The 143,161-nt window shown below is 50.4% G+C and overlaps 1 protein-coding gene and 1 pseudogene across 1 annotated transcript; one reads left to right on the plus strand and one right to left on the minus strand.

Moving 5' to 3' along the window:
- Positions 1-10,490: 10,490 nt before the first annotated feature.
- PRMT8 (protein arginine methyltransferase 8) lies at positions 10,491-96,287 on the minus strand. Its single transcript, XM_036252413.1, has 10 exons — positions 95,782-96,287; positions 63,090-63,275; positions 49,932-50,087; positions 46,435-46,498; positions 34,435-34,577; positions 33,729-33,816; positions 26,223-26,338; positions 20,082-20,232; positions 12,078-12,199; positions 10,491-11,314 (listed from the first exon to the last, which is right to left on the minus strand). The coding sequence occupies exons 1-10, from the start codon at positions 95,854-95,856 to the stop codon at positions 11,231-11,233; spliced, it is 1,185 nt and encodes a 394-aa protein (XP_036108306.1). The 5' UTR covers positions 95,857-96,287; the 3' UTR covers positions 10,491-11,230.
- Positions 96,288-139,305: 43,018 nt separating this feature from the next.
- Positions 139,306-139,951, plus strand: LOC118623806 (annotated as a pseudogene).
- Positions 139,952-143,161: the final 3,210 nt, after the last annotated feature.

Genomic DNA, 143,161 nt, shown 5'->3' on the forward strand with positions numbered 1-143,161 from the left:
ATTTTTCTCTAACGAGTTTATTTCTTTTTATTTATTCCATTTTAATTGTTTTATTTATCTTTACTATTCTCTGAAAAACAATCTTGCTTTCCCCTCCTGCCAGAAATTCTGATTTCATTACAACCTAAAAGTGTTTTTAAAAATTGTTTAATATCACCATTATCACCAACAATAATAATGGAGTGGAATAATAGAAAGTGGAGAGTCTTCTGCTTGTGTGTGAACATTTTCTTGATCTTGGATCTGCTTTTGTGCGCCTCGTGTCTGCCCCTACTCTTCCCTCTCTGTTTCTTGAGGAGCATTTCGGTGGCCCGTCTGTGGCCAGGCAACAGGCCACGAGTGAAGCCACTGACCACGGGGCTCCAAGGCCGCCCGGCCCTGCTCCCTCTCAGCGGCCAGGCTGTGGACAGCGCTCACCTTCTGATTGCCTGCACTCGGAAGGGAGGGTGGGGGCTCAGGTGCTATGTCTGTGGGTACACAACACACACACACACACACACGCACACACACTGATGAAACCACACTCGACACGTTTTAATTTTTTCCCTGACTCCCTCCCCAGTTGTCCTACCATGTAGGGCCTGAGACACTTTCTACAAAACTTGGAATATGTGCCATTACACTACGTCCTTGGAACATAGAAAAAAACAAGAAAGGAGGCGAAGGAGCTCAAAGCAGTGAAGGAGCTGTACTAGCCAATGGCAGCAAAGAAGAGACTGTGCAGGACACCTGGGAAGTGAGACCTTAGCAGGATTGAGTTGCCCCTGGGCTTGGAGGGAGAAGGCTGCGGAGGCAGCCGTTTTCACAAAGGATTCAATGCGGTGAAATCAAGGGGAAGCCTTCAAGCAAAGGAGGAAAGGAAGGGGGTAGCTCAACAGAGAGGAAGACCAAGGGGAGGGAAGGGCCACAGGAGAGGGAGCTGCTTCAGGGACCCACTGGTGCTGAGCGTGAGGCTGGTGTCATTGGAGCTGTGTGGGGTGAGGTGTCTGGGGTTGGCAGAAGCAGAGTAAACTGGGGATGGAAGCAGGAGAGGCCAAAACTTGAGAGCGACTCGCCTGGATCAGAAGAGTTTAAATGTCACCCTGTAGGTGACAAGGAGCCTTTGGAGGGATTTAGACAGGGGAGCAACAAGGTCTGGTTTACAGTTGGGCTCAGAGAGGGTGGAGTGGAAGGATGGGGCAAGACTGGAGCACAGCAGTGAGCGTGGCCCAGAGTGTGGGGAGGAGAAGGAAGAAGAAAGAACCTTGTAATCAACCAGGCTCAACGCTCAATGTGTCCCGAGTTTGATACGAGCCAGGCTGTATTTTAAACCTCGGCCTCCCCTCTTTGCCTCCCCACAGTCCAGCGAGTTTCCAGGCTACCCAATGCTTTCCCACTCCCTACTTTAAGTCATTAAATCTCAAACATTGAGTTTTTTCCAATTAAATCCAGAGAGCCTTAGGGAAGTGGAATTTCTCAGAATAAGGTGGGACTTAAGGATTATACATGGCAAACCTCAAACCAAATACAATCAAATTTTTATCATTCACTACTCTGAATTCTCCAGGCCATAGTTTCCTCCATGCCCATAAATAATCAAAGCTTGCTGTGCTTGTGCTGGGGGGAATAACAGAAAACCCACAAGCGCAGGCACTTTAAGTTTTTGAGTCTCTTTCTTGACAGACTCTGTGAACAATTTTCTCTCTGTGGAAACTGAGGCTTGGTGAGCATGAGGACCTCTCTAGAGCAGGGCTAGTGAGACAGAATTTCTCTGGCCCAGGACCCTGAAGTCCACGGCTAGAGCCACTGTGTTTAGACGCAATCACATAGCTTGCCCACAGCTTCCACCTGCTGGTCATCTCTCCCAGGCCACCTGAGCTTGGACACCTGCCTACCCAGCCGTACTCCGACCCCCTTCACCTTCCTCAGAAGCCCATATCGCCAAGGCCCACTCATGAGAAACACTTGGGAGTGACACATGAAAGGGAATCATATCAGAGATAATCAATAGGCAATATTAGCAGAGCCAAATTAACTCCCTGCTTGGACGAGAATCACCCAGCTCTGGCCAGCCGGTAGCCAGCATCCTTAATTCCATTTCCTGACAGTTATTAAAATGATTTTCCAAGAGATAGTCCCATTTCAGTGGAGTCACAGACTCATAAAGTGAAGTCGACGCCTGGAGCAGCCCAGCATCCTGGCCTGCCCTCCCCTTTCCTCCGGCCCCTCACTGGCAACGCCTCCAGAATTCTTTCTGCCGTCCGGGCAGGCACTTCATTTCCCCCTCCAGCCTTTATTTTTCACCCTGATCCCTGCCCCTCCAAAAGTCCAGCAGCCATTCTACTCTGCTCCACTAAAAAGTCAGGATCTCCTTGGAAAGTTCTGAGTTCAGGTTCATGAAATAGGAGCTGTGGCGCTGCAGGAAAATTACAGATTCTTCACGCTGGGCGAGGGCCTGGAGAACTCTGCAAGCGAACATGTTCCCTGGGAACACGAGGCCTGGACGGGGACGGCGCCCCCTCAAGGCCACACAGTCGGTTCCCAGAGTAGGAGCAGCAGGCGGACAACGGGCAGGAGCGTCATGGCAGCAGGTCATCTGAACATCTGTCATGGCCAGGACTGTACTGGGCACTGAAATACAACCCAAGTGACATACAGCACCTTCCCTCCAGGGCGTCACAGTCTGGGGCGGGGGTAGGGGACTTGGAGTGGGGAGGACGTCACAGTCTGGGGAAAGGTAGATACAAAAACAGATGCTGACACTAAGCTTGGTAAGTACAGGCACAGATATTCGCCCAGGGGCACAGGGAACCAAGTGTGAGGCTCGGAGGGGCCAATGTGTTTAAGTCCTGGAAAGGCTCACAGCCTGGCACAGGTCAGAGCCGTGGCCGGTAGTCATGGTCACAGACGGTGACTTCGTCCCAGGCACAGCTCCCATTTGACCCTTACCACCCTCCTCTGAGGAAGATCATAGGCTTCCCACCAGTTTACAGGTAAAGGAAACTGAGGCAGAGAGAGGCTAACTGACTTGCTCAAGTTTACACAACCAAGTGAGGGAGGATTGGGGTTTTCTGGCTCCAGAGCCCACACCCCCCATGCCCCATGCTCCCTGCTCTCGGGTGACTGGGGGGCATCCGTTACGACAGCCTCCTGCGGCCAGGACCAGGCATGGGCACTGCGTCTTGCAGCGGTGGCCTCACGCCCTGAGTGATGTGTAATGACCTTGGGTGGCCCCAAGCCCCGGCCCTGCTCTGACCTGCAGCCTCTAATCCAGGTGTCTCCAGGTCCACCTTTAGAACTGTTTCCAAGCAACGGAGGATCGCACCCTTTCCCTTTGGTCCCAGGCGGGAAGCTCTCGCGCTGAGGGCAGGCACTCTCGACTGGAGTGGCTTCTGCCTCCCTCCCCGGCAGAGCCCAGGGGCACCTGCCTCCTTGTCAGGGGCCCTCAGTTTCAGAGCAGCAAGCTACCATTTATAAGCAGCTGCGCGGCACACCACAAGGGTGCGTTACCGACCATGTTCTGCTTTCTCACCTAACACAGTCACCCTGGGAGAAAGGTGGTATCGTCACCCCCCTGAACAGGGGAAGAAGTCACCCAGCGACAGGAAGCTGCAGAGACTCTGCAGGGCTGAGAGCCGCTGGCCGGGGAGCGGGCTTCAGCCCCAGGTTGTCCGCAAGGCTGGCCGGAGCTTCAGGCACCACCTGTGACCCTGAAACTGAGCAGTGAGCCTGGAAGCCTGTGTCTTTGGCTTCAAGCTTGATGTTCTATCCAACTGAGCCAACCAACCGTGGCCAGAAAGCAACTGTCATAATATCAGAAACCCATTAGGATCCACGGATCCTCTGAAAGACACCTGAAGCAGACGTCTGTGAGCGGAGAGGGGTGCAGAGCACACGCTCCCCTGGAGACGGCTGCCCGGGGCTGGAAAACGGGACCCTCCCAACCACCTCCCGTCTCCCAGGCAATGACGTCCTCTGAGCCGAGAGGAAGCCAGCCGGTGGGAAGAACAGGGTGACATGACACCAGACAGGATAATTCAGGTGACCTCGGAATGGCACACCCTGCCCCTCTGCAGACTCCCAACGGGTCAGTGAGGCAATCCTACAATGGAGCCACATGTATTCAAGCTTTTATCCACAGCAGCCACCCCAGGGAGCCTCCCTCTCCGTCCCCCACGGTGGCTCCTCAGGTCCTGCCGGCTTTACGTGGCTCTTTCCTGTGTCTGATTTTCTGCAGCAGGCAGTGGTTTGAGTCTACTGCCATTTTCCCAGAGAAACGACGGCCAAACTGAGCTCGTTAGACTGTGAGCGTGCGTGGCATGCTAACCTTGCCCTGTCTCTTTCCCCACTGGAAGCTGGCAGTGTGTTCTTACTGACCAAGGAAAAGTCTCCTTGGCACCATTCACAAGGCTCTTGACCATGGGCCCCGGCTGCCCTTCCAGCTCCCTCCTCGCTGCTTCCCGGGCCCTCACTTCCTCCTGGTCTTTGTGCATTTTCAGGTCGGCTGCGCCCTCCAGACTCCTTCGCTGGCCTCAGCACCTGCCACCTCTCCCTCCCCGGACCCTCCCCTCCTCTTCTGCTTTTTCAAGTTTCTGTTGAAAGCCGTATCTTCACAGAGGTTCTCTGGATCTCCGAACAGTCTCTGACTCCCTCAGCCTCTGCACTTTCTCTTTCGTAATACTTACCACTCTTGTTCGGGGCCTGCTCCTGCAGCAGCCTGTAGGTTCCAGGGGGGCCGACTGGCCTCTGTTTTGGTCCCCGTTGTCTGGCACACAGGAGAGCCCTGAGATTATGGATGGAATGGGGTGGGGGGCAGCTCACTTAGCTCTCTTACTTCCAGCTGGGACCAGAACTGGGGCCACTGGGCTGAAAGTGAACTAGCACCCCACGCGCGCCCAGCCCCCAGATAGCGGGTGGTGAGCCTATCCTCACCCGGGCTGTTCCGTGTTTCGTGGTCACCTGCTCTTCCCAGGCCAGGCAGCTGCGTGCAGGCAGTATTCCCACGTCTCTAGGGTCTGCCCCTTCTTTCCTGCGCAGATGTTCTCTTGGGGGGTTCCGTCCTTGCCCTGGCACAGAGAAGGATCCCCACTGTTCTGTCCTTCTGATACCTTCTGACTCACAATGTCAGAGTGACACGTGCCTCTGTCACATTGATGACAAGTTATAACAATGGGGGTTTGGCTGCTTATTTCTTAGTAAGTGTAGCCAGACATCTCTCAAGCATCCATGTGGCTGCCATTGCAGTCAAAATGAGGTTCTCAGCCTAGTCCCCGACTCGTCCCTCTTGCTGGTCCCCAGAATGTGCTTCCAAGAGGCTCACCCTGGCCATCAAAGAGATCAGGTGCCGTAAGGACACACACTCAACGTATTACCGATCAAAACCAAATGAGACGAGGGGGGAAATTCTCCTGGGGAAGGTAGCAGGTGTTGGATTCCAAAATAAAGTGAACTTTGGATGACTACTGCTCATCTCCACAGGATTCGAGGGGCACTAGACAGAGACACTGGGCTCCGTCTTAAGGACACCAGGAAGTCCTTGTGGTTAGAATTGCAGGTCAACAGAGCCAGAAGGGGAGGGCCTGCCCAGAGAGCCCCAGGTGGGGCTGTGGCATCTCAATAACTGGTTCTAGTTAAACTTCGCGTGGACGGGTGCCAGCCAGCCGTTGCCTGAGGGCCGGGACACGGGCTTTAAGAGCTCCCCAAGCCGCCTGTGAAGCCTTTAAAGAGCTAGTACACCGGAGCCATGAACCAGGTCACTTTGGCCCAGGGTTTTTTGCAAAAACTCTACATGTGTGTCACCAACAGTGCTGTCCCCAAACTTCGAGCCAAAGTCTGTGGCCCTGGGGGCTGGCCAGCTGCTGACCGAGGCTGTGATGACAACTCCTGCTGCGCCCGGGGACCTCCGACGCGCACTGGCCTCGGGCACTGGCATCCGGTGGGCTTCTCAACAGGAGTCGGAATGCAGGGCAGACGTGATTAAAATAGCATTAGAACTGGGGTTTTCACCGTACTTGGCAGTTTCCAAACATGTTTTATGTTTTTTTCATTTTATCCACGTTGCCTCCCTTTGAGCTTCATGGATGTATGGTGACCTGCGCAAGGTCACAGAGTGAGCCGCTGTGATGGTGTTTGACCTGGTCCTTTGGCTCCAAACCTCATGTCTTGAGTAGTGCAGTGACTGTCACTTGCCTTCCGAGGTGGGGTCAACAAAGGGCCTGCGTCTAGTGAGCCAGCGTCCGGGGCTTTTCTCTGCCCAGCTTGCTCTGTCTGCCCTTGAGACTGAGGTATTAGCCACAGTCTGGTGGCTGGAAAAAGCACTTTTCACCTCTGCTGTTGGAAATGACTGATTGCTGGGACTAAAAAGGGATCTGCGGCCTCCGTCTCTGAAAACGGCCGGCTGGGCCCGCCTGTGGAATTTGCAGAGAGTGGGGACATACTCTCCTTCTGTTTCATAGGCTTAATGACGGAGAGACACAAGGAAGCCACACGCCTCACCTCCGACCCTGACACCGCCTATGTTGCCACGCTGGGCTGAGAGTACGGATGGCTCGCCGGGTGGGACAGGGTAGAGCGGGGCTGGCTGTGGGTGATGGCTGAGGGACCGCACTTCTCAGTACTTAGGCATGAGCAGGCCCAGCCTGCCGGGAGACTGGCCCCCAGGAGGCACGTGCTGAGGGCAGGAGCGGCGCCTGCTGACGTTGCTGTATTGCTGTGCCCGGCTCAGAGCCTGGAGCCCACTAAGTATCCACCAAATGTTTGTTTGGCCGAAGTTCTGATCACTGAACATGCTGTGTCTGAGCCTTAGCTAAACGTGGACCAATTGCTTCCAATGGGCCAAGACAGGGCAGCCTGGGAGGCTCTGGACATAGAGCGGGGCACATCGATGGAGGTCAGACAGGTGTGGGATGACCCATCCTCAGGAAGTCAGGCTGAGCCTGCAGTCACCAGACCTCAGGCCCAGGGCTCAGACATGACGTGGGACAACCGGAGGGTCTAAGGCAGCTGGGGTGCCGCACAGGTGGGTGGCAATCAGGAACCCGGTGTGCACAGAGGTGCCATTCACGACTCCAGGCAGGTAGCAGGGATCCGGGAAAATCTGTCTTTAGGAAGAGGCTGCAGAAATCAGGCTGGGGACCCTCTGTGTAGTAAGAGGGGGGTTGCAAGGACAAGACAAAGCTCACATACCACACAGGGCCTGGCACTTAAAGACAGGAGATCAAGGCAAGACAGGTACCCAAAGATCGGAACTGGCCGTTTACAGAAGAAAAGAAAACATGGGCGTCTCCCCGGGGCACAGACAGAGGGACAGGAGCCTGGTGGTACTAGAGTCGCTCCTGGACATGTTCCACAGGAATCAGGCTGGTCAGCTCTCCCCCTGTGATCCCCCACCCGCACCCCACTTCATTCAGAAAAAACACACAGGCAGATTCCTGCCCTTTAAACTGTGGTCTCCCGGGGAAGAGGGACCTGCGGTGAACCTCAGAGCCAGCAGAGCGACCCAGGCACAGACAAGTGCACAGAAGACCACGAAAGAGGCCCCTGGCCGCAGGTCTGGGGGAAAGGGTAACCAAAGGGAGATGTTCCCCAGAAAGGGAGAAGAGTTGACAGGGTTTAGTATAGTCTCGGAAACAAAACGTCATATTCGGGGAACAAACAGGTTTCATAAATAAAGTCATTTTTACAACATCTCTACCATCATGCCGAACCTCTCCTGACACGCGAACTTCTGTTCAGAGTGTGCTCAAAGCAGATGTGGCTTTTTTCCACGGAATCAGAGAGAATGACAGTTCCCACCAGAGCACTCCCAGGGCAGGAGGGAGGGGCTGCTGTGGATTGCTCCTTCGTTGCCGCCAGGCTCTGCTGGGACCCCAGGAGCAGAGACCGGATGATGTAGCAGGGGCCGAGGACCCAAGGCCAGGGCAGGCCTCGGGGGGGCCCTCTTTTCCTCTGAAGGCTGGTGCCGGGCCTCGTCTCGGCCGCCCCTGTGCCCCAGGAGTGTCAGGGATGCCTGTGGGTCCCAAACACCCGAGCTCCCAGAAGGTCGTCACTCTAGTTGGCTCTGGGCAGTGTAGGGTTTTGCCCCACTGACCACGGGTAGGATTCTCTGCGAAGGTGGAGGGTCTTGCTGTTTGAAGCTAGGAGAATCCAGGGCTTCCTACTCCCACCCGGTGAAGACCCACCAATGACTTCCCCTAGAATGCCCTCTGGGGATCCCACCCCCAAGTCCTTCCTCAAGCTGCTCCCTCTTTTTTTTTTTTTTTTTTTTTTATTATTTTGGCTTCTCTTTTTATTCATATCACTGATTATTCTAAATCATCTGTCAGTTCACTTTTTGTCAGTTAGACCATGACTTTTTTGTACAGCTTTTTGTGTGTGTTTGTTTTTTATGCATTTCTCATTGCCTTTTCTTTTTCTCTTGAAGACAGACATATGCCTTCATCACCTCTTCAAGATTGCCCACATTCTTCAATATACAATATGCTAAGTTGAAGTTAGTGTCACATGTATTCATCACAGGACTTTCTGTTGTAATTTCCTTCAATTCTATTTCAGGCTTGCTGCACATGGGTCAATGTGTAATTTTTTTCTTTTTAATTGCTCAACTGCTTCAGTCCCACTGTTTCTTAGATGTCACTTCACTTTTCTTAGATTTTTCATTTGTCAGGAGTACAATCTCAAGCAATATTTTAGAAACTTTGTAGGAGTTAAATTTTTTAAACAATTGCATTCTGAAAAAAAAATCTACTCTGCTCTTATAGTGAATGGATAATTTAGATATGTCTAGAATTTTATAAAAATTATTTTTCTTTAAACCCTAAATATTTTTCTTAATTTATGATAGCCAATAAAATCTGGTTTCCATTGCTCCCTCTTCTAACACACTGCTGTCCCTCTGGAGTTTCTGGATTTGTCTGGTTACCACGCTTGGACTAAGGCTAGACGCTTCCCGGCGAGGCCGCAAACGGAAAACATGGGCTCCCAGGGGCCAGCGCCGCTCCCCTCGGGACGCTGGGAGCTGCTGTGCAGTTTGGGCAGGGCACAAAGCACCAGGCCGAGGGGCACGGGGCACCCACTTGTCTGCCAAGCAGAGCACCCACAGAGCTCTGTGCTTCCTGAGCGCCCCTCTGCCCACAGAGCCGTCCCCCTTTGCGGGATGAGGCTCCAGAGAGAATACTTTAGAGCCGATGGGGCCAGGAGAGTGGAAATGTGGTCCTGGGCCAGGTGGTAGGTGCCCAGCTAAGACCCAAGGGCTCTTTTGGGCGGCACGGACCTCGAAGTATTAGGGCTGGGAGACTTTCAAGTTACCTACATAAGTCATTTTCAAAGGTGTTTGGTTTTGGTCTTGGTTCCTTTTCATTTATTGTTATTTCTAGTAGTAGAATTCTCTTTCCAAGGAAAATAAAAGCAGAGGAAGGAAAAATTATTCTTTTTGAATCTGGGGAGGGGAGACCCAGAACTGTGCCCACCCTGCCCCTGACACCTCTCACTAGCTCTAGGGCCCCCCTAGGACACAGTGTGGAAAACACTCACTTGATCCAGCTCCCTTGTTTCAGGGGTGATGAGGCTGAGGCCCAAGACTGTGGTGTGACCGACCCAAGGTCCACACTGCGTTGAAGGCGCAGCCGGGCCGGACCCCACGGCGCAGGCGCTTGGCCCATTCCTTCCCCACCCTTAAGAAGCAGGCCCTCACCTTACCTGGCAACTGCGTATCCAAGGCAGCTAGGCCTGGGCCCCTGCCCACAGGCCCGGCTCCCGGCTCCCCCTCAGGCCGCCGCCCCCAGACACAGCAGCCTCTCGTCTGGATCTGCCCTCTGCATGGCGGGCTGGGGTCCAAACCCTCAGAGGCAGCAGTGGACGACGTTGGGAGGAGCGGAGATTTGCCAACCACACTGGGAGAGGGAGCTGTGGTGGGACCCGGGTGCCACGCCGAGGGCCAGTGTCTTTCACCTGAGCTCAGTGGAAGGCCCCAGTCAAGGCGGGGAGCTCCTGCTGGTGCAGAGGGTGCCGGGCCAGGCCACACCCTGGCCCAGGGGTGAGGTGGCAGGGCGAGGTCATCCACCTCCACCACCATCCATCAGCTCCCTCGACAAGGAGTGACCCTCCACTGGCCTGCTGGCCTTCCCCTCGGGCCTGCCCCCGTCTCTCCCCAGTGACTCAAGCTCAGCCACCGTCTCCTGCTTTCTCCCGGCCACCCCGCGGCAGACATCCCAGGTTCCTGCTCCCGACCTGGGCTTCGTCAGGACACGTGTGGCCTCCCGCTCTAGAGCACTCTCGGTCAGCTCCTGCCCCCCGCCCCAGGTCCGGGACCCCCTCCCCACCCCTGAGGGTCTGCTCGGGAGGGGCTTTTCAGCCCGTCCTGACTTCACAGCTGCCTCTTCCCAGGCGCTTACCTGCCTGGAGCGGGGAGCAGCCGAGGTGTTGCTCCTCTGATTTCTGCTCCGTTATGGCCTGTGACTTGCTCCCCCGCCCTCCTGCCCCAGAGCAGGAACACAGCTGTCCCACTGCTTCACTCTTATGTGCATTTATTGAGCGCCCACAGAGCTGTGGTACTATGCTCGGGGTTCGGAGCCACGGTCTACTCAGAAGGAGACCAGAGCAAGTACAGAGAACGTTTCATAGCTGCTTACATCTGGCAAGGGGTGGGGAGGGGAGAGCTAATCACAAAACAAAGTCCTATTTGAAAGCAACAAAACCTCCTCTGAGAGTAATATATAGTCTACGCGCGCGCCCACACGCCCTGCATGAACACTTGGGTGTACCCCGTGGTTGTATATGCATGCATATACAGTGTTGTGGGTAAATAGATGCACGCACACACGCACGCACGCACCACCGCACAGACAGAATCTGGCTTTTTCTATCAAAGACACTAGCCTCCAGGTTCTAGTGAAGCAACTCTGCCTAGACGCCTGCAGCATGCAAAACTTGGAAGATCCAGAGATTCACAGTAAAGGACGACGGGTATACACGGGTACTTTCTGTCCTCGGGCCCAGCCGCAGCACTGGAGGTCGCTCTTGGTCAGCGACAGCAAAGCCTTTGTGAAGGGCTCGCAGAGCAGAGCTGAGGAGCCGGAGGTCATCTGTGCAGTGGCCGGGCCCCCGGAGCCCTGGTGAGTTCCCCGATCTTCAAGGCAGAATTTAAAACTCTGGTTTTCGAGTGCGTAGTCCTGCAAACAGTACTCCTTGTCGCAGTACCGCAGATCGAGGTGAGAGTTTTCTCTCGCTCGCTCTCTGCAGCCTCCCACGTGTGCTAACGCATCTTGTAGTCATTAGATACAGATGTTTCACACAGCTGTCCCTTGAAATCCAAGTCTACTGTGAAATCGAGGTCTCGCTGCAGAGAAGGAGCACAGGGTCACAGCGTTAGTGTGGTGGGAAGCGCCGGCCCCGCTCCCGTCCCTGCAGGCAGACGGATGGGTCGCCACTGTGTTCCTCGGGTTTGCTGGCTAAGGAGTCCCCACAAACAGCCCTCAGGAACCTGTCCTGATGCCTCACTGTGCTCACAGGAAGTCCCTTGATTCTGAACCTAAATATTTCGGTCATAATAGAAACTGTTCCCTCTGATTTCATCCTGGGGCTGAAGGCCTTGTGGGTTATGCCACAGAGCAGGGTGGGTGAGTCTTCTGTGGCATAACCCACAGGCCTTCTGCAGGCTCTCAGGACACTTGCCAGGGTAGCTCCAAAAGAAACAAGTGCACTGTCTGCAACCCACCAGGCCAGCTGAAGGAATGCAAACCAAACTTCTTCTGGGCCTCCAGAAACTCTTGCTTCCTGGCTCAGCGCGTCCTAAATGAAGTGAAACCCATGGCAACAGCCTCCGTTCTCAAAGCCCCTCTATGGAGAGCTAGAAGCTATGCTCAAGGCCGGGGGAGTCGGCGGGGCGGGGGCGAGAAAAAGTCTCTAACTCCGGAGCTCTGAGGGGCCAACACTGGGGTCTTTCAGGAACGCCTGGTTCCATCCCAGCCCAGCGTCTTCCTGTGTCCTCTGGGGGCTCCCCCGACTGTGCACAGGCACGCAGACACCGGGCGAGTGGCCCCTGGGACCAGCACTGCGCCCTCCCCCTGACGCCCGCCCACACGGGCTGCCTGCGCACTCACCACATTTTTGGCATTTGGCTTCATGGAGATGGTCCCATAGAGCTCTTCCCCCCTCCGGACAGTGAGGTAATCTTCCAGGTAGAACACGGTCTGCTTCCAGTGGGTGTAGGGGGCGTCAGGGGCTGAGGGCGAAGGCCGGGGAGGTGGGAAGGCAGAGTCAGAGAAGCCGTCTCCAGGGGGCTGAGGCTGGGACCCTGCCTACAAGTCCCTGGTTTTCCTCAGGGACACTCTGACCCCCAAAATGCACTCTTGTTGGGTCAGGTGCCAGACGACAAGCCCCCAACAACACCCCCCCTCAGCCCCACGACCCCTCCTTCCATCAGATCCCCACCCCTAGGGGCTGCGGGTCTTAGCTATGCATCAGAAGAGAACAAGCTGATATTACAAATTCATACCAAGGGGTGAAGGATGAATACTACCCTCTCACCAACAAAGCTCGGTAACACGGATGAATCTCAGAAGGCCACTGATGTTTTCATTAGTTCGACAGAGTGAAGACTTTCGGACGGGGCGGGGTGGGGGAGAGATGTGTAGAGCAGGCATCCTGTCTCCCCTATGGGACATCATTTATGCAAATGCCACAGCTAACCCAGTTTCCCCAGTTCCATGACAGCCCAGTCCTACAAATAGCTTTCCCTGCCTGCTTCTCTGCCCTAGAACCAAAATTAGTACCCTGGGCGCAGGCCTGCCAGGGGTTGCAGCTGTGTCCGCCTAACTGGACCAACTCGAAATGACGGATGATTCTCATTCCTCAGCCAGCAGTGGTCCAGAGCTCACCCCTCCGCGTGAACCAAAGCCGGGCTGACGCCTGCAGCTCCCCTGTACTCGCCGTCAAAGCCGCCCGCCCCTCTCGGCACACTGCAGCTTCTGCGCTAAACGAGAGGTCCGGCCAGTGGGCCATCGTGCTCACAGCCGCTGGCGTTGGAACACTGTCCCCCCACGCACTGCTCACCAGCCTCCCTCCTCCTCACCCTACAAGGTCACTTCCTCTGTGAAGTCTCACCTGGCCGCCACCTGGATTAAGGGCACCCTGAGCTTGTGTTACCAGAGCGTCTATCATAAGTGCCCCCCCCCTTTTGTGTCCTCCACAAGACTGCGGTCTCCCTGAGGGCAGGGACCATGCCAGGATGATCATTGCTATATCCTCAGTGCTTACCACCACGCCTGGTAGATCTCAATGTGTTATACCAAATACGTTGAATAAACGAACGACGTGTTTGGTGTGAAACCAGAGCAGACAGACATTTCATGATGCTTCAATGCGCCCACAGATGTTCAGTTACACGGGGGCTTTAGAGCCTGTGGACACTAGAAGAACCCATCTTCTGGGCAGTTCCTGCTGGCCCCTCAGGCTCTCATCTTCCTCCACGAGGATACGGGACTCATTAATACTGATTTCCTCTTTGCTTAGGACCAGAGCTACAGACGAGAAGACTTGGGGAGAACATAAGAAATGCCCTTCAAACACTACGAAAAGCTATCACATGGAAAGACTTATGTGTGGCTAGTTGGTGAGAATTACTAGAAGGCAGGTTTTTAAGTCACCAGAAAGAATTTGAGCTGTATCACAATCTTACCAGCTACCCGGGGTCCACTGATTTGGGATTTATCACACACAGAGCCAGACCAGGTCGCCTCTAAGATCTTTCAAGCCTTATTGTAATGGTGATAAAGAGTTTGTCTTTCTTTGCCCTTTGCAGTGAACCGGCTCGATCAAATGTCAGTAGTCTGGATACAGATTTGGGTAGCCGTCAGTGTGTGCATGTGGGAAATCAATAAACGCAAGGTCACGGAGCGGGAAGAGCGGCCTGAACATTTGGAAGGGCTTGAAGGACAATGAACATGCAATCTGTGCCTCTCAGACCCTGGATCCCCAACCATGACCCGCCTTCCCGGCCTCTGAGGCCTACTGCTGTCCACAGACAGAGTCCACCTGCTCCAGCACCTTCCCAGCCAACGACATCTATATAAATCGTCAGAAGACAGCCTCCGGTGCGTGTGGAGAAGAGCCGTGTGTGACTGACAGCACTCGCCCCCACTTCCACCCACAGCAGCTCAGACAGGTGTCTCTCCTGTTCTTAAAGACCTTCAGGCAAGGAGTTGGAGCAGCTTCCTTCTGTCACCTAATCAGATGCCTTACGAGAAGCTCGGCGGCTTCGCTGGCTCAGATTTGCCAGCATCCAAGCCTAGGAGTCTGCCGCTAATGGTAACCCCCCAAAACATGCCAGCCATGGGTTGGAAAAAAGAGAGCTCTCCCCTCGACGTCAACATCAAAAGGTTAAGAACTTCCCCAAAGTCTCATTTCCACGAAGGGTCCGTGAGCTGTGGACTAATTATCTAAACCGTCTTTTCCGCCCTGACCCTCCAACAAGATGTCCATAAGAAAGTTATCAAACTTCACCTGTTTCCATTCCGCTAGGGATTGGAACCCAGGATTTCTGGGGGGTGAAAAGAGGGCAGGTTTGCCAGGACTCAAGAATTCCCCCAGTGATGCAGATGAACACCGCGGCGGAAATCGTGAGCAAAGCTAATCATTCGCATCTGATAGCACCTCTTAGATGGCCGTCGGTGGAAAGGACACTTACGTCGGCAACGGCAACAACAGGCCCAGTGTCCACTTTGCCACATATTTGCACCCTGACCCTCGGGCTCGTTTTCTGCACCTGCAGAACATGGGGCACTATGAGCACCGGACGGCATGAGAACAGGGAAAGATATGCTAAGGGTGACCAAGCCGTATGTCGTGCACAGGGCTGTCCCGTACGTCTTTTTCCTGGCGTAATTATTAACAGTGCTCCCTTTCACTCTCAACGGTGTCTTTGATTCAAAGATAATGATATGGCCGCCCTGTCTGTGGCATATTAGGCCTATGTTAGGGTGTTGCTAAGCGTTAGGTGGTTATTTCATCATTATGGAAAGTGACACATTTTATTTATCCATAAACGATGGCTCCAGCCTGCAAAGGTGTGCTGCCTGACTCTAGTGGTCTAGAATGTCCCGGGGAAGCATCCGGAAGGTTGCTGTACACACTGGCGAGCGCTCACCCAGGGCTGTGGACGACATCGAGAATCCTGGCCAGTGAACAGGACTTTTCTCATCCCCCTGCCCTCAGCTTTCCTCATTAGGAAGAGACCTTCATAGTCTCCACATCTGGACCCCTGTTCTCCCTCCCTCAGGCCCCTCCCCTCATAGTCTCTGTAGGTTCTAGATTACGGGAAGTTCGTGTTTTGCATTTTGAAGTGAGTGTGACCAGCACTGCCTGCAGCATTCCAACTGCATATGCCTTCATTCATGAATGCATGCATGCATCCATCCATCCAACAGACATCTATTCAAGATGCCCATCATGTGCCAGATAGAGCCCTAAATTGGGGGAACAGCAACCAATATAGCTTACAGCCTTGTCCCCCTCAGATCCCAGCACCTACATGAGAAGACAAGCAATCAAGACTGGTGTGAGCTGTAACCGCAGAGGACCCTGGGAGCAAACAGCAGAGGCTTCTCCAATGTTCCTGGTGCTTTTGGAGAGGGAGCGGGATCCTGCTTTCGGTTTCACTTCCCAATGGCAAAAGCTGTAAATGTGTCATTATATTTCCTAGGGGCTTCACAAACTCTGAAGAATTAAAGACTATGCACCGAGAATCTTCTTTGACTTGAGAAAATGATTCGTTGTCACAGGATGAAGAAGCTAGAAAGGGCTGCCAGGCCATCTAGGTCCAGTGGTGTGTTTCACACATAACAAGCCCAAGGCCCAGAGAGAGAGTTGCTCAAGGTCATCGAAAACATCTGATCAGCCTACGCTGCTGCATCCTGGGAAAACCAGGACTCAAATCCAGGCCTCTCACACAGCCCACTGCCCTTCTCCTGCCACACAGGAGCTTTAGGACCCAGTTCCAGCGTCCTCTCCCTACCTGCCCACGATATGCCAATGAGTGGGGTGGGGGCCGCTGTCCTGCTGGTTGGCACAGCCTGGATCCCTGGGCGACTGTGCCCATCATGGCTCAGTCTGGAGCTGCAGAGAGGGGATGCCAGGCCATCAACAGGGATGGTTTTCAAGCTGCACAATACTCGACGTGTTTTGGAGGGGGCCCCCGGAGCCAGCTGCTGCTGGGCTGAGATGGGAGCACGGTTGGGGGTTGATGAAGAGGGGCCACATCTGCAGGCTACACTTTGTAAGAAGTTCAATAATAGCTGGGACCAAACAATACGCTGTTTAGGCCTACACGCACACGCGAGCAAACTTTTCTAAAACAGCAAAGGGATAAGGTACACAAACTTCAGGACAGTGTTCACCTAGAGGCCGTAAGGAGCAGGGTGGGGATAGGAGTCGAGCACCCAGGAGGATGGAAAGGCATCGATAGCATTTAAGTCACTGAGTTAGGTGATAAGCTCACAGGGCTTTATTATGTGCCTATGAATTCATTTACTTACATTTATTCATTATAATCGTATTTATTAATAATGGGTTTCTGGTTAATATTTATATTCTATTAATTTATTTCTTAACTAATGTATTTACATTCCACTAATAAAATATTCTTATTTCTAGTTACTATGCACTTCATTCTGGTTACTGAGTTAGGTGGTGAGTTCACAGATATTCATTATATTAATAAATAAGCAAAAAAGTGGCCCATGCGTGGCCCAGCGATGACGGTGTGTCACAAACCAAGAATTAAGATTCATCTAATGCTGTGCATCGGGGGTCCTCGGAAACAAGGAAGCCCTCTTTCCTTGGTGGTCAGAGTGCAAAGGGTCTGCGCAAAGCCCACCGTGAAGCCCACGCTAACCGGCAAGGGCGTCTGCTGCGTGCTGGGAGCAACCCCCCGCGGACAGCTCAGGGTGGCTGAAAACGCAGCCAAACGCTAATGCCCCCCGATCTCTGGGTGGCAGCGCTGCAGCTGGAGGGAGCTATGTCAGCCAGCAGGCGCACGGCTTGGGGAGGCACAGTCAGGAGATGGAGCTGCGTCTCTGAGGATGTCAACATGGTCCAATTCTCAGCCGTCTTGCTGAGGGAGGCTTGCTCAACAGTGGTTCTCACCCCTGAGCGCACATCGCAGTCACCAGGAGGACTTACTACGACACAGATTGCTGGGCCCCCCTCCAGAATTCTGACTCAGCAGGTCTGAGGAGGGGCCCGAGAAGCTGCGTGTCTGCCAAGGTCCCAGGTGCGGCTGCTGCTGCTGGTCCACGGACCTCACCGTGAGAGCGTCTGCACCGAGGCACAGGAGAACGAGGACTACCGGAGCTCCCCACGGCCTTTCAGAACCGAAGTTCCTGGGATTCTGTGCACAGGGGCGGGGACAGGACGCCGGAACCGCAGAAAGACGAAGGAGCATGCTCAGACCTTGATCTAGACCCGAGGTCTTTGAGCTTATAAAACGTACTGGTCATCATGTTTCTGCCGGGGGCTTGTACGGGCCCCTGGTGCGGTGTGACCAGGGAGCAGGAAGGAAAGGAACATGGTTGGAGACTTAACACTTCAAATTGTCACCAGCTCCCAGGCAGACCAGGGTTGTCTTCTTTGATTCTGAACTTTAATTGAACCAAGTGTGTGTGGGGGGGCGATCAGGAATGTTGTCTCTGCCACCACAGAGCCAGAGCGCCATCTCCGGAAGGGTCCACCAGGCTGTCTACTTGACCTCAAGGACCCCAGCTGAGAACTCCGGGGCTGCCACCCAGGCTTTCAAAAGCCGGACTTTCCCCAGAGCACCCCTGTCGCTGACCTCACCACCTGCAGCAGGGCGGGATGGTGGAGGTGGTGGAGGCAGAGCCGGCCTCCAGGCACAGCCCTGGTCCCCGAGCAGGCTCCTTGGCCCCGTTGCTGCCCCCACCCCTCACCACTGTGAGGCTGAGTCTTCTCCACTCCTCCGGGTCCAGGCAAAATCTCCCTCCCCGCCTGGCTGTCCCTGCCCACCAGGTAGAAGAGCTTGCAGGCTGCCCCTCGGAGGAGGGGAACAGCTGTAACGATCCCGACCGGGCACCTCTGGTTTCCCTTGGCTGATGGGGACCAGAAAACCCTGGTTGGGAGACACTTTCTGGAAACAACCCTTCTGTGACAAGTCCCCTGCCCCTCTGTCCACAGCTAAGGGAGGGGCATTCCACCATGTCTTCTGGAAGGGAATGGTCTGATCCTCGAATTCTGGTGGAACCCCCTGTTTCGGCCACGCACATGCACCCCGACTACCTGCTCCCGGTTCCCGGGGAGACTCCACGTGAAGGGTGACTCTGAACACACCCCCAAGGGCAGAAGTCATGTCTTCACACACTTGTTTAACAGAGACTGGTTTAGGGTCTGCCCGGAGCCGAGCACTGCCCTGGAAGCCAGGGCGCAGAGGTTCACGAGGTGTGGCCCTGACTCAGGGGAGACCGAAGATCGAAAGATGGGTGGGAACGTTGGATCGAAGACGGCACGAGCTACACTGAAGCCCTGCGTGGTTGTTTAGAAAAAGAAGGCGGGTATCTCTGTGAGGCTCTGGAAGCATCCGCAGGACATATTGTGAAGGGCAGGGAAGGTGGCAGGAGGCGGGCTGTAGGGCATGAGCCAGCCTGGGCTTCTGACTGCGGTAGTTTTGATAGTGTACTCTAGTTACGTGAGAGGCCGCCTCCGGGGGAGCTGGGCGTAGGGCTCCCGGAACTCTACGTACTATGTTTGCAACTTCCTGTGAGTCTGTGATTGTTTCCAATACAAGGAGTCAGAAGGTGTGCATGGATACGCGTGCTGTGTGCACCCCGGGACCTTTGGGAGGATACGAGAGAAATCCTTCACAGCACGTGCACTAAGGTGTGAAACTGAGGTGAATGGGGACAGGATGTTTTCCTTGACTTTTCCTGCCCTTTGTTCCCTTCGCGCTACTGTGCATATGTGTCTCTTTGACCATCGCCACGACAGGCCGAAGCACAGGGTACCAGGGAACCCCGAGAAGGACCCCGGAGCCTGACCAGGAGGGAAGCCCAGGACGGAGTAACACCGGGCGGAGAGATGAGGCCTGGGCTGGGGTTGGCCAGGCGAGAAGGTGGGGACAGGGGAAGCGTTATGGGCTAAGTTGTGTCCCCCTCCCCCAAATTTACATTCTAAAGCCCTAACCCCCAAAACCTCAGAATATGACTGTATTTGAAACTGGGTCTTTAAAGAGGCCGTTAAACTAAAGTGAGGCCCTGAGGGTGAGCCCTAATCCAATCTGGCGGTGTCCCTTCAGAAGGAGTCTAGGACACACAGAGACACCAGGGATGTGTGCACACAGAGGAAGGGCCACGTGAGGACGCCGGGAGAGGGCGGCCGTGTGCGAGCCGAGGAGAGAGGCCTCAGGAGAGACCACCTGTGGACACCTGCCTCTTGGACTTCCAGCCTCCGGGACTGTGAGAAACGTGTCTGTGGATCGAGCCCCAGCCTGTGGTACTGTTGTGGCGGCCCTCACAAGCTAACACCGGCAGAAAGCAGACGACAAGAGCGTTGACATGAAGCCCCTCGTGCTCCCGGGGCACACGGGGTGGACACGGGCTGGGGAGGGTCGGGAGGGCGAGCGTGGGGGACTCTGAGGGACCCTGTCCGGGAGTTAATGAGGGTGGATTGGGTTGGACACAGTGAAGAAAGCAGGACAGAGACGCCACTGCAGTCTACTGAATCTGCAGTAAGGCCTGGCAAGGGGAGAGAGGAATCCACTTCGCAGTTTCCTTACCCCTTCACACAAAATACGCTCTAGAAGGGCTAGGTGAACAAAGGTGCATTTGAAAAGGGGCCCAGCGCCCCCTGCCTCTTCCCACTGAACATACTCTCTCAGCTCTGGCCATGCCGGCCCAGCTGTGTCTACCTTCTCCTCAGGCAGCCGAGAGTGTGGGGACACGATTACTCCATAGCTCCACCGCCGCAGAAGCCTGAGAGGTGCCGAGGAAGGGCCCCCGGCTAACGCCCAGTCTGTCCCCTGATGGGGCCAAGCCTGCGTCACGGCCGCCAGAGCTCAGCGTGGGGGAAGGGAGGGTCTGGAATGCCAACCAAAGGCTCACCTGTGGAAAACCCCATTTTCTTGTGGCACTTGGTAAATTCAATGTTGAAATAGGTGACCAGGGCGTGGATGTAGTCGTTGCGCTGGATCTGCAGGCAGAAGGTAGACGTGAACGACAGCTCTTCCGTCTTGACTGTGTAAATGTCCACCTCCTGCAGCCCAGAGAGGAGAGAAGGCAGACAGTCAGCGCCTCCGTCAGGGCTGGGTCCTGGGGGCAGCTGCATTTCCGTGGGGGCTGGCTACCTACCGTAGACTCTCTAGGTTGTCATGACTCTAAGGGTGACTTCCCAGGCCCACCCCTCCATCCTTTCCAGGGTGCAGCAATGGTGCAAATAGATATGAATCAGAACTCAGGGGGAATAGCATTAAAAGGGTAAATCTGCCGAGGGTAGGAGCTGAGGCAGGGGGAGGCGGGGAGAGAAAGGAAGCTTAAGTAGACAGAGCATCCCTAGACCCAACCTGAATGTCCTCAGAGCGGTCCGCCTCAGCACCGCTGTGCTCACCTAGTGGCTCGCACAGTGAGCTCCCAGGAGGGATGACAAGCTTCAGCATCACCTGGGAGCAAGTTCCGAGGGATGGGGTGGAGAGGGGAGGGCATCCCAGCCCTACTGAATGAAAACAGCAATCTGGGCTTGATCAAGTCCTCCCAGTGATTTGGGTGAACCAGGCTACTCATTTCCCAGCTCTTTGATATTTAAGTGCCTGGCCATAGGAGGCATCAAGTATCCTCACAAGAGTGAGCCCCGGAGCCTACCCACAGTCATAGATGCAACTAAAAGAGGTTCTACTGGCTCCTTATAACAAGCTGGACAGTTTAAAAAGAAAGAAAGAGAGAAAGAAGATACGGAGAAGGGAGAATAAGAGGTGAGAGTTTTTCCGTTCTGGCTGGAGAATAAAGAACTAGCGATTCTAACCTAGCGTGCGGAGCAAGTGTAATAGAAGTTGGCAGCGTGCTGCTCTGCTCTGTGTGAAGAGTGCTCCCTGCCGTCTGCCGGCTCCGTTGAGACAGGGCGAACCTTCCAAGAGCCCAAGAGGCATCCAGGCAGCTTTCAGTGAGGTCTAAGGAAGGACTTCCCACCGTCAGAGTGTGTAGCAAGGGTCTCTGTCCTGAGACTACAAGACCAGACAGCTGTGTGCCCGGAGTGGCTCTCAGGGGCTCTCCTGAGACCCGGATGACGGAACACGGTGGGAATAATTAGGAAAGGGGTCTGAGGGTGGGAAGTGAGCAGGGAAGAGACACAGTGACAGAAATGATCCTTCTCTCTACATGTTTCTCAGGTAATAAGTGAAAAGCTGACGTGAAGCACCCAGGGGCCTTCAGAGAGAAGTCCTGCCTCCACAGGACGAAGGAGGAGGAGGTGTGGTCAAGGGCCAGCCGCTCAGAGCCCTGGGGTGGCCTGGGGTGAGCAGCCTTGACATCCTGGGGAGCTGAAGCTCTGACCTGCTAGTGGGGAAGCGGGCGGACGGCAGGCCCAGGGGATTTGGGAGCCCGCAGTAAGGTCGGGGATGGGGAACAAGAACCAAGGGAATGGTGAGCCCTGCTCGGCGTGCAGGATTAGAACGCCAGTTCGCTGTATCCGCTGCAGGGGCCCCTCGGTAGCATTCCCAGGCAGTAGCCGGCGGGTGCTCGAATCGCTTAGGGATGAGGCACTCACTACCTCCCAGGCGGCTGATCCATTTCCTGACGCCTCCCATTGGAAGCTCCCTCCCCACAGCGAAGAGCCCTCACCAGCCTCTAACCTCCGTCCACAGAGCAGGTGCGAGGCCTGGTCCGGCTCACACCGGTCCCCAGAACCTTTCCTCCTGCAATGGAAACTACCTGTGTTCTCGCTTGTTTCTCATGCGTCATGCTCCCTGACTCCTTCGAGCCTCGGCCTCAAAGAGCACACTGCTGACTCCTGCTACGTTCCCTCAGCCAACCGCCCTCCTTCCACATCACCCCTCTCATGATCCGTTTCCTTTCTTCCTGGGACCCAAGTGGTAGGGGTCCTCCATGACATGGCATCCGGCTAGTTTGGGTCATTACTCCAGTCCGGGAAATTTTTTCAGACCCGGTGCCTGTCACCTGCATGATGTTCATCATCCCCCGGGCCACCTGGTGTCCACAGGTCCCCTCCAGCTCCACGACTCCTAAAGCAAGCTGTGGCTGACTGTGTTTTTCTTAACGGCATCAGCACAGTCCACCAGGCTGACAGTGTCTACACCCACTGACTCCTCCATGTCCTTAGTCAGGGCCAGCCAGGCTCCAGGCTCTTTCCGAGGCCGTGGTATGTTCTGTCTTGGGCCCCTCTGCCACCAGCCTAGCTTGGACCTTCTACTCTCCTTCTGGCTCATCTCAGCAGCCTTGCCACCTTCGCCTTGCCCCTGCCTTTGGACTGGAGCTCTGTAGGGGCAGACGCTGCACCTTGTTGGTCTGGGTACCCTTGCCGGGTGACACAGCACCTGACGCTCACCAGTCTTCTCCCAACTGGTCTCCTGCATGACAACGTTCCTCCCTTCCCCAGGTCTCTCCTTCATACCGACTGACTAGTCTTTCAGATCTATTCAGATTGTGCCGCTCCCTGCACCCAAGCCCTTCCTCATGGCTTAGCTAAAAATATCCACACCTATTGGCCCGAACACAGAAGGCGAGAACTAAAAAGTAGGCTCTGTGACACACACGCACACACACGCACGCACACACACACACACACACACACACACACACCCTCCCATCTGTCAGGAATTCTATCTCTACAGGGTCTTGTTCTCAGCCATCCACTAACCAAATGTCAGCTATCAGCTGTGTTAGCTGACCATGTTCACTAGGTCCTGCAGATACTTGTAGCTTAATGGGGGCTGACGCAGGAATAGAAGCCTTCGAGGCAGACGTGATGATCTCTCTGTACGTTGAAACGGTGACAGTGGAAGTGCTGGTCCTGGGGAGCGGGGGTTGGGCCATCTGTGAGGGTGGGATGGGCTGCGGCTGGGCTGCTGAGACCCGGACCCCCTCTGGGTTCAGCTCCACCTCCTCTCAGACGCAAGTCCACAGAGTCAAACCCAGTTATCTTAGCTCCCCCGAACCCTAACCCCTTTGCTGGAAGGCTTTTCTTTTCACAGCAGCAGCAGCACGGAGACCCCGTGACTTGGCCTCAGGTAACCCCCACGAAGTGGAGGGCTCTGCAGGCATCAATTACTCAGAAGAGCCCCTGGTCACTGCTATCCCCCCACTAAAGAGTGTTACAAATGGATGTCTCAGAGCAGAAGTCTGGTCAAAACAAAGTCTTAATTATAATAAAGTGTCACACTCTGCAGCATTAATAGCATGAAAATAGCAATTAAGTGTGTGAAGAAGGGCAAGTGTTTTCCCAACAGGTTCAGCAAGACATTGCTTAGCACATTAGTGAGAGAGCTGCTGGGGGGGGGAGGGGGCTCTCCTGGCAGAGAAAGCAGTCACAGCCAGTCCCCAACCTTAGAGGACAGAGACACAGAGGGTACGGGGCGGGGAGGGGCAGTTCTGCAGTTCAGAGCTCCAGTCCTGACATATCCTCACTGCCTCCCCGCCCCTCTCTCACAGGGAGTAAGAAGCTAGGAAAAGTCCAGAGCAGAAAGAATAGGGAAACTGAGACAAGAAAATTAAATAAGACCAAACAGTCTGGCCAGTTTACAGCCAGTTTGCAGCAAGATCTCATCTTTCCCAACCAAGGACACTTGAGAACAAATGGCTAATGTCTCTCCTCCCTAAACAGAGAGTATAGAGCTTAAATCACCCTGGAACTGCTAAGGCAGGAGGAGGAAAGAGGAAGGAAAGAAGGGAGAGTTTATCTCGCCCGCTAAATGAAGAAGCCAGCAGTCTTGGGGCTTGTCAAGAGAAAACTGCCAAATGTTTCTCAGAAATTATGGGAAAGCCATAAACAAAGTAAAAGGGAGACCTTGAGAGCTAGACTGTTCCAAGATTTCTGGCAGAGGAATTTTAAAGCCTGTAGACAGGAAAGTATAAAAAGCTAAATCTCTAGCAGGCAGGGCTCCTCAGATTAGCTGAGAGAACCCGTTTGTATTTCAGACATATTTTGATAGATTTATTTGCCTTGCTTCTTTAATAAATTTACTTGCTTTACTTCTCTAATAAATTTGCTTTACTACAACGCAACCATCCAGGGCCACTTGTTTGAATCGTTCCTATGAGACTGACAAGAACTAAGGAGGGGACAGCCCTCTCCCTTTAACTCAGGAGGCTGTCTGATGGCACCTTTTTTGGTGTTTCCGGTGCTTATCCCAGCTCCTTCACTGAGCCTGGCTGCTTGGCCCTGGCTGCAATCAGGTGCTACCAAGGGGAAGTCTCCTGCTGGCTCCTGGCTGGGATGGGGCAGAGGAAGGAGTCCGGTGTGGCCTGGGTAGATGGACGCAGGCCAGTCCACAGTGATCAGCAGATGTACAGAGGTGGTATCACACCTGCAGGTTAGGGGTAGAAAGCCACCTGGGGCCCAAAAACACTGAAGAAATTTTATCCCTAAACTGAAGCCATGACAAACATCTGGTCAAATAGAGCTGCCAGGTGTCATCTTGGCCAATGTAGTTGCACAGTCCATTTCTATCTATTCCACAATAGTTACAGAAATGTTTTGCCCTATGGTGAGCTTGTTTGAGGGTGTACTTGTCTGGTTCTTATTTGGGGCACCCAAAGGGAGAGGTTTCAGGGACAAAGGGACTAGGAAGAAGTTAAAGGATGTGTTTGCTCATAATCAATCCTGCCTGGACTTGGGATGGACCACATTAAGTAGCGAGAACCCTCTCAATGGAGAGTCCAAGGCTTAGACTCAAAGCCAGACCTTTTAGGACAACGGTTCTCAACCTGTGGGTCGCCGAAGACATAACAGTGGCAAAATTACAGTTATGAAGTAGCTACGAGAGTAATTTTATGATTGGAGGTCACCACAACATGAGGAACCATATTAAAGGGTCGCGGTGTTAGGAAGGTTGAGAACCACTGTCTTGGGATGTTATGAGAGGGAGGCAGCATCTGTCAAGACCTGTGTGAGACTCATCTCATTTTATTTGTTTTCAGAGGATCCTTCTAAATGCTGCAATGAAGCTACGAACCAAGGATCGTGGTCTTAGGAAGACCACATCCAGGGGCAAAGAGCAATCCTCATCTGGCAAATCAGCAGTTTGCATTGGTCCTTCAGAAACGTCCCCTTGTCCTCAATGGCCCTGGACCCCCTTCCCCTTCGTACACTAAATGCTCCAATCCTCCACACCGATACCTCGAGCAAACAGGACGTGAGCAGGCAGCTATGTTTCAGCAAGATGAGGGCTGGGTGGGCTGATAAATACTCACATAAATGAACCCAGATTTTAAAATTAAAAAATCAGCTTGAACCATAGGAAATTACTGTCTTTCTAGCTTTTTAAAAACAATTACATATCAGTAGTTTTATGGCTCAACATAATATAGTAACATATATAAATGCAAGGGCTTCGCAAGAGGACTGGAAGCTCAATTCAGTGCGTGAAGAGCGGTTCCCCCTCGAAGGAGCAGGGGTGGGAGGGGAGGGAGGTCAGGGGGAGCTTTGAGTTTTACTCTGTCAGGTTTGGCTTGTGTGAATATTTAATGATGATGAGAACACACTAGGGGTCGGTGTCAGGAGGATGCTGACCAGATGCTCGGCATCTTCACTGAAGAAAGCCTTGGGAGAAAAGATGTTAGCGCGTGTAGAGGCAGGAGCACTCAGGAAGGTGCGTGTACTGCTGCCTGGGTGCCCGCGTGTGCTGGGACGCAGGAGGGTGAGGACGATTACACAGCAGATTGCGGGATCCGGTTTCTTTCCTAGGAGGGCATCCACCTCTGAAGGAGTGGCTTCCCCCACCCGAGCAGACCCTCCTGCCTCCAGAGGTCCTCTCCTCTGTTACCCGCCCCCACCCCATCCCTGCCCCAACACTGCCAACACACACGAACTGACTCCCGCCCCTCAGCTGTGCCACCGTGGACTCCAGGTCTCTCTGTGTGACTTTTTGGCCACCTTGTGACACCAGAGGCTCTGGCCAAGGTGGTCTTGCCTCACCAGGCCGGCTGGCGATGCCTTCGCTCCAGGCCCGCCGCTCTCCAGGGTGGCACAGCTGGGTTCCCGGCATGCCCAGGCCCAAGCAGGATGAGTCTGCAGACCTTTATTAAACAGGCATTGGTCACCACTTGCTTTGGGTCCACGATGTCCACCAGGGGCTCCTTCATAGCAACGTCGCGGATGCAGGTCATGTCAAAGCCATAGACATTCTCCCACCCTGAGGGAACAGAGCAAGACATGAGGGCCAGCAGCAGGACCCCCAGAAGCGTCCCAGACCCTCCTGAGTCCTAGAGCACAGCATGCCCAAGAGGGTGAGGGGCATGTTCCCCGAATCAAAATAAGAGAAGCCTGGCTCATCCGGTGGAGAGCTGTGCAGGGTGCCAAGCACTCCTTCATGGTGTTTCATGTGTACAGGTTCCTCTGTATGGTCAGGAAAACTAAAGCTCAGAGAGGCTGAGAAACTTCTTCTCTAAGTTCACACAGCTAGAATGCCGCAGGCCCATGACGAGAACACACATTACCTGCATTTTCCGATGCCTACTTTCCTGTCCCCTTCTCTGAGCTAGCAGAGTCTCCTGTGAACTCTCGTGCCCGCCACCCACATGTCTATGCCAGTGCCTTTGCTCCAGCCACTCTGCGTGCCTCCCTTCTCCCATGCCCGCCCCCTAACCTTTAACTCAGCAGAGGGAAACATGGGCCCGTCTGCAACAGAGGCTACAGTTTGAATCTCGGCACCACCACTCACTGGCCAAGCCTCGTGCAAATTCCCTAACCTCTTTGAACCTCGGTTTTCTCAACTGCAAAACGAGAGGGGTGTCCATGAGGGCCTTCACCTCTCTCACATCCTACGATGAACTCACTAAGCGACTCTCCCGCAAGAATTAGCCCCCAGGTGGGGCACAAACCGTCCCAGGGGTGCTATTTGGCCCCTTGGGGCAGCACATAACATGCTTTGAGAGGGAGAAAGATGTAGGGCGCAGGGTTGGTGAGTAAATGAATGCGAGTCCGATGGCCCAAGGCCTCCCTTAGATGACGATAGTCACTGCTATCACTGTGAGCGACCACCAAGCCCAGGCCAGATGTCATTTCAGCCACCTGGAGAGCCCATAGGAACATGAGCAACTAGGCTGGGAGAACTGACACGTGGCTCACACACGGTATCGGGCCCAGCGTCACCCATCAGGGAAATGGTGGCGCTAGTCCTCAAACTCAGCTTGTCCCCTAACCCTCCGCTGCACTGACCCGATGCGACAGCACCAGGAATACGATGTCCTCTCTGCACAGCGCAGAGGGTGGCCTGGGCAGAGGCTCCAGGGACGAGGCAGCTGGATTGTCTGTTTACTCGGACAGGCTTGAAAATGCATTAGAGGAGAGATGCTTTTCTCTAAAATCTTCGGGGATTGAATTTTCTTTTACAATGCTCATCCAATACATGGTATCTTAGGGAACTACGTCCCCACATGTTGGGAGAGGGAGCGTGTAAGGAGGGAACAAAGAACAGTCCGTGAAAACCGTGCTCCTTTGACTTGTCGGAGGCACACCAAGACCTTCCCGGGGGAGAAGAGGCAGAGAGGATAACCATCTCCCAGAGGGTGAGCACTGTGACAGTCTGGCTGGAGGATGAGATGCCAGTCATGTCCCATTAAACTCCTCCAGGCTGGTGCCAAATTCCCAGTTGGAACCTGCATCTGGAGAAGGAAGCTGCCGGTTGGCCACAGGACGTGCATCAGAGATGGCCCCCTTCTGGGTTCTGGAAATAGCTACTCTTCATCTCCCCTGATGAAACACACTCACTAAGACACACCCTGGTCTACAATCCTCCCTTGGGAGCCCCGCAGCCGGGCTCCTGCTCTCTCTCTCGCTCTCTCTCTCTCTCTCTCTCTCTTGCTCTCTCGCTCTCTCAGCTGTGGCCTAAGTTGTGGTTTAGTGCAAGTCCTGGGCTAATACGTGGGACAGTCTGTGTGTGATAGCTCAAGGCCTGGGCTTGGAGTTCAGATCTGGGCTCTGCCACTTATTTGCTGTGTAACCTTCACAAGAATTCAACCTCTCAATGAGTTACTTTGTTCTTTAAAATAGAGATGATGATAATTAAGGCTGTGATGAGGATTAAACGTGGTAATAAACACAGAGAGCGGAAGACAGTGCCTGGCACACAGAAAGCGGTTGACAGACAGCGGTTGTTATCACTGTGTGGTCTGAGCCTTGGCTTTGCCACCCTTCGAGCTGGGTGACCATGGCAGATCCGTCTTTCCTCTGGGCTTGTTTATAAAGCGAGGGATTCGGTTCAGTAGCTCTGTGTTCCAGAATCATCTAGGACACTTTTAAAACTATACATAGCTGGGCTCAAACCAGACCTACTGAGTCAGAACCTCCAGACTTGGGACCCAAGAAGCTGGAATTTTAAATCTGTGTAGACAATTCCAACCAATGTGTGGAAACCTCGGTGTTAGATAACCTTCCAAGTTCCTTCCAGTCCCCTAGAGGTGAGCGCCACGCCTCACGGCCTTTGTGAAACTTGTCCAGCCGCCCCAGCGGTGGAACCTCTCCTGGGTCCTCAGCACCTAGTGCCCGGCTCCTGGCACAGCACAGGCCCACAGAAGATGCTTTTTCAATGGAAATTCATTGCCAAATATTTAGTGTCTACCTCACAATGTCCAATGATTTTGTTTCCTTTTCAGACGTTAGTTCATGTCTTACATCCCCAGCTAGACTACCTGACCTTCAGTTATTCAGCGGACAGTGACCCAGAACATTAGATTTTTTCTTCTCCTTTCGGTTGACCACTCATTTCCCATGACGTCCTCGAACGTAAGCGGAGCAGGGATGGTAGACAACCCAAATCAAGCAGATTAATTCTTGTTGCAATTCTGTCTTGTCTCTCGCATGAGTGAATGTGGTGTAAGGGCCACTGGCTACCAGGAAATGTTATTATTAATTTTCTGGTGATTTAAAACATAACATCAGAAGGATCTGTGAACTTTTGCTTAAGGGTTAAAACAAACTCTTTCAAAGAACGGCACTATGGTGCAATGAATGTAACTAAAGCAACAATGAAGCCCAGTCCTACCCAAACTACATCCTGCATGGACTCAAATCACCACTCTAATAACCTTTCCTCTCAAAGACATGTTCTTTTCAGTGAATACATATTATTCATCTATTTCTACTATTCTTTTACTGACAATTTCCAGCATTAATAAAAAAAATTACAAAACACATGAAAAAGACAAATTACGACCCATTACCAAAAGAAAAAAATAGTCAATAGAATCAGACTCAGAGGTAGCTCAGATGTTGGAAGTATTCAACAGAGACTTTAAAATTCCTGTACTAAATATGTTTTAAAACTGAATGGAAAAAGCATGCTCAAAAGATACCGAATTTCACGGATGAGATGGAAACTATACAAAAGAGCCCATGGAAATGCTGGAAATGAACATCACAGTATCAGAGACAAAGAATTCTTTCAGTGAGCTCATTAGCAGAATGGATACATCCATCAGGGGAAATAATGAATAAACTCCAGAATGAGTCAAAAAAATTATCCAAACTTAAACATACAGAGGAAAATGGACAACACTACCGACAACAACAACAAAAATAGATCATTCCAGATCCATGGAACAGTATTAAACAACTTCTATCATATGTGTAATTGGAGTACCCAAAGAAGAGAAAGAGAATCAGGCAGGGAAAAAAAAAAAAAAAAAAAGATTGTAGAGATAATAGCTGAAATTCTTCCTAAACTAATGACATCGTCAGCCCACACACCCCAGAATTCCATAGAACCCCAAGTGGGGTAGAAACAAAGAAAAGCACACCTAGACACATCGGAGTCACATTGATGAATATCAGAATAAAGAGACAATCTCAAGAGCAGCTGGAGGAAAATAAATACGAAGTACTGGAGAACATATTTTACATTTCATTGGCAAGAACTGCAGCTACATCCTCCCTCCCAGCCCTGGTCCCAGCAATTGGAGTTTCTCTGCGAGGGCTATGGGACTTCCTCGGGGAACAAAGCAAATGCCACCTGGCGCCACTTACAGTTTCTCCTCTAGACAGAAGGAACGTGTTTACGATAGTTTTACACATGTTAGGCTCTCAGGTACAAAGTCAACTCCGTGTATCAATTAAGCCAGAGCCAGAGACGAGAGCTCTGGATTCTGGGGGTGAACGTGGAGGAGACATCAGGTACAGCAAATGCGTCCTCCCTGCCTCCGACCCTCCAGCTGCAGGCCCCCGAGGCTCAACAGGTGCCTCCCTTTTCCTCTTCTTCTCATAAGCCAGGAAGCTGGCATCCATTCTGCTGACTTCCAGCAGTTTGTAGATTCATGTATTGGGTGAGAATCATGTGTTGGGTAAGATTCACGTGTTGGGTAAGAAATCAAACAGAATGCTCACCAAGTTTCCTTCCAATTTGGAGAGTCTATAACTCTCCTCCAGAATAGAAATTTTTTTTTAAAAAAATGATTGCTCCTCTCACAAGTTTAAACAGTACACCTTGCATATTCCTCTGCTGGTTGACTTTTATTCCTTCATTTGTTTACTCATTCATTCACTCGACAAAATATGCATTGTGAGCCTGGTACACGCCAGGAATTTGCCTCGCTCTCCGCGTGTTCTCCAGTAGTTGGGGAGCAAGCTGAGGGAGGGTAGGTGGTTTACTCATTCTTGTGTTCCCATGTTGCATGAGGTTGAGAAAGGAAAGGAGAAGAGAAGAGGGGAGGAGAAGGATGGAGGGTCAGGGGGAGGGAGGAAAGGCAGGAAGAGAAGAGGAGAAAAAAGGAAGCTGTTTTCCTAATAATTTATTTGCTGAAAGGGGCTGGGCATGTCTCACTCTCCCACCCCACTTCAAGATTTTTCTTTTTGAGCTGGTTTTTGAGCCAACTGAAATTCGCTTACAATTGTTCCCTTAGCAACTAGCAACCTTTATGCTTCACTTTCGATTTAGAACTCGGAGTAACCAAAATCTTCATTTATTTGAAACTGATTTCTAAATGGGTTTGCCTCCTTTGCTAAAAAACAAAAACATATCATTAAAAAAAAAAATTGACATAGAAAACTTAACAGTGTTTTCAATAAATTTTAAATGTGTGTTTAATTTTTGTTTCTGTTGGTTTTTTGACAGATACTCCAGAGCAAGCATTCCACAAGAAAAACGGGACTGGTTTTCAATTTGTTTCTTTCCCAGAAGCTTTGAAAATCGCAACAGGCTGTGCAAGGCTCAGTCACGTGATCTCCAGTGCTGGGCTGGCACCTGGTAGCCGTAGTGCCCCTCGTACCTCTCAGGGCCCGCCCGGTCCTCTTCTGGCCCCAGCTGGTTTATTACAGAGTGGACATGCCAGAGGTTCCCAAACACAACTCAGGGAAGGGAGGAGGAAATGAGATGTTTGCTTTTAAAGCATATGAAAGTCCCTTAAAGAGCTGTGCTCAGGGTCGGAGCTAAATAAATATTTAAGTGCATGTGAGAATGAAGAATGCACCTGAACGTTCTCCTCAAAACACTATTCGGTATAGTCCGGCCGGTGTGGCTCAGTGGTTGAGCAGCAACCCGTGCACCAAGAGGTCACCGGTTGGATTCCCGGTCAGGGCACATGCCCAGGGGTCATGCAGGAGGCAGCCAATTGATGTTCTCTCTCATCGATGTTTCCATCTCTCTCTCCCTCTCCTGTCCTCTCTGTCTGAAATCAAAAGAAAAAAAATTTTTTCAAACCACTACTTGGTACAGTTACACAGCAAGAGCTTCAAAAGCAGCGTTATAACGCAGCTCCAGGGCAAACCGTGTCCTCTTCAGACATATGTTTAATGTACGCTCACTGTTGAGCTGGCTCTGCAGTCTACCAGGAGAGCACATCTGTCCCACATTCTGAGCCACTGGAGGCCGGAGACCTGAGCAGCGGGCTCGCCTGCCAGAGCCAGGAGCAGAGAAGTGGGTGACAGCCCAGAGACTAGACCCGTCTGAACTGCACAGCACCAAGAACCGTTGTGTCCTTTACATCTATCACTTCAGTCCTCATGACGGGTCGGTGGGTGATATTATCTTTCACTGCGGCTCCAGGATGTTAGGGGATTTGCTCAAAGTGACCCAGGTAGGATTCGAACCCAAGACTGGCAGATTTCAAAGCATGATCCTCTAACCGAGGCCACCCTACCTCTCGATCCTCGTCAAATGTTAGAAATGACGACAGACCCACTGGAGACAGAAGGCACAGAGCCTCAAACAGCCATCCAATTCTGTCGCCTTCTGACCCTAAACTTTGTGCTCTGGTGTTATATTTGGAAGGGTGTGAACACACACACACACACACACACACACACACATTCTACAGCACAGTCACAGTCCAGCTGAGGTCTCAACTGTGGCACCAGCAGTTATTAGAGGACAATTCTGTGAATCAATTTGCCAAACTACTGAGTCTCAGCCTCTCAGGGAGGAGGCGTTTACTCATCTGCTCAGTCTGTGACTCCACAGTCATCTTGCCAAAGGGCCCGACCCCTGGAGGGGCAGGAACCCCAGATCTGCTGAGTTCCTTGGACTTCTGGAGCCTCTGCCTCGGGCTTTGGGCTGAACTGTGTGCATGTTACGTGTGTGAGGGGTTCTCTGCTCCTTTATCGTGTTTAGCTCAGGCTGGGGAGACGAGCCATTTCTAACCTTATGAAAGGTTTGGTATAACCTAGTTGAGGACCAGGCTTGTGTCACTGAGAAATGTTATCTTTTAATTTTTTTTTTTTATTATTGATTTTAGAGAGAGAGGAAGTAAGAGGGAGATAGAGAGATAGAAACATCGATGAGAGAGAACATCGATTGACCATCTCCTGCATGCCCCCCACTGGGGATTTGGCCCACAACCTGGGCATGTGCCCTGACCAGGAATCGAACCCGTGACCTCTTGGTGCATGAGTCGACACTCAACCACTGAGCCACACCGGCCGGACAGAAATGTTATCCTTTAAATTAAATAGAACAAAACAGTCTTTTTGGTCCAGATAAACAATGCAGATCGTTTTGGGCTTTCTTACTAAGAGAACAAGTTTCAGCTGATAGAGCGTTATGAAGACAGATTTGGATTCGAGTCTCCCCACCACACATGGCTGTGCACACATGCGGTCTCCATCTCCCACCCCCCTGCTCCTCCAAAGGAACCTCAGCGAAGAATACATATTTTACTTAATGTGAAGAAGAATCGATATCACTCTGATAAGTTTGAGTGGCACAAAGGCCGGAGTCGGAACGATTGGCCGGGCTAGAGGCCTGCCGTTTCTGACCCCCGTGGTGGACTTTGGGGGTAACAAAACCTGCTGCCTTCCAGCCACCTGGCCTGCTGTTCTCTGCAAAGGCTCAGCTTCTGCAGCTTAAATTATTTTTCATTCACATTGCATGCATTCTCTCTCCCCGGGACATTTATCTTATACCAGCTGTATTGCTTATTTTCTCTCTGTAGACTTCCCACCCTTGGGACTAGAGGAAAACATTTACAGAGAGAAGAATCCAGAAAGGCTGGCAGTGTGTTTACAGACTAGCTGCTCAGACTAGTCCCCACTGAAGTACCTCCACCCTGAGTGTAGGGGGGGAGGGGCCCAACAGAGAAGAAAAGGTGACTTACAGTGGATTTTGAAGTCCTTGTACTGTCTGTCTTCAATTGCTACCACGTACAAAGCTGCCCGGTCTGGGAACATAAGCCCTCCAGGTTTCTGTTGATGAATTGTGGGGAAATGGGTCTCGTAATCTATTCACCTGACAAAGACATCACATTTTGAACTGCACACAGAGTCACCAAACAGGCATCCCGTTGCCAACACTTCTCATTCAGCACATGTCTCCTTGGCCAGGGTTGGGGCTCAGATGGCCATGCTCACTTTCTATTTTGGAGCAAGGAGAATTTGAGGGACCCAGGTGGAATCAATAGAGCAGATCAAGTGGGGGAAGGTAAGTCCATCGAGGACCAGTGGGAGATGGTATGACCTCTTAGCCCGCAGAAGCCGAGGTCAGAGGCACTCTGGGCTCTCTGGCAGCCCTGCAACCCTACGTATTTCTTGGCCACAACAGATTTCTGTCTTGACAACACAGAATGGGTTTCAACTGTGGTGAAAGAAGCAGAGGTTAGACCTACAGAAGAACATTGTGACAGTTAGACATGTCAGACCCAGGGACAATCATTCTGTTCCCTGCAGCGGATCTGGTTTAAAAAGGGGGGACTAGAAGAGGTGACCTGCTGGCCCAAGTCTTCACATTCTTCCGAGGCTACAGGCCAGGGTAGGGCAGCAAAGACAGCCAGAGACCAACAAGGAGAGAGCATGCAGGACACTTACCAGCCACTTGTCCCTGGCAAAGATGACCGTGTTGAGCATTGACTCGTAGAAGAGACAGTAGCCCATCCACTCGCTGATGATGATGTCAACCTTCTCCACAGGCAGCTCCACCTCTTCCACTTTACCCTTAAATATGGTGATGACTAGAAAATAAGAACCCCGAGGTGACGCTTTGCAGGGCCGGGTGTACAGGGTCTAGCCTGGTTCTGATTCTACTTTCAGGATGGGACATACCTCCCCTTACCGTGCTATTCATACTAAACGAACTGAAAGCTACTTGCACATTTTCCCCTAAAATGTATTGAGCAGTTACCATGTGCTGGACTAAACCCACGACATGCACCATATTATGTAATCCTCCCAACAACTCTATGAAGTAAGCAGTTTATTCTTCTTCCTATTTACAACTAAGGAAACTGAGGTTTAGAGAGGTGACATGGTGGCCATGGAAACAGAGCCCAGGTCTGACATGCCATGACGCTAACATTCTTCTCATGGGCCCTACCCCACATGAGGCTCCCACGATGATTCTTTTTTTCCCCCTTTATTGATTTTTTTTTAGAGAGAGAGAGAAAGTGAGAGGGAGATTGGCCGCCTTCAGCATGCCCCCCACTGAGGATAGGGCCCACAATCTGGGCATGTGTCCTGATCGGGAATCGAACCAGAGACCTCTTGGTACAAGGGTCAACACTCAACTGCTGAGCTACACCGGCCAGACAGGCTCCTGTGATGATTCAAACAGCCAGGGCTCACCCCGCAGTGGGTTCATGAGGGAGGCAACTCAGTGTTCTGACAAGAGCTTGGGCTCTGCAGCCAGAGAAACCTGGGTTTCAGGGCTGGATAGTCTCATTGGAGCTTATTACTTTCCACAAGTTACTTGACCACACCAAACTCCAATTCCCTAGAGAACAACCCGGGAAAGTGACATCTTCATAGCAGGTGGTTGTACTGATGAAATGAAATGACACATGGGAAGAGCCAGGTTCAGGGCCAAGGCTCAGCAGAAGGTAGACATTATCTGACATGTCCCCCTTGTTGACCAGCCCATAGAGAGGGGACAGGGAGGGGCGGGGGCAGAGCCCTTGCTTTAAGTGGCTTCTGCTAACAAGTCACCTTTGAGACCTCCCGATCCTTCTATGGCAGGAGAAACTTCTTAGTTAGGCTTTTGATCACTTGACATACACCTACACCTAATTTGGAGTCTCTTTCTGTATCCGCTGTTGTAAAGATCAGAGCAAATCTCTCTTAGATGTCGCAGTGAAATTGACAGGTTGGTTCCATCTGAACATTTCCTCTGAAAGCTACACATATTCATGCTCTGAAACTCTTTCTGTCCCACCTTCTGAAAACTGACACAATGCCTGAGCTTTGCCGGGGAAGCTGAACAATGGCCTGTGCTCAGGAGTGTTGGAACAACTCAAAATTCACATCTGTTTTGAATCTGAGTTTCACACAACTTCATTTGAATCGGAGGCTTCTGGATGGCAAAGGACACACAGGTCACTGGCTCCATGTCCTGTCTTCACAGTGGACAATGCAGGTAGGTGACGTGCTCATTAGCAGCCTCTGATGATGGTCTGCTCTCCAATGTCTGGTATTTAATTAAGGTTTGATCAGATAACGCCTCCTCTATAAAGAATCAGACACTTGGCAGATGTACATTGGCCCAGATCACTCTAGACTGAGGGCCAGGCTCATGTGACCCTCCTGGTGACTGCTCATGAGCCCTACCCCTAAGAAGTAAGAGCAGGAAGGGCCAGTCTTCTCTAGAAGGTTAGAAGGGGTTGGGAGGAGTCGGTGTTGACGTTCTGCTTCGCTGGGGCTCTGAGACCCAGGGGCAGGAACTCAGCCCAGCGCAGGGCCCAGGAAGCACCCAGTTAATTCATAAGAGGACAAAGTAAAAGACTTTTGAAAATACAAATAGAATGCCTAGTTTATTTCTTTTTCTGAAAAAGTACTAACAAGGATGCTTGATCCACCTGCTTAGTCATGTGCATGCAAAGCCTGGCTTGTCTTATTTTTATAAACATTTTTAATGTGTTTTCATGGCCTCCCTTTCTGTTCTCTGTGCACATTTCCTGAAGGCTCTTCCCTAGTGTCTGCATATGTCTATGGGGCACAGACATTCAAAGAGGGTTACAGAATGAATGAGTGAATGAATGCGTTAGATCATGGTCTCCTAGCGGTCCAGGAAGACATCCTCTCCTGCTTGTGGTGTCCCGTGACCTCCACCCTGGGTGCCTAGTGCAAGGTGCACCCTGACAGTTCTGTGGACTAGACTCCAGCAGGACTGCAGGAAGCAGGAACGGACAAGAACTTACAGTCCAGTCCGACAAATAGGCATGTATGGAACGCCCCTCGGGGGCCCCAGAGTGAGGGAATGCTGCCCCTGTTCTCTGCCCTCTTCTCCATCCGCTGCTATGGATACTAAGATACGGTAGGTCCCAGAGCAGCAAAAACCACACTGTGTCTGGTTACAAAAAGGCAGAAGGAATCAACCCTGTAAAAGGCTCAACCATCTGGGCCTCTGTTCACTTAACAAGGCCCTTCTGCATCCAAACGTTTCTCAGAGCGGACATGGCCCCACTTGGCCAGGTGAGTAGACAGCCCTTTGTGAAAGGAAGAAGACACACCTCCCTTCCGTCGTGCGGACAGGGCTTCACCCCCTCCACCCCGTGCCCGGGGGCTTCTGTGCAGTGCCCAGCCTGCTCACCCTTCTGTCGGGGGCCTGGAGGCAGGCAGCGCACCTTCCACTGACAACTGACCTCGATTAAATAGTCTCTCTCCTTTGGGCCTCAGTTTCCTCACTGGAAAAACAAAAGGAGGACGTTGACTCTGAACATCCCTAAGCTCCCTTGCAGCTCCGTATTGAGCACGCGGAAGGTGTTCCGAGGGTTGACTGGGGAATAAGTACATCAATGAAGGAACGGTGCCTGCAACGTCCAGTGTGACTCCAATTTGCACTCATTTCTCAAGTCTGATATTTAAAAAAGAGGCCACATTTTTCTAGGGACCCAGATACCATTGCCCAGCTGCGTCATCAAGGGTAGTCTCTCTCAACAATTACTTGAACTACGAGATTCAGTTTCCCAGTCTGCAAAATGCTACCCCTTTATGGTAATTGATTAGGGGTTATTGGCCAGTGTATGGCATGGGGTTGACTCAAAGAACTGTGTGCGCCCTGACCAGTTTGTCTCAGCATTTAGAGCATCAGCCCGCGGACCAGAGAGTCCCGGGTTCGGTCCCCGCTAAGGGCACGTACCTCGGTTGCAGTTTGTCCCCGGCCCCATGGGGTCATGTGGGTGGCAGCCACTCGATGTGTGTCTCTCACATTGGTGTGTCTCTCTCTTCCTCCCTCTCTCCTTCCCGCTATATCTGAAGATAAGTGCAAAAATGTCCTTGGGTGAGGATAAAAAAAAAAGGCTCAAAGAACTGTGTGGGCATACACAACACCAGGTGTCCCTGCTCCGTGACAAGTCTTTTCAAGGGGATGTTAGCCACTGATATGAAGCTTCCGGATCTCACTTCACAAACACTGTCAACTCAAGGTTGGCCTGAGGTCACTCTCTAGAGCTGTGTTTTTATTCCATAAGGAAGATGGAAAGTTTGTTCAACTGACAGGACCCTGGCTTGTAAAGTTTAGCCTGATTAATCGTAATGAAATACACACCAGGAAGCAGTAAGCTCCAAATTGGGAGAGTTCCCCCTGTAACTCCAAGTTTCCCAATTAGACATCCCGATTGTTGAGAGTTGTTGTCAGTGGGATTATTTTTCCCTTTTGACTCGAGTGGTTATTACATAAATTTAGTCGTTGTAATTCATGGTCACTGGTTTAACCGTGTAGGTTATTTTTGGGTTGGGTTTTATTTTTTTTAAGTTAGTCCTGCCTGGTCTCATTCCAGCCTCCAGTACGTTCATCAGAGTCGGCGAACCCCATGGGGCGATGGGAGTGGTCTCCCCGTTGTAGACTCCTCGCCGTTTCCCAGAACAGAGCTTGTCTCACAGGGAAGTGGGCATGAGGGGCGTGAGTGCGAGGACGGGGAGCACGTGATGAGGCAGCAGAGGCTCCCCCGTGCCACCTCAGCACAGCCACTGGCTGCCCCCCACTCCCTTGCCACGCTGCTCACGCCCCAAGTTGGCGACAATCAGGCCACCTGCCACGCACCTTCTGAGCCCTGACTCACCTGTAGCCTACGGTCTCCTCCTTAGTTTGTTTCAGCTTCCTAATTCCAGAGCCTAGCAGAGCCCTTGACTCCTCACCAACATTCAAAGATTGTTATTGAATGAATGAATGAATGAATGAATGAATGAATGAGCAACTTTGAAAAAAAGAGGTATTGGATTCAGAGACAAAAGATCTTTAAACTAGTACTAATGATGACAGTAAAAACTGATCAGCATTGAAAAGCAGCTTCGGTGATTTTACGTATATTGTTTCAATAATCCTCACAGGAACCTGTGAGTTGGTTGCATCGTTCCATCGGCCTAACGAGAGAACTGGCACTCGCCCAAGTTAAAGGGTGGAGCCAAAACCCAGGCTTGTCGTGCACAAGTCACCAACCTCCCTGAGGCTCCTCCTTCATCTGCAAGTGATCAGACTGTCCGACTGACCTGCCTCGTGGGGTGGTTGTGCACACCACGAGAAATCAGAGAAGGCCGGGCAACCCCTCCCTCCCCCGAAGGCTGGTCGGGCTGGCTGGTAGGGTGAGGAGAGGTGGCATCACCCTGGAGACAGAACCCATCGGCCTCACCTCGGCTTCCCACCTGCGCCTTCTCCAGGGTCCAGATACATGGATAAGCCCCTCACAAGGTCAGACCCAGCCCCGCGCATAAGCCTGTGGTCATGGAAGAAGCAGGACACCAATATCGTGACCCTCATTATCGGAGGCACTTGGACTATATCCTGCAGGAAACAGACCCCGTAACCGGAATGGCATCCACGAGCCCTGGAGCTAGCACACTCAATCTAGTAGAAACTTAAATATGGCTCCGCTCTCTCTTCCCAAGTCCTCTATTCACCCAAGAACACAGGTCTTGGGCTTCTGCCTGGTCCCAGTGTGTGATCTGCCTGGCTTCACGTCCCAGCCTGCTCCGGCGGCTCCCTCGGGGCCCAGTCGGCTCAGCCGGGACTCTCCGCTTGGGCCAGAGCCCTTCCCTGGCCAGAGCCCCTGCGCGGCAGGTCTCCTCCCCCTGGACGAACACACGTGTACACCGAAACCACACCAGGACTCATCCCCACCAGGAGGTATCCCCGGCCACTTAGAACCCCCGGCACAGCGCAGCCGGGGCAGGTCCCACACATGGGCCACGTGCACATGTTCTGTGGGCTGGACGGGGGGAGGGAAGGCAGAAGGGAGTGGTACTAGAGTGGTTGACATCAGAGGGAAAGGAGAAGGCAACAAAGCTTCCCCGAGGCTCAGGGGTTCAGGAAAGCATGCCGGGGTTCCCTCACTCGTTTTACATGGGACAGAGCATGTCTCCCACCCCAGGGAAGGGGAACCTCCCGCGAACACCCTGCCCGCCGCCCTTAGCTTGCTGACCTCCCTCAGTCCCTGGGGCCTCAGCTCCAATGCCCTCTTCTCAGGAGAGGTCCTTCCGGTGCCAGGCTGGTCACTGTTCAACAACAGGCTCCGCGAGGGGGAAGAGCCCTGGTTTCACATGTGCTGATTTCAGTAGTGTTGATACTCCCACTGTGGCCAACTTCGAGACACCAAAGTGACTTCATCTAGTCCTCAAATCGGCTCTTAGGAGCCCGTGGAGCCCGCCCCAGTGTGCCATGGTTTTAGATACAGGACCTTTGTGACCCTCACAATGACCCTATCAGGTAGGTGCCGCTATAATTCCCATTTCACAGATGAGGAAACTGAGACACAGAAAGTGAGTTTGACAAGACTTTGCCTCTCTGGCGTCTTCGTGGGGAAGGTGACAAATTATTTTGTGGGTTCACAACTGGCCACCTGACTGGATTCCAAGCGCAGCTTGAGAGCTGAGCATGGACCAGCCTGAAGAAGCATCCGCACTCGCCCCGGGGCACCTATCACATATGCAGGTAACCAAGCAGAGGACAGTGACCTCGGGAGAGCGATGCTGTTTGTAAGGGAGGACCAATCCAACAGCGTGATGTTTCATACAGATAACGAGTAGGACTCAGTTTGGATCCCGAACACCCCCTGAGCAGGTGCAGGTTGGGAGCTATAGCTGGCCAGGACCGCGGCCCTGTGCCAGTGAGACTTGGCCTTTCCCACAACTGTTGATGGAACCGGACTCCACTGTGACATGTACAGCATCTGGGCCAGTCGCCTGGCTGTGCTGATCTCTCAGCCTGACTCTCCAAGGGTGACAGAGACGCTGAGGCCTGAGCAGAAGACAAGGTGACTCAAACCAGCACTAAAGGTAAAGGAACTGGGGGTGTAGCCCAGAGATGTGGGAGGAGGCCAACCATGTGAAGGGGTCTCCTCACTCCGTCTGGCTCCACAGGAGCCCTGGGGAGGTCCCCAGGGGGCAGAGTCCACCTCAGTGGAAGGCAGAGCTTTCTACAGTCCTGGCTCTCAGAAGACTGGCGGCGAGGACCCCAGCCGAGGAGCCATCCCGGCTGGATGGCTGCTGAGCAGCGAGGAAGGCTGAGGAGCAGGATCCAAGCACCATCTACAAAAGGCTTGGAGCTATGCGGCCAAGAAAGAGCAAAGCGAAGAACACTAAGCCTGAAAGGACCTACAGGTCACGCTTGTTAAGCACCACCTCAGGCACTTGATGTACACGATCTCTGACCCCCACCCCATGACCCTGCACGCCGTTCAGCGACGTGTCTCCTCTACGGGGAGCCAGCCGCGCTCGGAAGGTGAGCGCTGTGCCAAGGCCCTCGCCCGCGTCACCCCCGAGGCCCCTCCGTCCACTGCCTCTGCTGTCAGGCTACGCCCCGGCCCCTCCATCCAGGACGTGTATGTTTTAGGACGTGCACCAGGAGAAGAAAAGGAGGGATGCACTTTTTCCTTTAGTGTTCTGAGAGGTAAAAAGAGTATACTTTTTTTTTTTTGGTTTCTAGAACTATAAAAATGGTATTCATCCCTGAGCTCCCATGTCAACTTTCACTAATGAATCTACCTTTTTAAGCATCTCAGCAGCCCACTGGCTTCCTCAGCAGGGAAAGAGAGGAAATCACAGTTGTCAGAGCTGCAGTCACAGAGGGGCTGTGAGCACGTGTGGGGGCCACGCGGTGAGGCAGCCGTGTGAGCGCTGCGCGGCCGCGGCAGGTGGCTGCGTGGAGGTGCGTGGCTACGGCCGGTACCCCACCCCGCGGGGCTGTGCGGAGGTGGACAGGGAGGGAGACTGACTGATCCTGGGCGGCAGGTATTTGATGTCCTGTGTTGTTATTTATGTCTCTGCACCTACACTCCTGAGACCCACACACATGCTGGCTGACGCAGCGTTTCAAAAGCATCTCCATGGAAGCTGTCGTGCAGCTAAGCTGTCCTCGCTCTGGCACACATGGGACGGCTGGGCGGCTGGGCGGCTGGGCGGCCCACGGGACCCTGGCTGCCCCGCCGGCTCCACCACTGTTGCTGCCCCGTGTGAGGAAGAGATGAAGGCAACTCTGCCTTCTGAAGGCCCCTGGGCCTGGAGCTCCTGCCTGCTCAGCACGGTGTGTGCGAGGGGCAGGGACAGGGGCAGGGCACAGGGACGGCTACTCACTTGAGGACAATGGTTCGTCCTTCTTGGGCTCTTGCCTCAGTAACAGAATCAAGTGTGAGCCATCAACATACGAAGCATGGAATAATTCCATCCCAACCATCAGGTGGGGCTGAACGGACTAGACCTCGGTGCTGCCCAGGGAGGGGCGGGCCTGGATGCCACAATAGTCCAGCATGAGGTGCTGAACTTGAGCAGGTCAGGGCAGCCCAGCACAGTACATCAGAGCTGGAGCGGGGTCAGCAGGGCACGCCTGGGGCGGCAGGGTGAAGTTCAGGGACTCAGGGGGGCCTCGGCAGCCTGGCTCAGCCAACCGGAGCCTGAGCAGAGAAGGGAGGGTGCCCTTGCGGGGAGGCTGCCTGGCACAGGGTGTCGGAGCCCAGCACCGGGTGGCAGAAGCATCTGCAGGGGCAGGAGGTGCAGACAATGGGAGGTTGTTTACACACAAAGGGGTTGATCCAGCACGTAAACACATTCCGAATAACAGGAGCCAGAGCTTTCACCCTCAGGGAAATGAGGCACACACACGGGATTGGGAAGGGCGATAGCAGCTGGACACCATGGTGCCAGGTTACGGGTGGAGGTGTTACACGAACTCATATTTGACATTATGTGTAGGGAGATGTAGAAATGCATGTTATATGCAAGGGCAAATGTATACACGCACGCGCACAGACACTCACACACACTAGCTCTTTCCACGGAGACAGCCTGGGAGCATAGCACCCTAAAATCAGCAAGCGCACCTAGCCCCGGGGTCTCGTTTCTAAATGTCACCGTTCACGAAAAGGAACCGAGGTTCCTTGGAGAGACGGCGGATTCTAGAACAGAGGTGTGCAAAGCACGAAGTGAGCCTGAAGCATTTGTGTCAGGAGATGAGGACACTCACAAAGAGTGCAGGGTGTCAAACGGACTTAGAAATCACCTTGAAGATGCTTCCAGGGTCCAAGTCAGGGACAACCTGAGTATCCAAGTGCTGATAATAATAGATACAGTCTACTGGATAACATGGGACATTAGTGACGAGGAATGAAATAGTTACATGGTTTAGAAATACCCGTGCCAGGAAGTCTTAATAATCAGGGCAGGGAGAGCAGCCTGACCATGAAGGAGCCTGAACCAGGCGACCAAAGTCAGCGTTGTCAGGGACCAGGCAGATCGAACCCGCCCGCCACCTCCTAGCGCACAAGGAGGACACGACCTGGGTCTGGTGTTGCTGCCGGAGGCGCCACCTGCACCCACCTGTGAGGAGGAGTCACACCCCCAGACTCTGTCCCAGTCGGAAGGAAACGAGAGACGTGATGACAACTGAGCCCTTTAAAGCAGGCGAGCCGGCGACACGCGAGGACCTGAGCCCCAGGCCGCGACAGCCTGTTCCTAACCTCCCGAGTCCCATGCTCCCTGTGGTGATACAAGGAAGCGTCCTTGTTTGTAAGCGAATGTACACCAACGTCTTCCGAGGGGATGGCTTCCTGTCGCAGCTCACTCTCAGGGCTATCAAAGAGCCCACAGCTGTCCGCTGGAGGGTTCCGAAGGCCACAAGAAAGAAGAGAAAAAGGAAAGGAAGGGGAATTGAAAAGCCACAGGAGTCTGAGGCAGGGGAAGGGGGGTGGGGACCGTGACGTGTGAACCAGAAGTGGGGTCAGAGGCTGTGCGGTTCTTTTTCCCGGGAAGTTTTCAGGGCCAGACTGCGTCCTCCCAGAGGTCAGAGATTGCTCAGCTGCGTTTGTCCCATCCCCCCCCACACTCTGCTGCCAGCGGTGCAGGAGCTCTGCCAGTCGGAGAAGGGAGGTGAGCCCGGGGGGCTGCGGCTCCAGACCCCAGGAGCCGGAGCAGCAGAGACAGATGGAGAGTGGGGGTGAGGGGCTGGGAGCCCCTCCGAGGCAGGGCTCACTGTGCAGTGGGGCCCGGACAGAGGCAGGGGAATCGTCTGTACGTCCTCCGCAGGCCCTTCAAGCCCAGGCTGAGACTCAATAACCCCGAGAGGAAATCTGATTCTGCCTCTATTTCCGTTGCGGGACTGGCAGGCGCTCTGAGCTTCCACGTAACTTTCGGAAGGAGGACAGCAATGAGAGGAAGCCAAGGCCCTGCCACGTCTCCTGGCCCCGTCCCCGCACCTGTTCAATGGGAAGCCACCTGTCCCATCTCACAGAGTGGGGGCGACAGGTCGGTAAAGACGCGAATGCCAGGCTGTCACCTTCGCAGAGAAAGAACCGCTGTTTTCCTTCTCCATCTTTAGTAGGCGGGTGGAGAGGTGACGTTTCTACCCCTTCTACCTGCTCAAGTCCTCTCCTGAGGCGTGTACAGAAGAGATCTAGCCCCGTCAGTGAACCAAGACAGGTCAAACGCCAAGCCCAAGTCAGGGTACCCCTACTCGGGCTGGAAGGAGGCCCCTGGACCGGGGCTCTGCCCTGGGCTCCTGTAGAAGTTGCTCACCCATTACTCCCAGACTTTTCCCCCAGCTCTCATCCACCTCCACCCCTTCACCTCCTCACTTTCTTAGATTCCGGGTCCATTATTGTTGTACTCTGGCTCTTCCCTCTCTCTATTGTCCTCCCAGCGAAACCCCGACCCAGACAGCTCTCCCGGCGCGCCCCCAGGCTGCCGAGCACAGGCCGAGAATGGAGCTCGCTGCCTAGCTCCGTGCACACCTCTAAGTGCCCCCCACCCAGCCATCTCCACTAGCCCTCCCTCCCTCCGATAGTCCATTCTGCTCCTTCTCCTCTTCCCCGAAACACTGACCCCTCCCCTCCTGGTCTTCTCCGTCCATGACTGTCTCATTCTTCACAGAGAAAGTGGGGGCAACACAGCACAGGTTTCCCACCACCAGTCCCCCTCCACCTGAACCCCCCCTTTCCCTGTCACTGTGGTTAAACTGTCTCTAGTCCAGGGAAAATGCCAACCCTCCACCTGCATCCCCAGCCCTCTTACCTTCTCAAGGTCCTTGCTCTTAAATTTACTTTTTCATGTAACTACGGTTTAGTTCTCTCTCTACCGGACCACTGACTCATACACACATGTGTTCATATCTCCTGTCCTTAAAAAAAAACAACTCGCTTCCTTGAACCCACATCTCCCTGTAGCTACTGTTCCACTTTTCCGTTCCCCATTGAGCAAGGAGACTTATTCATAGTCCTCAGCGCAGTCTCTCCTTACCCTGACTGGGCTTCGGCCCACCCCACTCTCCTGCTCTTGCTAAGACTCCAGTAACCTCCATGTAGCCTGACTCAGTGGCATCTCCTCTGTTCTCATCTTGCTTGATGTCTTAGCTTCCCCTGGAGTTGACCACTTTCTCCTTCCCTTGTTTTCATGACGCTCCTCTCGCCTGAATGTCCACCAGCCTCACCGCATGCATCTTCCTGCCTCTCCGCTGACTCCTTCTCCCCTGCCTGACCTCCAGATGTTGACATGCCTGGGAGCCCTGTCTTTGGCCCATTTCTCTCCTCCAGCTACGCTTCACCCCTAAGTGACCTCACTGTGGAGCTTCAAATAACACCTGCCTGCTGAGGACTCCCAGTCAGTTCTCCATAGAGGATGCTTTCCCTTGATTCAAAAGTCTCAAAAGCCCTCCATCACCCTTAGAAACCTATTTTTCCTAGTTTTCAGATCCCACAGGAACTGATCCCACTCAACATCGGGCCTGTAGGATAAATCTCATTCTGCTGACTGATAATTGATAAAGGACACAAGGATGTCTTTTAATCAGGGGCACTTGAGGGCATGCGTGGGTGCAAGATGGGTTACAGAGGGAGGGGCCTGGAGAGTGTCGCAATGCACGGAATGGGGGAAGGGAAGGAGGGGAAGGGCACGCACTCCAGCTGCAGCTCGAAGGAGGTCCTGCTTCCATGGACAGCCCAGGTGCCAAGACAGCCCCATCAGCAGCAGGGCCTGTGGCAGTCGAGGACCACATTCCCCACGGCCAGAGCCTGGGCTGCCACAGGGTGGGTGATAGGGAGAGGTAGACTGGGGGTTGTGGAGAGGGAAGAGGAGAAGGAGGGATAGGTACCATTTTGCAAAACTCAATCGGTTGTCTATAGCTGGGGCCAAGCAGAAGCACAGCTACTGAGAATTTAGCCACAGGCTGAGCTCGTAAGAGGTTGAGCCTGGACAAACCTGCCTTGGCCGACATGGCCGGGAGGGGGAACCTCAGAACCCATGACCACAGTCCGGCCAACAGAGCCTCAGCTGGGCTCCACCTCCCCAAGGCCAAGCACTCTGGACTCTTCTCTCTTATGTTAGTCTATGCCACCCAGACAAAGAACCACCAGCCCTCTCGCCCCTCCACCTATGGGAAAACACGGAGGTATGTCTTACTGTTGTCCAAGTGGTTGGCCTTAACGATCTTCTCTGAGTAGTCAGAAATACTGGAGCATTCGATCTGGAAGGGGAACAGAACAAAGGAGCAACGCGTCAAAAATACGACCGACACCAAGTTCAGGGATGGAGACGCGGAGGCCCCCGGGGGTGCAGGACCTCGCCCTCGGCTGTCGCTGCTCGTTTGCGGCAGATTAAAAACAACAAGGCAGCCCTCCCAACCCGCAGGCCAGCAGCGCGTCCACGAAGTCCGGCTGCCTTGGCTGTGAGGCTGAGACCCACCCTGTGCTTTGCCATGGAAGCCCGGGTTCGAGTTGGGGGATTTCGAGAGGAGCTGGCCAACCTCACTCTTCTGACCTGGGAAGCATGGGAATGAGGTGCACAGCCGCTGTCCTCCCCGGAGAGGACGTCAGGCCAACCAGAGGTGCTGTGAGCCGCCCAGCCCCCAGCCCTCGCTGGTTAAACTGGGCACGTTCCAGGATAGGGACCGTCTGGGAAAACGCCAAGGCAGGGCCTCGGGCGAGTCTTTAGATCCCTCCACCTACACGCACACACAACTCTCCGCTCTTGTGTGGTCTCTACCTTTGAAAGAACTGATTCTTTTTTTTTTTATCTTAGTCTTTCCATGCTCCCCAAATCTCCTGAGCAGAGGACCGAGGTATCTGAGGGATTAGTTGACCATCAGCTGAGAGAAGAACCTTGTGGCAGTAGCTGGACACCAAACCCCAGCCTGGGGTTAGAGGCCCTGGGCATGAGGGAGGGTTAGAGGCCCTGGGCATGAGGGAGGGTTAGAGGCCCTGGGCATGAGGGAGGGTTAGAGGCCCTGGGCACGCAGGGAGGGCCAGGGGTGCCGGAAACAGGGCAGCTGCCCAGAGCTGTCCTCACCCCTTAGCAGGCGTTGAGTCCCTGGGGCTCCCCTCACCACTGCACTCAGGCCCCACCTCAGATTGCCCCAGGGCCTTGGGTATTTGCATGGGGGCACTGAGGGGGTGCTGGCAGCCTCCCAAAAAGCCTGAGGGAGGTGAGGGCACCTACAGGGTCAGGAAGGAGTCACTCTGGTAGAGCAGGCAGACCTGCCAGGGCTCAGACCCCAGAGGGTGGCCTTTCCTGAGCTACCGGGGTCTGTGGCAACAATGACCGGGTTCCTGTCATCTCCAGGACGGTTTCTCTCTTCTTTCCCCCGCCGCCACCACTTTCATCCCCTCTGCAAGAGAGTACTGTTTGGCCATGAAGAACATGGGAGCTGGGCCTGGCCCACTGAAAGGTTGTGGGTTCGATCCCTGGCCCCGGGATGCAACCAATCGATTCTCTCTCTCCCCGCTCCCCTTCCACTCTCCAAAAATCAATGGAAAACATGTTCTCCGGTTAGAATTAACAACAACAACAAAAACAGGACAGGGGATCTGGAGCCGGACAGCCTGGGTTCACATCTGGCCTCTGCCACTTTCTGACTGTGCCTCGGTCCCTCCGTGGTCAGGTCACGGCCCCTGTTGCACACGGTCAGTGTGAGGACGGAAGGAGCGCGGACGGGCCCTCCAGGAGCCCGGGACGCTGTTCCTTTTCCCACCTCTGCCTTCCTTTCCCCTCTTCTCTCTTTACTCTGCCTTCATGTCCCCGTTTGTCTGTCGCACTTTCTAGTTTCTTTGCTTTCTCCTTTTTGTTGCTCCCTGTCCCATTCCTCCAGCTTTTCTCGGAGTCTTTTCCTCCTCTGTCTCCATGTCGCTCATGTCTGTCTCTCAGCTTCTCTCTCTCCACTTGCTGTCTCTGTGAATCCCCCCGTTTCCTGCCCTCCTGTCTCCCCCCGGGGAAGAGCGGTGGGTGGAGGGCAGCCTGGCGCAGGAGAAACTGAACTGTGACGTGAGCCCTCCGGAAAGAGGCCTGTAGCTGTGGCGGGGCTGTTTATAAAGGAGCTGTTGCAGCAAAAGAGCGGCAGGCAGACAAATGGGGACCAGTCACCACAGCTGGAAGGCGTGGGTGGAGCCCCCCGACGGCGCCTTGGCTGGAGGCCCCACCGACTGGGAAGCCCCAGCTGAGTTGGAAGACAGTGACAGGTGGCCCTGCCTCTCCCTGCTCAGCCTGTGGCTCTCCAATTGCCTGGCAGGGACTGGAGCTGAGACAGGGCCTTGAAGGCAGCACTGGGAAGAAGGCACTCAGGATCACCAGGGATCACCAGGGATCACCAGGGATCACCAGGGATCATCAGGGATCATCAGGGATCACCAGGGATCCTCAGGGTCTCAGCTCGGAGGTGGTGCAAGCTCATTGGAAGTGGAGCCTGTCACTGGACAAGAGGCCCCCATCCTGATGAGGAAGGCCTAGTAAAGGAAGGTGGGGAGGACAGTACCTGTGATGGTGGCGGGACCTGACCCTGGGCATCAGATTGGCCCCGCACCCTAACCGGGCGCCTCAGCTGGGTGCATCATAGCTTTCCGGTCAAGGCTATGCCGGAGGGGCCGTGAGGACAGCCAGGTCCAGAGGACCCTCCACAGCCGAGGCCCGAGTGTTTTCCGAGCCAGGCGTGGAGGAGGAGTGCTGTCCCTGCCGAAGACTCGGGCAGGCCTCTGGGCGGGGGTTGGCCAAGAGGATCTGGAGGGCTCTAGTCAACCCAGGGGCCTGGGGTTCTCAGGACAGGTTCTCATGGCCCCGCGAAACGCACAGAGTAAAGCCCCACTCAAAGCTGCCCAGCACCTGTGCGCCTCTGCTGTGAGTTGGATTGTGGTGTAACTTTCATTTTGATCAAGAGAAATTCCCATTTCCAGCCCTAGACCCATTGCATTTTTTCACTGTGAGCCAGCAGCTCGGAAATCTCTTTGTCACAGTGTCTTCCCGGCTCCAGACCCTCCCAGCACCCTGTCCTAGACTGTGTGCAGCTGCACTGTGGGAGCCAGAGGAAGGCTGGGAGGTTTCCCAGAGGTCAGCCTCTGCCGCAGCCAGAGCGGCAGAGTGGAGGTCTAGCTAGCTACCCTTTAAAGGACAAAGGAAGAGGGTTTTCTTGTTGTCTCCTAGGGCCCTATCCCAACTATACTGATGAACACTGAGCACTGTCATACGCCGGCACTGTTCTAAGCACCTTACATATGTGTTCAACGTTTTACCCCTCACAATGACCCCACGGGCAAGATACTGTTATCGTGCCCACTTTATTGATGGTGAAACTGAGGCACAGAGAAGTGAACTGCCCACAGTCACACCTCTCAGGAGTGGAAGAGCCCCTCAAGCACTGTAAGATCATGATGACGTAGAAATGGTTTTCGAAAAGTCAAAAATCCTCTGCAAAGGTCAGCAGTCTCCACGGCAAGGAGCCAGGAGCCATGTCCGGGCGACAGGAGTGGTGGAGATTGTCCTGCCTCCTGAGAGTCACACTTGATTTTTTCCTTGAGTGTGCGACCTCAGCAAAGAGGTGGGACAGGGTTTGTGCGTCTAGGAAGGGCTGGAGGAGGCAGAGGGCAGGGCCAGATCTGCGGGGGCCAAGGGGAGGGAGGGAGGGGTATACGCACCCCAAACACCTTCTTGGCCCCTGCTTTGGCAGCAAACATGGAGAGGATCCCAGTACCACTCCCGACGTCCAGCACCACTTTGTCCTTGAACACGTGCTTGTTGTGGTACATGGAGTTCCGGTAAGTGAGCGTCCGGACCTCGTCCTTCAGCATTTCCTGCGTGGAAGGAAAGGAAAGTCGGCGTCAATGTAGTCAAGGCGCTTGGGAATACACTGGGGTCCTGGGCCCTAGGGCTGTCCCCCCAAATTCTTCAAGGATCTTCATGACATTACAAGGCAAGACACAGAAGAGTACTGGGGGCAGCTAGACCAGCGGCTACCTCATCATTACAAACAACTCCAGCCCTAAAACTCTACCCAAGAAAGATAGCTTTGTACTCTCAAAGGAGAAACTTACATCCAGGCCTGGGAAAGCTCCAGTTTACCAAAAAACAAACAAAAGCAAAAAAACAAAACAAAAAAAAAAGAAAGTAGCAGTAAGATGCAGCATGAGAGACTCAAGTTACACCTGAAGCAAAACTTTCTGCTATGGTGAGAATATTGTCACTTAACAAGTTATTAAGGGAGGTCTTTTGTGCGTATATTATTTGTGTTTGCTTTTAGGAATAGAAAACATGTTCCATTATCTACCATTTTTTGTGGTAAGAAAGAAACTAGATTACCCATTATAACTACCTCCAGCCCAAGGAGAACATGATTAATCTGTGTGGTGACGAGGCAGGATTTTCATCCGTTTAACGTATCAGCAAACACTTGACTAAGTCATCACCAAGAGTATTGGGATTTTGGGGTATAATTTTAGTATAACTCACATACAATAAAAAGCATAAATTTTAAATGTATGACAAGGTGTAAGACTTTTGACCAATGTACCCTTGTGTAACCACCACCATAATCAAGATACAGAACATTTCCATCACCCCAGAAAGTCTTTCATGACTATTTGCAGTTAATCCTCACCCCCACTGCAGACAACCAATGATCTAATTTCTATCACCAAAGCTTCCTTCTGCCGTATGTAGAACCTCATCCAAATTGAATCATACAATAGGTACGCTTTTGTGTCTGGTTTCTTTCGCTCATGCTTTTTTGAGATTCATTCATTCTCTTGCACGTATCCAAGGTTTGCTCCTATTTTTCTTGTTGCTCTGCTTATTCTTGTTGTTGACTAGTATTCCATTGTATGACCACACCACAGTGTGTTTATCCACTCACTTGTTGATGGGTGTTTGGATCCTTATGAATAAAGGGTGTTACGAACATTGTCGTATAAGCATTTTTAAGGATGTATATTTTTATTTCCTTTGAGTACATACCCAGAATTGGGTTTGGGGATCTTAGGGTAGGTGTTTCATTATATTAAAAAGTGCTTAAGAGTTTTTCAAAATAGTTGTGCCATTTTATGCTCCCACCAGCCATATATGGGTTCAAGTTGCTTTACGTGCTGGCCAATTAGCCTTATCAGTCTTTTTAACGTTAGTTATTACATTGCAGCGATTTTCAACCTTTTTCATCTCATGGCACACGTAAGCTAATTACAGAATTCTGTGGCATGCCAAAAAGTATATCTTTTGCCAATCTGACAAAAAATAGGTATAATTTTGATTCATTCACACTGGGTGGCATTGTTGTGTTGGCTGTGGTCACTTTTTTTATTTGACAATCTAAGGGAAAAGGGGTTGGTGCCCCTGACTGAAGAGTCAGATATTGTATGTGTTAAAAATCCTCATGACACACCGATTGAAAATGGCTGTTACAGTGGATATAAACTGGTATTTCGTTTTCGTTTTTATTGCTTTTCCGTGATGGCTACTGATGTACATAAAATTTTTTATGTGTTTATTGACTATTCATGTATGTCTTTTTATTCCCTAAATCATCTGTTCATTTTTATCCTTGAGCTATTTGATTTTACTTGTTAATTATAGGAGTTTATATACTCTGGAAACAAATTCTTTGACAGATATACATAGTGTGAATATCTTCTAATCTGTGATTTGTCTTTTCATTTTCTTAATGTTGTCTTTTGAAAAGCAGTTTTTAATTTTGATGAAGACCAGTATTGTAGTTTTTTTCTTTTATGATTAGAACTTTGTGTGGCCTTCCTAACCTTTGTCTACCCCATGGTCACAGAGATACTCTCCTATGTTTTCTTCCAGAAGTTTTATAGTTATGGCTTTTACTTTTAGGTCTATGATTCATGTCAAATTAATTTTTGTATATGGTTTAAGTTAGGGATGTGGGTTCATTTTTTTCCATACAAATAGATGGCTTGCACCAGGGTTTATTCCCCCACTGAATTACATGGGGGTGATCCTTCGATTATTTTGCCACCTTTATAATAAATCAATCAACTGTATATGTGTGTCCTCTCTGATCTGTTCCATTAATATACCAGTTCAACACTCACTTGATTACTATAGTTTTATACTAACTTTGAAATAAAGTAGTGTGAGTCCTTCAACTTAGTTCTTTTACACAATTATTTTGACATTTTCATATGCATTTTAGAAGCAGTTTACTAATTCATGCGGAATAGCCTGCTGGAGTTGGTTAAAATTGCATTGACTCTATAGATCAATTTGGGGAGAACTGATATGTTAGCAGTATCAAGTCGTACAGTCCAAGAACACTATGATATAGCTCTCCATGTATTTAGGTCTTATTTAATTTCTCTCTGCAAGATTTCAATATAGAGGTCTTGTATTTTTTTTAACTAAACTTATTCTTAACTATTTTATTTTATGGTACTGTGTATGATACTTTAAAATTTTAATTTTCCAGTCATTAGTATAATATTGACCTTGTATTTTGCAGCCTTGCTCACCTCACATGTTAATTCTAATCGAATTTTAAGAATAGATTCCTTTGTTTTTCTATGTAAAAAAAAAAATCTTGTCATTTGTGAATAAAGACAATTTTACATCTTTTTCCCTATCTGTGAGCCTTTTATTTCTTGTTCTTTCCTCTTGCTGTGGTGCTTGGAAGGATGGCCATTCAGTACTATGTTAGAACTGGAGAAGACAAGCATCCTTCCTTTGTTCCCGTGATATACACATGTCACCACTGAGTATAATATTAGCTGTGGGCTCTCCATACATGTCTTTTATCAGACTGAATAGTTATCTTCTTTTTATAATTTTCTGAGAGTTTTTATCATGACTTGGTGTTGAATTTTGTCACATACTTTTTCCACATTTATTGAGATGATTATGACTTCTCTCCCTGGTTCAGTTAATGTGGTGAACACCAGAGATTGGTTTCAAATGTTGAACCAAAACTTTATGATGATGTATTATCTTCTTAGATATTGCTGGGTTTTATTTACTGATATTTTGTTGCAGATTTTTGTATCTGTATTTATGAGAGATGTAGAGCTGTAACTTTCTCTTATCTTCTCCTGTGATTAGTTATGCTGAGCTAATCACACAAATTAGGAAGTGTTATCTCTTCATACATTTTCTGAAAATGTTTGGGTGAGACTGTTCTTTTTCTCCCTTAAATATCTATATAATTTACCAGTAAAGCCATCTGAGCCTGGAGTCCTTTTTGTGGGAAGGTTTTAAATTATTAATTCAATTTATTTAATAGATAGAGAGCTATTTTTGTTTTCTATGCATTCTTACATCAATTTTGACAGGTATTTTTCTAAGAAATTTATCCACTTCAGCTGTCAAATTTATGGGTATAATATTGTCATAATAGTCTCTAATGACCCATTGAGTGTCCATATGATCTAGAGTAATGTTTTTGCCTTTGTTTATTTATAAATCTGTATTTTCTCTGATTTTTTCTTCATCAATTTAATTAGCATTTTCAAAAACCAACTTTTGGCTTTGTTGGCTTTCTTTAATGTTTTGTTTCTATTTCACTGATTTCCATTCTCATCTTTATTATTTCTCTCCTTTGACTTATTTGGATTTTATTTGCGCTTCTTTCTCTACTTCACAAGGTAGAAGCTTTGATAATTGGTCTTATACTTTTTTTTTGTTTCTAATAAAAGCATTTAAGCTATCATTTTTCCTCTGAAGATTGCTTTAACTGCATTCCACAAATTTTCACATGTTGTGTGTCTTAGATAGACTGCTATAACAGAATACTATAGACTGGGTGACTTGAAAAACAAACATTTATTTCTCATAAATGTTGGAGTCTCTGCAATCCAAGATTAAGGTGCCGGCAGGTCCAGTATCTGGTGAGGACCTGCTTCCTAGTTTACAGATGATTGTCTTCTCCTTGTGTCCTCACAGGCATAGAGCAAAATGAGATGGCAAATCCCTCATGTCTCTTCTCAGAAGGGCATTAATCCCATTCATGAGGGCTGACCCTCATGCTCTGATTACCTCCCAAAGATCACACCCCCTGGTATCATCACACTGGGCATTAGGATTTCAACATATGACATTATAAAATTTGAGGGGACATGCCCAGTCGGTGTGGCTCAATGGTTGAGCATTGAGCACCATGCACCAAGAGGTTGCCAGTTCGATTCCTGGTCAGGGCACATGCCCAGGTTGTGGACCTGATCCCCAGTGGGGGGCATACAGGAGGCGGCCAATCGATGTTCTCTCTTATCAGTGTTTATCTTTCTCTCCCCTCTTTTTCTCTCTCTCTAAAACCAATAAAGAAAAAAAATTTTTTTAAAGAATTTGAGGGGACACATTCAGTTCATAGCACTGTATTTTCATTATCATTCCATTTAGAATATTTTCTAACTTCTTGTGATTTCTTCCTGACCCTGTTCTCAGAGCTGCTTAATTTTCAAATATTTGAAGATTTTCAAGATAATCTATTGCTTCTGGTTTCTAATTTAATTCTTTTATGATTAAAAAAACATACTCTGCATAATTTCTATCTTTTGAAATTCATTGAGATTTGTTATGGCCCAGCATATATTCTATCTACTGAATGTTTCAATGTGCACTCAAAAAAATGTACATTCTATAGATTGCTGGTGCAACGTTCTATAAATGCCAATTAGGTCAAGTTATCTGATTATATCAGAAAATTGTTCTAATTTTTTTGTATATTTTTTCTGTCAGTTACCAAGAAATGTTCATATACATTTTACCTATGATTGGGGATCTGTATTTTTCTCCCTCTAGTTCTATAGGTTTTGCCTTATGCTTTGAAGCTCTGTTCACACATGTTCAATGGCTTTGTAACATGTCACCTCGACCACCTGGACAACATTTAACAAAATTCTCTTTCTGTTATGTTTCCAGTTAGGTGGGTCACAAGAGAGAGTCTTGTGAGATTTGGAAGGCACAAAGTATGTGGGAACCATTTTAGAGTGCACACATGTCATCGCTGATGTGTTGATTTACTTCGTTAGCATAAAGCAGCAGCTGCAATTGTTCTGCCTTCAAATTCAGCTTCTCTGACTCCTGGGCCATGCTGAAACACCCCAGGCTCTATAAGGTATGTTTGCCACCAAGGTCAAAGGCAATTGAATGGACATATGTTTCAACCTGTTGTAGGGTTCAAGTTTGTGCTCCTGGTCTCCCTTATTTTATATTCAAACTTCTTTTCTAGCTACCTGTCCTATAGACTTCAAGCTCCAACATCAGACATGGAGATATATGTATCCAAATGAATCTGCTTCCATTGTTGAACCCTGACTGATACAGGATTTGGTACCAAGAATAGCTCCTAAGGAACAGAACCTAATGTTGTATTCTCTGAATCAGTTCTGAGTTTTAAAGGCACTGATAACTCTATTGCCATTGGTAAAGAGGGCACTGGCAGTCACTAGCATGAAATGGCAAAGGAGTTTCTCAAATTTAACTTTAGATACTGTAATAAAAGACCTATAGAGGACAAGACTGGATGGCCAAGTATTTGCTACCTTAGCACATTGTAATCAAAATAAGGAATATAATGGGATGGGTTGGTTGGTTGATTACTACTAACTTTGCTAGAAAACTTGGAGAAAGAAAATCACAAGCACAGGAATTTAAAATTCCCAGTTTAGGGTCTGAATATAACATCTAAAAGCTCCAATGACAGAAAGAAAGAAAGAAAGAAAGAAAGAAAGAAAGAAAGAAAGAAAGAAAGAAAGAAAGAAAGAAGGAAGGAAGGAAGGAAGGAAGGAAGGAAGGAAGGAAGGAAGGAAGGAAGGAAGGAAGGAAGGAAGGAAGGAAGGAAGGAAGGGAAGGAAGAGAGAGAGAGGAGAGAGAGAGAGAGAGAGAGAGAGAGAGAGAAGAAAGAAAGAAAGAAAGAAGAAAGAAAGAAAGAAGAAAGAAAGAAAGAAAGAAAGAAGAAAGAAAGAAAGAGAGAGAAAGAAAGAAAGATAAACTTATTTTCTGTAGGTGCAGGGTCAAGATTTCTGAAAACCAAATCCAAAGTCTAATCCTGCAAATGCCCGACTTGCACCACAAAGTGAATTCCCGTCCTTGCAGGGTCTCTTTTATTAAAGCTGAGGCATCTGTTGGGAAGAAATGGGATCTTGAATATTGGAATTGGAACATATGGGCAAATTCTGATGAAGCTGGGACCTCAAGTCCCTAAATTACACAGAGTCTTCTTGGCCCGAAGAAGTACCTTGCACCCCTACCGGGGGGAGTTTTTCTTTTCCTGAAGAATCGCATTGGCCTTCCTGGAGGTACTCACTTGCAAAGTACTGTGATTTTCAGGACCTACTCCCACCACCTTTCCTTACTGCTATCCCTACAACTAGATTAAACTCCAAGAAGGCCCCAAAGGGTATAAAGCATGACTCATCAGGAGGTGTGGAACACACCAAAAGAATTGCATGATATTTTTGATTTATATAGATTGAAAGCTGGTGGCTATATATGGAAATGTACATTAAGGGTGAGGGATCAACATGGAAGAAATATAAAGCCAGACTGGTCCAAGTTCATTGATATAAGACCACTAAGCCGAGATTCTGGATTCACCGTTTTAGCTTCAGGGGATTGAAATGCTAACTGTTGGTTTGGTTGGCTGACTGAAACATGGACCCAAAATTAGCCTACACTAAATGAAACTGAAATGTCAGAACCTTCTCAGTATGCTGAAGAAGGAGGTACCCAAAGGCTTAGGGAAATTAGAACATCAGTGTGCATTTGTCATGGGAGACCTACTCACCAAGCCAGAAAGCACACCTTTCACCACAGCTGTGCGAAGGAAATTTGTGAGAGGAGCCCAGCACCCTGAAGAACTCTGTGGCTGCTCTTCTCTAGCAGTCAGAAAGGACAGGAGGAATGTCCACCATCGAACTGAGATCCCCAAATCTATGGGAATAACATCAACCTGAGATCCTGGGGTGGCAGGGACCAAACTGCAGTGCTTAATCACCAAAGGTGAGGTGGGCGTGGTTACTGTGAAGGACACGAGAGACAAAGAGTTTCAGAATAGTCTGAGCTGCAAAGACCGCTGATGTTTCCTAGTTGATCACAGTGTCTCAGCAAAGAAATAGATGGGAAGCATACTAAATTCGTGCTTAATATGTTTAAGCAGAAGTGTAATAGGTCTAGTGAACAGAAGTGTGGTTTGAATCACCAAAACGGAAAGTCAGTGTGCCTCGGTGATTCCCAAATTTGAGTTCGTTTACAGAACCCCTCAAATGAAGGAAAAGCCATGTCCCATGGGGGGAAATCCTGTTATACTGCCAAAAACTGATGCTGTTTCTCTTTCTCCAGCCTTCCCCAAGAGGGCTTGCAGCCATTTACCAGGGTGATAACATGAGAAAAAGAACAAAAACAGATTGTTGAGGATTACTGGACACTCGACTTTGAACTGACACTAATTCCATGAGACCCATTAGTTCAGGAGACTAATTCCCAGAGACCCACATCCCCCTTCAGTCTGCCGTTTGGCCTGTGCAGCAGGCGGAGATGAATCTTGGAGAATGACCAGGAATTATCTTAAACATAATCAGGTGGTAACTCCAGTTGTAGCAGGTGTTTCTGATGTGGCTTCATTGCTTGAGCAAACTAATGTAGAAAGTTGCTGATTGCTCTTTACCACTTTTAGAAATCTATCCACTTATATTTTTTCCAATATTTTTTCCGTCCCATTCTTTCTCTTCTCCTCTGGAACATTCGATTCTGTCCCATAAATTGAACTTGTTGTCAATTTTTTTTTTCTCTTTATGGATGATTTCTACCGACCTGTCCTCAAGTTCATAGATCTTTTCTATGTATCCTATTTGCTATTAATCCCATCCAGTAAATATCTGGTTTATATCTTGTTATTGTTGTTGTTGTTTTATTGATTTCAGAGAGATGGAAACATCAATGAGAGGGAACATTGATTGACCGCCTCATGCACGCCCCCCCACCGGAGGTCTGGCCCACAACCTGGGCATGTGCCCTGACCAGGAATCAAACCAGCAACCTCTTGGTGCATGGATCGATACTCAACCACTAAGCCACACCGGCCCGGCTGGTTTATATCTTGTATTTTTATTGTAGGGTTTCATCTATTATATCCATCTTCTCTTGGAGATCTTTAAAAAATTATATTTATTATATTTATTTTCAAGTGTTTTTCTGATCATTCTAAGGCCTTGGCTATTTATAGATCTATTTGTATTGACTAATTTTTCTCTTAACTATGAACCAAATTCTTCTGTTTCTTCACATCTTATCATTTTTATTTTATGCTGTAGATAATATGTAAGGTACACTACTAGCTGAGGTTAGTTTTTATTGCTGTTTTTTTGTTGTTTTTTGTTTTTTTCTAAAAAGGACTGTCTTTCCCTTTGTTAGGCACCTAGAGTGATGGGCTGCTCAGTTAAATCCACTCGGGAGTTGAGCAGGTTTAGGATGATTTTGTGGCTTTAATCCTTCTGTTAGCGACTTGGAATTCAACCTCAGGGACTAAAAGATCTTGGTTTTTGCTTTTCAGCAGAGCCACTACTTCCTGTACTGCCCCAGGGCTCATACATTTGATTACACTGGAATTTTAATAAGATAAGGGTTTGGTGGGAATGAGTTCACTTTGGGTTCTAAATTATTTGAAAGTGAGCTCAAGCCTCCCCCTCCAGGAGATGTGTGGGACCAAACACTACAAGACAACTAGACATCAAAACTGCAAGACCTCCCCACAGACTACAGATGGTTTCCCCAGAACCAGGCATAGGGCATAGCGCATGACCCATGTTCTATAAATAAGAATATGGTATAGTGGAGCCAGAATTCCTATATTCAAATCATAGCTCCAATGCTTTTGAGCTCTTTGATTTAGAACCTCATTCAGCCTCTGTATCTCAAACTTCCCATCTAGAAAATGGGATAATAAGAGCATTTACTTTATGAGGTTGTGGCGATGGTGGAATAAATATAGTAAATATTACGTAAGTGTTAGCTCTGGCTTTTTGTGGCAACGTTGACCCTTTTCATCCATGCAAAGAAACTGCTGAGGGTGAGCAGAGAAAGGAGGCAAAAATCATAGCAAAGCTTCCAGAAATCTCTCAATCACAGCCATGGGCACAAGTCCTCACAGCCTCTCCTGATGGGATTATCTTTGGCCCAAAGCCTCTGCAGATCCTATTGTTGCTGAAGCACAGCCAAGTGCCCCCCCCCCTTTAATCCATGGCCTTCGTCCCTTCTTTGGCCCCTTCTTCCCTTACTTAAGGCTCCAGACCACAGGAGTTAGGTTTGAAGATACCAGTTCTGGGAGAAGGAAAGTTACGACTTAGCAAATCTTCCTCCACTTCGCCTCCCCAAAGTAAAGGTTCTTTCCTCCTCTACTGCTGCTTTAATCATCCCTGGGAGGAAACAACCCAACAACATCTCAAACATCTCAGCCAGAGCATGCCCCTCGGGTGAGAACCATGCCCAGCTCCCAGCCGTGGATGACTTTGTCTCCCAGCTTTCTTGCCCGTTAAACATGTGACAGCACACTGACTAATTGCTGGGAAATGGGGCCCTGAAGAATGTTTTAAAAGAAACTGCAGCAAGATTGTCAAAAGAACTGAGCTGGCCAGGAGTGGGATGGGTGCCCGGGCTCGGGGCTGGGGACACAGCGCTGCTGGCAGGAGCTCAGGCACCACGCCCATCAGAGAGGCTGAGAATTTGGAGCTGGGGTCTGGGAGGTCACAGAGCTGGCCCCCTCCACTCGGGGCAGACCCCTCAGTAGGCACACATCTGTCATTTCTCTCCCTGTTCGAGATTCCATTCTTGTCAAAGAGACCCTGGGATGAAAGGCCACAGTCCCTCTCCCTCATCCCCGCCGTCTGGGGGTTGAGGATGGAGTCCCTTCTGGATGGAGTCATGGGACGGAAGAACAGAAGTGTCCCGAATCTCCTCCTGCTGTGCCCTCCAGCCCCCAACAGTGTCCTTCTCCAAACTCAGCGCTTCTCATTTGCATTTTCAGACTCATCACACCCAAGCCATCCGCCCTGTGTTTCCTAAACACGCACTGATCACCGTTAATCAGCAGGCTGGCGTGCTGCTGCCCGCCTCATGAGCACCTTGTTAATGATGGGAGAGGCTGCCGAACGGCCAGCGCGGCTCCGGGTGCTGAGACATGGGTCTCGCCCAGACTGAGGACGTGCAGGCGTCACTGGGAGCTGTCTGGCATAGAATGGAGATGCCCAGCACTTGATAACAAGAAAAGAGCAGGCCCTCTCTCTGCGAAGAACAAAGTGAAGAGTCTGTCCACGCGCCCCCTCCTCATTTCTTACCAGATGATCTTGGGGACCAAAAACAGGGTGGAGGGAAAGTTCCAGCTAGGAAGGAAGGAATGCCAGCTAGCCACCCCTACGTCACAGGGCGTTTCCCTGAGGCCAGGGTCTGGCGATGGCCAGCAGCAGCAGCAGCAGCAGAAGCGACTTAAGCTAGGTGATCAGAAGAACTTCCTGATGTGAAGGATTGCTAGAACTATTCTAGGACAGGCTGCTAAAGAAAGATGTATCTGTTACCTGTAGATCCTTTAGTCCAGTTTAATTAGCTCAGCCTATACTATGTTTATATATGTTCGTGCACAAATCTGATTTTCCTATCAGTGCACGAAATTGAGGAAACCTGGATTAATGTTTCACTGATGACCCTTGGCGTCCTCTCTCAGCGGAGATCATGCCCTGTGGGATGCTGGCCATGGGGCTGATCAGGCATCACCTGAGCGATACAATTAGCAGCCTCGTCAATACACCTTCTCCAGTCAGACGATGTGCCAAGCCCTGGGGAACCAGGTCCTAAAGGAATTGCCGAGATTAATCATAGCCCAGGAGAGCACATCCGAGGTGCCGTGTTGCCCAGCAAGGACTGAGCCATTCAGAGGGAGGTGTCAGGGAAGTCAGTGAAGGAGGCTCACGGGGGCGTGGAGCCTGCAGACGGGAGGGGTCGGCATGGGGTGCACGTCACGGTGGGTTGGCTTCTATCAGGATGGATTTCAGGCAGGCCCAAGGGGAGGCATGCTGGGGTCCCTGGGACTGTTATTGATTCCCAGGAATCTACCCTGAAATGGGTGCTGAGAGCCAGGAGCCTGTTAGAATTTGTCACACAGAGGGCATATCATTGAATTAGTGGCAGGGTCTTGAGGAGGGGAGTTCTTGAGGAAGTCCTTTCTGCCTCCCAGAGCCTCTCACAAACCCCAGAGAGGGCTCCATGCACCATCCCAACCTCCGCCCCCATGGAGGCAGCATCACGGAAGGTGCAACACTGCACCCACCTGCCGTGAGAGGGCATCTGATCCCCAAGAGCAGCGAGCTGGACTGCCAGGCCTCCTGGGCCAGGTCCCCAGAACGAAACACAGACCCAACCCCGCCCGCCCCTGCAGGCCCCGGGCCGAAGCTCTTATGTGCAGCGCAGTTCTCATGGGGCCAAACCCTGAGTCTCCCCGGGCTGAGCCTGAGTCTGGTAATAACCGAGCGACGCCGCTTCCATTATCGGCCCCCACATGGAATTGCAAAGGAACCAGCAGGGCCTAAGTGAACATTCCCAGAAAGGAGGAACTGCTTTAGAAGCTGTGTGGCTTCTTAGTTACGAGTGCAGCCCCCGAGCTCCAAGCGTGAAGGTTTAATTTCTAGCTCTGCTGTTAATTAGCCTGGAACCTTCCGTGCGAAGGAACCAGCGAGGATGAATGAAAGGTGACCTGATGCTTAAGGGCTTATATTCTCATCTGTACAATGGGGACAGATAATAATACCAACCTCATAGGATTGACCTGAGGAATAAATGAACCAATAATATAAAATGCTCAGAACAATAGCCAGCTGTTATAAGCACTCAAAAAAAAAAAAAAAAAAAAATGCTGGCTGTTATTACTAAACACGTGTCTGGTGACGGCAGTACACCACTTTGCCACAGGAAGGTTTACGGAAGCATCTAATTGGACGGGGAGCTTTGAGACGTATTTTTAAAAGGCGTTCGCATAGCAAGCAAACTCTGGACCTTTGAAAATACTTCTTCAGACCATGAAGGGATAATAGAAATATTTTCTTCGTAGGGTTCTTAGGAGGATGACATAATGATACGAATACTGGGCTTAGAACAGTAAGCCCTCGGTTCATGTTGGTTGTTTATTTGGGGTGACTTGAGAGTGATGAAGGAGATGAAGACAGGGTGAGGGGTAAAGTTACCAGGAAGCCTCTTGTCAGGAAGCTCTGTTCTGGGCTAGAACTTACATCAGTCTTCCCTGCTGTGGTTTAAGACAAGCACTGACACACAGGAACTTCCTGAGAACCAATCAGGGTGCCAGGCCAGGGCCGGGTTTCCAAGGACACTTCCTGCCTTTCTTCCCTGAAGGCACTCATTGGTCTAAGGGCTCGTGTTCATCCCGGCCTGAAGATCGGATGTCATGACCTCCAGAAGGCGCTATTGGCTTAGGACCCTAGCTGCAAAGCACCTGAGCTCCTAGAGCAAGGACCAAGATGTTCAGTCCATCTTAATCACCTGCGCGAGGACCGGAGCGAGACACAGGTGCCGGACCGTAAAACGAAGGAACCCTGAGCACTCCTTGCTCACCAGCTGAGCAACACAGATGCACACTTCCACCTACTCACCTGCTCTGGGCCTGGCCCTGACTCCCTCCCAGAGGGCCCAGGGACGGAGAGAGGGTCAGGGGCCTCGGACCACAGGGAACACTCACTCCATGACAGCGGAGAGCTGAACACGTTATGCTGCCTCAGAGAACCGCAATGAAACAGCAGGGCCACGCCCGCCCCCTTCGCCACCAGCTCGGGATGGTTCAGCTCGGGATGGTTTACCTCGTGGATCCCAAAGTGGGCATAGGAGTCGAAGTAATAATCTCTCGAGGTCATCTCCTCTGGGTTCAGCAGCTTGGACATCTTGCCCCGTCCTGGACAGCTGGGTTGAGTGGACACATGATGGACACATTGCACAGGCTTGGGTGGGACCACAGGCTGAGGGGGCTGAGAGGGGGGACTGCTCACCTGAGGGCGAGAAAAGGGAGCCTGGTGTTAGCAGTGGCAGCGAGGTCCTGCCCTCTGAGATTTGCCCTCCTCCCTTCCTGGTCCCTGAGCCCCACTCCAGGCAGCACGGCAGCCACTCCGGAGGGATGGAGGTGCCTTCAAGCTTCCTGGCAGTCGTGTGGGTGGCTGAGGCGGCCTGTTACCCGGGAGCCACGCAGACCTGGACTTACCCACTTCCATCTCTCACTAGTCGGGTGGCTTCGGCCCGTCCAGGGCCCAGTTTCCATCTCCGTTATATGGGGACAAAAATACCTTCCCTTGGAGGTGAAGGGTAAACATTCAGTAAAGGGAAAGGCATGCAGCCTAGCGTCACACAGCACGGTGGCTGGAGGACAGTCAAGTCGGTGTGCGGACACCTGAGTCCCAGCTCTGCCACCCACCAGCTATGCAACCTTGAGCAAAGCTGTTAACCCCTCGGTGCCTCGGTTTCCCCAGACCTACAATGGGAATTGAATGGTTCCCATCTCCTGGAGTGGTCCTGAGGATTCGACCCGTTGGTATTTATAAAGTGCTTAGAGAAGAGCTGAGCACTAAGTGTTTGTTAAACTAGAATGAGTCCCACCTGCCCCCTTCAGAAAATCATGCCCATGGGCTTCTCTACACCCAACAGGCAGCTCTTGGCCCCCCGAAATGCAGTCTCTCAGGTTCTGGTGTCTCCCACCTGTGGCCTTGCCCTCTCGTGTCTGATGCACAGTTCTGCTCTGCGCTTCAGCAGAACTATGAAGACCCGCACGGTCGGTGACCTGCCCTGGCACCATTGTCACTGCTCTGTCTGGGCTCCCCCGTCCTGACACCACGCCCAGCTGCACGCCCCAATGCTGCTGCCCATCGCTGACCACCTCTCCACCTCCACAGGCCAAGGGGGGAGGGCGAAGGAAACAGAAGTCCGGAGAACTCCTGGGGCCCAGAGGTTCAAGCCTCACTGCAGAAGCGAGGTTCTGCCAGGAGAAGAGCCTCCGCTCCCTGGAGGGGGACCCGGGAGCGCACGGCACAGCCGAGGCCTCAGAGCAGGGACGCATTGTTCACGACACGGGCAGTGGTCCCCAGCCGCTGGTCATCTGGGGCTGAAAGTCGGGGCTCCCGGATCCCATCCTGGCTCCAGTAAAACTAAAAATAGGCATTGAAAGGCAGAGGGCACAGGGCAAGAATGCAAACCCAGGGCCACACTGCCCGGCTTTGAAACCCAGCCCTGCTACTTGTCGGCTGACAAACGACCTTGGGAAGTCATTTTGTCATCACTGTGCCTCAGTTTGCTCCTCTGTAAGCAAAGATCAAAATAAAAGCTACCTGAGGGAGTTGCCCAGGAGTTTGCATGAGTTAATATATGTCAAGATATTAGAACCCTGCCTGGCATATAGTAAGTACATTATAATAATTATTATTATTATTGTTATTATTGTCATTATTCAAATTACATAAACATGTCCCTGTTCTATGCCTCAATTTTCTCATCTGTGAGCTGGGTCAGCTCAGACTTCTTGTCTCCTTTCCTGCAAAGGAAACACAGAGAGGTCCTAGGACAGAGCAAGATCAAGAAAAATTAATGACTCTGTTCCTTCCTCATGCTGCGTGGGCTCAGCCCCAAGACCGCCTGGGGCAGGCGGGGAGCCAGCTGGGGTTTTGATGGTCCCATTTTCCTGGTGTATCTAGGCTACAGCCGCTGGGAAATAAGCAGGCTTCCCAGTTTAGCAACATCGGATTTCAGGTCGTTGAGAGCCGGCTGGCTGGCAGAGGCAACCGGGGCTGCCTCATTAGAATGCAGCAGGTGTGCCCACCCTCGGCTCAGGATGTCGGTCACGGTCTCGGGGAGGCTAAAAATAAACTGTGTCAACTGCACACTCCTATGCCGGCTGCAGAGTCACCTCTAAAGCCGAAAAATGCTCTGTGCAAAGCTGACCCCAATCTTGACTCTGTTTAAATATAGTAAGCAGAGAAAAAGTCCTAGTTGGTTGAGGCAGTGTGTGTGGTCAAGGTCACAGGGGCCTCCTGAACCCCTTAGCTGCCATTCACCTCTGATTCCAAGCTCCCCTTTCCCATGAGGCTCCCTGAGACTCTTTTCCCAGCAGCCAAGTCACAGAGAGCCGACCACGTGCACACATTGTGTCCACAGGGGGAAGAAATAAATACACAGGAGGGTCATTCAGCTAATAGCCACAGGTCATGGGAACACAATAGTGACTGTGGCCCCGCCCCTGGTGTCACAGGTGCTCAGCCCTGCTCAGCCTCCTGCAGGGGGGCTTTGCACTCTGCCCGTGAGCCCTGTCCCAGGAGGCTGGGAGCAGGGTGGGAAAGAGCGGTGGCCGTGACCCCTGGGTGTGTAGCTACCTGGGTGGTGCTTTTCATCCCACAGGCACCTGGTGGGCATCTGCTGCAGCGAGGCCGCGTGTGGGTCCAGTGGGGGAAACCGAGGTACAGCACGGTGCTCTCAAAGGACTCTGCTTTCTAGTAGGAGCATGGACCTCGGAGGCCCCCGCTAGATGATGGAATAAGGTTTGTTGTGCAAGACAAGCTCAAGCAAAACGTTCTGGAGGCTCAAAGAAGAGAACATTCATTTCCATTTAAAGAGTCAGAAAAGCTTGGGGTAGCAGCGCTGCCGCTGCCGGTAGCCGGGAGCTTTCTGAATGGGATTTGGCAGGTGGAGGTGGTGGGAAGGGCTGTGGGAGGAGGGGAGGGCCTCGCAGAGGTGGAGGGAGGGAGAGCAGTGAGCTGGCTTGGGAGCGACTTGGCCGAGCGAGTGGGGGACTCGGCTGAAGGGAAATTGTGGCCAGGCTCTGATGTAATTAAACACAGGACACTGGGGAGCTCTTGGCAGTGTGTCATCGGGAGTTCTAGGCTGGAGTTCCACTTTGGGAAGATGAATGTGGTGGCCATGTACCGCAGGGGCAAGGAGAGAGGAAGAGTCAACACACCGGCCTTGGGGAGGCAAGGTACGGACCCACGGGGCTGTTGGCAGAGTGCAGTCAAGAGGCAGTGGGGACCCGAAGTGGCGCGTGTGCGAGGGTCTGCTCCAGAGGAGCCGCAGCCGGAGACTCGCGGAGGCGGCCCCCTGACGGCGTCGGGAACTCAAGATGACTCCCACAGCTCAAGCCTGGGGACTAGGACCACGGTGGTGACATGGACGGGAACAAGCGAGCCAGCAGGAGGCCGGCTGGGCAGGAAAACAATGAATTTCAGTTTCATACTGAAGTGCGCAGGGTCAGTGGGTCACATGAGAAAAGACGCCCAGCAAGCAGACGGCGGTGCAGCCCGTTGGTCAATATCACAAACCACAATGAAAGGCAAGTGGCCACCTGAGAGCACGTGTCTGCCCCTGACGGCAGACGGGCAGGTCCCATCCCTAACGTGGAAGGAGCTCTCCACACCAGTGAGGAGCGGAACGTCCCGATTCGACACCTGCCGGACAAGTCACCTGAGGGTAAACACAAATGGCAAATTCACATCCAGCAAGAGCTCTTCACCTGTTTAGAAATCAGACAACTTTAAATGACAAAAAAAAAAAGTTATCCTTTTAAATATCAAATAAACTCAGCTTCCTCCCCCCCCCCACCCCCCAAATGACTAGAACTCAGCATTTTTAATGGCTGGAGAAGAATAGGTACTTTCACACACTTCTATTGAGAATTTTTTGGAAGGTAGTTTGATAAAAGCCATTGGAAGTGATAAAAACACAGACCTGTTAGCCCAATAATTCCAGGTTTTGGAATGTATCCTAAAGAAAGACTCGTGACTAATCACAAACACGTAGCTATAAGAATTTTGTGATAGAACTGTTTAATGGCAAAAAATAGGAGTCAAACCCTGGCTGGTTTGGCTCAGCAGTTAGAGTGTCGGCCTGCGAACCAAGGAGTCGCTGGTTCGATTCCGGTCAAGGGCACGTACCTCGGTTGCAGTTCAGTCCCAGGCCCTGGTCAGGGTCGTGCAGGAGGCAACCAGTCAGTGTGTCTCTCTCACGTCAATGTTTCTCTCTCTCTCTCCCTCCCACTCTATCTGAAGATAAATGGGAAAATGTTCTCAGGTGAGGATTTTTTTTAAAAAAAGAGTCAACTTGGAGGTTGCACAGAGCACAAGCGATGACGAGAACGGCGAAGTTCACATACGGGGCCACACAGCCATCTAAGGCTGCGGCAGAGAGTTCAATGACACGGAAATGCAATCGCGGTGAGCTGTGGCCGAGAACACCTGGGAGAGGAGTAGATGGCGCGACTGCATTTCGAAAAGTAGAACCTGTTCGTGCCTCTGCGATGAAGGGGAGCTCGGGGCGTGTCTCGGGGCGTTGGGATTGGCAACGGCGCATTCTTTCCTTTCTTGTGCTTTTCTATAGTTTCTAAAACGTATGCCATTAGCACAGACCCCTTTTGTAAATAGCGAAGGGTAGTACTGGGAGAGAAAAGGAAATGTGACCCAGAGCTCTAAATGGAAGCTGAGGCTGGGGCGCTCCGGCTTTGGAACTCTGCAGTGGGGGCGGGGCTGAGGGGTTCACATGGGAGAGACCAGGCAGTAGAGGGGGTGAGGATGGGCCAGGGAGAAGCTGGAGCCCTATCCTCTGAGGACCCTGGAGGCATCAGGAGACCCAGGGAGAGAGACACGTCCTCACTGCTCCACTCCTGTGACTGCCCCTCCTCTGAGGACATGCGACCCTCACACGGCACTCCAGTGACCAGGCAAGGGCGCCAAAACAAAGACAACTGCCGTCCAGCCTGGCACACCCACAAGGATGCTGTGCCCCGAAGCTGTGCGGTCACTGCGGAAGCTGAAAGGGGCTCTGTGCACGAAGCTGACCCCAACCTTGACTCAGTTTAAATACATTAAATACAAAGAGAAAAAGTCCTAGCTGGTCCAGGCAGCATGTGTGGTCGAGGTCACAGGGGCCTCCTGAACTCCTTAGCTGCCATTCAACTTGATTCCAAGGTCCCCTTTTCCACGGGGCTCCCTGAGACTCTTTCCCAGCAGCCAACTTACTATGCACCGCACATCGCATTCATGAGGCGAAGGGATGAATTGGAGGCGGGGGGTCTGATTCAGCTCAATAGCCACAGGTCATGGGAACAAAGAGGTTACTGTGGCCCCGTCCCTGGGGTCACAGGCTGTCAGCCCAGCTCAGCCTCCTACAGAGGGGACTTGCATTCTGCCCACGAGCTCCTAGGTGTGCCCTGTCCCAGGAGACTGGGAGCGGGGTGGGAGAGAACAGTGGCTCCTGATCCCTGGGCCTCCCTGGGTGGTGCTTTTCATTGCACAGATACCTAGTGAGCGTCTGTCGCAGCGAGGCCCGGTGCAGGCGCTGTGGGAAAGAGATGTGCAAGAAACCTGCAGGCGTTCGTGCAGGCCTCCGGGAACACAGAGAGGAACCCACATCTCTGGGAGCCATTAAAGATGGTGAAGCCACAGTGGAAGACCCTTGGGAGGGGCTCTGAAAACTCAGCCTTTGGCCCATCTGCCTGCCCTCCATGGCCCTGGAAAGGTGCAAGACCTGTGGGATGGGGGCGGGGGGATGACGGTGGGCTCCTCTATAAAGTCAGAAGTCCTGACTCCTATATGGCTCTGGGTGAAGGCAGCCTTCAAACATCTACTGATCTTGTATATGTTGGCGAAGTCAGCAAAGTATTGGGGGTCACAGAGGAAGAGGCCAGGCACGCATCACTCCCTTCCTTCCTCCCCGTGTTTACCCACCAGATGTGTTCTAGGCTGTGGTCCATGTAGTTGACAATCACACAGCGTTAGCTCTTCAAGCACTGTCTGTCTGTCTGTCTGCCCTTAGGTATGGATCACGGCTTCGCCCGAAGGGGGACGTTCCAACGGCAGCAGAGAGACGAGCATGGGCCCTGCTGGGGGACCTCTCCCACTGCCCACAAATACTTAGCTTTCAGGTCTGCTTTGACCAAAGAGCCCTGGTTCCACCCTCATATCTGCTCTCCCGCTGCCATGTTTCCTAGCCTCTGGACTAAGAGGGGACCCAGCAAAGCAGTACTGAAGTCAGCCTCCCCAGGAGGAAGAGCAGAGAGCCCTAGCTCATTGCTTCTCTCCAGGGGTCAGAAGTCTGTGAGTCTGGGGCCTGGGGAGGAGCGTCTAGGTGCTGTTGGTCCTGCAAGATGGTGTGGTCTTCCCGTACATGACCTCCCGGGCCCCCTGGCTCATTCTCTTGTCAACAGGCATCCTCATGCACCTCACTAGCGTTGGCCTTTTAAAGGCACTCTACATTCCCTCAGGGCAAGGCCAAACACGGATGCATGTCACAGAGTGTCAGCGACTGTCACCTCCGAGACTGGCCTGTTTTATAGTGTCCCTGACTGTACCTCTGGCTTCTCGGCAGAGCCCATCTTCACGTGCTTCTTTATTACCTTAAGATCAAGCCCCCTCCAAAGCTGTGCTCCTGCAATTCCCCCCCCCCCTCAAGTCCTGTTGCACACAATTCCCGGTCCCCAGCCTCCCACTGGGGACCGTTGCCAGGACCTCTGGCTGAGCCAGGGCTCACAGAGGGACCTAGGGCAGTGGTTCTCAAAGTGTGGGCCCCAGACCACCAGCATCAGCATCACCTGGGCACTTGCAAGAAATGCAGATTCTCAGGCCTTACCAGAAACCACCGCACCAGAGTCTCTGGGGCGGGGCCCAGCAGTGTTCCCACAAGCCCCGCACGTGGTTCTGAGGTGTCACGGAGTCTGAGAGCCTCGGCCTCGAGGCAAGTTTCCCTGCGCTGCATTCCACGGGACAGGCGCCCAGGGTGGATTCGTGGTGAAGTGCGTGGGGGCAAATCGCTAAAGAGACAGCTCTTCTTTTTCCCTTTTTGAGCTTTTTTGGGGTATACTTGACATATAATATGGTATAAGTTTAAAGTGGACAATGCAATGATGTCATATAGGTGTATATTGTAAGATGTAAAAAGATTTCTTAATTGTAATCCTTTTAAGCATTTAATGTGCCCCGATGAACTGCGAATCTCCAAGAGGGATTTAGGGTAGCTCGTGCTGCCAGATCTATGGCTCTGGCACCCTTTCCTCCTGAGATCTACAAACATCTCCAGAAATGAGTGTTCCGAGGGCAGCATCTGGGACGCTGGTGAGGACGGTGTGCCCTACTGCAGTCTGCACCCGTCACCCTGGAGAGAATCGCAGCCCCACCCAGCCAACGGACTCGGAACCTCTGTGGGGGAGACCCGGCCCGGCGCGCTGCATGTTGAGCCAGGTACCCCGGAGCTGCCTGGGAACCCCTGCTCCAGCCGGGGCCGGGGACAGCTACCTGCCTTCTCTGTTCCTCTCTGACCCTGCTGTGGCCCTCAGAGGCCGCCTGATACTGTTCTGTGCTGCTGTGATTCCCAGACCACGTCCGAGCAGGGCCGAGGACACCTGGGAGGGAGGCAGCCACAGGTCACAGAAAGCACCTTCGTTCTCACCGCCAAAGAACGAGGATTGGGTTTAGGCTCTGCCACCTTCAGGCTGGGTGACCTTGGTCCCGTCTCTAATATGCTGTCACTCGCCAGGGCCACCGGGCAGCTCAGCCCGAAGGGCATGGTGCCCTGGTGCTTCCCATCAGCCCTCGGCTGTCTCTGTGGGACAGCAGGGCCTGCCTCGAATCAAAACGGCATTGCACCCGCCTGGCCCTCCCTCTGGCTCCTGGGTCCGGAATTGCTAGGGAGGAATCCACTGGATTTGTTGGGCCTGACCTATTTTTTAAATAAACTAGGGCTATTTTCCAGCTATTAGTCACTTTTCTCCCGAGCCTCCACATATTAAGTTCTCTTATATCCTCAGATATTTTGGCTGCAAGAGATGTCAGATTAATTGGATGCTTGGCTCGTGGCTCTTCCTCCTTAATGGGCTTTAAAAGCAGACTTCCTCTCTTTTTCCTCTCTCTTCCCTCCCCAAGGCAACGGGATCCTCTCTGTCTCCTTTGGCTTGACGGAGGCCGCGGAGCCCTTGGCTTCCCTCTCCACGTTCCTGTACAGACAGCGGCGGGAACACCTGGCCAGTCCCCTCACACCTGTGCTTCGCCTGGAGTCGGGCCAAGTGTTAGTCCCAGGTTTGAGTTAAGTCGTCCCTGTGGAACCTGGGCTGGGCTCGCGACTCTACCCCAGGCTGGGGTCGGCGGTGCAGGTGGAGGGTGTCAGGCAGAGAGGGCACCTGTGGATTCTGCTCTTGGTTCTCTCTTCCCCTCTTCAGGTCACTATGCAAAAGCCAAGTAACCTTTCCTACCCTCAGTTTTCCCTTCTGTCAAGTGACAGTTTTGTGTCCTGCCCCTTCCATAGGCCTACTGTGACGGCTGAAAGATGCTGAGTGTGTAAATTATTTGGAGAACATTTTAAAGGGTGACACAGGAGTTTGAGACTTCCGTCTCTGGGAGGTGACTTTCGGCCCTGGTGCTGGTTTTGGATGCTCTCTAGACCCCTCACTGGCACTAGACACAGAGACTCTGGCTGCCCTTGGCACTCCGTCCTGCCCGCTCTCTGACCCTGGTGCTTGCCTCCTACACTGGCTGCTCTCCAGGCCCCGTTCCGGCCCCGCCTCGGAGCTCGCGGAGCGTGAGGCTGGTGTGTCTTCGTTTTCTCCAGCCTCCGACCCCTGGTCTCTCCTGCTCGTACTCTGAACTCCTATGGCCTCTGCAACCAATTATAATCTTTTTTGTTGTTGTTGGCAAACGGTTTCATGCAAATTGTCTTGAAATTGTGTTACTTCTACAGTAAGGATATTGTCCTGGCCAGTTTGGCTCAGCGGTTAGAGCATCGGCCCTCGGACCAAAGAGCTGCAGGTTCGATTCTGGTCAAGGGCATGCACCTCGGTTGTGGTTCGTCCGCGGCCTCCGTTGGGGTCGTGCTGGAGGCGGCCAGTCGATGTGACTCTCTCATGTCGATGTTTCTCTCTCTCTCTCTCTCTCTCCCTCTCACATTCTCTCTCTCTCTCCATCCCTCCCATTCTATCTGAAAATAAATAGAAAAATATCCTCAGGTGAAGAATAAAAAAAAAAAGATATTAATTCTTTCAGACCAGTTACCAGACCTTATGTGTCATTGTTGTCCCCTTAACACTTGGCCCAGAGTGGGGGTCTCAAAAAGGGGTGTTGATTCCAGTATCCTTACACTTCAGCTGGGTCAAAGATATCCTCCCAAACTGCAAGAGATGTCAGATTAATTGGATGCTTGGCTGGTGGCTCTTCTATGAAAATGGGGTGAAGGGGGCTCTTTCCCACCGTGCACTCAGAGACCTTTCAGCCCCCTGAGAGGGTGGGGAGGTGGCAGCCAGAAAAACGACACTGAGAAGACCCACCCCCAGAACCTGACAACACTCAGCACTAGAGCGTTCGGTGGCCCTCCAAATTTACCGACAAGTTTCTCTCCCGCGATGTCTGGGAGAAGCAAATATTTGCAAATACAGATTACATTTGCTAAGCACCCATGATTTCATTCATATGGACTGCCGGTGGCTTCGAGTACACATCCAAGTTATTTGTTCGACATTTTTGGAGGTGAGGGGTTAATCCTCACCGAGAATATTTTTCTGTTGATTTTTAGATAAAATGGAAGGGAGGGAGGGAGAGAGAGAGAAAAAGAAAACATTGATATGAGAGAGACACATCGATTGGTTGCCTCCCTTATGACCCCAACTGGGGCCAGGGATTGAACCTGCAACCCAGGTATATGCCCTAGACTGGGAATTGAACCCATGACCCTTCAGCCCTCAGGCCAACACTCTAACCACTGAGCCAAACCAGCCAGGGTTTGTTCGACATTTTTCCAACAATGCCTTCACACCGAAGTCAAGCAAGGCCAGAACTGCAGGTAATGATTTCGTGGCTCCGAGAAGCTGACTGAGCGATTTCACCCATACAGCATAGCTGCTCAGAACCCCAGAGCTGCCCCCTCACAGAGTCTCTGGCCCCATCAACTGTCCATTCAGCCAATGGCTGAAAAAACAAGCTACAAAGTCATGTTGTAAGTCAGAAAGAAAGTCACAAGTTGCTGGCCAAGACCGTAGCCACACCAACTTGACCTGGATTCTCATCTGGTTCCCATGGACTCCCCCAGACACCTTCCTTCCAGTTCTAGCAGAACTATTCAGTCCAAATAAATATATTTCCACCCCGGACTCTTAGCAGAAGTGACCGACTCTTTTAATCAGAGATTCTGATACGAATATTCACTGAAAATACTGACATTCCAGCTACAAGGGGAACCATGTCAGCCATGTGGTAATATTCAGGTCTACTCCAAAGGTAACCCCAAATTAACCAGTGACATATTCTAGGTAACTGACCATTCTGATGATAGGTTTAAAAGTATATATGTGAAATAACAGGTTTTTTTGTTTGTTTGTTTTTGTTCAGATAGAGTGGGGGGGGGGGACATCGACATGAAAGGGACACATCGAGTGGTTGCCACCTGCACGACCCAACCAGGGCCGGGGACAAACTGCAACCGAGGTACATGCCCTTAGGGGGAACCGAACCCGGGTCTCTCTGTACCGCAGGTCGATGCTCTAACCGCTGAGACAAACCAACCAGGGCTGAAATAACAGTCTTTGAGAGATTAGACATCAGACAATGAAAACTTGTGTCCATGATGACAAAAAAACAAGGTGAGCCAATGATGGCCCAGCTCACTGCCTGGTGTGAGCATCTGAGAGGTGGTGTACAGAGCAGGAACCCAGGCAGAGCTAGGAAACCTCTTGATGGAGGAGACAGAGGTGGGGATCAGGACAGCAAGTCCACTGGAGTGTGCAAGTTGAGTGCAGACGTCTACACAGAGAGGGGGCTTTACAGAGAGTGGAGGGAGTAGCCTTCAAGCCTTCACCTCAGACTGACCAAACCACGCCTGTGAAGAAGCCTGAGGCCAGGAGGGTTGCTAGTGAAAAGATGGATGGACCAGCCTGTGGTACGACAGAGCCAGAAATGGTTTCTGTGCCCCAGCGCCAGAATGGAAAACCTCATCATTCATGAATATTCAGAAGAGGTTTTTTTTTCTTCAGTTGTGAAAATTAGTTCTAGATTAAAGACCTCTCTGATGCTACCAAACAAAGCTTAAAAGTAAGACCTGAAAGGGTTTAACCCCCTCCCCCCCAAGTAATTTAACTGCATCCTAGAATAAAGCTTAGAAATACAAAATATCCCAAACTACCCGGCGCCAACAAGGCCTGGCCTCCACAAGGTCTGGCATTCAGTCAGAACCCGTCGGGCTCGCCAGAGAAGACGACCTGGGAGGAGAAAGCAGGCGCTCGACCACATCGACCCGGGAAACGCAGGTGACAGCATTAGTAGACAAGGTCACTCAGATTGCTATTGTCACTTGATTTCACATGTCCAAGAAACTAGAGGAAAGATTGATATGTTAAATAGAGACAGGGAAGACATAAAAATGACCCAAACTGAACTTCTAGAGATTGAAAACTCTGTGAAGAAAATCTCTAGGTTAACAGCAGTTTAGACATCACAGCGGCAGAGATTAGTGAACTTGACGCAAGGAAATAAAAACCATCCAAAACAAGACACGAAGAGAAAGAAGGCTGAAACAGAGTTGAGCAGTGCATCAGCGAGCTGTGGAACAACCCCTAGTGGCTTAGTACACACGAAATTGCAGTACCCAAAGGAAGGGGAGACAGAACAGCATCTAAAGAAATATTAGAATGATGGTGACATTTTCCAAATTGAAAAAAGCCATAAACTTACAGATCCCAAAAGTTCAACAAACTCTAAGGGCAAGAAATGGGGTGGGGGGGTGGGGGGACTAGACCAAATTATATCACAATCAAATTGCTTTAAACCACCAATAAACAGAAACTCTTAAAAGCATTTGGAAGAACTAATATAAGAATGACAGCCAACTTCTTATAAGAAACAACAGGCCCTGGCCGGTTTGGCTTAGTGGTTGGAGCATCGGCCTGCGGACCAAAGTCCTGGGTTCAGTTCCCGCTAGGGGCACGTACCAAAAAAAAAAAAGAAAGAAACAATACAGGTCAGAAGACAGGGCAGCAACACCTTTAAAGTACTGAAAGGAAAAAAGAAAACGGTCAACTTAGAATTTTATACACAGTGTAAATAGCTTCAAAATATAAGGCAAAAGGAAGATTTTTTGAGACACACCAAAGCTGAAAGTTTTTGTTATCCACGGGTCCACACTACAAAAAATGTTAAAGGACGTCTTTCAGGCAGAAGAAAATGATACCAGATGGAAATCTGGATCTATGCTAAAAATGAAGTGCTCCAGAAATGGTAACTACATGGGAAAATATAAAGGATGTTTTTCTTATTGTTTAAATCTCTTTAAACAGTCAATGCCTGTTTAAATAAAAAATAATAACAATGTCTTGTGAGATTTATAACATATATAGGAATAAAATATATGATAGCAACAGCACAAAAGCCCAAAAGGGAGACATGAAAGTGTATCGTTGTAAATACTTATACTATATATGAGATACTATAATATTACTTGAAAGTAGATCGTGATACGTTGGATGTATATTCTACAAACTCTAAAGAAGCCACTGTGTAACAACACATAAAGTCATACATAATAAGCCAGTAAAGATAATAAAATGGAATCATAAGAAATACTCAAGTATTGCCCCCTTAGAAAGGGCTTGAAAAGTATAAAGGTGAAAAAGAACAGATAAATAGCACAGAAGCAAATAGAAAGATGGTAGGTTTGAGCCCTACAGCATCAGTACAAGGTTTATATTTAATTATATTAAATGTAAATGGTCTAAACACCTCAATTAAAAAGCAGAGGTTGTCATATTAGATTTTAAAAACAACTGTATGCCATTCTGTTTGAAACTTAAAGTTAAAAAAAAAAAGTTAAAAGTAAAAGGATGAAAAAATACTATGTTAACTCTGAAAAAGCTAGAGTAGTAATATTAATATCAGACAAAGTAGATTTCAGAGCAAATAATATCAGGAATAAGAGGAACTTTTCATATTGATAGAGGGATCACTTCATTAAGGGGACATGATTTCAAATGTTTTTTCTTCTAATAAAAGAGATGCCAAATAGATGAAGCAAAAATTGATAGAACCAATCTTTAGGGAAATGCAAATTGAAACAGGAGATGCCACCTCACACCCATTAAGATGGCTTATATTAAAAAAAAAAAAAAACAGAAAATAAGTGTTAGCTAGAATGTGGAGAAATTGGGACCCTGTGCACTTGTTAGTGGAAATGTAGAATAACACAGCCACTGCGGAAAACAGTATGGTGCTTCCTCAAAAAATTAAAAATAGGATTACTGTGTGATCCATCAACTCCACTTCTAGGTATATAACCAAAAGGATTGAAAGCAGGGTTTCAAAGAGATATTTGTACATCACGTTCACAGTAGCATATCTGCAATAGCTAAAATGTGGAAGCAACCCAATTGTTTATCAATGGGTGGCTGGAGGAACAAAATGTGGCATATACATAGAATGGCATAGTATTCAGCCTTGAAAAGGAGGAAAATGCTGACGCATGCTACAACATGGATGAACTCTGGGAACATTGTGCTAAGTGAAATAAGTCAGTCACAAAAAGACAAATGCAGTAGGATTCCACCTGCATGAGGTATTCAGAGTAGTCATATACACAGAGACAGAAAGAATGGTGGTTGCTAGGAGCTGGGGGAGGGAGAATGAGAGTTAGTATGTAATGAATATACTGCAGAATTTAATTTTGAAATATGTCTAATATGACAACCTCTGGAGACGGATGGTAGTGCTGGTTGCACGTGTGCATATACTTGTTACCATTGAGCTGTATACGTAAAAAGAATGAAGATAGTAAATTTTACCTGATGTTTATTTGACCATGATGAAAAAAATTGAAAGAAAAAAATGACAGAACCACAAGGAGAAAAATCAGTTTGGTGATTTGATTAAGTTGGTAGTTTGAAAACCACTAAAACAAGCAATCCTTGGATTTGAAGCCTAAGAAACCCAGATGCAGCATTTCCCTTCATTCTTTCCAATTTTTCCAAAACTCTCAAATCAAGGACTGGGCAGGGGTGGTAGATACAAGCAGTAAGCATTTGCTTGTCAAATGAACACTTTAGTGTGAACTCATTCGTGGGATCCCTTCACTCCCCAAAGGAGGAAGAGAGTAGTCCTTGCATTTTAGTGATGAAATTTTAGTAATAATGGGAAAGAGGGAGAAGACTCGACCAAGAGGCTGTACTCCCAGGGAATGCCCGTGAGTCCCGGAGCCTGGCAAAGGTCTCATCGGAAGCCCAGGAAGGCCATGTGCTGCAGAGAAGTAGGAAGGCCGGAGTAACTGCCATCCCCTCAGTGATCGGGGCTGCTAACGGTTTATTCCTGGCTGCTGCATCGTCGACATGCCTCTCGGGCCCTGCCACCTCACCAACGCCCTCCTGCTATTCCGGCTCTATCACCCTGGCCTTCATTCTGTTCCTTGTACACCCCCACAACTTGTTCCCACCTAAGGGTTTCCCCGCATATTTGAATGGTTCACTCTTTCACCTCATTCAATTCTGTATATATGCTTTTTTTCTTTTATTGATTTGAGAGAGAGAGGAAAGGAGAGAGGGAGAGAGAGATAGAAACATCAACGAGAGGGAACATTGATCGGCTGCCTCCTGCACACCCCCCACTAGGGGTTGGGCCCACCACCAGGCATGTTCCCTAACCAGGAATTGAACCGGCAACCTCTGGTGCATGGGTCGACACTCAACCAGTGAGCCACCGGGCAGACTCATTCAGGTCTTTATTCAAATGTCACCTTTGCAGAGTGGCCTCTCAAGACTACTCTGTCTGTAAACAAAACCTCCTGTACCTCATTCTATTCTCTTACCTGCTTTAATTTTCTTCAGAACTCTTATCAGTACCTGACACTAATTCATTTATTTCTTTATATCTGTCTTCCCCATAAAATGAAAGCTTTATAAATGCAGGCAGCATCGGTTCTAATGTAATCCCAGCTTACAGAACCTACCTGACACTGAGTGGGTGTCTAATAAATATCTGTTAAAGGCATAAATAAATGAGCAGATGGATGGATGGATGGATGGATGGATGGATGGATGGATGAATTAGCAAGGTGCCTGGAGCAACTAGGGGAAGGACAGGACTGAGAAGCAGAGGAGGTCAGCCCTGGAGGCCCCCTGGCAGTCCCAGCCCAGGCAGCTCCATCCCAGAGAGCCCCACAGGCACACGGTGGAGAAGGGCATTTCCTGGCCAGTCCACGCTTGATTGCCCCCCTCTGCGCTGGCTCTAAGATGCTCCCCAACATGAATGGCCTGCTCTGCCCTGCTGTCTCTCAGAAGGAGGCTAAGCACTCCACACCCCTGGGAAGCTGGGCTCACTTTGTCCATAAGGCCAAAGTGTAAGCTGGGGCTAGCAGAGTCCTTACAGATAAAGTTCAAACTCATTTGCAAGGTTCTCCATTGTCTGCTCCCCACCACGAGCTGACTGCTGCCTGCTCCTCAGGTTCCTTCCTCAAATGCTGCTCCAGTCGCACCCCTTCTCGGTGTCCCCTATAGCACCGTGCCTGTGCCTCCTGCCTCGGAACCTGCTGCTCCTCCGCCCAGAACCTCCCTCTCTCCTGCCGCCTGCCTGCCCAAGCCCACATGTGAACAACTCCAGCCAGTCTCCCACCCGGCTCAGATGTCGTTCCCCACAGCAAGTCCACTCAGGTCACCTTCCCCCAAGTTCACTGGTGAAGAAATCAGTCAAAGAACAAGCGATCTGCCCATTACGGAAAGACAGATCTCAATAGAATGGCAGGACCTCTCTAGGGGCAGCCCTTCGACGTTGCTAATCAGAGGGTCCCAAGGTCTCACGAGGTATCATGGGATTTCCCCTCCATGAGGTCGCAGTCCCTTCCCACCTGAGTGGCATGAAATTCCCCTTCCTGCGCAGCCACCAGGCAATTCCCAGACCAGGGCCTCAGTTTCGACTCTGTACAGAAGAAAACCCGTGGTTCCGATGTGCTGGGGAACGAGGGAGGGAATGGATCGGATCAGCCTGCAGCCTCCCGGAGGCCTGCCTCTGCCTCCCCTCTTCCTGCATCGCAGTTCTCAGGAAGAGCTGAAGTCTTATTTTAAACTACGCATCTTGTCTTTTCCCCCAACTACTCCCTCTGTGGGTGCTTCCCAGGCACCCTCCCTCCTGTCTTCACCATACCACTGTGACTGCTGCTGTCCCCTGCGACTCCCCTAACAAAGCGTAAGCTCCTCAAAATCAAGGACTGTTGCTTATTCTGTTGCATCCCCAGGGCTTACCATAATGCCTGGCGTGGGGGAGACTCCGTACATCCTCAGTAAATGCTTATCGAAGGAGTGACTGATTGAATGCATAGGTGGATGCATGGACAAACAGCTCTGAAGAGGACAGAGACCCCAAGAGGTTAAGCAGCTTCCCTGCAGGTCCCTGGTGTCAGAAAATGACAGAACTGAGGGTGTGCGTGCTGCCAGAGTCGGCCCTGGGCAGGGTTGCTGCGCACTCTGAATGTCTCTTCAGAATCCAGTTTCCCCTCCCGTTCCCCAAGCATCTTCCCGGATGACTGGGGCCCAACTCAGCTTTTCTTGGGGCCTAATTTTGACATGCAAACCAGGTCTGTTTTTCTGAATTCATATCAGACAGGTGAGCATCTAGCAATGCTAATCAACACCACAACCACAAACAGAACGACAGCGCCATTTGTTGACCAGGCCCTCTGCTAAGTGCATTTTCATCACTATTTCATCTGATCTTCATGCCGATCTTTTGAAGAAAGAATACATGCTTCCCATTTTATATATAAGTAGAATGAGGCTCAGAAAACATAAGTAACTGGTTCAAGGTTATAGAGTTAAAAATTGGAAGAACATGGAGTCAAGCCTACGAGAAGCTGTCTCCTATATTTTCACACAGATTCATGTTGCCCAAGGTCAAAATCCCGAGGTGTAGGTAGCCAGTAATGACAGGCCCTGCCCAAAATGTTTCCCAAAGTCACCCCTGTTAGGCCCCATGGTGTAGCTTTGTGGACTATCTCTTAAGTATCTCACCATTTTCACATTTGGGTACAAATACCTGTCTCCTGAATCACCCCACCAAACTGGCGGGCACCTTCCTTGATTTAGGCTTATAAAAGGATCTTGAAGAGGAACGTTTCTGATTAGGCAGTTTGTGAAGGCTCGGGATACACAGAGCCCCTCAGCCTCACAGCCAGGACCACACTGGGATCCCGGAGCTCTTATTTCTGGTCCCAGCTTTGCTATAACCTCACTGTGTATCCTTGAGTTCACCTTGACCCTCTTTGGCCTTGGATTCCCATCTCAGGAAGAGAAGGGACTGGAGTCAATACTACGGCTCGAGCAGGCATATCTAACGGGACCGAGCTGGTGATGGAAGCTGGTGGGGTGAGTGAGCAGAGGTGACGACAGCCACCATGGTAGCAGGGCTGTGGCAGGTGAGGAGTAGGCACCTCCTCTAAGTGGTGTCTCATGCTGCCATCTTCTGATCAGGAGAGCATATGTAGAACACCAGCACACTCAGAAGCGGGCCTTCAGACATCATTTGATCTATGCCCCCACCTTGAGAGGCAGGGGTTCCCCGAATCCAACTTACACTGGTGATCTCTAATGAAAGAGCTGCTGCACTTGGAAAGGCTCCAAGAGTCTGGCTGAGCAAATCCACTCCAAACCACATCTTGCAGCCTGAAATGCCAGTCACATCCCAACACCAATCTGGTCACAGGTTCTACACCCAGCCAAAGCTCTGACGTTGAGCCAACCAGGCATCAAGTGTGGAGAAAAGTGAACTGTAGGATTTCGGTTTAACCTTGCAGGGAGCAGAAAGACAGGCTGAATGAAGCAGAGACTGGAAGCTAAGCACAGCGACCTGACTCATGGGACCATAAGGGCTGAGAGCCTGGCTTTGTCCCAGAAGCCATCTCTCTGACCTTGACAAAGTACCTCTCCTCAGAGGACAGTCACGATCACTCCTGCTCCCGTCTTCCTCCCAGCTCCTCCTTATCATTCAGGATTTAGGGCCTGGAAACAGATTCCAGGATCTTCCAAGTCTTGAGGGAACATAGGCTACTTGAAGGAAATCAATGGAGCAATACCTGATATAATTGTTTATTCATTATCTAAAATTGGACAGAATGAACTACTGCAAAATAATATATTGCAGCAGGGAATGAATCTGCCGAGGCAACAAACGGAGATAAAGTTGTTGCTATTAAACATTTTTCCCAAGACCAGTAACTTTTGATGCCTTCTTTACTCAGATACTAGCTCTTGTCCCCAGAGCCCTTAAAGGGACCGATGCCCGGCACTTCCCTGACACTGATGAGAAAGTGACTTGCAAGAGGCAAGTTTATCAGGGGAAGAGAAGATACTACGTACTCTCCCACAGAGCACAGTTATATTCACTAAAAACTGCAATGGAAACAGCAGAATTAACGCCTGAAAAGCTGAAAAAGACCTCAATGAGTCACGTAGCCCTGTCCCAGGGCTTCAGGTAAATTCCTGTTACCCAGGCCCAAAGAGCCCAGGGGACTTACTGGAGGTCCCCAAGCAAGCTACTCAACTTACATATAAAACCCCTGTTCAAGCCAAGAGCTAAGGGATGTTAACGGGAGCTAGCTGTTCGACAGCACATACCGTATTTGGTTTCGGAGTCAGAGCTCTGAGAAGAGGCTTCCGGAATCCCCAAGACCAAGCCCACTGGGTCACGAGGAACAGAGGAAGAAACAGGGCACAGAAGCCCACGTTAGAGATGTCTGAGGGGACTGCGTGATGCTGGGGGATTGAGTGATGTCACATAAGGAGCTATCAGACACCTCCTTGTGGGTTCAGCTGCTCCTCCGGGCTTCCTCGCCATCATAACCCGTGTCCTTGTTTCTCACAAGGATAATGCAGCATGGCCCGTGCAGAGCAACCGAGAACCTCGAACTCCTTGCTTCTTGGTGGTGCAGTGCTCCCCGGGTCAAATGCAGCCCCAGAAAAGACACTTCCCATAGGAAGCAAGTTGCAGAGCCTAGACTATATCACCCAGGTCTCCTGAACCCCATGACCTTTATTCTAAACGTATTTAATACCCAAGCATGTCCACTAAGGCGAAATGAGGTAGAGAATGGTGATCCCTGGTATTAACTCCCAATGACAACCTGCAGCACAACCACCACCGTGCATTACTCTTCTGAGCGAGCAATCGCCACCCACAACTCATCCATTCATTCACTCCACCCGCATCTGCTGGGTTTGTCTGGAGTCCAGGCATCAAGCTCCAGTGTGACGATGGGCTGGCAGCGAGCCCGAGCACAAGCCGGAAGCCGTGCAGTGGCCCAGGCAAGAGACAATGAGGGTCTGATCCAAGGCTGTGAGGCCTTTCGTACGGTTCCTGATTTCTGGCTCGAGCGAAGGCAGGCGTACACAGGCAGGAACAGATGAGCACATCTGGGAGAATGGTGAGGATCTCGGTTGGGGTCCTTCTGAATCTGAAGCGCATGCAGAATGCTGAGGGACAGGAGTCCAGCCAGCAGTTCAGGTCGGGGTGTCAGAAGTCACGGAAGAGGATGAGACCACCCAGGAACAGTAAGCTGGAGACAGCATGATTTGGAGGTGGGCAAGGAAGAAGGACCCACGTGGAAACCTGAGATAGAACAGTCATCAGAGACTTGGGGGAGGCAGGAGAAAGCAGGACTTAGGATCCCAAAGAGAAGAGAGTTTCAAGAAAAACACAATGACCAGCAGTGATGAATGCCTTCGGCTGGTCAGGTGAGATGATAGCCCATTGCAATGGGTAACAGGGGCATCTCCAAGGCTGGTGGCAAGAGCATGTCAGAGGAGGGTAATCCCAGGGATAGCCATGGAATCACCCCTCCCCCTGCACCCCTCATCAGCGTGGAGTAGGCTGCTGTACCAGGTGCGGTACCTGCAGGAGTACAGTATCCTGGCGTGGCCCTGTAATCTGGGAGAGAAGTCAGGTCCCAGCCCTTCAGAAAGAATGGTCCAGCACACTCACGGGGGAAGACAAAGAAGTACGGCTTCAAGAGATTTGAAACTCAAACCTTCGCTTTCTTTTTCCTTTACCCCGTGCACGCTTGGAACAGGCTAGACCGGTAACACCTGGGTAAGGGTATGCATCGATGCCTGGTCAAACAGGCACTGAAGGAGTGGCTGCCAGAGGCCAATTCTCTCCAACATCCAGCCCACCGAGCTCAGCCAAGAGCCTGGGACTGCCTCCCGCAGCAGCTGCACAGCAAGCCCTTCGGGGCCTCTCCTGCCTGAGAAAGAAAGAGTCGTTGCTCATAGAAGCTCAGAGCCCATGCCTGGGAAAGCGGGAAAGAAAGGAGGAGACTGAGCCTGAAGAGGGACAGCAAAAAAAAAAAGGCAAAGGTTTCTGGAGGAAGATCCTTCCCCAGATAAATATTTGCCTGCAGCCTGCCTACCCTTACGTCCTTTGTTCAAGCCGGGGCCCAGAAGAGGTCAGCTCCCCACCAAGCCAAAGTCCAGACTGATGGCCCCTTTCTCCTTTCCCCCAGACCTCCGTGTCTGTGCCACTTGCTACCAGGGGGGAAACATCTCCCATCTTCAACAGCACAAATTTACACATGTGGCACGTCTGGATGCGGAAGCCCTGTGGAGGGTGGCGATGAGCTCACTTCCGACCCCACGGACAACCGGCTGAGGGGAAACAGGCAGAGTCGCCCTGGAGACACCTGAGACAGCACGGGATTGACAGCAAGATGTAAGACGTGCACCCCTCCTCCCGGTTCCAGCATCCTCGTGCCGTTGACCCAGTGATTTCGGGGCGTGGCCATCAAGTGGGGTAGGGTAGGCTCACACCACCCATTCCCCTGGTAGCCGAGTCATACGGGGCAGATGTCAACCAGCTCCTGGGTTCTGCCTCTTGGTTCTTTGCTCTTTCTCCGCTACCTGGGATCAGCCGATGGCCTGAGGAACTGGGGTGGATAACCAGGGCAAGCTGAGGCACTTCCTCCTTGGGGCTCAGAACACAGGCCGACCGTCTCGACCAGGTCGTGCGGGGTCCCCTCCAGAGGTGGGAGAACGCACCTCAGAGCTCGGAGACCCGGCTGCGGACGCTGCAGCAGAGCCGGAGGAGGGGAAGGAGGGGGCACAGGCTTGGCGGAGCTTCAGCGAAGCCTCCGAGAAAAGCCACCAGCCTGGCACCTACGGGCAGCCCAAGCCAGCCATTTGGTTTTCTTCATGTCTCGGAAAGCGGAGCATTTCCTTTTTAACCTTGTAAACAGGAGAGTGGATGGCAGTGCTGAACCAAGACACTGAATACAGGAGGCCTGGGTGCCGCTGGCGGCGGAGCGCGGGGCCCACAGCAGGAGCCTGGGGCCCCGCGTGCCTGCGGTCAGGAGCCTCGGGCGGCTCAGCTGCCTGTCTGAGGACACTGCCCACCGTGTCTGCTGCTCAGATCGGCCGACGGTGACGCATCAGGCCAAGTGGGAAAGAGATGTCCGCGGATCCACACCCCAACACTCCCCAGCCTCAAGCAAGGGTTTCAAGGGGAGACTCCGCAGACTCTCCGCCGCCTCTTGCCACTGCCGAAGTGCAGGGAATTCCCGCTGCCCCAGGCACAGCCCTGGCTCCCAGCCCTTTCTGAGACTCATGTTGTGCCTGTTAGACTGTTAAACTTACACTATTATGGATCCAAAAGCCCTCTCTTCCCCGGTTTTCACGGACGATAACGTTCTCTCTGCCACGCTGGCTTTGCCCTCAGCAGCGAGCGTCTAACGGGACCAGCCTTGCTTTGGGTTAAGGGGATGATGACTGTGACCACAAGGATTTCCTCTTACAGCGGGGTCCTGTGTGACTGGCGCAGCCGGAAGCAGTGTGTTAGGAAGGCAGCAATACATAGATATTCATTGAAACACTAGTATTCACAGGACGTTTTCCATCCAAGGAAGGTGCATGCATCGTCACTCATTGAACAAGTGCTTTTAAAGCTCTCATAGGTACCGGGCCCTGTGTTGGGTCCTGGAGTCAGTGTGAACCACACAGACAGAGCCCCTGCTCTCACGGTTTATAGTAGACTTGGAGAGGAGGAAGTCAGCACATACGGTACAGCGTGACACAGGCTGCACAGAGGATGCACGTGTGCTACAGGGTCACGTAGCAGGGAGAACTAATCCAGACTGGGGGAAGGGAGTCGTGTCAGGGAAGGCTTCCTGGAGGAGGGGACATCTAAGCTGAGACCTGAAGGAAGGGTGGAGATGCCAGGTGATGGGGGGTGCTAAGTAGTTGAATAGAGCTGGAGCAGAAGGGAAGGACTTACAAGAAACGAGAGTGGAACAGGGCTCAGGGGCATGATTGGGTGGACCTTATACACCATGGTAAGGAAGGGGCTCTTTCTCCTAGTGATAATGGCAAAGCCACTGCAGGGCTTTAAGGAAGGGCTTTCTATGTTAGATGCACCTTAGTGCTGCCGGGGGAATCGATCAAAGCAAGGGAAGGGAGGGGGTGTGGGGAGCATCCAGGAGGGTGCTGCAGAGATCCAGGCAAGAGATGGGAGGACATGAACCGGGACAACAAGAGTCGGACTGCAAAGAGAAGGACCAATTTAGGACAAAGGGGACAAACCCCAGAGACGTAGAAGCATCAGGCCTCCCTGCGAAGAAAGGAGAGAAAGAACCTGTCACTTTGGAGACTTAATACCAAGCAAGGTGAGGATCACAGGAGAGAGGCAGGTTCGTGGGAAGAGATGATGTTCCAGAGGGGACCCTGAAGAGTTTGAGGTACCTGCGAGACATCTGAGTGGCGATGTCCTGAAGGCAGTCAGATATTCAGGTCCAGGCTCAGGAGAGAGACCTGGGGATCAGAGGGAGATTCTAACAAAAGGAAATCGGCATAATATATGTCTGGCATACAGGCTTACTTCCTTTATTCAATAAATAGTCATCAGTTCCCTACTACGTACCTGGAGGCAACAGCTGAACTAATGTATGTTAGTAGAGAACATTCCGTAATTGGGATCACTTGTGTGGGATTCTCTGCTCAGGCTCCTCAGAGAGCTGCTGTCGTGGCTGCTCGTCAGGGAGAGACAAAGTCCTTGACGTAACTGTCTATGGGAACGGCTGTTTTTCATTGGCTGGCAGGCCTGGCCTTGAAAAGCCACCACGTTGCTTTGCTTCCTCTAACAAGAGATTATTTCACAACAGCGCTACAAACGGGACCCTAATTGATACATTTGCGAACAGCCATTCACTTCAGAGTGGCTGAGCTCAGTTTGTTCCTGACTGTGCCATCCCTGGATCAGGTCTCACACACAGTGGGTATGTCCTACTGGATTTATAGCCCAGGGGGCAGGACGTTTAACTGGACGTTAAACATTCATTTTGCCACATGAGCCTGTCCAGTATCTCTATCTTCTCTCTCCCTTTGCCCTGTGTCTCGGTTTCCCTCAGTGGAAACATGGGAAATGGTCACCATCAGTCCAGTAGCCAACAGATCTGAATTGCACCCTTTCCAGCAGCAAGGCTTGTGCGGGGCACAGAGGAGACGGAGACGCTGGCTTTTCCCTCAGCTCTGCAGTCTAGCATGATTTACCTTCCAGACCCCCGTTTCTCTCACGTCGGAAGGGACTCAATGAGGCTGCAGCTGCGTTCTTTTCGTGTTGAGTTCTAGATCCCAGAGCTGAATGTGAGCTTGGACACAGATAGGCCAGCCTGTGGGCCGCAGAGAACCTATCCCTCCTGCAACTGGGGCACTTCACATGCATCAAGTGCCTGGTCTTCAGCTGTATCTGTGGCTCTGGCTGGCTGACCTGAGAATGATTGAATCAATGATTCAATGACCTGAATCCAAAATGCCTCCCTTGGCTCTTCTGCTCCGGCCTCTGCAGCCGCTAACTCAATAATGTCACTAATAAAGGCCCTTTATTCATCTGCTCCCACTTTGGGACACCACTGAATAAGCCCAAATTACAAATAATAGCTCATCTTTCTTGAGCATTTACCAGGTGCCAAGATGTGTGCTTTACATGAACCAGCTCGTTTAATCCTGACAATAACTCGATGGGATGAAGGGCATTCGCTACATCCCCGATGACGAAACCACGGCATGGGTGCCCACGGTGACGTGTGCAAACGACCAAACAGCAGAGCTGAGATCTGAATCCAGGCAGGCTGCCGTCAGGGGCTGCGCACTTAACCTCCACACAAAACTGCCTCAGACGGCGTAGCAAGTGGCCCACACGGTTTAACTGTTTGGAAGGTGCCAAGAAAGTCCTCATGCTTCCTGCCCTCCAGAACAGTCCTTCCAGTAAGCTAGTAATGTGTTCACAATTCCACCACTAAAATAATCCCCCTGGCAACGGCAAAGCAAATGCCCTGGGAGGCTGAAGACATCGGGCGCATGGAGCTGTTACAGACTGACAGGCTCCAGTCGGCCGTGGGCCCTTTCCCATGTGTGGGAGTTAATCAGTTCCTTCCAAAATCTCTCAGCGAGTGGGAGCTGGTGGAGGGCAAAGGTGAGGACCAGCTCGAGGTTGGGGATGTGGGAAAAGCAGGGAAAGAGGCCCAAGTCACCAGCAGAATCCATTCCGACTCTGAGAGCACCCCAGCTCCGCTATAATCTCGGTCAAGTTAATCAACCACTGCAGCTTTCTGTTTCTTCAGCTACAAAGTGGGAATATTAAGAGTTGCTTTGTTATTTTGCGGTGTAAATTAAATAAGGCAATGCTTAGAAAACACTTTACACTGAGCCCCACACATAATGAGGGCAATAAGTGGTAGCGTTTACGTAACCATCGCTGCTGCTCACAGAGAGAAGGTCTGTAAAGATGCCGGGAAGCCAGTGGGCAAGGCGGAGAGCTGAGTGAGCGGTAGGAAGGGGACTTAACGGAGAGAGACGATCTTCATCGACTCTGCCACTGTTCCAAAGCCTGCTGTGTACTCATCCAGCCTTTCGTCAGCCTCTTCTCTCAGACCTACTATGTGTGGACACTGTGTTGGACGATGTCGGCGGCTGGATCGAGTCCCTCATCAAGATGTGTTGAAGTCCTAACTCCTGTTACTTATAGATATGACCTCGTTTGGAAATAAGGTCTTTGCAGATGCAGTCAAGTTAGGATGAGGTCATACTGGATAGGGTGGCCTCTAACCCAATATGACTGGTATCCTTATAGGAAAAAGAGATATAGATACATACACAGGGGAGAAGGCCTTGTGAAGACAGAGGCAGAGATTGGGGTGCTGAGCATACCTGGCAACCTCCAGAAGCCAGGAAAGAGGCAAGGAACAAATCCTTCCTAAGAACCTCCCGAAGGAACTAACCTGCTGACACCTGGCTTTCAGACTTCTCACTTCCAGAACTGAGAGAAAACATTCCTGTTGCTTCAAGCCACTCAGTTTGTGGTACTTTGTTACAGCAGTCCTAGATAAAGAATACAGGTGATAAAACTATAAAGATAAAATTTTAAAAATAAGTTTCTATCCCGAAGCATCTGCTATTCATTTCATTCCAAGGAAGATGCTGGTTGAGAGTCCAGCCTTAATGTGGATGACCTTGGATCTAGTTTCCAAAGAGATGTACTTTGCTACACTGGAGTTTTTCCCAGGCCCACCAGCTAGGACCCCAGGCATGGAGACAGCTTTGATGAGTAGACGGTGTGAAATGAGGATTGTCCCAGCCACAAATTATACCCGGTCTCTGCCACCCACAGGGCATAGCATTGAGGACGATGAACATGAGGGGTGTCAGGGTAGCAGCAGGGGCAGGTACAGAAAGGTGGGCTGATGTTCTGTCCTTTGTTTTTTCCAAATCCACCATTCCTTATTTCGCCTGCTGATTTCTCCATTCCTTCTCTTCGTAGTGTAAGTTTCTACTCTGGTTCTCTGTCGCCTTCACAACCTGGTAGACTGGGAAGAAAGTATGAGTCTCGGTGGCTCAAAAATCAGTTTGAGTCCCTGATCCATCACTTACTACCTATGGGATCTTGGGCAAATAACACTAACTTTCCATGCTCTGGTTTCTTCATCTGCACGATGGGGACACTGTTGACTCACTGTGTTATGTATCTATGCATGGTGTACATCATGCAACATGTGTCTGTGGCCATGTGGGATGGCACACATTCAACATTATGATACATGCCAAAGCATTTTGAAGTGTCATATGAAAAGGGGAAAGCTCTCAGTATGCACTATTCCTAGACCTTATATAGAGAAACAATGGTCTTTACATATAACATATCTGGATATGTTAGAAAATTAGCACACATACGAAAAAAACCCAAAATAATAAATCTGATCCTACCTTTTTTTTTTTTTTTTGGTACGTGCCCTTAGCTGGAACCGAACCTGGAACTCTCTGGTCCGCAGGCCGACGCTCCAACTGTTGAACCAAACCAGCCAGGGCTGATGCTACATTTAAAGGAGGTAGAAATGGCATTGACCTAAGATCAAACAAGGCCTCAAGACTGACAAGCTCTGTGATATTGGGCAAGTTTTTCCATCTCTTAGTTTAAAAATCATTTGCATTTTCATCCGGCACTAAGGTTCTATGACTTTACGAAAATACACACATCAAGCTGTTTGCTCTTACACAACTACATTGTAAAAAGAGATCTTTGCTCATGGGTCACCCATTACACATCTGGGGAATGCTGTTTTGCTCAAGGGAATAACAAGTCAAGTACAAAAGCCATCTGATGTGTGTCCCAAGGGGTGGATAGCATGGGAGAGGCAAATCTCAAACACTCCTCTCCTGGCGATTCCTGTTAGCGGGACTACCAGAGAAATCGCTTAGAACAAAAACTTTAAAGAGAGTGACACCGCTTTAATACAGCCCAAATGCTGAGGCAACTGGCCGGTTTTCACCTCCTTTTAGAGTAATGTGAGCAGAGGCGAGTCGGATTGCAATAGAAGAGACTGAGCTCAGACCTCAGGAGGAGCCCCCTGACTACTGAGATGCACAAGGAGTTTGGGGAACCCACCTCCCCTGAAGTTTTTACCATGCGGTCAACTGTTCCTCCTGGGTTAAGTAAGTGTGCTCGGCAGCAGGAGCACGGACGGGGTGACCTTTAGAGGCCCCCTTCTTGCCTGTGCTCTCTCTTCTCCCACGGAGTCAGTTCACAACAGAGCAGTGGCTGCTGCTTCCACAACACCATCCCGCTCCTAGTTACCTTGGCAATGCACATATTGTCACGTTGCCCATTTTTCCCCTGTTAGTACAGTAGACTCCAAGGTGCAAGTGCTGTTTTTACAGATTTGTGCATGTTCCACACTGTATGCGATAATCACTTCACAGTACAGTTAGCCAAGAGGAGGAAATGAAACCCACTCCTGAACCGAAGACGGGAGTGCTGTGTTTCACCCTGTTGGCAGCCAAAAGCCAATTTAGGACTCTCTGAAAAGCCAAATTTCCCAGGGAAAAAAAGAAGAAAAAAAAAATGTGGGTATCTTCTTAATTCTCCTGAGCTCGCTTGGGGACTGAAATAGATGTTTGTTGAGGGAGGAAAAACTGATGCAGACTATGGTTGTGGATCATCTCCGCAGAGAAATGAGGAAGCGGGAGAGTGCATCCCATTGGAACTTTTTCTGCAGGACTTCCAAAGGCTAGCAGGACAATGATCACAAACAGCAACTGAGCACTCGCCATGTTCTAAACCCCTTGCATGAATTCATTTAATCATCGCAACCACCTTATGAGGCCCCAAGAGGTTAAGTCATGTTCAACACAACAACACATCTAAGCTCAGAGCTGGACTGTAAGCCAGGCAGAGCGGTGCCAGAGGCTACTTGGTTAGTCAGCCCCACACCCCACTCTTCAGAAAGAAACATGGATGCAGACAATCCTCAGAGAGGTAGGCAGGGTCCTGCCTCTGGCCCTCCTCTGGCCCTCTTCTTTCTCAATTCCCTGACCCTTTAGCTGAAAGGAACTCCCTGAGGAGAGGAGGCATCCATTAGCTAGAACCACCAGCACACACCTGTCAGAAATCAGCTCAGGTATCCCCCTAACTCACACAGCAGCGCTCGCCAATACCTCTCATCCCGCTGCCCTGGTGTAGGGTTTTCCCCAACCCTTAACTATTCTCTCACCCTTGGTCAGTAAGGCACTAGGACGCTCAAAAACCAGTCTCCAAAATGACTCCTCTGCTAAAACTGTTCTATCACCCCCTGGGGCTCTCCTTTGAGGTACTAAAACCCCAACCAGGGAGTCATCACTATCAACAATGCATTCTACTTTTTCCAAGAATGGGTCAAGTGAGCAGAAGCTCTTGAAGGTCCATTGTTCCCCATGGTTCATAACTGGGCATTGTGATCAATCCATCTGTGGGCCATTCAGGAGGACCCCACATAGTAAGAGTCAGTAACTGCTGAGTAGTGAGTAGATAGATACATGAATAACCCAAATGCACCCATGCTTCCAGTTGCTGCAGCACCCTGGTTCCCAGGATATTTAATCCCTTTGAGATTTCAAGATCCACAGTAATGTAAATATAGCAGAGGGGTGGGAGACAGAAAGCCCAATTTTCAGAAAGCCATGAGTGGCAAAAACCCAGGAGGCTCATGAGCTTGTTCATAATTCCATGAAACAATTCAGAAGACATTTACCAACATTTATTATTTATTGTGTGTCAGGCAGTGTTAAGAACAAGGTAATTTTTAAATGTACATTATATAACTAGAGAAATAGACATATAAGAAGCCAATCATCTCTAATAGGAAAAGAGAGAGGCAGGTGTGAGGAACAAGAAGAAGGACCACTCACTCTCTGTGAGGGTGGAGGATAAATGGCAGATCTGGGAAGGCTGCCCAGAGGAAGTGACCTTTGAGTTGGGCCTTGCAGGTTGAGGAAGATTTTTTTTTTTTTCCCCACAGAAAGAATAAGTGGGGTTGAGCAACCCAGGCAGAAGGACCAGTATGCACAAAAGCATTCAGGCATGATGTCAGTGGACTATACAGAGAATTGCATGCGGCGGGTATTAAAGGGCCTTGTACACTATGCTAAGAAAGCTGGGTCCATCCTGTATCCTATCGACAATAAGACAACATGGTAAGTTTTTAAAGAGATGTCTGATCATGACAGACTTGTGCTTCTGAAAGCCCACTGAGCAGGGAGAATGAGGCTGGATTAGGGAAGAAGACCAGCAGTCGAGAGGCTACTTCCTTAGTGAGGGCAGAGGTGAGGATGAGCTGCCTCAGGCACTGAGAGTGGACAGAAAAGGAAGGTCCAACCAGAGGTTTTGCAGACATTTCAGAAGGTTTCATCAGCAGGTATCTGGTGACGTGTGGGGAACAGGGGAGAAGGAGAAGAAACTGATGATGCCCTCCACTGAGGAGGAGAAGCATACTTGAGGGAGCCAGAGAAAGCAGAAATGGAACAAACATTGCTGGGTGTTTACCACGTGCCAGGGTCCTCCACATTTTCTTCAATCCGTAGAGGAGTCAGCTCAAGTTTAAGGAACTGAGGCCAAAGTGGTTAAAGCGTGCCCTCAGGGCCACCCAGTGCCCACCATACCCTCCAAGCCTGTGCTCTGGAAGTTCCCACTGCCCTAGCTCCGGACTTTACTTGTTGAAAGAGGTTTGACTCATAATGTAGGTAGCCTTATTCCTGACTTTCTCCTTGCCTAACAATTAAAATATCTTTCCCTATCTTTGCCTTATGGAAGAACACCTCCCATCATCTTTGCCCACCCCCAACATTTCATCTCTCCCTTCTGAAGGAACCCTCACTTCCCCCTCCCACTCCCATGTGGCATCATTTTGGAAGTAGGGTAAAGAGCAAAGAATCAGAAGTGGGATCAAACTGTATTCCAAGACTGACTTAGCCGGCCAGGTGACTTTCAGAAATTGCTGAACCTCTCAGCCTCAGTGTTCTCAACTGCAGAGTGGGGACAAATAAATGAATACTAACCTTGGCTTATCTCACAGGATTATTGTGAGGATGAAAGGAGACAAAGTGCTTGCAAACAACACCAACAAAAGGCAGGAAAAGATGATACAGGGTTGTCCGGTTGATTGATCCGGCGCCACTGTCCACCAGAGTGTGATTCCCTGGAGAACATGAGGCTGGTGGTCTTCATCTTTAGATCTGGGGTACCTAATCATTCCTAATGCAGAGTCAGTGTTTCATAACAACATGTTCAATGAAGAGCAAGGGCCACTACCACCATTAGCACAGCACATACACACACCACAGAGGCGCCTTTGCCTCTCTTTCCCACCATACATGTAGGCAAATCCACAATTCCCCGCTTTTGGAAGTGCTGCTGTAGTCCTGGCTTATTCCAAAAACAGCCAGTTCTTGGAGTAAAACCAAGTGATTGTCACGCTGCCTGGATGGCTTCATTGGGCACGTTTGAACATTAGGTAAGTCTGAATTCCTCCCCTTCTCCAAGAAGTTGCTAAGAACTGAACCCCAGATTCACTCCCCTTTAAGGAACCCCCACGGATCTGCCCCACCCACCGCCAAGGTGTGCGGCGTTTGTGTGTGTGTGTGTGTGTGTGTGTTTCCCCCCCACTCACAGGAGCTCAGAGCCTCTACTGCTATTTTCATTGATGCCTAGAGCAGAGCTGGCGTGTGCAACTGCTGAGAAGGGGGAGAGCAGAACCGCGGGGGAAGCAAGTAAAAATAGCCTCGCTGGGTCGCTAAGCCTGCTACGGGCGCCTTTAACTGTGGCCGAGGTGGGGAGCTCAGCAGCCCCGTGCTGCACACTGAGGAACCCAGCAGGGGTCTGCACCTAAAGCCCCCGCGACAGCCAGGTGCAAGGGGCTGGAGACCCTAAAAAAACTTTTTTTAAGAACCAAGAGGGAGGCGGAGGGGTGTTGGGGACCGAGGAGGCTGTTCCTTGCTTCCAGTGCTCCAGCCACCTAGCAGCAGGGACTGCTACATGCGGCTAGTCCAACACTTTACAGAAGTGCAGCCTTGACTCCAAGCTATTTTTAGAAACCTCTTCTGCGGGCGATCAAAGAGAGGAGGGTGAGGGTATTTGTAAGGCCAGCTCTCCGCTGTGAGGCGAGGAGCCTTGCACTACACTTCATTCTAAATGTCTGCTCTCCGGTGGGGAGTGGGGTGGGAGGGAAGAGCAAGTGTCCAGGGGATCACGGGCTTACTAGCTTTTCCCTAACTCAAGGAGACAGGCATTAGCCACCGAATACCCACTGTTTTCAAGCCCCAGAGCATTTGTTTCAAAATCCACGGTTGCCAAATGCATGCTGCTTCTAGTCTCCCAGAGATTAGGGTTTTAAAGAGCATCGCTGCCTACACTGTGGGGGTTAGGGTTAGCTGCAGTTCAGACCTCAGGGAAGACGATCTGGAAGGGTCTCAGCACATTTTTGCATTCCAGAAAGACAGACAATGCCCGCGCCACTCCTCCATCCCCGCTCCGTGCTGCATATGGGTAACCATATGTGAAATGTACGGCAGCCCCACCAGACACCCAGCTATTAATAGAGCCTGGAGAGTTTGCTCCCTGCCTTTCTCCTGCCACCGAGTAAGGGATGATCTTCACACACTTACCCCACTCCGCCCCCACCTCGGCTCACCATCTCTCCAGGAAGGTAAGGGGACTGCCCACGCTGATCCCCTCTGTGACTACAGGTGCCCAGAATCCACGGACTAGTCAGTGGTAATGACAGCAGGGTCAGTGCGAGGCCAGAGAACACAGTCTTCAGTATTGGGACGCAAAACCCAGCCGTGCTCTTTGGGGCTCAGGGCCAACTCGAGAGTAGAGAAAGGGCAGCTATTGGGTGCCAAAGGCGGGGGGCAAGAGCGCAATTTGAGGAGCTAGAGCGACATTCAAAAGCTGCTGGGGGACGAGTGGCCGCAGACCCATTCGTCGCTGCAGCCCGCAGCGCACAGCCACCGTAGCCGGCGCGGGCTGGGTTGCGGCAGGAGCGGGCGCTGTCCCTGGTTCTGAAGGTGGCCACGACCAGCGCTTCCTCCCCGGGGTTAGCGCCCCAGAGAGGGCTCTAACATTCGAGGCTTGCAGGCATCTCCCCCGCTCGAATCTGGGCCAGATGGTCTGTTGCCGGTTCCCAAGTCCCACCACCAGCCCAGCTTTGCCCCCTGCGGCCAGGAGCTCTCCACGGTGCTGCGGAGACCGAGAGCTCGGGGACTGGAGCTTGAAGGGTAAATCTGAGGCAGCGGCTGGAGACCGGCAAGGCACTGCAGGGAGCAGACCTGGCCCCAGGATCGCCCATCCCCGCTCTGCACAAAGCCGGGACTCTGAAGCCTTCACAGAGCAGGGGAGCGGGCAGGGGAGCGCAGCTGCCCAGGATTTGGGACTCGGGGAACAGAGAAGCAAGCAGCGGGTGGTAGGAGGGAGAGATGGGGTGAGAGCGACTCTTTTGCATTTTCAAAGGGGGGGATTGAGACATGCACTGTCTTCCCCCCACCCAACCACACACACACACACACACACACACACGCACACACACACCCCGCCGGCAAAAGCAAGCGGGATGGAACTGGGGAAAGTTTGGCTCTAGGTGTTGAGCGGCGGCGGCGGCGGCGGCGGCAGCGGCGGCGGCGGCGGCGCGGGGGGCGGGTGGGCGGCCGGGGTCGCCCGGAGCCCCGGGCCTCTGGCCTCTTACCTCGGTGTTCTCGGCAGCGTTCTCCGCCATTTTCCTCCTTAGGAGCAGGCAGCGGGAGGAGTGTTTCATGCCCATAAGAGCCAGCAAGGGTTTGGTGACACAGAGATAGTAGAGAAAGAGAGAGCTGGTGTAGCTTTAAGAGAGAGAGAAAGAGAGAGAATGGGAGGAATAAAAAAAAAAAAAAAAAAAAAAAGCCAACCCAGCCCCTCTGCCGGAGCGTCAGCCGATACAATCAACCACGGTCGAGTCTTTCCTGCAGTCTCCACTTTGTTTTATTTTCCTCCCTTCTCATCTGCTTCGGATTCCTTCACCCAGTTTCAAGTTCTGGTGTCGCGCCCGACCCCCTCCCCGCCCCTCTCCACCCGCACTGCCGGCTGAGCGGGCGGGAGCAGCCCCGAAGGCTCCGCGGCGGCGGCGGCTCTCTCCCGGCGGTCTGCTCGCAAAGTCCGGCCGGCCGGAGGCAGCCACCAACTCCTCTCAACTTCTGCGGATCCGCTGGGCGAAGCAACACGCTTCCTGCGCGGCTCGGTAGGGGCTGAGCCGGGTGAGTGGGGGCGGGGTAGGAGGCTCGGGAGAGCGGGCGGCGGCTGGGCGCCGACCGAGGGCCCCCGGCGCCCCCGGGCCCGCCCCCCCGCCGGCTGCAAGGGTCCCCTGCCCGCCTCCACTCCTCGGCGCTGCGGACAGCTTGCGCGGGGGCACGGGCGGCGCGAACGCTGCGGGGCCACGCGGGAAGCTCGGAGGAAGCCGGCGCTGGAGCTGGACTCATGCAGGTTCCTAGACCCGTGTGTGCTTCTTCCCACCGAGGACAAGCTCTGGGCAAGACTGGGCCACGGTTCCCTCGCCCCCACCCCAACTCTCCAGCTCCTCTGCCGATGCCTGGATCCTTCCTTGGCGAAAGGTTTGGGAAGCGAGCGGAGGGGTAGGTGTCTGGATGAAGGAGGGTCCTTAACTCCTTCAACTCTAGGACGAAGGGTGGTGTCATGATCTCCCCCGTTTTCCCACTCTCCCTACCCAGATTACTTGGGCTCCAAGCCTCTCCCAGGCTAGAGGTGGGGCGAAGGTTCAGCTAGAGGGGGCTTGGGAACGAGTGTGGAAGAAAGTCAAATGGAAGAGCTTGCGGTCCGTGGTGGTGCTCCCCCTAACCTAGTTTTCCCCGGGAACCCCCCCCCATATGTCTCTTCTCCTGCTTCACCCCTCCCCCATTTTCACCAGCTTTTGAAGTCCCTTTTATGGAGAGAGGGAGGATGTCACGTACCCATTAGGATTCTCTTGATCCTTTTTTAAGGGAGTTTGGGCGGCAGCAGGGGGTGTGAATTTTTATACAATGCATTCCTGTCTTCACTTTGGGAGCTTTTTTTCTCTCCTGTCTCACCGGCCATCTGTCCGGCTTGTGAGAGATAGAACAAGGGGGAGGGGAAACCCCACTCCTCTCTCCCATTACAACTGGCCACTCAAGCCGGCTCCTTCAAAGACAGCTTTCAGCCCACAACTCATGGAGAGGGACCCAAAGATGCTTCCTGAGCATCCGGACTCTTCACTGCATCCTTGTCCTTACATGGGAAGATCAGTCCGGCATGCCTGTCCTGTTTGTTTTTGAACACCTTTGACAGCTAGTAAATGTGAGCCTCACTGTCCTCAACTAACCTGAGTCCACTGAAGAAATGGGCCAGCATCTAAGGATGCCCTCATCACCTGGTCCTAGGGAAAAGAGAGGACACATTGCAATAAGTGCAGGAGGGAGACAAGAGGAGAGGATGGAGGGTAAGAAGACTGAAAAGAGAAAGGACAATGCCCCAACTGGTTGCTCAATGGTTAGAGCAATGGCCCATGCACCAAAGGGTCGCAGGTTCCATTCTCCAGCAAGGGCACTCACCTGGGTTGCAGGTTCCATTCCTGCATGTGGGAGACAACCAATTGATGTCATTCTCACATCGAAGTTTCTCTCTTTTCTCCCTCCCTTCCACTTTCTCTGAAAATCAATGGAAAAAAATATCCTCATGAGAATTTTTAAAAAAAGAGCGATCAGACAAGAGACTGGAATTAATGTGAGTGGACTCTGTGTGTGTGTGTGTGTGTGTGTGTGTGTGTGTGTGTGTGTACTGAGGAAGGAGAAAATTTAAATGGAAAAAAAAAAATGAACTTAACTGTTTTCTTTCTCAGACCACAGACCTGGATAGTGCTGGGCATGAGCGAGCAGCCTTTGGCAAACCTGGTCTTCCTCCTTCCCTTTCACATCCTGCTAACCTGCAGAAAGTGGGAGGGGGATAAATAAGGTGAATCCAAAGAAGGTCTTAAAATCTAATGAACTCCATTTTCTCTAAGTATCTTTCTCAGAGTCAAAGGCCTGGAAACATCTGATCCCCTACCAAGAGAGTCACAGTATTTGTCCAATCAAAGAAAACCAGAAAGGAAAGTATCCTCACAGCTCTTCAATCCAATCTTCTCTTTTACAAATAAGGGCCCTGAGACCAGAGATAAGACATTTGTCCACGATCCTTCAGCCAGCTGCGGGGACTTCTGAGAGCAGCTCCCCAGCCTCCTGACTTCCAGTCCAACACCCTCCTCTGACCCCACCCCACACTGCTTCTGCCTGTGCCATGCATCCATTCTGTGACTAACTGGGGAGGAGGGGAGCCGAGACAAGCTCCCACCAAAACAGGCTGCTGCCTGTGCATGATTATGTTGCTATGAGAACCCCAGTGGGTGTGTTTCCTTCATTCTCTTTGAAATTTTTTGCTTTGCTTGGCTTCTCCCCAAGCACAGACACTGCTCCCCTTGAAATGTGGAGTGGGGAGGCTGAGATGGAGAGCTGTCTTCACATGGCAAGAGTTTTCTATTCCAACCTAGTAAACCCAGAGCCAACCCGAGGCTGCGAGTGAGGAGCCTAGGCCACGAGGTGGCTCCGTCACGGCTGGAGGACAAGTGACCTATCTTGAAAGCGTATACTCCAGACCTCTGTTGAGCCATTTTAGAGCAGAGAGGAGTTGTCCCTGCTATGTTCCCATGTAATTATAAATTCACAAGCAAAGTAACTGTTACTTTCAGACACTAAGTTTTGGGGTACTTTGCTGTTACACAGCAAAAGATCGCCTGCAAACCCATCTGCCAGGGTTTTGAAAATTTTTGTGATGCATGAAAACCCCCTGGCATATAGTAGTAGGCATTTTGTCGTATTTTCTTACCATCCCCACCATTCACAGGAATTCCGCCTTCTGCATCTTTCTTGTATAAACATATTAGGTTAATTTAGTCATTCAACAAAGAATGTACTAGGCGTCGGCTACGTGCCTAGCTCATCAGTAAGCACTGGGCTTAGCAAGAGGCAGCAAAAGACAGGGGACTGACCACTGAGGAGCTCTTACCTTTGTCACCTTGGATGCCTTGAAATGTGCAGAACTTTTGTAGAAGAACTCTGAACGGGATTTTGATGGGAGGCAAGAAGAAATACGAAATGACAAAGTACAAGGAGTTCACCAGGACTTGAGTTAACTGGGCAGTCTGGGACAATGGGTCTATTAAGTAAAGAGGTCCCAAAGCATATTTTGTTATGTCACTTTTCTTATACTAGAGCAACACCACAAAACATACTGACTGTATCTGTGATGTGCTAGAGCAATGCTTGGCTTTGGGTAACAGCACAGACATTAACATGTGCTAGGCCCTGTCCTAGGTTCTGAGTAAAACTCCTAGAGCACTTACAACATGTCAGAGACTCTCCTAGTCTTAATGTGCTCTCATGCAGTTCTTTCAACAGTCTTTGCAGTAGGTACCGTTATTATCTCTGCATGACAGAGGAGGACACAAAAACCCAGAGAACTGCCCAAGTGGTAGTCAGGGTTTGAATCTAAGACATCTTATTTTATAGTATGACCTTCAAGAAGTTAACCAGCCTCTGGGAACAAGGCAACAGTTCTCAACCTTGACTGCACAGAAGAATCATGTGGGGAGCTTTAAAAATACCAATGCTATATGCATAACCAGTGGACACAGACAGTAGTTTGGAGAAAGAGGGAGGGGGGGAGTGAAGAGGATGGGGTTAATGGGGGGGAAATGAGGGGACATCTGTAATACTTTCACCAATAAATATTTTTTTAAAAAAGAAACAAAAATACCAGTTTCATCCCCAAGGAGTACGATTTAATGAGACCCGGGCATCAGGATTATTTTAGGTCCCTGGGTGATTCTGATGGGCATTCATGGTTGATGACAATCAGGTAAGAATATTTGGAAGAGATAAAAAGACTGGCAGAGAAAGAAGGTCCCTACATTATGGAAAGGATTCCCTCAAAACTACAAGGATACCCATGTTATAGAAAGTTCTATATCAAACACAAAAATTTTTGAAAGCCACAAGACTCTTGAAAGAGTGAAGTTGTGCTGATAGTTGAACCAACATCAAAAATTGGAATGAGACTCTGGGGAGGGCTGTAATTAGAAATGTTATCCAGGTTCATGAGACACCACAGAAAAAGTGAGCTTCCTGTCACTGGAAGAGTCAGTTAGCCTACTTATTTGGCATCGTTATCCCTGCAAAGCCTAGAAGGTTGAGCGAAGCCCCCAAGTTCCCGCCTGCCCCAGGCCGTGACTGCATATTTGTCTCCTTTTATCTCTGAGCCCTCCAGAAGGTGAAGACTAGGTGCAGTAGACTCAACTTCACTTTCTTTGCTGCCTTCCAAAATCCAGTGCCTGGGGAATCAGGATGCAGTTTCTCTGACCTGTAGACCACACAATCTGGGAAAGCCAGGCTCTGGCTTGTTCAAATGTGGTTGCTGCGATAAAAGGTGTATAAGACATGTCAGGTGGCTTCCCTATCCTCCTAGGGGAACCTCACGTGGCCAGGGCTCACGGGAAAGTAAAACACACTGCCGTGAGCCCATGGCTCCTCAAGGATCAGGCCGTAGCCATTACCCATCACCACCTCCTGGAGCCAACCCGGTGGTGTCCTTAGTGTCTTCTGGGCCAGATGGGAGTCAAGCCAAGGCTGCAGCAGCCAGCTACCTGGCTGAGCCTCCAGGCAGCCCACACCTGCACAAAAGCCTCCACAGTCTCAATTTCTCTAACCCAAGACCCAGTTATTTCTTACACTGTGTTCCAAAGGACAACCTGCAAGAGGGGCCACCAGTGTCTGCAAAGTCATTGGTGTTTGTTTGTTTGTTTGTGGTGTTTTTGTTTTGCCATTAGAGCCATAACGTTATTTCTTCCTTGCCCTGATAATGTTGATTGAATCAATTCACTCTGGTTTTCTGCTGAATACGATACTGTTTGGTTTGATTATTCTAACAATCCTTGGGAGGCATTTTCTTGGTAATTCTGCGTTAAGAGCTTCATCCTTGGTGTTTTATGCCCCCAAAAAGTTGACTATTAGACTATTGTTGTCTACCTTTCTCTCACAGTGAGAAGAATCCAAAAGACATCTAGATATTTTCTCAATGACCCGTGATGGACCTGACACTTCGTTGGAGAAGGGGGAAGAGGGATACAGTAACAGAGCCCTAAGAACACCAAACTGTTTTCTAAATGCTGTCACAACAGAAATTAGCTTTTTCCTATGATTGTGGACTTCACTCACTTGCTCCTTTTCAAATTTTTCATGAAAGGATCGCCTTTTCTGGAAATTCTTACCTGAACCCCTCAAAGCCAGCTAGAAATCAATTCTATCTGGTGCAACAACTCAATATATATTTTCTTCTGCTATCCCTTACATAACAACCACCATGAACCAAACACTATGCTGGGCCTCTGGACTAAAAGATGACAAGACATATCCCTACCCTTATGACATATTTTCTAGGAAGAGTTGGTTATGAATTCAGGTACAATTAGGGATCACATGGGTTGGCTCTTATAGGTTAAATCTAGCTATGATCCATGGCTTATAGTCAGATAGGCTCTGTGAAAAATACATATTAATATAGACAGGGAGACCCTGGAGGCTATGGGGCCTGGACAAGAAGCAAAGCAGCCTCTAATCAGGTAAGACTGGGACACATTCTTTATCAAGATACTGAGGTTCTTGTGTGCCTCCAACACTTCCATAGATTCGTTTTGCAGCCCCATCACGTGGGGCATAACACATTGTGATCTGCCCTAGTGTGGGGATTCCTGGTGACCCAGGGGTAGCCCCTCCTGAAAATGCACAATGAGCAGAGACAGCTAAACAAAGCTTCCATCTGGTTCCTTTCTGGACCATTTAACCATCCTGATCTCCTCTCTTCCCAGAGGGCTTGCTATTTTAATTTAAGCTTTGTTAGATTTTTTTTTCAGATTTAACACTGCACCCCTCTAGGGTAACGTTAGCACTTCACTGTGTTTCCTCGTTTATTGCTCATGCAGATGTGCACGTACCTGTAAGTGTGTGCTCTTGGCATATATTGTGCAAAAGTGGAATTGCACTGTTCACGCTGTTCAGCAACTTGTTTTATGAAACAGTGTGTTGTAGACTTCTTTCCAGGTTATTGCATGTAAATCCAAGTTATTTTTAAAAGCGGTGTAATGTCTCATTGTATGGACAGGACCATACCTTTTTAAACCAAGACCTTACTGAGAACCTTTCACAGTTTTCTGTCATTCTGAGCAATATTGTAATAAATGTTCTTCTGCATATACGCTTATGAACAGGAGCTTTTATTTCCAAGCGATCGTTTTCCCAAAGTGGTCCCCTTTTCATATATATTGCCAGATCCTCACCAACACTTTATTTCTTAGACTGTAGCCGGAACCCATGGAGGGCGCAAATCCAACCCTCCTGCCCCTTCCCTCTTGTAATGTCAAGTGCAAAAAACGCCTGTTGCATTCAAAGCCCTGGGCCAGGCACTCGAAGGGGCAGGTCCACGAAATAAGATAAACTGTCCTGTATAAAGGGGTATCCTACACCAAGGGCTCATGAGAGATGCTGAGACATGGGTTAGTTGTCCCTGGAGGGACACCAGATTGCTTCCAAGTGCTAGGCAGTGGGGCACAAATGTGATGTTTCCGAGAGGTTCTGTCGTCTGAAAAACAATAAGGATTTAAAACTTGGCATCATTCACCTGTCACCCAGGCGCAATGGCCACAGAGGATACTCAGGTCTGCAGGGCCACCCTCAGTTCCCTTTCCTTTGAGAAGACTGTGCCTGGGTTGATGTCAGCAGGCCAAGCCGCTGGTTCCTAGTGGCAAAGAGAACCCCCCACCGGGAAAGCCACGCCCACTGCCCAGGAGAGTCTCCTTCGGCCCCCTTTCAGAACAATGCATAGTGCGGGTTCCGGTTCTAACCACACCCAAATCACAACAAGAACTGCCCTCGTGCCTCTCGCACCAAAATTCAACACGGATGGCCGAGGTGGAACACCCTCTCCGCCCCTCTTGGGGGACTGACGGAATGGGAAGGCACAGGTCAGAGATTCCAGAGGAGGCCTCGTACACATGTTGATTGCAACATTCACTCCTGCTCTGGGCTATGGTTAAGGTTTCTCTAAAGTCAAAAGGAGCTCTTTCTGTAAAAGAGTACTGTCTGACTCCCGGCAGCCTCAAAGGCAATAACCAAGCAGCCATGGTAAATAACCACCATTCAATTTCCCCATCGCTTGTCAGGGGGCAGAGCTCCAGCGCGGGAACCAGCAAATTTCTGGGTAACAGACTGCTCGGCTGTGGTCAGCATCACCCCATCAGCTCTCAGTGACCCTTGTCCAGGCATGAGTAAGGCAAATCAGCAGATCATCCAAAAAAATCACTCTTCTTTGATTCAGTTGATGTATCCAGATACATGTAAATAGAATTTCTACCTGCCTAGTGATTCCTGGCTTCAAACACATTCAAATGAAAGTGCTGTCCGCAGACACAGTGGTGGGCATGGATGACGCCTGAGAGGCAGCCGGCGGGGTTGCTCACCAGGAACGGCCCACTCTGTGGCTAATTCACCTGTGGAAAAAGCAAAAGCCGATTATCTTCCTAGCACACCTCTCAGGGTCAGGCATGGTTCAAATGATTCCACAGGGAAAACTGCGCGAAGGTTAGATGATGTTCTTTTTTTTTTTTTATCCTCACCCGAGGACACTTTTCCATTTTTTGTACAGATAGAGTGGGAGGGAGAGAGAGAGAGAGAGAGAAACATGGACGTGAAAGGGACACATCGAGTGGCTGCCACCCGCACGACCAACCAGGGCCGGGGACAAACTGCAACCGAGGTACGTGCCCTTAGCGGGAACCGAACCCGGGTCTCTCCGGACCGCAGGCCGAGGCTCTAACCACTGAGCCAAACCGGCCAGGGCTAGATGATGTTCTAAAGTCTCACAGCAAGAGCCTTGGCCAGTTTGGCTCAGCGGTTCAAGGGTTGGCCCGCGGACCGGAGAGTCCTGGGTTCGGTTCCCGCCAAGGGCACGTACTTCGGTTGCAGTTTGTGCGGGGTCGTATGGGTGGCAGCCACTCAATGTGTCTCTCTCACGTCGATGTTTCTCTCTCTCTCTTCCTCCCTCTCTCCCTCCCACTCTATCTGAAGATGCATGCAAAAATGTCCTTGGGTGAGGATAAAAAAATAAATAATAAATAAAGTCGCACAGCAAGAGAACAGTGGCTTTGATTTCTTGCTGGACCATCGGGGTAGCCACTGGAATGCAGCTGTGTCTTCCAGAAGGAAGGGCTCTCCTCCCCTGGGATGGAAATACTGCCGGCCAAGCAAAGAGCTGTCTCCTGTGGGTGCGGCTCTCCTCTCCTGGGGCCTCACAGAGGGACAGGGAGCCTGGTGATCCAGGATGACCACTGCAGGCCGCATGCCCACCCCAGCCCAGCCCTGGCACTGTGTTAAGTGCATCATAGACATTGCCCCGCTGCATTGCTGTCCCCATTGTACCGATGATGAAAGAAAGCTTAAAGAACTTGCTTAATTACACACCTAGTAAGGGGTTGAACCCCACCTAGAGCCCGTGTCTCCCGGCTCCGCCAGCGGAAGCAGCACCGACCTCAGAACTGCACTGACCTGGTTTTAAACCCAGAGTCGGATATCTTAACTCTGTGACTTTGGGCACATCGCTCAACTCCTCTGAGTCCAAAAGTTCTCACCTGTAGAGAAACTGTCGCTGGGGGTGCTGTAGAGTGCTTGCCCCGAGCCAGGCTCACGGCAGACCTGGTGAACGGGCGCAGCGGCGCGCAGCAAGCGGCTGGATGTGGCCCACTTAGCTCAACAAGACCATCTGCCGCCACGTCAGGCTGTCAGGCACAACTACGAATGTAGAAAGGACACCCCACTCCAGAGCCCAGAGTAACTGTCAGCCTGGCAGTGGCTCTAAACAGGGTAACCATCGAAATGGCTCCAATCAACCTCTGTCCTTGCCGCAGCTCTGTCTGTCACATCTGCTTAGTGACTGTTCTGAGTGGTGTCACCCTGGGTTGCATACTATATTTGTAGGTATGGAGGACATAGATGTATTTTTTTTTTTTTAACTTCTGAAAAACTCAGCTTATGCAGTGGCCCAAGCTGCCGCATAACTGTACCAAGAGGTAGTACGTCCTGAGCAAGCGTGGGATTAATCACAGGAAGGAAGCAAAGATTCAGCAGTTTGGCAGGTGGATGATATCAGAACAGCTTTGCATATGAGCCCTGACTCTTTTCCAGCCTGCAAAGATGGCCTTTCCTCTTTCAACCCGGTCTGCGTCTTGTCCTCCTGGCCCGTAAACCAGGCACTGGGAGGTCCCGGGCATGGTTTCCGACTGGGAGGCTCTGGACAAATCGTGTCCTCTTCCTCGTGCCTCACTTCAGCTCAAGTGAGTCAAGACGACGACTGGGTTTCCCCCCTCCTTCTACTGACTGGATGATGCGGTCCCGGAAGCTGTTCTTGCTTCTGACCTTCCCAGGCTGAGTTTGGAGCACGCCGTCCAGCCAGGCTGTGTGGGTGACGAGGGGACCGCGTCGGTGAGCTGCGGGACTTGCTCCAAGCAGGGCCAAGGCTCCTCGTCCTGGCTGTGGAGTCGGAGTCCTTCTGTGTCTGTTGGCATCTCAGGCCAGGTTCGAATCATGTAAGAGGAGCTCCGTCCAGTGTAACCAGGAGACTCCAGCCTGTGTCACACGAAATAACAACTGCCCCAAATTTCTCTTCTCTACCCCTCTTGTGACAGAGAATCCTTTGTCACCCCTCCCTGCTACAAAGGCCTCCCCAAGAGTGTCTAGGAGACCCTGAAGGGCCTTCCCAGTACACATCACATGTATCACAACGAGTCTTGTTGTTCATCTGGACCCCTCTTCGTCAATGTCCTATAACCTCGAGGCTGCTTTCAGGAGCCTACATCGCCCACCTTGGCAACGTCCCTCGTAAGGATGCTGCTGACTACGCCAGGGCTGCTGTCTCCAGGCACACCCAGCAACTTCCCGATGTTCGGCGGGAGCAGGGACAGATCTGACCAGCCTCTTGGAGAAACACTCCTTTCCCTTCCTGGCTCTACCCCTTCCACTCCTCTGCAAGGGCTCACAGCCCAGTGGCCGGGTAGACAGCAGGTAACCCACCGTCCTCTCTGCGATTGCCCCTTTCCCTGTCTTCCACTCAGGAAATACTAAGAACTCCTCCCTTCTCCATCCATAGACGAAAGTGCCTCTGCAGGTCAACTCATGCAATGAAGCCTTGTGGGAGTTGAGGGGACCTGGCTCCAGCCCAGTCTCGATGTCATACATAGGAAGCGTTGGGGGGAGTCCGCTGACGGCAGGCTGTAGGCAGCCCTGTCTTCCCCTTTGGAGTCCCAAGCATTTGCTCATGCTGTGTAAAGGCGATTTCTTACCAATATATCTGGGTCTTGTTCTGTCTTATTTAGCAGGGCAGGTAGTGGTAGCATTTATGAGATGTGCACATGAGGCGAACCTGGCAGTTTGTTAGCTATCAGCTGTTGGTGGCCTTCTCAGAGGAACTTGCATTTCAAAAGGACACTCTGGAAGCCTGCTCAACCTCCAAGTTACAAAAGAATGAATCTCTAATGGTGGAAGGTTAAGCATCAGTGACAGGCTGGCGGGAGCATGATTTGGGGGTACAAGTTCCCACTGTACTCTGTAAAATCATGTTACACTGATGTTTCATTCGGCCTGCTGCTAAGTTGTGCCCTGGCCTAAGGCTGCAGAGGAAGCATGGAGTTCTAAGGATGGAGGACACTGACTGGGATCAGGAGACTCAGATCCTAGTCTCGGCTCTGCCATGAGCTGCTGAAGACCTTGGAGAAAGGGGAGGTTGTCAAGACAAGACCTCTGAGAAACGGGAGGGGGTGGCGGCTACCGTCTGCCCTTGCCCTAGAGTTTTTCATAACCCTGGTTTTCATCTCTTCCTCTGCAACGCGAGGAGGCTGGACAAGCTGAATTTGTGGGTCACTTTCCACTCTTTCTATTATTATGAACCCTGTGGTTGGCATTCAGAGTACAGATACTGTCCCCAGCTCCTGGAACAAACTCGGAGGAGGAGGAAAAAGTATTTGGGGAAGCTTGTGCTCCGGGAGCTTAGGCACTGGGGCCTCGAGAATACCCAACCTTGCCCTGGCCAGTTGCTCAGTGGTTAGAGCATTGGCCCGCAGTCCAGAGAGACCCGGGTTCAGTTCCCGTTAGGGGCATGTACCTTGGTTGTGGTTTGTCCCGGCGTTGGGGTGGCAGCCAGTCGATATGTCTCTCTCACATTGATGTTTCTCTCTCTTTCTTCCCCCCCTCTCCCTCTCACTCTGTCTGAAGATGAATGCAAAAATGTCTTCGGGTGAAGATAAAAAAAAAAAAAGGAATACCCAACCTATCTATCTGCAAAGTTGTTTTACTAAAAAAAAAAAAAAAAAGACAAGCTTTAAATACTACCTATTCCTCCTGAGAAGCACAAACGTTCGTGGTCTCCTGGTAGAAATCTTTGAAAATATCACGTTCAAGCCAGGCTTGCAGAGGCCGCCTCTCTAGCTGGGAGTTGATGGAGACACACCCTGGCCAGGGTCTTCCGAGCCCCGCACATGGAAGGAGCGTGCTGCCGAAACGTATCAATGGACGGGTTCCTCCGGGGAACCGCTCGCAAGGCCGCCATCAGCGGCCGGTTCCTCTGCCACCCCCCTCGCACTCCACCCTCTCTGTCCCCACTACCACAGTCTCCCCTAGTTCTGCTCAGATGCCTTTAAAGGGGTACATAGTGCCTGAAGCACGAGTTCAAATACCTGAGGGTTGAACCCAACATGAATATGTAACATAAAAACTCTGTACAGCAGGTTCAAGAACCAAGAGGCCTTTTTATTCCTGGGCTAAGATGGCAGGAGGCCACCTGCATTCAGTGCTCTCCAGAGGGTGGGGGGCTCCTCAGACTGGGCCCTCCCCTAGGGCAGTGGTGCTCAGCCTTCCTAACGCCCCGACCCTTTAATACGGTTCCTCATGCTGTGGTGACCCCCCAACCACAACATTATTTTTGTTGCTACTTCATAACTGTAATTTTGCTACTGTCATGTCGAGGACCGGTGCCCTGAGGTCAGTGGGCCGCAGGGGAACAGCCACCTTCCTCGGCCAGCAGCGAGTACCATCCCGGAGGGCCTTCCCAGGAGATGGCACAGTTGCTGCCTCTTTGTGGGTCATCTGAGGAAATGGTTTGACTTCAGCGCTGCCTAGAAGCAGGGGGCGGGATGCACAGTTGCGAGGGTCCCCTACTAGACGGCCCAGTCTCTGCAATCACAGTAAAAGGACTAAACAAACCTGAGCCTAGGTGCCGGGGCTTTTCTGAAAACAGTCGATTGAGCTTGGCTAGTTCTCAGCCTCTGTCTGACCTAGAGAGCCAGGGAGAAGCACACGGCAGAGGCCTAGCTGGGTGAAGGAAAGATCAAAGAGGGCTCTGCCCCACCCAGGGCTGGGTGGACAGGAGAAGCCACCAGCAAAACACAGACTTGGGCTGGGAACATTAGTCCCCAACGGTTTTCTCAAGCATCATTATGCAAAGAATAGAAATTGAGGGGGGAAATCACTTTAATGATATGTACATTCTTAAAGAGCTCCCCAATCCTGCCCTGACAGAAGATGCAGACCACCTCCCAGCCGGGACCCACTGTATCCTGGCGCAGACTCTGGGGACATTTGGGGCAGCCCCTATGCCTCCTCCTCACTGCCAGCGGGTTTCCTAAAGCAGCACTTTGTGGATTTGCCTCAACTTCTGCTACCTATGACCTCCTGTGACAATTTTTATTTCCTTCCTTTCCAAAACTGCAGGGCCTCTTCCTGACCAATCTTTCCCCTATTCCAAATTGCCAGGCCACTCGCACAGTTCCCAGAGGCTGAGGCCGTGCCTCCCCCTGCTCAGCTTGGCATACCCCTGATGTCCTGCTCCGTCTAGGTCTGCCATTGTGCTGCTTCCAACCAGAAGTCACAGATGTGTGATATCTGCAATCCAGAGCTTCAGTCCAAGGAGCGAAATAGTTCCCCCAGCCAAATCCCCTCTGAGCACTTACGGGATAGCTTTGAGAATTAAGAGATAACAAACATGGGATAGTAGAAACCCCAACCAGGTAACCATAACTCTTTAGGCTCCCAAGACAAAGCAAGGTCTTGGGGGAGGGTTGAGAGAAGGTTGCCAACATGCCATGCCCGGTCCACATGTTAATACAGCAAACCCACAAAAGCAGCTCAAGATTAAGAGATCTTCTCTACGGGCAATTGCTTCTGTCTAGCTATTCATCTTGGGGAGGTGACTGCTAAGTTCACTCTTTTTCAACCAAGAGCAAAGTAATTGAGATAGCCCTTGTCCCACTCTTGACAGAGTATGTATAGTTAGCGAAAAGTAGGTCCTTCACTCCCATTTCTTTCATTTTGCTTTTTTTTTTTAATGACCTCCAGTAATTTTTTAAAGTGAGCCAGTGGATGGTAAACTCTTGTAATCCAAAATGTCCAAAATGACTCTTCTTCACCTTCACACTTGACAGTTTAACCGGATATACAATTCCAGGTTCAATATCGTCCCCACTCCCACAGTTTTGTGAATACAGTTCCACTGCCTTTTTGTATCTAGTATTGCCTGTCAGAGATCTGTTGTCACTCTCATTCTTTTTGAGCTCATCATCTTTCTTTTTTACTTCTCTCTGAAAGTTTTTTTTTTTCTTTCCTTCTTTTCTCTTTTCTGTCAAGTAGCTTTCCTTTAACTTTATTATTGTGATGGATCTAGTTGCAGGTCTTTTTTTTTTCATCCTACTCGGCACTTGGTCATCTTATTTAATCTTGGGATTCTGTCTTATGCTGTTTCTTGTCTATCATCTTGCAAGTTTTCTTCTATTTTCTTCTCTTCAGTTCATCTCTTCTGTCCTTCTGAAACTTCTTGTAGACAGATTCCGGAATACCTGAATACATTCTTTCATGTCTCAACTTTTCTTTCTATATTTTCATAGCATGATTCTTTTAGACCATATACTTAAGAGATTTTCTCAGTTTCATCTTCCAGTTTACTAATTTGCTCTTCAGTTATGCCCATTCTGTTGGCCCAGCCCATATTTTGGGGTTAATATTTGGGGATGTGGAACATTTTAAGTTTCCAAGGTTTCTGGCTGATTTTTAAAAAATCCAAAATCAGTACTTATTCTAAAAGCTCCAGAAAAAAAAAAAAAAAAAAAAAACCACTGTTTTCCTTACACTATTAAGATTTCCTTGGGTGTGAATTTTTATTTACTGCAATCGGTACTTCTTTACACAGTATTGGCTTTCCACGCATTTTTGGTGAATTCTGGATACATGTTCCTTTTGTACCATAAAGTCCACGTTAGCTTGGTCAACAGAGGGAAAGAGTGGGCTGTTCTGTGGGGCAGGTTTTACTTCACCCTGTCCATCATAAGTGAAAGAAGGTGGTTGTTTTTGGTAGAGTGCTCATGTAGGGGGAATAGCAGTGAATATCTTCCTCCTGGGTTCTCTTGGCTACCTGGAGCATGGCTCTCCCTCTCTGACCCAAAATACAACCAATCTCTATGGCCTACTGCCTGTCCTGAGGTTAAATGTAGAGGTGTGGAGGCATTTCCTGGTCTGGCTGATCTTCTTGGTAACCCCAAACACTTACCCTGTCCTGTTCTCCAGGCTGCCTTCTAACCCATGTCTGCCACTTTGAGACCTGAAACTTTTTTTTCTCTTAGCAACCCTTCTATAGGGACATCTGGAGCTGTGATTTCCTTCATTAACTTGATCTTAGCTCTTTTCCATCCTTTGGGAATTTAGTTTCTGATGTACCAAAGACATCCTCTTTGTTTGCTATCACTGTTTATATTTTTAAGTTATATATTCTGTTATTTCTTGGAATTTAGGATAGAAGTGTTAGAGGACAATGGAAAGCTAGAAAAATTTCAGGACAAGTGGAATAAAGAAACTAAGGCAGGAAAATTAAATAAAGTCATAAAGTTTTGCAGGCCACTTATAGCAGGACCTTATCTTGAGAACAAAGGGTTAAAACCTCTCCTTCTCACAAAAGAATGCAGGAGAGGAAGGGGAAAGAAAGGGAGGGGGAGGAATCAGAGACTACTTAGTGCAAGTCATCCTGAAGCTGTTAAAACAGCAGGGAGAGAAGGGGGAGAGAAGTATAAACAGGAAGCCAGCAGTGGGGACCTAATTGCCAGGTACTTCCCATAAATTGTGGAAAACCCATAACAAAGAAAAGGGGAGACCTTCAGAGTTAATCTGTACCAGTAAGTCTAGCAGAGGAATTGATTCAAAACTTATAAACAGGACGGTATATAACGCCCTGAATCCCCACCTCACTCACTCTTCAGATTAGCTGAGAGCCCGTCAGCACTTCAAAAGACAGATGTATAGATTTGCTTGTCTTGCTTCATTAATAAATGTTCATGCTTTAATTTTTCAAATAAATTCACTTGCTTTAGTGTTTTAATAAATTCACGTCATCACAATGCAATTGAGGTCTCTCATATAAACTTATTTATATGAGAAGACAAGGATCGAGGTTGGGGACAGCCCGCTCCATCCGACTCAGGGAGCTGTCTGTCACAGAAAGGTGAGAACACTGACTTTGCTTAATCTCTCAACTTGAACAAAACAACAACAAAAACATGATATGCTCTCAATAAAGAGTTGTTGGTTGAGTGAAGGGATTCTAATGTCTTTCTGTAAGTTTTATTTAAAAGTTTTCTACATTTGAAAAGTAATTGTTGATTCATTGGCATAGTGACTGCTTTCAACATGTCCCTCCATTTTAAGTGGACGCGGACTCAGGATCAGAGGGTAAGTTCTTCGGCCCCAGTTGCATGGCTTTCCTTGCCTTTCCCTAATTTTCGAGGATTGGTAAATTGAAAAAAGACCCTACTGTTTTTTCATTAACAACAGATGTCCACATGAGCTAACATCCATTGGTTGCTTCTGATTTCAAGTGCAACTTTGTAACCCTTCTTGAGTATGAGGAACATTTGGATTCTAGAGAAGGGGATGGTCTTCTGATAGCACAAGGATATGAAACCAGTGTTTTTCCTCCTCTGTCTTTGAAGTACGCATAAAGATTCAGTGATACTGTCTCATTTTATGTCGTCTGAGTAGAAGCCAGAGTACAAGTCCCCATCTTACAATTCATGCCCATAACCTAGGAAGCGCTCACAGCCAGCAAACACATTATGGCTTCCTGCAGAATGTGGAGGGGCCCAAGCCAAGGTTCTGGAGAACAAATCCCTGCCTGGGCTGGCAGGATGGATGATGGGACATCACCTATAACCTCTTGAAGACTTATCTACATCATGAAGACTCTGATTCCACTGGAGAGCTTATCAATAATGTGGCCACTTTCCCTCAGCTCACCAAGCCCTGTTCTGTCCTCAAGGTCTTGCTAACTCTCATTTCCATGAAACCTTTCCTGGAGCCTCACAGCCCATGAAGAATGTTTTTCTTTAAACTCTCATAGCATTATAGATGGTGTCACTCACTTTGACACCACACTTTATAGTTTTGTCCTACTTTAGGCAAAAGTTACATCCGGCAACTGTGATTATGCAGAATACAGCGGAAGGGAAGGAAAATACTCTCAGAAAAGGAGAAGGTTTTCACATTGTCCATGCAGTACTCCAACCACCAAGCCAAAGTTTATTACCCTTAAGTTGAATACAAAGTTAAGCTTGCTCATTAAAAACAGTTCCCTTGTTCCTCCAGCTGTCCTTCAGTTCATTATGGTTATAGCCAAATAGGGCGCAGTAGCAGCAAGAACAGCTAGAACTTGACATGATGAGAAATGTTTTAGAAGAAAGAAGCACTTTTCCCAGCCGGTGTGGCTCAGTGGTTGAGCATCAACCCATGCACCAAGAGGTCCCACTTCGATTCCTGGTCAGGGCACATGCCCAAGTTGTGGGCCAAATTCCCAGTGCGGGGGCATGCAGGAGCCAGCCAATCAATGTTCTCTCTCATCAATGTTTCTATTTCTCTCTCCCTCTTCCCTCCTCTCTCTCTAAAATCAATAAAGAAAAGAAAAAAGAAACACCAATGCCTAGAAAAGATTGGGGATATTCACGTAAAGGACAAGTTAGAACAAAACCATTCAAAAGACATGAAACTGTGTTCTGTGAATCCCATTTTCTAAGGCAGATATCCTTTTAAAGATCTCCATCAAAAGTATTCACATAAAATATTTCAGAACTTAGAGTGTCACAAGAATATCCACTGCAGGAAAATCTAGGTACGTGGGGCACCCCATGTCCAAACCAAGGTGAATAAACTCAAGCGACCTCCCTTTTCTGTGCTGGGTGGGTGCTTAGCTATGTCCTGACCATGCATCTCAATTCTCATTTGTGAGCTCCAAGAGGTCTTACAATTTTGTCTTGTTTTCCTCCATTAACAGTAAGCCCAGCGTTGAGCACATACAAGTTGGATGGATGGATGAACGAACAAATGAATGAACCCATTTTACTTCTCATGCCTTTTTCTAACTTTTGTTTGTAGGCTCACTGCCTTTCATTGTACTGGAGAAAGGTTAGAAGGCAAACTTTTAAACCGCTAGGAAGCCTTGTAAATAGGTACTGTAGCCCCACAGTTCTCATTAACACCCATTCTTTAGCCTCCTCTTCTTTTCTCTTCCAGCACTACCATAAGGAAAATCAGTTCTCACCTACAGTCCATCACACTGCAGGCTAACCCTAAAAATATAAGTCCCTGGGGCGGGGGGGATGCAGGATGCTGAGTCTCTTAAAAGTGCTGCCTGATTTCTCCAAGACCCAGGCCTTGTGGGCCCAGCTCCTGAGGGGCCCTCCAACCACCACCACTCACCAAATGGACACACTTGAAGCCCAGTTCCTATTTAGCTCACAGTCTTGGATGCATATTTCAATGCTCGTGTCCAGAATGAGCAAACAGCTGCAGACCACTTGACAAGCAGAGAAGAGGAAGCTCCAGGGGAAGACAGCCTCCACTGACCATCCTGATCAGCCCAGATGGGCAGGACTCTGCCTGAGAAGGCTTTCGCACAGGGACTCGTCCAATCTGCCCCATCTCATGGCTTCCTTGCACAGCATTCACAAAACTCTTGTCCCCTGGAGAGATGGGGGGGGGGGGGGGGAGGACAGGGGACTAAGAAGACAGGTATGAGGCTCTTGTTTACATTCCTCAAGCCCCCACGGACCTTCCATATAAATGCAAACAAACTCTCAGGCACTTCCCTGTTCATATACCTGCCAACAGCACAACCCGATTCAAGCAGAGAATCGGACTTGAAAGAAATGGTCTACCTGAGACCAGCCAGCTCGGTCCACCGTGGCCCAAAAGGCTCACCTTTCTGTTGCCCACATGGATGACAAAAAGATCTTTGGAGAAGCAGCTTCAACCTCCCTCGTTCCCGAACACCAGACTCCCAGCAAAAAAAATGCTGATGTGTGTTGAACCCAAACCACCCTCACCCCGCTTACAGCTGAAACCCTCTTCAAACTGGTTGGCTCCCACAGGGAAACTCACAGTGTTGGGGGGGAGGATAAAGAACCTCTTATTAAAGCCAGTCTTAGGACCAGTTACCCTAATGAGATCTCCCTTCTGTAAAGGTGTCTAGATTCTCCATAGACAGATTACATGACTCCGAAAGCTCAGCTGAGCCTCTAGCCCAACCCCATTTCTTAGCACATTATCAGAAATTCAACTTTAAAGGTTCTGACATGAAAGAAGTTTTCTAAACACAGAATTTGAGGCACACAACTCGTCACACCTCAGCCCCTGTATCTTCTGTAAACATCACTCTATCCCCATAAGACGTGGAAGAGAGTGAGCCTAACAAACAAGAGTGTTCTGGGGGCCAGGGTCCCGGGAGGTGAGCACAGTAGCAGTGGTTCCTTCCGCTCCCGGGAACCAGCAACCCCAGAGCCCAGCTGCTGGTCTTCCCAGTGTGGCCAGAGGGAAGAATCACTGCTTATGCTCTTGCAGGACAAACACGGGTGCGGTCTGCAGACTGCTTATCTCCCCTTCTGCTAGGGATTAAAAGCAATGAATACCCCTATAATGCCTAACAACTCAAGAGAAGGCCGCGTTCTGCAGAGGTAAGGGCTCCACAGGGCAGAGGGCTGCCAATCAAACTCAACCCGGGTCGTCAGGCAGAAGCAGCCCCCAGGGATGCCTTTAACTGAAAACAGGAACATTCACCTTTGAGCACATGGAAACATCCAGAGACACTCTGACCTGCCTGAAAACTGATTTTAAAACAAAAGCTAAAACCAGTTGTGTGGTTGAGGTCAGACTTTGTCTGGTAGTCTCCTGGGGCAAATGTCCACAATTCTCCCAGTCAACCAGAATAAGAAACCATGCATTTCCTCCTGGACTTGGCTCTGTGCTTCCCTCACAATGTTCCTCTATCCCCTGCCCCAGTCTCATTGACCTCCACTGCCCCAGTACCTCAGAGACAGCCCAGGACCCTCCCGGCCACTAGGATTGATTTACACAAGGATGCAGACCCCGCCCTCTCACACTGGACTTCCCTTCTGTCAAAGAAGGCGGGAGATCATCCATGTGCGAGGAGTTACCTGCACGCTAATTCTACAGGGCACCCCTCTGCCAGAGACCCTGCCCTCAGGGAGCCTACAATCTGTCAGGCTGACAGCCCCTACATCCAAGAGAAACAGAAAAATAACTAAGAACATTGTAAACAAATAATGAGAGGAAGAATTTGAATGCCATCTGGGCAGAATTATATGTTTAATGTTCATTCAGAGAATGTTTATTTTACAGCCTGGCATGCCTGAGGTCCGGGGATGCAAAAATACGTAAGACATGACCCCTACCCTTGGGGAGATGCCAAAGAGCATCTGGGCAGGCAACCGCAAGGCGGCAGGAGTGAAGGCCGTGGTGGGAGCATAAGACTGCTCTGGGAACATTCAGGAGCAGTAACTAGTCTTGGAGGGCTCAGGAGAAACTTCCAAGAGGCAACTCCTAAGAAGCCTCAGCCATTATGAGGAGTTAGTCAAACAAGAGGAGGAAGGTGCAGGGGTGAGCCCAGGGCTGCAGGCAGGGCAACCTGGGTGGACATGAGGGGCATGGCATCTCCTGGGGAGGACAGCAGCTCAGGTGTGCTGGGGCAGCGGGCACACCTTGGGTAAAAGCTGACAGGGAGAGACAGTGGGGGGTGGTCCGGGAGAGGACGTGATGGGTCCCACTTGCGGCGTGCCTGTAATGAGCAAGGCGCTTTGCTAGGGAGGAAAATACAAATACAAAAGCGAAGATACGTATACATTACCTCATTTAATCTTCACCGCACCCTGTCAAGTAGGCATGTTACCCTCTTTCCATACTTAAAAACACGGGGGCTCACAGAGGTTAAGTAATTCAAAGTCACACTGCAAAAATGCTGCCAGGATTTGAACCCAAATCCATTCGAGCCCCGCTCGTCATGCTCATGACAACCATGGGATGTGAGAAGCCTTGGACACCTTGCTAAGGAGGTTGGACTTGATTCTGAAGGCTCGGGGAAGTCCTGGAGAATTTTAGGCAGGAGGATGGCGTTGTAGATTTGCATTATGGGAAGTTCATTCTGGCAGCTGTGTGGAGAATGGGTGGGAGGGGTCCACAGACAACCCTGAGAGCAAGCAGGAGCTGATGGGATCTGGGGGGCATTCGCGGACGCGGAAATGAAGAGAAGGATAAACAAACTCCACAGATAGGAAGAAGGTAGAATCAGCGGAACTCAGTGACAGATAGGGTTGGGATACAACGGAGAATGAACTACTGAAGATAAGTAGGAGGAGCAGAGGAAGCATCCAGTTGGATTGAGTCAGAGTTGGGGCTCCTGTAATTGGTTATATTAGCCTGTTGGGTGGTTGGAGACAGCATTTCCCAAGACAGGGAATAAAGAATAAGCAACAGATAAAGAAGTGAAGGAAGGCATTCAGTTTGGGGGGTATCCAAGATGAGATGCCTGGTTGAGAGGTGACTCTACAGACCTGGTCCTTAGGAAAGACCCCTGGCTGGGCTTCCATTCCAGGGAGCAGTCATCGGCATCACAACAGTATTTGAACCCTTGCAGAGAATCAGATCACCCAAGGAGAATGTGATAACTGGGAATTGCAGAAAGTAGACGTGGAGCTCTGGGAAACCCCAGTCTTTAAGTGGGGTGAACAGAGGAAGAGGATCTCAGGAAGGAGGCTGCAAAAGGCCAGTTCCAGAGGCCACAGGGAAACCAGGAGCCAGCACTGTCAGGGGAGACAGGGCAGGAGAGCCTCTCGGGGGAGGGTGTTCAGTGGCATCCCGCTGAGGAGGCTGCCATGTATGAGGCCTGACAGCTGGTGTCCATCGGGCTTTATGAGTCTGAGGTCAGCAGGCCTTTCGGCTGAAAAGGTTGCACAACATGTTCATGGAAGGGGGGCCTGTGAAAGCCAGGCTGTGTGCATCGGGCCACAAACGAATGGGGGTCCACAGAGGCAATAAATAAATGCAATGCTTTCAAGAGCGTTGACTGTAAAGAGAAGCAGTGATGGCCATAATTCCATAGGGACCAGGTGTGCTGCACCTTTCATTGAAAGAGCCAGGAGCATGTCTCAATGCTAATGAAAAATTGCTAGCGGTGAGGCAAAGAGATGGGCTATGGCATAAGCTGCCTCAGGAATGGGGAGGAGAGGGAACTCGCCGCTGGGAGGAAGTATGACCTTTCCTCGGAAGACAGAGCCCTTACCTTGTTATGGGAGGGGAGCGGCCAGGAAGAGCAGGCAGGAGGGGCCAGAGCGTGAGAAAGATTCCCTCACGTACTGAACTTGACCTGCACCTTATGTAGAAGGTGAGATTGCGGGCGTTGGAGTCGGAAGCAGCCAGGGTAGTAGGAAAGAAAGCTCAAGGAGACAGATGAGGGTTAGCCATTGTTGCTGTCGGGGAAGGACACAGGCTGGCCAGGCAGGGACCAGACATGGGCTGTGGGGCAGCATCAGGGATGAAGCACCAGTTGGAAATCCTGTACTGGCCTAAATCCACGAGTCTGTGTGACCTTCAGCAGCTCCCAGACACCCCAAGCGGGAGCAGGAAGGTATCCAGGCTGCGTGAGTCAAGTCTGACTCCTCTGATGGCCGAAATGGGCAGACAATGGGACAAAGGAGTTGAGGTGCTGCAGGAGCAATCAACAGGACAGATCCTGGAGAAGCAAGTGACAACAAGAGGGCAGTCATTGGAAGTCTTGGGTGGGGATAGAGAGGCCCCAAGGTCACAAGGCAGAGAACTGCAAAGACAAGGTGTTGGGACGGAAGAGACACTAGTGTATCAGCATCAGGAGGAACAGTGCTAAGTAGTGAGGAGGAAAAGCGTGACTTTGGATTTTGACCAGAGTGATGGAGGTGCTTAATGACGGCAGGGTTGTCTCCACCGGCACATAAGTATGCGACAGTCTCCTTCAGCAAGGTGCCATCCCTGGAGCTGCTCTGGGAACCTGGTGCACCCCCCTGACCCGCCAGAACCTCCCTTTCACCCCTCCCCGTCTGCACTGCAGCACAGACTCCGAGTAGCAAAGCTTGCTGGCAGCAGCTGGCACACCTTGGGCTCCAGAGCTGCATCTTTAAGATGGGTGAGGGATAGACATGAGGAAGATGCTCCGGCCTCCAGTCAGAGGTCACCCTCCCGCATCATGGCATCCTCCCCCCTTCCCATCTCGGGGCTCCCTGTTTGTAGATCTGGCTGGCTTCAGCTTTTGGCTTCTGCCTCTGAGCTGACGCACACACTTGGCACTGCTGGTTGTGTGACCCTTGTGTTGGATCCTGGTCTTCCCCAGCTCTTTCCCACGGCCAGACTCTTCTGGGACGCAGCCTCTGCGTGCCAGACTTGCAGCCCAGCCCTGGCTGGAACTGGAACTTCAGTCCTGGCATATGGCAGCCTTGCTCACTGATGCAGCTGGGGTATGGGCCTTGCCTGTCATGTCCCCTCTTTATAACCACTCGAGCAGGTATTTCCTCGTGGGTGTGAGCACCCATGTCCCTTTACGGTGAATGAGCTGCTCTTGTTGTAGTGTCCCTTGAGCTGGCCTCTAGTCACAGTTTTCAGAACTCGGGCCCTCTGTCGAACCCTGTGCTAGGACATAGATGGTCACTTGGACTTCCCAAAGAACTTTGAAGTGGACTTTATTCTAACTTTAGAGTTAAAGAAAGGGAGGCTCAGAGAAGTTAAGTAACTTGTCCAAGATGTCACACAGCTTGCAAGTGGCAGAACCAGGATTCAGAGTGAGGCCTTTCTTCTCCTAAAGCACCAGGACCTTCTAGCTTCCCTTGAAGGGCTGCTGGCAAATTCACTCATATAGTCACTTACTGAACACTTCAGCATTCGTAATACTGCCTCCAAATGCAGAAATGTTCAGTTTAGAATAAAAAGGAAATGGTTTGGATGAGCTGAGGCATCAGGTAAGCAGGGGCACAGAGGGACCCATGTCTTAGGGTGATCTGTAGCTTGTCTCCTGCGGCCAGAGAGATCTGCAGACCTTTCCAGCCATTTCCTCTTATTCTCACAGAGCCAAAGAAAGGGAGAGAAAGAGAGGAGGAGGAAGGAGGCCGCGTCTTCCAAGCCTGCCACTCTCTGCAACCTGATGGGGAGCTCTGACTCAAGAAACAGTACTGTGGCCATCGGAGTCTCTCCCACGCACGCTGTAGAAGCCTTTGGAATCTTTTCAAAGGGCCCCCACCCACCAGCACCAGTGCTTTGTAGCTTCTATTATTGAGTTAAAAGTTCAGACAGGCCAAGTCTTAGGAGATGTGCTATTTCCTCATTCAATGCCCCCCCCACCCCGCACACACACCCTGCCACCGACACAAACAGCCCCTCCCCGAAGGAAAGGAGGCTGCCATTTGTCATCCTGCTACCCGGCTGAAATGGGCATTGAGCTTACATACAGCCTGTTGATTGACCAACCGTGGCCGAGGAGGTGGTCTAGCATGAAAGTGGCTACTAATATGGGCCATGGTGACAGTGGTCTAATCAAATGCTCTTGAGAAGTTTGAAGATGAGATGAAAGGTCGCTGACAGTGGGGCAAGAAGCTAAAAGACACGAGCAAGCAGAAGCCATGAATAAGCAGAAACCACATGCTGGCAGACAGCAGCGGAGTCCGTCGAGGCGGAGACAAAGGTGCGGAGAGCCAAGTGGTATGACTGAGGACTCTCATCCTGCTGCAGAGCCCGGGAGATGACCAGCCTCCTAGAGCTGCTGCAGAGCCAGGATTCTGTCCCAGGCTCCAAGAAACCAATCTACGCTTGGTGTTTATGAAGCCCGGAGGTTTGGTGGCCTCCCAACTTCCAGAAATATCCTTGCAGTAAATCCTCATTACTGAAGGCAACCCCAAATGGTCTTTGGGCTCTTTAAACCTGCAGGGGTTCACAGGCAGGGGATGGAGGAGGGTGGGAGCATGGGGGAGTCACCCTGCTCAGACCCTTTTTGATATTTTTCACTCCCTTCTACCCTTCTCATTCCTTCCAAAAGCGCAGCAGAATACACGAGCCCAAGAGGGGCCCCTGGGTTGAGCATCTGGCTCTATCCTATCTCCTCAGGTACCTCCATCACCACCACTCACCTCTCTGTCACTCATTCCTTCCCTCCCCCAGCCCCAACTCAACTTAGTTCTGGTCCCCCAGAGCTCAAGACACAGGTCACTGTCTCTTCATTTCAAACCCTGGACTTGAAGTATAGCCATTGGACAGCCCCTACATGAAAGCAGAGGCCTTCCCTTTAAATAGTGTCTTTCCCTGTAGCAGGTCTGAATTCCTAAATTAAAAAACTCCTAAAGGATTATTTGAAGAAGCAGGTCCTGTGTCCCAAAGCCTGTGGCAAGTCAGAACCGAGGGTCCCTGACGTAGCGTGAGTATGGAAATGGTGATTTCGAGGTAAGGAGCTTATCCCCGTCACCGGGTTGACGTTCAGCTGGGAAAGGGCTTCAGCCCTCTTCCTCCACCCCAACGGCTCCCTTTTGAGCCAGCCTTGGGCACAGCTGTCCACCAGAGGCAGTCGTGTGCCATTGGGCATAGTTCCTACATTCTGAGACACCATTCTTAGAGGGGAGCTCCCTTCACACCTGCCGCACGTCCTCCACCTAGAAAACACCAGCGCACACATCCATTCCAGCGACGGTTCCCCAGTCACACCGTGGAGGGGCGACGCACACCTCTCCCCTCATCGAGGAAGGACACAGAGCGCCTGGTAAAGGGGGCACTTGAATCAGGCCTCCCCTGAGCTGCTCCAACATCACAACCCATCTCTCACGGGTCCCCCTTTCCCTCCACTGTAGGCTGAGAGTTATTTCCAACCCTCCGAGTAAAAGGCACTTTGAGTCTTTTGCAAAAATGACCAGTTAGTACAACTGGTCACTGGGAGATCCCAGATGCCCAGGACACTGGGGGATTTGAAATACTCTGACCCAGCCTCTCCCCGGGGCTCCTGAGGTCCACGGGGACCTTTGCCGCTCCACAGAGACCGCAGCATCTCGTCCTCTGGCTGCTCTCGGAAACGAGCCGTTCCACATGCATTAAGCTCTCTAGCTAACTAAAATTCGACACCAGAGGTCTTCATATTTCTTTAAAAGGTTGCAATTTGAATAGATTTTTTTTTTTTTTTTTTTTTTACAAATTTGTTACTTGCAATCCACTCCTCTGCCTTTTTAAACAAAGCATTTTGAAAATACTATGGCCTTTTCATGATGACTCGCTTGGGGTCATTCGTATGAACACCCACTGCTCTGTGGAGGTGTGTGTAATACCTCCAGCGTGCAGGGACCGAGTCCAAGAGTCTCTGCCCCTGGGCACCTGGGGCGGCCTGCAGCAGGGAGGACCTGGTGCGCATGTGCGGTTGCACTGGCGAAAGCCCACGGGTGGCTGACCGAGCAGCAGGCCGCGGCTTGCGGCGCCAGGGGGCGCAACGCTTTCCTTAGGACCTGACTCCTCTCTTGCTATCAGGTTGTCAGGTTTTCTTTTCACATTTTTATTAACATATAGTTCACATATCATAAAAGGTACCCTTTTTAAAGGTGGTTTTTATTTATATTCACAAAGTTGTGCTATCATCACCACTAATTCCAAACATTTTCATCACCCCTTTAAAAGAAATCCCTCACCCAATGATTGTCACTCCCCTTCCCCCTCCCCCATTTCATCTGCCTTCAGTCTCTCTGGACTTGCCTATTCTGAATATTTTGTTGGTTTTTATTGTTGTTTTCAATCCTGACGCGAGGATATTTTTTCCATTGATATTTAGAGAGAGTGGAAGGAGAGAGGGAGAGAGACACATCAATCAGTTACCTCCTGCACGTGACCCCCAGTTCGAACCTGCAACCCAGGTACGTGCCTTTGACCAGGAACTGAACTGATGACTCTTCGGTGTGTGGGCCGACACTCTAACCACTGAGCACACTGGCCAAGGCGCCTATTCTGGATGTTTTCAGAAATTGAATCAAACACTGTGTGGTCCTTGTTATCTGGCTTTTTTCATTTAACACAATGTCAAAAGTCCATCTGCGTATCAGGACCCATCGCCCCCTCCCTTCTCCTCCGCCGCCGCATTTGAAGCTTCTGTGAGCAGTCACAAAACATGTCAGAATGTGTGCGGGAGGGAATGCTCCAGCTTATGCAAAACCGAGGTCTTGTGAAATGGGGGGCATTCGGAGACTTATTTCAGGTGTTCAGAAGGGTTGCCTGCCTGCCTCCAAGTTCTTGGCTGTTTTCTCAACGGCCAAGGCTTCTGGATATAAGTCCCAGATAAGGAAAGTATCAATATAAGAACTGTCCACTTCATTTCCATCTTGCTGTATATTTTTACAATCCTTGCATAACTATTCTCTACTTTGAGACCCTCAGCAGTACCAAAGAATTGGCATATATCAGAAAGAAAAGAGCAGCCCATGACATTCAGGAGCTGGCCTGGGGCTCACCACCGGCTACAACTGTCAGGAGCTGGCTTGGGCACCAGGTCATGGTGTTCTGTTGGACATAATCTCACAGAACACCAACATTGGCCACAGTCACTCTGTGACCACAAGGGAGAGAAAAAAGACTACTTCATAATCAGACAAGAAAAGGACCACTGTGCAAATCACAAAAAGGTCGAGTGCCTCCCCCTTCCTGCTGATCCAAGTGACTGCTGCTTCCTTACCCACCAGAACTTGAGCCATACTCCATCCTTCCCGCCTTCTAAACCAGAATGACTGAGATGCACAGACTCATACCTGCTCACTGCTAATACTCAACACATAATAAGTCCTTCTTTCCTAAACCCTCCCAGCATCACCCAACACAGGCTCAAATCCCTTAAGTTCTTTCTAACACCCTCTTGACTGATGTGCGTTGATTCCTTCTTGCAACGAATTCAGAAACCCAAATTTGTTCAACTACAGGTGTGTTCTGATTGGTTTTTAACTGGAGGACATTGGTAGAAATGGAGGTCCCACTGAGAGTCAGCAGAAACCCTCTCTTTCTGGAATCAAGAGACCCTCACCTCCGTCATGGCTCACACATATGAAACCTTTTGAACCACTACCTGTTTGAAGCATCGGGTGGCCCAGTGCTAGGAGGTAAGCTCAGGGTGAATCGAGTTGCAGTATTTCCTTGAGGCCCTTTGGCTTTGAGCTTCCTCTGTTTTCCTAGGAATGACATGCTATGGGACTTCGTGGTTATCTGCTCAGTTTGGGGTTGCTCCCTAGTAAAACTGCCTGGCCTTCTAATAACTGCGCCTATGTCTCTGCCTGCCCAATGTCCGAAGCATGGTCCTTCAGTGGAAAAGTCGGCAGGGACAGCACGGACACAGGCCCAAGAAGTCCATCCTTGAGCTAGTTGCTGGGGTGGAGGAACTCAGGAGATTTCAGATGAGCATCCTTTGGGACAAACTCCATCCAGGTCACCACTTTAAAACCTCATACTAGCTTCTTCCTCGGTCTTGTATTTGTCTTGCTCCAGGGAACCGCTTTCTTTCCAGCTCTGGCTGCCTGGAATCCGGAGGGTTTTTACCAGCCTGATGGTGACCACCAGCCTTCGACCTTCGACCACGCCCCAGAGACACAGTCTCCTTAGAGACCGGTCATTCCTGTTCTCCTGGGGTCTTCTCACTCTAAAACCACCCTCCCTGGGCCACACGTCCACTGCTACGGTGTCAACTCGCCTCCTTATTTCTCTCTCACAGTGTAAGAGACCATTTGAAATTGCAGTGGCCACTTAGAGGGATTCTGACATGAACACCTCGTTACATTTCAGAGGTGCTGTGCAGAAGTGAAGAAATCCTCCCGAAGAGCGTGTCTTGCCTCGAGAGAGATCCTTCCATTGATTGTAAGAGACACAACCCCTTCTCCTTTGCTCCCACACTCTGGGGGGTATCAAGGGCTGGCTCTTTGTCATACAGTTTGATAAAACTGCCGAGGGCCTAAGCTAGTGTCTAAAACAGTATCATGTCACTCTCTTTCCAGTGTATATGTCAAAATCTGTTTGTCTGTATTTGGCCTTTTCTTTTTTTTACCTCACCTTGCAGGAGAAACCTCATTAACCTTGTAGTGATCATTTCATACTTCCTGGAAGCCACTGCCCTGTAATTATTTTGTTTCTATCTCTCTACCTTCCCATCCCTTAGGGAACTGTAAAGGGAACTGATCAAGAACATCATTTATTGGCTGGATGTGCATTCTAGGAATATCCAGAGTCCAGATGAGCTGTCAGACATGTCTGCAAAGGAAGTTATTTGTGTTTCTGGTCGTGGGCACAAAAAGATGTTTTTTTTTTAACTACATTTCTGAGATAATAAGGTTTTAGCTTCAAGACAGAGAGTCTGGGCTTGACCCAGAGTCTTTAAAGTTTTTACCATACATAGAGAATGTCAGTACAATATTTTGCTTTGAACAAGGCCATGGTTCAAGTACTCATGATTCAAACTCCCCCTATCTTCTATATTGGCTTTATGGTATAGGTTATGCTGATTTCATAACCTGTTTAAAAATAAAAATTATTTATACACATACATATGAAGTGATGGTCAACAAAGGAGAGTCCCGATAACGTGCTCAGGACCTCAAGATTCTGTTCCATGTGTTCGTCACCTGACACTTATTGCCGAGGGCCTCTTCTCTATGTGAACTACCTTCCCTCTCTCCTGCTGGGACTCCCTGGGGTCTTCTACCACTTAAGAAAAACCAAAACTCTTATGTTTTTCTTCCGTCTTAGCTACTGCTATAAACTTAACTGGCTCTCAACACAATGACCCTTCTTTAAACATTCAAGAGGGTAGACTTCCTTCTGTAGGTCCCTTTCTGGTTCTTAAGTTTCCCTCACACCATTCCAAAGTTGACTCTTTAAAAACCGAACCTTGACCCCACTTCAACGAGATGCTTCCGCTGAGGTTATTACAATCCTATCAGCAACACCTAGCCCCACTGGGAATGGGGACTAATCCTGGGGCTTCTTCTAGCTACAAGAGTCAACGTGTTCTCGCTTTGCGGGAACGGAATCTGCCATCTCGAGGGACAGAACATCAGCTCACTCCTGCTGTACTCAAGTGCCCCACTCGGGAATGACTTCTTGTGTGGACAGACTTACGCCCACCTGCCAACACACTAAGTTACCCTGTGTGTTCAGGACAGCTGTTAGAGACTTTCAGATGCTTCAAATGAGCACCGCGCCCTCCTCCACTGGATCGTTTCCCTGAAAAGTATACTCGGAAACCTCCAGAGAAGCAAGCACACAGCGCTCGGTGCACACCCAGAGCCACGGTCCCCACAGCAGGGATTAACACGAGGAAAGTCATCCAAACTTGCCTCTGACCCTAATATATCACAAATGACAGCTGCTTCTGCTCTAGAAATCCAGCAGATCGATTTAACCTTCATTAGCCAAAGGTGCCTCATCATGGACGATCCCATAGCCCTGAATTTCTCCTTCGGCAGTCAAGGAGAAATGTATATTATAGCAAACACATCTTGCTACCCCTATGTCGACACTACGGGGCAAGTGGGACAGTGTGTGACTGGGTAAAGACAATGCCACGTGGATCCTGGGCCAAGTTTTCATTACATTTTATCATCTAGGCCCCTTGGCTTTGAGACCTGTCACCAGAACTAATCATCCTTTGTTTTTAATGACACGCTGTGTTGCAGTGGGTTGATATATTCTTCCCAGGGTCTTTGATGCTACTGCGCAGCCATTATCAAACCACAGGGGCCCACAATTCATCTCACACCAGAGAGCCAGGTGAAGACTGAACCCTAGTCCAACCCCACACTGCGTTCTCTGGACACCCTCCTGACTCTGATCGGCAACCATGCAGCAATGGGCAAGGTCTGGATGTCAAAGATTAACGTCTACAGCTTGACTCTGTCTCTCTTGGCCAAAAAGAAGAGTCTTGGACTGGAGGGCATTGCCATATAATTTATCCATTTTTTCAGGAAAGAAAGGCAACAGAGGTTCATAGAGGTCAAGTAACTTGCCTAAGTTCATGCTGCTAACCGACGACAAGGCCAGAACTCAAACTCAGGTTTCAGGACCTGGCTGGGGATCTGAACAAAAGTGCATCCTATCAAGTTGCCTCTCTCAGCACCAACGAGAGCAAAGAGAAAAGTGAGGATCATCAGACTTGGCACGTCAGAGCTACCTGCAGCCTCACCAGACCTGCAAACCCACGGGGTGTCAGAGCGCAACGGCACTTGAGAGACAAGGCAGTCTAGTCTCTCAGGTGACAGATAAGGAGACTCAAGCCTCGAGAAGAAAAGGGACACAGCAAATAGTGACAGCACCCAGACCTGAGCCGAGGTCGCCAGCGCTTGGTGCACTGCAACCTCCTGCCACCCCGGCGGCAGCTGTGGTCACCCTTCCCGGTGGCCGGACATGTTATTGTGTCCTGCTTTGGGGCCCCCTTCCTTTAGGAAGGAACATCTGAAGACTGAGGTGGCCAGTTTCTCCCTTTCGGACACGTGGAATTTCTCTCTTGGCATTTTATTAGAAGCATCCTCGAGATATTTTAAGTGCTTAAGGCTGTCTCAGCTGCAGAGATGAATTATGAAACACTAAACAGAGATGAGAAAGCAGCAAATATGACATTAGCAGGAGGGCAAGACAAGATTGCTGTTCTTTTTGAACCATCTCAAGTCATCCTTAAATTCACCCATGCAATCATCTTCTAAGTTCATTTGAAAAACTGAAATTCCAGATTTCAGGGTCTATTTATAGCCAGCCTACCATGCGACTCCCCTGCTCAAAAAACTTTGATTATTCCCTATGACTTCAAACTAAACTCGCAAGTCCTTATTATCCAAGGCTACCTGTGACCTGGTTTAAATGGACCTCTAGTGCTAACACCCACTATATCTCCTCCTCTTCAGGTACTCCGGCACCTCCAGCAGATCAGATACAAAAGAAATAACTGCGCCTCTTTCTGAACCCCAAACTTGGATTCTCTCTCTTGAAAAATCACTTTCAACCCAAATACAGACACTGGGGTATATATGTTTTCTTCTCTTAGGGGAAAGCTCTCTATATGGGTCTTTTTTTATTTCCTTTATTGATTTTAGAGAGAGAGGAAGGAAGAGGGAGAGAGAAATAGAAATGTCGATGAGCGAGAACATCGATTGGCCGCCTCCTGCACGCTCCCCACTGGGGATCGGGCCCATAACCTGGGCATATGTCCTGACCGGGAATCGAACCGGCGACCTCTTGGTACATGGGTCCACACTCAACCACTGAGCCACACCAGCTGGACCTGATGTTAAATAAATGAGTGTTGGCTTGGAAAAATTACATTTATTTTCCCCTTCCATGTCTGGGTAGAATCAACTACCAACGAAGAGAAAACAGGTAACGTCTCGAGATTTTTCTCAACAGAACATAAACATAAAGCTCAAATGAGATGGCAAGTTGGAGAAAGTGTGACACTGCTTTATTTTTAGGATTTTTCTTCCTAAAGAAGCACACTGAAGAATAAGAAACGCGTTACGTTAAGAGTTGAGGGGGTGCTGTCGATTATCTTCATGGTTTGTGTGTACTTTTTAACCAGGATTCATGGCCAGGGAAACAGAAGAACCTCTTTGCCTGTATGATTGTGCTCCCTTCCTTTCTGGCTTTAAATAGGCAAGAGGTAGTTTGCATTCCTTTCTCCGCTAATGTTTGCTTTGTGTTCCTGAACAAAAATAACTTGCCCTCAAAGGTTGCTCTCAAGGGTTGTTAAAGATCCCCTCCCCCTTAGGCTTTCCACTTCTCATAACCAAGGTCTTGAGTGTTGCTAATGGAGGCCTCCTCAGCCAGTATCTTCTGTGATAAAGCAGTTGGCGGTGGGTCCAGGTATGTTAAACACCAAGTAATATTGGCACCTTTTAACCTTACTCTGAGGATCCTAAAGCTGGAAGGATGACTTGTGCACACAATTGCTCTAGACAAGAATGTGCACCCACATCCCAGGAGTATCAAGATCGTCCATCACCATCATCATTGTAAGGTAAGGACAGCACTTTGCAATTTGGTATCTTTTTTCCTGGTTTTTCTCCCTCTTAATCATTAACAGCATCCTGCAAAATAGGCCACTTGATAGGGCCAAGGTTAACATTTTAAGCCAGTGTCTTCTCCTCTACACTACAATAAACCTGAACTAGAGTGCTGTGGAGGTCCAACTTCTTGGCATTATGGAGAAAAAGCAACCATAACCTTCCTTGATATTCTAACCTGGCTAACAATCTTTAGCCCAGAGAAAATCTTCCAACAGTCCAAGGCAGACAGATACACATGCATACCTGGATATGTATACATTCACCCATCAACCATAACCATAGATCTGAAGCCAGAAACTAGAAAGACATGCTCAGAGGAACATTGTTTCTGTCATGAAGTCTCCTTGTCAAGGCCAATTGTGATTTGAGTTTGTCTCCATCCTCCCAGATGTCTCTGATTTGACCACAACCAAACCCTGAATCCTAGGGCCTTTCTTCTGCCGGTTTCCCTCTTTGTATACGTCCTCTCCAGGGACTTCCACGCCTCACCCTTCTCCAGCAGGTGCTGATCCCTGAACTTGTGCAGTGATTCATGCTTTCCGTGTCTTTTCCATTTGCTCCAGCCAGGTCTAACACATACATTTCTGTGACCTAACTGGCCTTTACCAGTTCGGCCCCAAAAGTTACAGTACTTTTGATGTTGCACTGTTGACCCTCCACAAGGGCTTTCTTTCTTTTGCATATGACCCTCTTGGCTTCTATCTGACCCAGCCAGCAGCTCTACGTAGACACGCACATTGAAGCACATAGTGGGACTCCCGATGAGGATGCATGAAAGGCCTCAACTCCCTTCTCTGTCTGAAAACTACACTGCACATGAGAGGACTTTCTGCCCCAAGACAGGAGGGAGGTAAACTCAGAGGAAAGAGGTTCTGCCCATTGAGGTCAGGGCAGGGTTGTTGGCAGCTTCCGTTAATTCCGTTGGGGCAGGCAAGTGGGCAATTGGCAGTTAGTTCTGAGGTTGAGCTAAGGATGCTGGGATGTATTTTTAAGTGGCCCTTACATCATGAGCCTAGCTTGTGCCCAAGGAACTGGAATAGCAGGGAGAAGGGATATTCCCAAATAATGCCAAAACCTCTCGTTAGTCTTTGGCTTCCATATCCTTCCCCAAAACTTTAGCCCACGTGCCAGCAGCCCAACTTCCCATCTCCTCCCCGTGTCTTCACTGCAGAGGTCTTTGCTGGCAAAGCAATAGCTGAGGAGTGGGAAAGATGAAGCGTTATAAAAACGGCCTTAGCTAATCCACAGAAAGCTTAGCTGGAATTAGTTTATGGATCTCTGAATCCCAGCTGGGTTCGCTGGGTCTGTGACCTTGCTAACATACCGGCTCAAGAATCGACAGAGGAGGTGTTTTATCCGTGCTTCTTGATGGATAAACAAACAGCAAAATGAAATTTTATCTGAACCAAAAAAGAAAATTGTCTGTACCAGCACAAAGGTTAAGAAAGCCCCGGCATCCTCAGCCACACATGATGGGAGAATGCGAGTCTTCAGCCCCAGGGAAAGAGGGCAAGAAGAAGCAAGTTTAAACAAGTCTAATACAGGGAATTTCCCGCCTCCTTTCCTTACCCTGCTTCCACTGGGGTGCTGAACCCCATCAAGGGAGTCATCGAGAGCAACAGCAGGAGATCATAGAATCACTCCTTGCGGTGGCCACTGAGAAGCTCCCTGGAAACCGGGGTTTCTCCCTACACCATCGCTCCATGAGCATGCAGGAGACGAGTCTGGGCTCTGAACCCAGTAAGCCCCAATTCTGAGTCCCAGGTCCCCTTACTGAATATGAGACTTTGGGCAAATTACTTAACCTCTCTAAACCTCAATTTCCTCAGTCTGTAAAATGGGGATAATATTGGGTCAAGCGCTAAGCATAATGTCAGGAACATCAGTAGTGCTCAGTTACTGCTTCTTACTGCTCCTGCACCTCATTCCGTTATTCCCTTCTTTCTCTTCCTCTCCATAACTTCTACTTAAATCATTGCCTCCGACTAGAGGGTAGAATGATCAGCAAAACTAGGCAGTTGTAGCCAGCCACGAAGTTATTGACAAGTCTGACAGTGACCACTGCAGCCTGACCAACTAACTGCCTGGCCTTTTGAAATGCACGATTAGAAGCTGGTGATGTCTGTAGCCACACAGATTCCTAAGAACGACAGGGGTGTGTGCATGTAATTTATAAAGTGCCTCCCGACCCTTTAAAAAAGAAAGCAAGTATTCTTTGCTTGCAGGATGCCTGAGATGGTACCTGGATGGCCAAGAGCCTGCTGTTGAATCAGTAACATCACCTGGAGAGCTGTAGGCACACCGAGGCCAGCTCGCTCTGTGAAACGGGATAAGGCACTTGACTCACTCGTCTTAGTCCCCCCATGTGTAGACCAAAGGGGTTGGACTGCATGCTCACTAAAGCACCTTCAAGTTTCAAGCCTTAAGGTTTAAATGGTTCTATGATAGTCAGAGAGGGATCATAGAAAAGTAAAATACACACGGTTTAACCTCCCAGGGGGACAATAACAATGTGCTAATTTGAAGTTGACCATAAAGTGGTAGAACTTAATGTAAATGTATTGGCATGGGGAGGTCAGAGGGCTCAGCCTCCTCAAACTCTTTCTCGGGACCACATGTAGCATCTGGAACAGTCTGAGGGGAGGCCAGTAGATTCTGTCCCTACCCCAGCTCTGAAGAGGCCTCCGTAGTGAGACTCTGCCCCTTCACTGGCCACTCCCAAGTTGCAAGGCAGGGGAGAAGGAAGACCCTGAGGTCCTCCATCCCCACCGCAGAAGCAGACGCCAACCAAGCCCCTCCCTCTCCTCAGCTTGGACTTTCACCCGCGCCCCCACCCCAGGCTACGGTCAGGTATTTGGTGTTGGCTGCACTCCATCTACAAAAGGTCCTTTACCAGTTTTTGTCACAACCTTCTGCCTATCATTTGCATAAATTTGCAAGTAGGGTCCAAGAGGCCCTGATTCTAATTATGCAAGAGAAAACCGCAATGACTCCATTTGCAGTCAGAAAGGACTTCGAGGAGAGCACACCTGACTTGTTCCCGAGCGCCGGAAAGGCACGTGCCCACGTGGGGCTGGATGCCCGACAGTAGCCCCTAACATCGGCCTCACCCCACAACACCAGGTCCAGGAAACTGCAGCTCTTTCTATACTGGCTTGAAGTCATGCATAATGGAAAGAAAGAAGCTTTGCCCAGCCAAGGGGGAAGAAGGGGGAGGTGGGACAGGGTGCAGGGCTCAGCTGGTCCATCAAAGAGGAAGCAGTGAAGGACCGCTGGAGAGCACAAGTCTAGAGCTGTGTACTCCAAAGTGTGACTGTTTGGTAACTGCCCAGTTCTTGTGTTCCAGTCAAGCCAGGCTCTGACTTCCAAAGCAGCTGTCCCCAGACCGTTCAGGGCAAGAAGGTATCCGCCTGACATATGGAAGTTGAAACAGTTGCTCCTGCCGTCAGCTCCCAGGATAACTTAATAAAAATAAAGTATGCCCAGTCCTACCATGCACACATAATTTTAAAAAAGGGAAATTCCCAACTAGAAAAGAAGTGGATAAGTACCAACCAGAGGAGACTAATCACGTTGGCCTTCTCCCAGGAGGCTGAGGAAAACCTCCTGTTTCGACCACACATAAGGAGGGGTTCAGATTATAACCTGGACTGGAGCAACTACCCACTCACCACAGAGATAAATGGAGTGAGACCCCCAACAAAGGAAAAGCCCATGAGGACCAGCAGAGCAGTCTCAAGCAGACACTGACTTTATTATTTGCCAAACAAGGGGAGGGTCTCATTTCATTAAAAAGGTGAGGAAGATTGTCCAAACTGAAGGGGGATGGGACCGAGATGGTGTGGGCAAGAGGAAGTTTTGTCCAAACTCCTGATTGGCTCCAAAAGAGAGTGATAAACTCTGTCTTGGGACTGGTTGCTGTTCTGATTACGTGTCACAGAGGCACAGTGTGGACAGACCACTGCGGGACCTGTTGTGTGAGGCCCAGCCGGCTGGCACATGTGTCTGGTCTCATCTCAGCGAAACTTTTCTTTGACACCCACGCGCTGGGAGCCTTGGGGTTCATCGGTTGCTACATGACTTTTGTACCCATCACCCCAGCTCCCTTACCCTCCCTGCCTATGATGGATGGACACACTTCTCTCCTGCCTGAGCCAATGAGATAACCACACAAACACGGTTGGAGGATTTTGTCAGCAGGTAGCTACATTTTCTAAACAGGAAGTGAGGCACAGAGCCCCAAGCCCCAGGAAGATGAGAAATATGCTGAAGAGAGAGAAAAAGGCTAACCGGAATGACCTAACCAAAGGGGTAACCGTGTTTAAATCTAGGTGGTAGAATTTCAGATGATTGTTATTTTCTTCTTTTCTGTATTGGTTTTCTATATTATTCTTTCTTGTAACAGTGTTCTATATTCTCCAATTTTACTATGTGTGGTTTTGAAATGATGTTTTTGAAAAAAAAATTTTTTTTTGATGCAGCAAGGATAAGCTCAAGGTCGATCGAGGTGGCCAGTCAAAGGGCGTGTGCTTAGCAAAATCAAGACATTCCCCCAGGACAGTGGAGAATTCAGTTTTCGGCTGAGTCTGGCGCCCCCGTCGGGGCCAGCGCCAGGAGCCCTGTCAAAGCCAAGCAGGCCCATCTCTGCTCCCCCACAGCTCCAGGTCTGCGGCGGTGCTCAGGGCCCCCGGCCTGCCCTTGCAGAGTGCACTCAGATGCAGGAGGAACCCAGACCAAACAGCATCTCGTCTTCATGAGACACCTCGTCTGCAAAATGAAAGCTTAGAGAGGGCTCCTTTGTCCTCTAAAACTGGTGGTGGCACACTCGCACCTGGACTCCGGTTCTCTGGCCTCAGTGTGTCCACGGCCGGTACAGTCAGCAAGGCCGGTGGCCCACCTTTCGCCTCAAGGAGCTGAGCCGCGCCGAGAAAATACAAGTCTGTCCTACTTTTTAAACGCTTTTGAGTTAAGAGAACCCACAGCTCTCCTATTCTGTAGTTCACCTACTTTCCCTGCGGAAGGGTTTTTAATCTTTCTGCCTGATCATATTCTTTCACATATTTTTCTCCCCTTAGTCCATCCTTACTCAAGGGGGGAAGAGGTACCGTGGCCACTATCAGTTTCCCAGCCCCTCATCATCTGATTCGCACCGCTACCTCTCCTCCAGGCCAGCCCACTCAACCCCCAAACCCTCCTGCTGGGGTCACCTTCTCGACCACTCACGTCACTTGAGTTTTTATTCCGACCCCTTTGGATAGATTCTAAAGGGTCACCCGGCTATTTCATGAGAAAAAGACTGTGAATTGGGGAACCACTGGGCTACACAACAAAGCACCCATGAGGCTGAATTTCTGCTTGCATATCCTGACTTCCCATCTGGTAGAGAAGTTTTGCACGTGGCTCCAGAGGTTCTGGGAAACCCCCGGAATTCTGTAGAATTATCACGAGTGGATGTGTGGCTGTTATTCTCTTCTCGGGGGGGATCCATAGCTTTCATCAGATTTTCAATGGGGTCCTTGATCCAGAAAAATGCCGACAACACTTCATGTAATAGCTCTGTCCCTTAAGTTAGACAGTGATTAGCCAGCCCAGCGGAAACTGTAGCTTGGGCCAGAGACGATGGTGAAGCTAGAGGCAAGGCAGACAGGACGAGGTTACCCTTTCCTCTCTCCTGGCTAACCAGAGGAGCTGACCACGGTGTCCTCCGAGGGGGTGGCATGCGGCAGGCCAGTCCTGGCATGGTTAAACATGGTCATCGGGAAGTGTAGTTCAAAGAAAGGAGGAAAAGAACATTTACCGAGCACCTAGTTCATGGCCAAGAGCTGGACTAAACTGCGTATCTACCTTTTCTTGCTTCATCCTCACACATTCTCTGTGAGGTGCAACTTATTATCCTCATTTTACAGATGAGGGAACAGGCTCAGAGAAGTTGGGAACTTCCCCTACATCATATGGTTAGCAAGAGACATCTGAATTTAAAACTAAGGCTTTGTGGTCAAGGGTCTGTAGTCTTTTCACTATATTCTGCAGCCCTGTCACCCTCTTGTGGCCCTGGTGGGGTGGGGGCGGGCACAGACATGCCACCTAACCTCTTGCAGATTCAGGTTCTCATATCTGCGAAATGAGAGATTCGGGCTGCCCTTCTTCTTGTCCGGCTGTCAGAGAGTAATCAGGAGGGTCAGGAGGACCTACCCAAATTCAGTTTCTCAGTCTCAGCTCTTCCAACCCTCCCCTGATGTGCCCTCAGAACGCACAGAGCCCAGAGAGCAAGTGACGACCCCGCCTCCTCTCTGGGAATTGGGGTCGTGGTTCAGGCACGAACTGGAGAAAGGCCCCCGGCTGCAAGGTGGGCTTGTAGCACCGACTCCCCCTGAACCGGCAGGCGGGGTGGAAGCCTCCTGGCAGCTAAGGAATGGCACTCTCTTGTTCGGGGTGGCAAGGACAAAGGGGAGGGAGGGGGAGGGCAGAAGCAGAAGGGTAGCATCCTTTTAGCCAACCAGCTCACCTACTCCCTCTGTCCTATTTGAGAGTCCTCATGTTCTCCGTTACATCCCCCACCCCCAGGCTTGAAGGCACCGTCCCTCACCTCCAGCCTCCATTCCCACCCTGCCAGCCAAAGAGGGTGAGGCCGCCAATCCCGATGCCCTGGTGAAGGACTGGGAGCCATGAGACTTAGTTCCCACTGCAGGAAGGTCCAACATGCTCCGCCCCTTTCCTCAAATGCTGAGCCATGAATGACTTCCTCCCTGGTGGCTTTCTCTTGCAGCCCCCCACCACCCTACATCCCGTTCCAAAGTGCTTTCGCACAATGTGGGCTTTCATTAAGATCGGTGATTCATTTCCCATCAAACTTTAAATATTCCCCTCTGAAATGAGTAATTCTGACTTTGAAGGGAGCCATGCGGTGGCAGCCGAGCCTCTCTAGTTCCGCTGCCTCCCACCATCCCCATACAAGGCTCTAACAGCAAGTGGGAGAAACCTGGGTAAGTGAACCCACCGCTGAATCAGGATCCTGAGTTGGGGTAGAGACCTTGACGCAGGCTTTGGGGTCCAGGAAGCTCTGAGCACCCTCGGCTGAAGTCAGCGTGGCATGGGGCGGCGGACCACCCTGTCCAACTCCTACTTTTTGGAGTCTGTTAAGAGCCTTTGGTGGGCATGTGTGAGAGAGAACTCGAATAACATGCGGGGAAATGTCCTGGGGCTCTTCCCGCTCAAGCAGAGACGTGGCTATTATAAGGAAGAGCTTCAGACAGGGTCTGCACAATGACCACTGACCAGGACGTGGCCTTGGCCCAGGGTCACAGCCCCCTCGCCGTGCCACGGCTGTCTTTCCTTCAAGCCTCTGTCCCCTCTCAAGTGTGTGCCCAGATGTGAAGAAAGCAGCCACAGGCCATTCTTGACACATTGGTCACCATGCTTTGTACCCTGTGACACCGCCATCCTGGCTGCAAATGTCTGCGCCTGGGATTAGTGCCTGAGTCAGCAGTGGCCACCACGGGACCACACAGCAACCCAGGAGGTGGCCTTGCTGGCGACGCAGGAGGTGGCTTGCTGAGAGCCCCACAGTGTTCTCCCTTTTGAGGAGTTAGAAGAAACTTAGAGCGTTGACAGGAGAGCAAGGCCACAAGGTGCACGGGGCACGTGTTGAGTCGGACGAGATTCAAGGCATGGCCAGTACTAGAAGCAGAGACCAGACGTATGGTGAGAGTGGTGTGTGGCCCCGGGGGCCCTTTGGGGCTCCATGCGGTTCTCTGTGAGGCCGAGAGCTAGGTGGTTGCTCATGTCGGCTTTCTTCCTTGGCACTCTTCCCCTGAGGTGGCCCGAGCATATCACTGCTTCTCGATCCCTGAGAGCCCATCGCAACTCTCCTGGGAGAAACCCAGGAGCCGCACTCATCCAGTGCTCAGGACAGTGGCGCTCTAGAAGCTGGGTGCCATTTAATGGCTGCAGTGGGCAGGCGTGAAAGCCTAGACATGGGGACTGGACCAGAGAAACGGAATTATGTGAACAACACTACAGGGTACCAACAGCTGGGCCGTCTCAGGACCCAAATCGTGGGGGATCGCATATGTGATGTGTGGGGAACAGCCTGAGCGGCTGAGCCCTGGCACCCCGCTGAATCTCAGGGCTCAGCTCCCGGACCGGTCCTCTCTGACTGTGGGAGGGTGAGCTCGGACAAGGGAGCTCATGTTTTAACAGTGTCCCTGACCCTGTGCTCCCCAGTTCTCAGACCAGACGCTCTATCCCCACCCCTGCTTCGAGGTCACATTGGCATGTCGAATGCAGCCTCTGCAATCCCCCAGTAGAAGGAAAGGTCTTGGAGGCCAGACGCCATGCCCTACACCTCTTCATGGCCCCAGCAGCGGTGGTCTCCAAACTACTCAAGCTTCTTAAGGGCCGGCCCAGGGGTCTGTATTTCTAACAAGTTCCCTCACCTGCTGCCTCTAATACCCAGCTGGCGTGTGCAAAATGGCCCCCTCGGGACCTGGCTCCAGGCTCCCCAACCCATGGGAGCTTAGTGAACAGCCTCAGGAGTCCTAGAGATGATCTTTGGTCCTATTAAAATATGACCCCATCTAGGAGTTTTTATTTCTCTCCCCTTCAGGCTATAAACTCTGAACAGGCAGGTATCTGTTTTTTGTTTGTTTGCTTTTTCTTCGACATGCTAACTACACTGCTATTCTGCCTACTGACATATGGGGCTCGCTGGGCAATCCTCTGATTGACCTTTCTTCTCTCCCCGTCCCTTGCCCGCCCTTTCCCTCAGAGATGCCTGCTTCTCGGGTCTTCAGATATTTCTACAGCATCCTCCAGGGAAGCCAGACCTCTGCCAAAGTGACCAGGGCTGTGACCTTAACTCTCCTCTGCCCGTCAAGGCCCCAACATTAAGTTTTACAATCCAGGAATTCACTATCTTGGGAGGCCAGCCTGGCGAGGCGAGAGTCCTGGGAAGACAGCAGATCCTATTCCTAAGCCTGGGGCACCTGGGGCACCAGGGGAGGGGAGACCGCAGCTGAATGTTCGAGAAACAAGCTGCTTCCGGGCCACAGAGCTGCCCTTCGCATTCCAGTCCTCGTTGTGGACCCTCAATCTGGCAGAAGGACCAGAGTGCTGGAAGCCACCGGAAGAGGCCACTTGGCCCAGCCTCTGATCCCGGACAGGGGGAACCCAGCCCAGGGAAGCTTCTGAAGAGACCACTCGGGATATTAACTCTCCGATCAGTCCAGTGGGAAAAATTGTAAGAAAAACATGGCAAGAAATAATTGTCAAGTTCCATTTCAGATTCTTCTTCAAAAATGCCCTGTGCTTTGCATTTTGCCAATACGTTCTCTCTTCGTGGTGTTTGAACGCAACCAAAAGCAAGGCTCCCCATAGCCTCGGCGCAGCTGTCTGAGAGCCAAGCAGGCCGGGCACTTGCTCCTTTGGAAAAACAGCAGGTCACTGGAAAGACGTTTTCATCTGAGCTGTCATTAATAATTTGCATTTGGTGTTCTGCAGCTCACTTACGTGGGGAAGCCACATCCATCTTCTCTACTCCCCAACTTCCAGACAGAGAAAAATGACCACTGGTTTCTTCTGAAGTGCCTTGAGGCACACCTGATCCAAGTGATGGCTGGGATGGAGGAAATGAGCAACGTCAAGGCAACCCAGTTTAGGCAGTCCCCACGGAAAATGTCCCAGAGGTTCCTTGTAAGTGAGCCAAGCTGCAGGTGGAGCGTGGCGCTCCTGAGTAACCGTGGACTGTGGTGTGACCTCACTGAGTGGAGCGCTCCGCGTGGTTCCCTTGGTTAACCAATTCTACTGGAGGTCTAACTGCTGGAGCACAGAGGCTTGTCACCAAGCACGGTCACAGTAAGTGTAGGCCGAGCAACATGAGAACACAGGCAACCTCCTGAATGTTGGCTGGGCAGAAACAGACTTATAAACCAGCAAGTAAATATGCCAACAAGGTGAAATCTTGTCCACTGGGAGTACAGCAAGGACCTTTTGGCAGGTGGACGTGTGTGCTCGAGAGCAGTGGGGTGTGGTATGAAAAGCACTGGGCTGGGGATCCGAAGACCTGGGTTCCAGGCCTGGTTCTGCCGCAGCTGCCTGAGAGACACTGGGTGGCTTACGTCCCTGCTCTGGCCTGAGCCTGCTCATCTGCACCCGGAGCCTTGCATTCGTGATGACTTCCTGGGCAATTCATGAGCTGGCCACGTAAATAGAGCTCCTGTTCTCTCGGACCCACGCTTGCCGCAATTAATTTGTGAGGAAAGTTAAACAACACTGGTGCTGAACAGCAATGTGGTCTGGTCATCCCCCAGGGTCCCACAGCCCTGCCGGGGTCAGCGAGAGCAAAACTCTTTTCACAATAAAACTAAGGTGTCATTTGCCTTTGTCACTATGTTGACACACTCGCCGATGGCGGTCGGCCTGCGGGGCCTGAGCCCCACCGAGGGAGGGCTGGCCACCGTGTGCCCCACGCTGGGGTCCCGCAGAAGGAAAAGGAAGCCGCTTTCACTTAGGAGTGCCCTCGGTGAATCAGTCAACATGAATTTTATTAAATCTCAACTCCTGAGGACGCTCTTTAAAATAGTCTCTTTGGACTGAAGATCAGCACTGGGGTTACCCTTGCCGTGATGCCCGCTGGTCCTCTGGTATCACTGCTGCTCCGGCCCCTCCCCGTTCATCGGCCCGATGGGCACCCGCGACCAGGAACGCGACTGCCACGTCAAAGTTTGCCTCATCGGAGATTCTGGCGTTGGAAAGAGGAATCTCCTGTCTCGGCGTCCTCGGAGTGAGTTAAATCTGGAACGCAGGAGCACCATTGGAGTAGAGTTTGCAACAAGAAGCATCCAGGTTGATGGGAAAACAAGAAGGGCACAGATATGGGACACGGCCAGGCAAGAGCCACCCGAGCTCGGACACCAGTGTCGGCCATGGAGCTGTTGGTGCCCCATTGGCTAATGACACCACTCAACACCCCACATGTGAGCATGTGGGGGGGGGGGGCTGAAGGAACTGAGAGGTCATGCTGATGGTGACATTGTTATCATGCTTATCGGCACTAAGAGGGATTTGCGTCATCTCAGGACAAGCTCCTGCAGCTGAAGCAAGATCTTTTGCAGAGAGGAATGGGTTGTCATTCATCGACACATCAGCTCCAGACTCTACAAACGCCGAAGCTGCTCTTTGGACAGTCTGACGGGCATACCGCATTGTTTCCCAGGAGGCAACAGCGGACAGATGTGAAATTGACGTCCCCGAGCCACAGTGTGGTTCCATTCATGGTCCACCAGCCCCGGAAAAGAAGCCAAAGGCCCAGTGCCGGGGGCACATATAAGCCATTTCTCTTCTCCCATAGAAGGGCTGTGTATAGCCCATGTCTCAGGACTGGGACTTAAATATATTTGTAATTCCTGTGTGGTCGCTTTTGTGTTTTATTACTTCCTCAGACTTAAGGGATGGCCCACTTTTTAAGTCTTTATGAAATCATCCATTTGTCCCAAATGACCGCCGCTATTTTTCATGTCATGGCTCCCCTGACCCTTAGTTTGATACACTGAATGTTCGGATTCCTCAGTCACTGTTTCCTTTCCATCATGGAAACCTGTCCCTGTAAAGCACAGCAGAACTTGATCACCCGAGGCTCGGACCTGTTGGTCTCGATCACATCCAACTTCGGAAACCTGAGAAGGAAGCGGCCCTTTGCCACGGAGCGGCGGAGAGTCCCTGCTGCTCTCGGAGCGCCACCTGTTCCCACCCAGCCGAGAGTCGTCCTCCAGCGCGGCAGGATGTTGAGAGCTCGATCGTGTTCCCTTGTTCTAGAGGCCACTCTCTAAAAGGGCCTTGACAGCATTACATTGTTCAGTGATTTTTGTTTTTAATTCTCACCAGCGTCAAAGTTGATTTGAGAGGGCAGTTTTTTCTGGACAAGAATCATCTTAAACGCAAAAGACTATAAAGCCAATAGTCATTGCGGCAAAAAAGGGACACGTGTATCAAAATAAGGTGGCCGTCTCGCCCAGCTGGTGTGGCTCAGTGGCTGAGCATCCGCTCGTGCACTGAGAGGTCGCCAGTTCGATTCCAGTCAGGGCGCGTGCCGGGTTGTGGGCTGGACTCCCAGCAGGGGGCTGCAGGAGGCGGCCGATCATGTTTCTCTCTCAGGCTCATTGATGTTTCTATCTCTCCCTCTCCCTTGCTCTCTCTCTGTCCAAAATTCAATAAGAACATATTCATAAAAATACAATTAAGGTGGTGGTCTTGAAAAGCACTTTGCGGCGGTGTGACTGGCAGACTGCTCTAGTTATCTACGTGAAACATAAGTTTTACTTGAAAGAACAATTTATAGTCTATCCCTATATAGACGGCACCTGGCAGCCATTTTTTCAAAATTAAGTGAGCCAGTCACTTCAACAAAAACAATTAGTATTTTTTGCTAGTGACAAAGTTTGAACCTTGACAGGAAATTTGCATTTGGGAAAATTTGGATCTGCCTTTGTGACCTGGGTAGTTTGCCAGCACTTCATTTTTTTTCCTAATAAAATTAATAGTAGCAAATATAATTCCTTTTATACTGTATAATGAGAAGTGTCAGCATGGAAAAGACCTGCATATACATTTTCCTAATAAGTGATGTATGATATTACGAAAGTCTCACATGGGTAAAAGGTGTACTCCGAGTTTAAGATAAACTAATGAATTTCAATGTCGCAGAATAGGAAAAGTTCCTTAGTATGGTTTCAGCTTCCACGTTGCAACTAAGCTTTAAGAAACCACTTTTCTGTTGTTTTGCTATAGGATCAAAGAAGACTATGAACAATTATTTTTAAAACCTATTAAACTATGTATCCCATTTCCAACTACATACCTGTGTAAAGCTGCAATTCACCGTATACTTCAACGAGAACAACCTATTGCAACAGACTGAATGTAGAAGCAGAAATGAAAATTGAGCTGTCTTCTATTAAGACATTAAAAAGATTTGTAGAAGTATAAAACAGTGGTTCTCAACCGGCCCCCACGGCGACCTGAGGGAACTTTTTAGTCGTCATAACTGGGAGAAGGGAGTGCTACCAACACCTAGTAGGTCGAGTTGGTGGTGCTGCTAAACATCCTGTAAGCCCTGGCCGGTTTGGCTCAGCGGTTAGAACATCGGCCTGAGGTCCTGAGAGACCCGGGTTCGGTTCCCACTAAGGGCGCGTACCTCGGTTGCAGTTTGTCCCCGGCCCTGGTTGGGTCGTGTGGGTGGCAACCACTCGATGTGTCCCTTTCACATCGATGTTTCTCTCTCTCTCTCCCTCCCTCCCTCCCACTCTATCTGAACAAAATATCGAAAAATGTCCTCAGGTGAGGATAAAAAAACAAACAAACAATAAACATCCTGCAATGCACAGGACAACCCACGACAAAGAATTGTCCAGTCCAAGGTTTCAACAGAGCCAAGGCTGGGAAACCCTGCTATAAAAAAAAATTCCACTCTACGTTTTTTTATTTAAAATATATCGGTATTAGCATGTAATGGGTTTATCATTGTCATTTTTTAGTGACTTAATAGTTTTTTAATTTCATAGTCCTGGATTTATAATTTAGTAACTCCTAATAGATGCACCCCACATGTACAGAAGCGTTTAGGTGTCCTCAGTGATTTCTAAAATTATAAAGAGTCTCTGAGACCAAAAAGTGTAAAAACTCCTGAACCAGACAATAAAGTGTATAGATGACAAAACTGAATTTGTTGAACAGCCCTACACATTAGTCACTCTAAAGATAAGAAAATTTCATGGCAGGTATGCCCAAGGACATGTAGTTTCCTCTCAAGAGAGGGAAGTATCTACAGGAGGCAAAGTAAAGAGGTCAGTGCATGGGGTGAACAATACCACTTTAAGTCTCTTACGTGTCAGGTTTTCTGATCACTGCTAGGGATGCAACCGTGGCTAAAAGGCAGTCACTATTCCCAAAAAGCTTACTGTCTAGAAGGGAAGAGAGACACAGTAACTGGAATTTTAATTGAAATATGGGTCGGAAGCCCTGGCTGATTTGGCTCAGCGGTTAAGAGTGTTGGCCTGTGGACCAAAGGGCCGTGGGTTCGATACCGGTCAAGGGCATGTACCTGGGTTGCAGGTGCAATCCCCGGTCCCAGTTGAGGTCGTGAGGGAGGCAACCAGTCATGTGTGTGTCTCTCTCTCTCCCACTCTCTGAAAATCAATGGAAAAAGATCCTTGGACCCTGGCTGGTTTGGCTAAGCGTTTTGAGCATTGGCCCTCGGACCAAAGAGTTGTGGATTTGATTCTGGTCAAGGGCACATACCTCAGTTGCATCTCGGTCCCCAGTCCTGGTTGGGGTCGTTCAGGAGGCGACCAATCGATATGTCTCTCTCACGTCGATGTCTCTCTCTCTCTCTTTCTCCCTCTCCCACTCTATCTGAAGATAAATGGAAAGATATCCTCAGGTAAGGATTTAAAAGAAAAAGATCCTTGGGTGAGGATTAACAAAAAAAATAAAATAAAAATATGGGTAGACATATATGCACAGGGTGTGTGATATAAGTGGA

The sequence above is a fragment of the Molossus molossus genome, unplaced genomic scaffold, assembly GCF_014108415.1.
Source record: "Molossus molossus isolate mMolMol1 unplaced genomic scaffold, mMolMol1.p scaffold_m16_p_10, whole genome shotgun sequence".
Classification (NCBI taxonomy): Eukaryota; Metazoa; Chordata; class Mammalia; order Chiroptera; family Molossidae; genus Molossus; species Molossus molossus.

What these genes read in the sequence shown, in the direction of transcription:
- PRMT8 (XM_036252413.1), bottom strand. Translation starts at nt 95,856, where the DNA reads ATGGGCATGAAACACTCCTCCCGCTGCCTGCTCCTAAGGAGGAAAATG. An exon ending in GGGCCAAGAAGGTGTTTGGG is followed by an intron (nt 46,499 to 49,931) that starts GTGCGTATACCC and finishes TTCCCCTTCCAG; the next exon opens with ATCGAATGCTCCAGTATTTC. An exon ending in GAAAATGGGGTTTTCCACAG is followed by an intron (nt 12,200 to 20,081) that starts GTGAGCCTTTGG and finishes CTTCGCCCTCAG; the next exon opens with CCCCTGACGCCCCCTACACC.